The sequence below is a fragment of the Alligator mississippiensis genome, chromosome 3 (genome assembly GCF_030867095.1).
Source record: "Alligator mississippiensis isolate rAllMis1 chromosome 3, rAllMis1, whole genome shotgun sequence".
NCBI lineage: Eukaryota > Metazoa > Chordata > Crocodylia > Alligatoridae > Alligator > Alligator mississippiensis.
Window position 1 is genome coordinate 267,319,859 of NC_081826.1, and position 144,179 is coordinate 267,464,037.

General features: G+C 42.1%; 3 protein-coding genes and 1 long non-coding RNA gene across 15 annotated transcripts; 1 reads left to right on the forward strand and 3 right to left on the reverse strand.

Annotated features, from left to right (window-relative positions):
* Positions 1-532: 532 nt before the first annotated feature.
* Positions 533-23,090, reverse strand: LOC106738487 (uncharacterized). Of its 2 annotated transcripts, none has more exons than XR_009461128.1 (4): positions 22,975-23,090; positions 18,753-18,905; positions 9,977-10,075; positions 533-6,637 (listed from the first exon to the last, which is right to left on the reverse strand). It is a non-coding gene; the product is annotated as an uncharacterized LOC106738487 (long non-coding RNA). The 2 variants fall into 2 exon arrangements; XR_002093052.2 differs by lacking the exon at positions 22,975-23,090 and adding an exon at positions 21,178-21,958.
* Positions 22,482-46,395, forward strand: MIER3 (MIER family member 3). 3 transcript variants are annotated; one of them, XM_059725161.1, is made up of 13 exons: positions 22,482-22,558; positions 23,000-23,024; positions 26,236-26,381; positions 28,253-28,387; positions 29,899-30,019; positions 31,395-31,480; positions 31,707-31,779; positions 36,092-36,243; positions 36,680-36,761; positions 40,436-40,530; positions 41,802-41,929; positions 42,133-42,278; positions 42,383-46,395. In XM_059725161.1, the coding sequence occupies exons 1-13, from the start codon at positions 22,550-22,552 to the stop codon at positions 42,838-42,840; spliced, it is 1,656 nt and encodes a 551-aa protein (XP_059581144.1). In that variant the 5' UTR covers positions 22,482-22,549; the 3' UTR covers positions 42,841-46,395. The 3 variants fall into 3 exon arrangements, with proteins under 3 accessions (XP_059581144.1, XP_019351416.1, XP_059581143.1); XM_019495871.2 differs by lacking the exon at positions 22,482-22,558 and having other exon boundaries at positions 22,856-23,024; XM_059725160.1 differs by lacking the exon at positions 22,482-22,558 and having other exon boundaries at positions 22,856-23,024; positions 40,439-40,530.
* Positions 46,396-57,875: 11,480 nt separating this feature from the next.
* Positions 57,876-68,648, reverse strand: SETD9 (SET domain containing 9). 4 transcript variants are annotated; one of them, XM_019495870.2, is made up of 6 exons: positions 68,500-68,648; positions 65,160-65,524; positions 63,233-63,356; positions 62,095-62,210; positions 61,193-61,298; positions 57,876-58,245 (listed from the first exon to the last, which is right to left on the reverse strand). In XM_019495870.2, the coding sequence occupies exons 1-6, from the start codon at positions 68,637-68,639 to the stop codon at positions 58,158-58,160; spliced, it is 939 nt and encodes a 312-aa protein (XP_019351415.2). In that variant the 5' UTR covers positions 68,640-68,648; the 3' UTR covers positions 57,876-58,157. The 4 variants fall into 4 exon arrangements, with proteins under 4 accessions (XP_019351415.2, XP_059581146.1, XP_059581147.1 ...); XM_059725163.1 differs by lacking the exon at positions 68,500-68,648 and adding an exon at positions 68,054-68,284; XM_059725164.1 differs by lacking the exon at positions 68,500-68,648 and adding an exon at positions 65,788-65,936.
* Positions 68,649-86,766: 18,118 nt separating this feature from the next.
* On the reverse strand, positions 86,767-124,208 carry MAP3K1 (mitogen-activated protein kinase kinase kinase 1). Of its 6 annotated transcripts, XR_002092983.2 has the most exons (21): positions 123,539-123,894; positions 120,608-120,758; positions 118,609-118,815; positions 116,618-116,818; positions 115,269-115,385; positions 114,505-114,653; positions 111,969-112,090; positions 110,519-110,600; positions 110,225-110,405; positions 108,523-108,810; positions 107,892-108,013; positions 105,802-105,893; positions 105,306-105,495; positions 103,723-104,986; positions 101,782-101,934; positions 96,874-97,036; positions 94,045-94,176; positions 91,471-91,613; positions 90,882-91,013; positions 89,643-89,964; positions 89,472-89,560 (listed from the first exon to the last, which is right to left on the reverse strand). XR_002092983.2 is itself a non-coding variant. In XM_014594061.3 (20 exons), the coding sequence occupies exons 2-20, from the start codon at positions 120,749-120,751 to the stop codon at positions 89,411-89,413; spliced, it is 4,032 nt and encodes a 1,343-aa protein (XP_014449547.1). In that variant the 5' UTR covers positions 120,752-120,758; positions 124,117-124,208; the 3' UTR covers positions 86,767-89,410. The 6 variants fall into 6 exon arrangements, 4 of the variants coding, with proteins under 4 accessions (XP_014449547.1, XP_006266637.1, XP_019351483.1 ...); XM_014594061.3 differs by lacking the exons at positions 89,643-89,964; positions 123,539-123,894 and adding an exon at positions 124,117-124,208 and having other exon boundaries at positions 86,767-89,560; XM_006266575.4 differs by lacking the exon at positions 89,643-89,964 and having other exon boundaries at positions 86,767-89,560; positions 123,626-123,894.
* Positions 124,209-144,179: the final 19,971 nt, after the last annotated feature.

Below are 144,179 nucleotides of genomic sequence, written 5' to 3' on the forward strand. Positions count from 1 at the left end.
TGCAATTTAGCGGGAAAATAATTTAGCAGTGCCGAAGCACACACAAACAAAAAATCACAACTTCGGGTTGTGACAGATGACAGCAAAATTCCCATAAGAAAGGTTAGGTAGATTAGTGGAACATCAAAACCACTAAAAAGGAGAGAAGATTTTTAATACCTGTGGCAGTATTAGCAACCGAGAGGTTCAAAGCTCATGCCTCCCTGAAGCTTTTTGCCTTTCTGTTTCAGAAAAGCATGAGCTTTCATGGAAACCTACTTCACCAGATGTTAAGAGTTCATTTTCAGTTATACACTCCTGATTTTATGGATCTCATATCAGTTTGCTCACAGCTAAATATAAATCAGAATTCCAGATCTTCCCTGCTGGAGAAAAGTTAAATTTACCCATGCTTCTGGCAAATATGGTAATCAAATATTATGTTATTGTACAGAATGCAGCCTAACCCCAAATTACCTTGTGCTAGTTACCCATGTTGACTAGTTGACAGCAGGTATATATGTCTAAGAAAACAGTTTATAAACAGAAAAGGCGAGTTACTATCTCATTTTATTTTAGCAAGATAAAACTAGTAAGAAACAGGGTTAAATGTTATCTACACTACTAGAGTACAGAGAGCATTGAACATATTGGGCTATAAAATAAATCTGAGTGCCATCATCACACAGATTTTATAACACACTGTGCTGACAAACAACTTGCTTCAAGCAATATACGTTTAATAGCAAAGACTCAAAATAAAGCACTAAAGTAAACTAAATTTAGCAGAAACAGCTCCTGAAATTAAATAGGTTGAGCTAAGTGTGACAGCTATGGAAAACCACTTTCTGATAACATCTCTTCCGGGGTAACATTCAAGTAAAAATTGATTGAGGAGAGGTTGTATCTTCTTATGGAAAGTTCTCTGCTGTTAAACAAATTTTAATGAGCTGGCCAGAATTTTTGCCACACATGCTCAGAGAGAACATATACTTGTAAATATCCTTTCAGCAAGCCACAGGGGTAAACCACGGAAAATTTAGACAGAAATTGAAATTTAACAATGGAACAAAGCATTGTATTTTTGAAAATGATTATAGGAGCTTTGTATAGCATGACAATATTTTAAAGTAAAATAAAATATGCTCAATGTAATTATCTAAGTTGATGCTCAATTTGGATTTAGACATAAATAGAGACTTTATGAGTGATGACATAAATAAACCTTTAGCCTTTATCTATATGTCAGCAGGATGAAAAAAAATTAAAGTTTAAGGAAATATTTAAATGAAACAGATAAAAACAGGAATTAAGGTACAATCTCTTCATCCAAGTCAATAAATTTAACAAATATTTTGGACAGAATAGGGAAAGAATGTAGTGAGAAAGGTATAGAGTCATTTGGAAATTAAATGATTAGGTGGTGAAAGTTGAACTATGTGAAAAGTGAAGACAAAAAATTAAGAAGGGGTTGCGGCAGGCAGCTAAAGTGTCTTGGTCTTTCATTCATTTTGTGAGTATATGATATAATCTGATATTGAAGTTGGAAAGTTAGAAAGTAAAATAGCAAAGAATGAAATTAAGGAGTGCCATATTTTCTGGCCTAACACACCCCCAAATTTGAGACGCACTTTGTTTTGTGAAGACAGAATGAAGATAAAAAGATTTTCACAGTAGTAGTAGTAGTTGTTCTAGTAAAGGCTGTAAGTAAATGCGGTAAGAATGACATTAAAATTATATGTAATATATTAACATTATATGATTTATGATCGTAACAGGGGGCAATCAGGGCCAGTCTGCCATTGGTCCACCCACCTGTTTCTGGGCCAACCTCCCGCCTCCTCATTTGCCATGCTTTGATGATAATTATGGTGTTAATTAGGCAGGAGACTGCCCATTCTTGCCCCAATGTCAGGGGGTGCTATCTGGGGCTCTGTTCCTCCCCTACACCACAGCCCAAGCCTCGCAGATGGCATCCAGGTGACAATGCTCCTGGCTTACAGCCAGACCAAGCTTAGCCCTCATTGTCAGGCCTCAGACACGTGCGCATTCATACCGCCCTCCTCTCACAGGGTCTCTTTCACACACCAACAATTTGTACCACCTTGCTCCCTCTTGGAGCAGGCCCCTTTCGCCATAGGCTTTACTTAGCACACATGTTGGGTGGCAGACGTACCATCTTTTGGGCCTCTCCCGCAACCCTCACTGGGGTAGTGGCCAGCCAATTACCCAAGCAGGTCCAAGCTTGCCCTGGTGCCTCCCAAGGCAATTCTATACACACACACACACACACACACACACACACACACACACACTGGGCTCCCAGCCCTCTGGTTTCCCTTCACTGGGGCTTCTCATCTCTACCCCCTCCCCTCAGGGAATGCAGGGCTTCCCTCCCCAGGGGGGGCTCAGGTGGCCATAGCTGTGCCTGGCCCCATCTGGGTCTTACACTGTCCTTGGGCTCAGGTGGCCATAGCTGTGCCTGGCCCCGTTGTACCCACAGTGTTGTGGGGGCTGGGGTTAAGATGCCCCAACCCACCTTTCACCAGGGTGGTAACTGGCCTGGCATTTCCTGGGGGCTCCCGCACCACTGGGAGCCCCCGCACCACTGGGAGCCCCACCAGGCCACCCACTCCTGGCAGGGTGTAGTTTTAGGTCATGCCCAGAACCAGGAGCCTCCAAATCATCACCTTAAGCTCCTGCCCTTAGTTCCAAGATGTTTCATACAGACTTACAGCCAGGCAACACTCCTGCCTGGCCTGCAGGCAGCGAGCTGCTCTGTTTATATAGGCGGCCAGAGTTCTAAAATGGCTGCCCGTAATCAAGCACCTGCCAGCTGTTTGGCTCAGCCCTTGAAGTGGCAGGCACCAACAGTGCCCTGCCACAATGATTGTTGGTAAAAACATACAGTAAGATTACACATACTGCCAGTATAAACAAAATTAAAACAAAACAGTGTCTGACACCAAAAAATTCATAAAATGAGGCAATATATAATAGCAAAATATAAAAATAAAAATGGGAATTTTACTTGATTTTGACACTTATTATTTGTGTAAATAATGCAAATACAGCTAGGGAGTATAAAACAAGCTGTAAGTTATTAGAGAGGAGCAAATTTTTTTTCTTCAGTTTTCCACCAATTGAGGTATTTATTTTCCTCTTATTTCTTCAAAGAATGAGTAAGATCACAAATAGGGATATAAATTATCTATCTCAAGGGTTGGCCAGCCTGTGCCTGGCACAGGCAGCCTCTATATGTGGCATGCAACAGAACAGAGAAGGGACAGGCAGCACAGCGACAAATCAAACAGGGAGCAGAAAGCAGGCCAGCACATCCGGCAGGGAAGGCCCTTGTAGAGGGTGAAGGGCTAATTTGTGATACACCTGGCCCTCACTAGTCCGTCTCATTCTTTCCACAAGAACGTATCCTTGTCTGTATATGGGGGTCTAACACCACCTCTCAGAACAACTGCACATCTCATTTGAGTGAACTGCAGTATAGTAATGCAGTCTTGTTCTTTGTAGCTTTGTACCCCAGGTATTTAAGGTATTTTTATTTTCATTCTATCTTCACAAAACAAGGTGTGTGTCTTAAATTTGAGGGGGGGGGGGTGTTATTCAAGAAAATTAGTCTCAGAAAAGGAGAAGTTTGAGAATATTTCACTGCCAGCATATCTGTCTGCATGCTGGCATCTTTAATTTGTAAATCTGTATCATTTTAAATATAGGGGTAATATTGGGTCAGTAACTGTCAGCATGTTTTCTAGGCCATTTGTCTGGAGGAATATATAATTATTATTTAACCTTCCAAATAAGGTTTTATTTGGATGAGTACAGGCTTCTGAAATGTACTTCTTAAGGCATCTGACAAGGGTACAGGATCTAATATTTATCCAATAATTTGGAGTTCTTAATTGAACTAAAGGGCTAACAGATTGTCATTGCCACTGCCAAAAACCACTGTCAGTTCAGCAATGGTTGCAATGGGGTTAAACCTCTAGCCTTTGGTAGAGCAGCAAACTCTGTCTATCCTCCATTATGCAGGGAGGAAGCCAGCTCCTTGTAGCCATTCCAGTGTCCCCATGCCTCCATTCTGCACAAATATACCAGCGCCTTGTTTAGCCTGCCCTCCCCAGTTTTGGATGACTAATTTTGTGGGGCAAATGTGTGCATGGTATGCAAGCTAATATGCTAAATACATGTAATTAATACATAAGATATCTACTATTAAACTTTTAAACCAAATGGGTGCTAAGCATTAAACTCAAATTTTAAATTTGTGGAGTCCAAATATGCAGTCAACAGAAGCAGGCTATCCAGTGAGCAATCAGCATACAAAATGCCAAGGTTTTCTTTCATTTCCCATATCTGTATCTGTAGATGTTCCCTCACAAAATGAACTCAGCCTGAGTATCATTGTAACATCTATTAAATCAGAACTGATGGTAGAAGTGATTTTTTATTAAACCAACTAGATTTTGCAAAAACATGTCTTTAATTGCAACATCTATGTCACTCTCTAAAGCAGGGGTCAGCAATGTTTTCTGGCTGTGGACTGGAAAGATCCCACTCAGGTCTGAGACATGCCAGAACTAGGACCAAGCTGCCTCTGCCACTTTTCTCCATTGCCCAGCTGCAGCATGGTATGGGCAGAGCAGAGCACCTCCACCACTAAAGCCTCCTCCCCGCTTCTCCCTCTCTCTGCTGAATGCCACTGAAGCCACAGCTCCACACGCTAGTAGTTCCAAGGGCTCTATGGGCAAGATCCGGCCTGCAGGCCATGGGTTGTTGATCATGCTCTAAAGAAAGCAATTTAACTCCGCACATCAGAACTGTTTGGTGCCCAAGTACTGCAGCACGTGCAACACACTCTGGGACATGGCTCACAATTCTGAGAGCTAAACTTTGTGCTACCAGCCCAAGAACTAACCATTAAGTTGATGCAATAACCTCAACTCAGCAATTTCTTGTTTCTTGTTTCCCAGACACTATTACATCATTTACAGCCAAAGTATGAGCTATCTGAAAATGTTTTGCAACAGAGTGAAAGAGCAGCTGCTTGTTTCTAGCTATCTACTTAACCCCTCAAACAAGGATCAAAACTACCCTATTTAGGTTTAGCTCAACTATTCAGGGTCTATGCATGTGCAGTGCAAAGGGTTGGAAGGAGTGAAGTCTACCTCTGTAACAACTTCCCCTCTTCCCTTGGCTTTCTTTTCAGTTTACAGATTGAAAGAGCAGCCAGTGACTGTCCATATCCATCTGCCTGGAGTGCTGGAAATGCTCTATCGCTAAGCTTTATTCCCTAATATGCACAAGAAGGAAATGAAATCAAAGCCAAACAAGAAGGAAATCAAAGGCGGAACATTAACCAAGAGTAAAAGAAAAGTTGTATTTTTTCTGTCCTCAAAGAAAATCCTGTATTGGAATCTATTGAGGCCTATTCTACAAGCTTCCTAAGGCCTTCTGTTATACCTCCTGGGCAGAGACATACATATAAAGCTGAGAGCAGATATAGTTTCTGCCTTTGGGAAAACTGTAAAAACCTGTCATTGAAATATTGTAATAATATTACAATAGTGGTATTTGTTGCATTTCTGTGGGCCTTGTTACACTTTATATTGTGAGCCACCCAAATATTGATCAGTGTTAGTGCTAGCTCAAGTTTGGAGCAGTCACACTTTGGGCCAGCAGGGGCCTGGAGGGCTGAAAGGCAAGAATCCTCCCCCAGGCCCAATCCAGGCTTCTCCCCTGCTTTCCCCTGGGGCCTTACTTACTTGTGGCTGCTGGTGCTGTCTGTCCTAAGGGAGCAAGCATGGAAGGGTTAACCTGCCGGCTGGGCTGCTACTGTTTCCCAGCTGCTGCTTTTCTGGCCCAGAGAGCAGCAGGGGCAGTGGCCAGGCAGACAGTGTAAGTCTTCCCTGCTTGCTCCCCTGGGCAGACAGCAGTGGCACCAGCTGGAAGTCAGTGGGGCAGAGATCTGGGGTGCAGGAACTGGGCTCAATCTGGGTCAGCTGGGGAGAGGGGATGGGTGAGGTGTTTACACTATGGTGCAGCCACTCTAGTGCAATACAAGCTGGGTAGCACTGATCAGATAATCTTGATCTGGACTGCCATGATTTTTCTATTTACATCTTCACTGACTGCCAGTCTTGCATGCATACCAGCCCAGCCCCTGGCTTCTTTACTATCCAGGAAGAATACACCCCAACTGCAGAGGCTTCTTCAGCCTGACAAAGGGTTTTTAAACCTCAAAATGCTAAGAATTTTTTTTCCAACTTTTTAAGTTGGTCTAATAAAAGATACCAGATTCACCCAAAGAACCTTGTCTGCCTGAGATTTTGAGCTGTATAAGCAACAAGTGCTTAAAACCAGTTTCAGTTGTTAATGTGTGGACAATCTAGGTCTTAAGAGCTCCAGGAGATGCCCAAAATTTCTGTGTAACAAAGCCCTATTTTAGAACTTCCTGGTACCAACATATTGCATATGCCATATACTCTGGGAAATAACTCATGGTTTTGAGATCTTAAGAACTTTATGCTAGACCCCCAAAAGAATTGTTTGACACAATATCTTCTTCTTGGCTTTTTCTTACTTCTGTTCCTGGTTCTGCCAGAGATTAGTGTTCAGCTTCAAATGGCTTCAGTCTTCTGGGCTTGTTTCCACATGTATATGGAAGAAAACATGGATGAAAAGGTCAATTATTCTGCTTACCTCTTTGAAGTGTAATGATGATGCTTACTATGTTCTTGTTAAATTAGTATAATTTGGCTAAGAAGGGCTTGAAGAAACTTCCTCAAAATCCTTTTATACAAGCTATGTTCGAGTGATGGAAGGCACCAAAGTATGCGTGTCCTAATCTTGATAGATCACATTACATTTAATAAGCTACCACATTTACTAGTACCGTTTTACTATATAAAAATGTTCATGTTTATATTTCTTGTCTGTATTTTAAAAATCACATTAAGAAACATATTATCTTCCATTTTTATATGAATATATACTGTGTGTATACATATATTTATATAGTAACATATATACATATTGGCTGTGTGTAGACAAAATGAGGGGCATGTGTGTATGACACTTTAAAGTGGGTTAAATGTTTTTGCACCACTTCAATGGTGTTGGTGTTTATACATGTTGGTGCCATATTGTGTAGTAATTCCAGCTGATGTAGCAAATTCAGCGGCATAACACACCTTAAATGACTTTGGGCACAGCAACCTAAAGTTTGCTGCCTTATGACTGCAGAGCAAAGCACCAGGCTCTGTACAGCTCAGGGGCTCTGCAGAAAGCCTGTGCAGGCAGCCTAGCAGCAGCCCAGGAAGGCAGGCTCCACCCAAGAAAAAAATAAAGCAGCGATTTTTTTTTTTCCCCTTTTTCTTTCTCCTGGAGCCTGCCTGCGCTGCATGGAGGCCTGGTGCTTCCCTCTGCAGCTGCGCTGCTCCCTGGGACAGCCCGAGCCAGGTGCCTGCAGGCAGGTGCTGCCGGAGGTGTGGGGGTAGGGTCACTGCTGCTGTGGAGGGAAGCACCAGCCCCCGCAGCCCAGGGACTGCTCCACCCACCGGCAGCTCACCCTCCCCTCCCCTCTGCCAGACAGGCAGGTAAATGCACAAGTGTGTGCACAACCCAGGGGTTTAAAGGGCCCTAAACTGAAGCAGCATTTTCAAAAAACCACTGCTTCTTCAATTTAGGGCCCCCGTTTTGTCTACACATGCCAGTCTATGCTGACATATGTCTGCAGACACTATAGGATTATAGCGCAGCATAAAGTTAAAATATGCATATGTGATTTAAATTACATGCTTGTCTTCATTTTTAGCTAAAAACTTCTATACACAAAACCCTACAGTTCTGTGCAAACCTCAAAAATCAGGCAAAAAAAGTCTTTGTTCATGGTTTTTTTCCCCTATGCCTTGTTATCCAACTCTTAGGCACAGTTTTTTTAGCTATGCAGCAAATGCACTTTTGTTTCCACATGCATATGATAACAATTAGAAAACCTCTCTCTCAAAGATATCTTTAACAAGGGAAGCTAACTTTGAAGGGCATGGGTTGAGTTGTTGCAAATTTAGTCCATTTTCCTAGGTGATTGGAGTATATTACTAGAAGCTAGACTTGCTAGGAAATATAAAAGGCAATTTATTCTTGTACAGGTGGATTTTGTTAGTAGCTGGTTCTTTGACATTTCTGGGTAGAAAGCTTGTGAAACAGATGCTTACCTGTAAAGAACAGAAGTCCAGTGGGTGACAAGCTCTAGTATGGAGGGCTCCTGAGGCTTGGGAGCTACAACTGGAAAGCCTTTGGGAGGGAGCTCAGTATACACTAAATAAAACCCACAATAAACTGAGGGGCTCCTCCACTTTATCACCCAGGATTCTTTTCAGAAAACATTGTTGAAGTGTGTGTTTTTTACCACGTGCATTGTGCATGTCTCTCCTGAAATCCAACTATATCAATTGAATAATATCCTGTATTTTTGTTTTGTTTCAATTGAAATGTAGTTGCCACAATCCACCTGCAGGATTTATGTTGTGGTTATCTGGTAAGGACTGATGGCTTATGTAGGTCTTAAACCAGCCTGGAGTATCCCTGTGAAAGGCTTATGGTGGCTTCAACTCTGTAACCAAAGCTGTTTCTGAAAAGATGGGCAGGATTACCAAGGGAAATACTTAGTATGAAGCCTCATCCTTTAGAACAGGGGTGTCAGTGATGGCCTGTGGCTGTATCCAGCCAATAAAGCTGTTTCACTCAGGCCAAGGGACTCCTAGAGGGATCAGGAATTCAGAGGTAAGGTGGGCAGGGCCTACATGTCAGTGTTGGGGGGGGGGGGGGGGGTGAAGAAGAAGAGTTGAGATAGTGTGGAAGTCAGACTATCTACTAGGTAAGTCACAGTTACATCATCTGGATAAAATGAGAGCAGTGTCATCTCTTACCTCCTTACTTCATTTTGTGCATGAACTAAATTAGTTTATGTATGCAAGTGATCTGTACTGTTGTTGGGAGTTCCACTTTGCTTAAGAAAAGGGCTGTCTGTGCACATGGGTCAAATTGCTATAAAACCCCTATCCACAATGGAACTTAGTCAGGAATTAAGTTGATATAGTTGTTCTTAAGAAATTGTTCCTAAATATCAGTTTTGGAGCTTTCCAAAAGGTAAGGTTAATAAAAATAGTTCTTCCATTATTCTTAATTAGGAAATCCATACCAGGTGTTACAGGGTAGAAGGAGGTATAGAAGTCTTTTAGGAAGAAATGTTAAACAGCAGCTGGGCAATAGTCATGCTAAATGAAAGCTATATTGTATTGCAACACCAGCTCTGTTCTGGAAATAAGATCTATATGATAGGAGCACTATGATCCAAATATTGACAATGAAGATAACTTCTGCAAGCTGTTGAAGTATTAGTACTCTGACTTGGTAAGTGAGAGCTGGCATAACCCGAGGCCATTACTTGGACTAGCAGAACTGAAAAAAAAAAAAAAAAAACCATCAAGAAAAGATGGTATCTGGGGCATTTCTCTAATACTTATTTTATTTTGGTTCTTATACGATCCTTATAAACAATAAAAACCGAGTGCTTGGCAGAAAAGCAGTAAGTGATGAAGTAGCATCTGCCACGTGGGGTGAAGTGAATTCTTGCTTCCAGTCTCAAAAAACAAGTTATGAGGAAAGCTGTTTCTCCAACCATGCATGGCTTATAAGAGGAAAAGTGAGGTAAGAGAAGTCTGCAGTGTATATATGACTTGGAATAGGAGATGGTGAGACTTGTGGCAATGCTTTGTTTCTGTTCTTTTAACTTTAAAAGTCTCTTGCAATCTAAGAAATTATGCAATGACTGTGTAAATGATGGTCTGCAACTATACCCAGTTTGGCGTCATCAGCAAACTTGATGAGCATCCACTTGATCCCACTATCCAAATCATTAAAGACACCAAACAACATCAGACCCAGGGTAGACCCTTGGAGAATCTCACTTGATACCTACCTCCTCCCAATTAGATACTGAGCCACAGATGAGCATCCATTGAGTACAATAATCCAGCCAGTTGATATCCGCTTGATAGTACTTCCATCTAATCCCAATCTTATTAATGAGAATGTCATGAGAGGTAGTGTTAAAAGCTTTGCTGAAATCAAGGTATATCACATCCACTGCTTCTCCACCCCCTCTCCATCCATAGAGCCTGGTACCTAATCATAGAAGGGAATCAGGTTGGTCAGGTATGACATACTCTTGATGAATCCAGGCTGGCTGTTCCCAGTTACCTTATTCTCTTCTAGGTGCTTCACAATAGATTGCTTGAGGAATCTAGGACCCATCTTTTCAGGCACTTAGAAGATCTGAGGAATTACAGATCTGACCTTTTTCTTAAAGATAGGCACTATATTTGCCTGTTACCAATTTTCTGGCACCTCAGCAGACCTCTGTGAATTCTCAAAGGGAAAGCTAATGGCTCTGAAGTTAGCTCAGCCAATTCCTTCAGTACTCTAGTTTGTATCCCACCTAGTCCTGCTAACTTGAAAACATTTATCTCCAAGTAATGTTCCCTATCCTGTTCTTTCATTACTTTAGGCTGTTTGTCTCCTTCCCTATCTTTTCGGCCAACTGTGCTCATTATCTGGTAGCTGACTATTTGTGAAGACTGGAGTAAAAAAAAAAAGAGGAGAGGCATTAAATACTTCAGCCTCCTCTACATCATCCATAACTAGATTGCCTTCTGCATTTCATAAGAGACTTTTGCTCATCCTCTTATTTGCAATATATTTGTAGAATTCTTTTGTATTGCCTTTTATATTCTTTGCCAGTTGCATCTCAATTTGTGCCTTGGCCTTCCTAATTTTTCCCTCTACATTCTCATGCCAGGTTATGACCAGGTGTCACAGGATAGGGTCCTCAAGGACAGCCATGATCTCCTAAGGCCCCTCAACCATGCCAATTTGGCCCAGTGGGCACCCTCAGTTCTCGCCCACCACATCTTTGATAGAAAATATAAGATAGGGAGGCTGCCTTTAAGTCCTCTTGGACACAGTTTGATGGACCCTCTGAACCCCGTGGGCTCCCAGACCCCTTGTAGGTCTTGTTTCACAATGGGCATCTTGGGGGCACCCTAGCTTTATGGGCTATATGCATGGCTCCAGATGCCCCTTTACCACACCCCAAGCCTCACAGATAATACTGGCAGTATCTTGCTTTGGCCTTGTTATAATTCAGCCCCTTGTTCCCACCCCACAGATACCGTGCTGTCTCTGGCACTGGGGTCCCCACATTGCTGTGGGCCCCCAGTGAGGCCTCCTCCTTTCCCAAATAACCTTACCCAAACTACCAGTCTTATAAAACAGCAAACAAAACATAAGTCCCTGCGCTATAATATAGCGCAAGCTACATAAAGTGTGCTCAGCCCCTCTACATTACCCAGAGCAGACCTCAGTCAGGCCTCCACTTACTCCAGGAGGATTCCTTGTCCATCAGCAGAAAACTGCCTCATTGTCTCCATCCTGGGGTTTATATGGGCCCAGGCCCCTGCCCCTTCCGGCCTGCTGACCAGGTGCAGGTGGAGACTAGTTTCCTCATTAGCTGGTTCCCATGGCAACCTGCACCTGGGCTCCTGTCTGGCTCTTTGGTCTCTTCCCAGGCAGTTTCTGCTCTTTTAGGAGCAGGCACCTAAGTGCTCTGTGACACCAGGTTTTCAAGTTTTTTAGGATTCCTTTTTGAGTTTCTAGTCATTGATGTCTAGACAGGCTGATCTCCTGTTCCACTTCCCATTCTTCCATTACATCAGGATAGCTTGTTTCTGCACCCTTAATACGACCTCCTTAAAGGATAGCTAGTTCTTCTGGACTCCTTTTGCCCTCAGACTTGGCTCCTAAGGGATTGTGTCCACCAGTCTCCTAAGTTCTCCTTTCTGAAATCCAGTGTCTCTATTTCCTGCTCTCCTTTCATCCTTCCCTTAGGATCCTTAACTCTATCACTGTCACCCAGCTTACTTTTCGCCTACCTTCTTGGGTGCATTCTAAGTGCTCTGGTACCCCTGTTACCAATCCCCAGCTCCCCTACGGCTGATACATAGTAGGCTACTACTGATATGTAGTACATATTTCTGGAATACTCAATATACAGTAATTCAAGGGTAAAGGGTAATAATGCTACATGGCCCTTGGAATCCTCTTGCCTGATTGTACTTGTTCAGTTTCATTATTCTATGTATTGGGTAGGTTTAGGATAAGCTTAGAGTATTAGTGGTATGTATCATTTTTACCCATGAATCTATTACAGGGTCTGTTTCTCTCTTGGGGATTGCTGATAAGTTAATTTCAGGGTAATTTAGACAATGCGGCCTACTTACAGCATGGACACATTTTTCTTTCATATTGTGTCAGTATAACGTATACATAAAAATCCTATTAGAGAAAGAACCCTGTCCTTATGATGAGGCTAACATGCCATTTTGATAAGTGTAATGGCTGTTGTATATGTTAACTTCAGAAGTGAGGTTTTGAGTTTATTTTTTTTCTTTCTTAAATTTAAGGGAAGGGACTAGAGTTGCCAACAGACAAACTATAGAAGATTATTCTTGGAGGACTACTTGAACTGGTTTAACAGAAATCTGCCCAGCCCAGTGGTTATGCATAGAATTTATTAACGTTAGGGGGGAGGGGGATCAAGGGGCACATCTAAGATACCTTATAAACAAAGAATGATCCTACATGGCCTTTTGTTCTGGGAGCCTGTAGTAGGAGACCCTTACACTTCTGACGAAAGGAGAGAGCTGTATTGCAGAAGGTAGTCTGGGGAAAGGCAGCTTGCAGAAAGTATTGAGCTTTAGGACCAAGCATCTAATGAGAGGATTGAGAGCCCTTGCAGCAGATTTGGGGATTAGCGGAACCTGGGCCCTGTGTTCCAGATAGCCAGATCAGGTGACTGGAGGGGGAGGAGTCAAAGGCCATATAAGCCCAAGCACAGAGCTAAGAGGTTAGTTTACCCCAGATCTCTACAACTACAGGAGCTGTAAGTAGATAATAGTGAGAAATAAGGCTTGGGTGCTATGAAAGTTTGTGTGAGGGAGAGTACTGTTTTAGAAGTTGCCAGGGAAACACACCTGTAGTTTGAGGACTGTGTCCCAAAGGTGGATTTGGGGGCCTGATATACTTACCCTGGGCTCTAGTTTCAAACATTGAGCCAAGGGTAGGTGCTGTGAAAGGCAGCTGCTCTAAAACAGGTAAGAAGTAGAGGAGGCTGGCTGAGGTTGATGCCTGGGCACAGGCAGAAGAGGTTGGCTGGGGCTAGGTAGCCCAGATAAGAGTGAGACTAGGGCCAGGGCCTACTTAAGATGTGAGGATCAGGCAGATTAGCAGGGTTGAGTAAGACATGAAAGGCTGAACTCCAGTTCTCTGAAGGTAGCCTCCCTAAAAGATCTATTACCTTGAACATCAGGGTATGGTAGATGAGAAGGCAAGGCCAAATTTGGAGTCAGAGAAGTAGGGCTGGTGTAACAGTTGCTGCTGGAGGTATGCACTCTATTACAGAGCTGAAGTAGCATGCACAAGCAGCATAGGGGCCCTGGACTTCAAAATGGGCTACTACCTGGAGCTCACACTGGGACTATCTTGAAGACAAGTGATTCATAAAATCTGTAGGAGGTAAAAGGGTATGTGGTTGTGATACCATGGTTAGTGTGGTACACACTCTGTTCCTTATCAACAGGCCTGGTTCATGAGGAGAGGAAGCAATCTATCCATGTTCTTGAATCTTGTTGGTCTCTGCAGAAACAGAAAGCAGCAGCACCACTATCCTTTGATTGTGACTGTACTTGTGTGAAGGTACTGTTCTTGCCTAGCTCTTGTGCCAGGGCATAACAGGGGAAGAGATGCTGGTTCTGCCCTTGTGCCTCTGAACTCCACAGAGGCAATCTGGCCATTGGTATAAAGTCCAGTCTGCAAATGGATGCAAAGTTTATAAGGACATTTTTTTGAATCTTAGTCAGCCTTTTCAGCAGAGCCTCTTTTTTTTTTTTTTTTTTAAGACACTACATTGGCTCTGCAAGTTGCTTACATATGTTTTTGGTATACCAATCATAATATAAACAAAATAGCACCTGAGAGAGATGATGGTAGACAATCCAACCCTTAGAGGGGAGGGGGAAAAAAGCACAAGTTTACTTTGCCATTGGTACACACTACTTTACCTTCATCTATTAATCCCCTGTCCAGTAATTGAGTAAATACTGGTTTGTTTGTTTGGTTTTTTCCTTCAGGGATTCTTGATTTGCCTACTCTGGGACTTATGTCATCTGAGACCTGAATTACAACTTAAAACATCTTTAGACAATTTTAAGATGAAGAAAAATGAATTGATATTCATTTTTAATTTGACCCAGAAAAACTACTTACTAAGTTGTTTAAAGAACAAAATACTTGGCATCCTTGGAGATTGGGGGAAAAACTCATTGGAGCACCAGTTCAGGAGAGTATTCTTATTCAGAAAGGGCTCCTATATATGTGTGGGGAGCCTGCTCTGATGTGCTAGAACTCCAGCCCATCAGAGCAGACTTGATTAATCAAGTCTGCTGGAGCATCGAAACTAATGCACTCCAGTGACCTCCAGCATTACATGCATCAGTATCCCCATGCTGAAAAACGGTGGCAAGGTGCTTTAAACTAAAGCTCATAAAGTGACTGGGATGCTGATGCATGTGATGCTCTAGGCACTTTCAACTAGTAGAGGTCTCCGAGCTGCACTACTTAAAGCACTAGGGCTGTGCGAAACAGCACTGTTTCCTTTTGACTTCCATTTTGCTGATTTGATGGGGCAGTGTTTTGCTTTGAGTTTCACTTAATTTTGAAAGCACTGTTACATTTCATTTCGTCAAAACAGTTGTATTGTTTTGATGTTTTGCCCATATGCTATAATGGGGAAGCATGAACCTGCCTATAACTTTGTCATTTTGTGCCTGATTCGGATGGAACTTGCCACAAAGCCTGCCAAGTTTCAAGGAGATAGGTGCAGGGGTTTCTGGGAAACTGCACCTCAAACTGTTAAAAGCAAAACTTGCGTCACTTGTAAGTCTGAAGGCACAGAGAAAGCTCCGTTCAAACAATGCTGCCTTTTATGCTGTTTTTCCACCCCTCCCCCGGAGCACTGGGATGGGAAGGGACCTCAGGGAAAGATGACAGTCACTGGCCAGCTACACATGTCAATATCAGAGCAGTCCTTCATCCCCACTCCCTCACCTAAGTTTCTCCTTAGCTGCAAGCAAGCCCAGCTATGAAATGATTGAAGCCTTTTGTTTCATTTTGATTTCACTGTTTTGAGCTTGAAACGAGTCTAAACAGCATTGAAACCAAATGGCCGATGAAATTCGCACAGCCCTATAAAGCACCCCCAACCCCGATCGCATGTATAAACACCTAAGGTGTGCTTAACAAAAGTGCTTAAATGCATGCTTTGCTTGAATCTTTGTGTTTCATAGACGTTAGGGGCTGGAAGGTACCTTGTAGATCATCAGGTCCAGTCCCCCTGCACTAGGCAGGAAAAGACAACTGGGATCAAGTGACCCCAGCGAGGTGACTGTCCAGTAGGGCTGTGTGAACCTTCAGTAGCTGAATCTCTGAATCCGAATCTAATCGGGAGACCCTTTAATAAACTACTCATGAGGAGACCCTCATAAACTACTACAAGACCGTTTCAGGCTGGACATAAGGAACTTCTTTACTGTCCGAGCCCCCAAGGTCTGGAACAGCCTGCCACCGGAGGTGGTTCAAGCGCCTACATTGAACACCTTCAAGAGCAAACTGGATGCTTATCTTGCTGGGATCCTATGAACCCAGCTGACTTCCTGCCCTTTGGGCAGGGGGCTGGACTCGATGATCTTCCGAGGTCCCTTCCAGCCCTAATGTCTATGAATCTCTCCGAATTGATTAAGATTTCAATGATTCGGACATAGACATGGCTTTAAATGTTTTGTTTTTTTGTTTTGTTTTTTTTCTATATACCTCAAGGTACCAGGTGGCTTGTGAACGCTGAGATGGTGGGGTGGATGGATGGTTCCACTGGGGGGGGGGGGTCCCAGTGTCCTCTGTGGCAAAGCATGCGGGGGACCCTCCCCCTGGCTCAGTGACTGGTGCCTCCTGGGTCTGGGGGGGCACCTGGGGTCCCCCCCCACAGCCAATTGCTGAGTCAGGGGGAGTGTTGGGGGGGGGGTCCCCTGTGTGCTCTGCAGTGGACCCAGAAGTACTTCTGGTCCACCTCTAGGTCTGCCACCAAGCATGCATGTGGCATTGGTTGATGCATGCCAGTGTGATATTTGCACTGCTGGCCACTGCATTGCACTGCCAGCTCATATTCATGTGATGGTCAGTCACTACCCCTAGGTCCCTTTTGGCTGTGGTGCAAGTCAAATTGTCACCACCGAGCCTGTAAGTATGTTGGGGATTTGTCCCTAGATGGAGCACCTTTCACTTGAGTGTTGAACTTCATCTGGTTCTGGTTCACCCAACTCCAGCCTGTCTAGGTCTGCCTGCATCTGCAACCTATCTTCTGGCATGACCACAGTCCCCCATAACTTGGTGTTGTCTGCATCCTGACCAGTGGGCTTTTCACCCTCGCATCCAAATCACTGATAAGGATGTCGAAAAGCACTGGTCCAAGCACAGACCCCTGAGGGACACCACTAGCCACTTCTTGCCAGGATGACACTGATCCATTCATGAAAACTCTCTGGGTCCTACCATGCAGCTGATTTTCCACCCACTGTACTGCTGAGCAGTTAAGCCCACAATCTTCCAGTTTTTCCACAAGGATATTGTGGGATACTAGATCAAAAGCCTTTTGAAGTCTAGGTATATAATGTTGACCTTTTCTCCCATGTCCAGGCGGTGACAGACCTATTCATAGAAGGAGATGAGATTAGTAAGATAAGACCTACCCATGATGAAGCCATGCTGGCTGTCATTCAGAACCTTGCCCTCAACGAGTGTATTGCACATAGATCCTTTTAAGGAGTTTTTCTAGGATTTTACCTGGGATGGAGGTTAGGCTGATTGGCCTATACTTGTCTGGATCCTCCATCTTCAAGGAGTGGAAGAGGGGCACAATGTTGGCCTTCTTCCAATCCTCAGGGATCTCCCCTGTGTGCCACGATTTCTGAAAGTCTTGCCAGGAGTTCTGTGATGACCTCAGCCAGCTCCATCAGCACTCTTGGATGAAGCCCATCCAGTCCTGCTGACTTACATCTAGCTTTTCTAGTTGGCTTTGCACCATCTTAGCATTCACAGTGGGAAAGCTATTATTCCCGCCATGCCCCGTGTGATTCTTATCTTGCTTGTCTTTCCCCTTGGTCTGGTGAAATATCGAAGCAAAATGGACATTCAGGAGTTCAGTTATTTTTGTCCCGAGTGTCTGTTACCAGCGGTCCTGAAGTGTTAAGCAGGGGCCCCATGCTTCCATTTGTCTTCTGTCTGCTGCCTATGTACCTAAAGAAGAACTTCTTATTGTCCTTGGCTAACTTAAACTCAGTTGTCACCTTAGCTTTCCTAATCATTTCTCCACAAGTGTGGACCATGGTTGTATCGTCCTCCTTGAGGACTGTCCCTAGCTTCCACTGTGCATATGCCTCTCCTCTTTTTTTCAATGGGACTGTGATGTCCCTATTGAACAAGGAAGGCTTGCTAGCCCTTCTGCTACCTTTCCTCTTCATGGGAACAGCTTTCTTTTGTGCTTTGAGGATCATGTCCTTAAGGAATGACCACTCTTCATGCACTGCATTTGTCTTCTGTCCCTGGTCCCATATCACCTCCCCTACTAATGCCCTGAGCTTCTTGAGGTCGGCATTTTTGCAGTCCAGGACTTCAATCCTGCTAGTTGGTTTGTCAACCTTGCAGTGGACAGTGAACCTGATGAGCTTATGGTCATTGTTGCCCAGGCTACCCTCAATGTTCAAGCCACACACCGGATCATCTCCTTTGGCCAAGACCAAGTGTAGAAGAGTGGTACCTCTGGCTGGCCCTTGCACTTCCTGGGTCAGGAAGAGCTCCTCGGTTGTGTGTTTTTAGTTAAGAAGCTACGTGACCGATCCAACCTAGCCAAGTGTTCCTCCCAATCTATGTCCATGTAACTGAAGTCACCCGTGACAACCAAGTCCCTTGCACACGTGGCCTCTGTCCGTTCTTGAGAGAACTCCAGATACAGCTCCTCTCCTTGGTTTTGTGGCCTGTAGTAAGTGCCCACAGTTAAGTCTTTCTCACCTTGCTGTCCCCCTCAACCCCCGGACCAAGCTTGACTTGGAGGGTTTCAAGCTGCTTATCTTTGGAGCCAATGTCGGCCTCCAGAGAGGTGTACTATGTCTCACACAGAACTAACTCTCTACCTTTTTCTCTCTGCTTGGTTCCTTCTGTGCAGGGGGTAGCCCCCTATGGCTATGCTCCAATCATGCAAGGAGTCCCACCAAGTCTCCATGATCCCTACCAGGTCATATTGTCCACTAGAGAGCAGAAGGGCTAGCTCCTCCTGCTTGTTCCCTGTACTCCTGGCATTGGTGTATGGGCAGCTGAGGCCCCCAACTGACACCCTCGGTTTCCTGAGATGATGTGGGAGAACCATTCTGTTAGCATTTTCAAAAACAGTCATCTTGGTGTCCTCCACATGAGAGCTTTCCTGTGTGCCAGTCCCCAGACATGCTGTACTTGAAGTTTCCTCATCCCCTAGCAAAGTCAGTTTAAAGCCCTCTCTAGTAGATCAGCCATCCTGGCTGAGAACAGGGACTTACCTCTCCATGTGAGGTGGATGCCATCTCATCCCAGAAGTTCTCTCTCCCTGAATGACGTGCTGTGGTCAAAGAAACCGAAGTCCCCATGGCAGCACCACTTCCAGAGGCATCTGTTTACTTCTTTCACAAAGCCTTCCTTCTTGTGTCCGTGGCCTGCAACAGGGAGCACAGAAGAAAAAACTATTTGAGCCCCTGGTCCCTTAAGCCCAGCCCCCAGAGGCCTGTAGCCTAAATGTTGATATGACCCAGTTGTGTAATAAGCAGAACTGGCACCCAGGGCAGACCCTGTAGGAGGATGGGGAAAGGTAGGACTGGCAGCAGCCTTACTCACACCAGGAGCTTCTACACAGTACAGGCTGGGCTGCTACAGTGGACACTATTCTATCTGCCCCAGCTGTTTCTCTTAAAGTAGTAGTAGCCAAGGTGCCTGGCATGGGTATGCTGCCAGGGTACAGATTGATTCCAGTGCCTGGAGTGGGTGCCCCCTTACTACCCCTAGTTCAGCTACTGATGAACTCATGCTCTTATGTCTGATAACAGATCAGCACATCTGTTCCACATTACATGTTCCTAGGAAATTATTCTGCCTGAAACTGCTGAGGGCACTCACTATTAAGGTTTTGTTTAGATGAAATTGGGATACATGTGTTTATGTGTTTTTTGGGTGTGGTGTTTTTTGTTGTTTTTTTTTTTTTTTTTTTTTTTGTACTGGAGGTGTAACTGAAACAGTTTAAAGGAGCACTGAGAGATTATTTTCTACCTTGACACTGCATTTCCCTCATCACCTGTCTTGACTGCCAAAACCATAACCATCAAGACAGTTTGTATTTTGGTGGATTTTCTTAAGAATGGCAGATGTTCCTCTTCCTCCAATTCCCAGAAGGTTCTGCTAAACTGGTTGATGACTGCCAACCTTCTGAAAGCTAAAAGGCTATGGTATTTTGGTAAACATTTTTGACCAGATAACTCTTAAGTATAGCAAGAACAACTCTCCATATTTGGTGAGAATTATATAACAAGTCAGCTGAAAACAATGTTCATGAAGAACTACATGTTTCTTAACAGATCCCATAGCCTCTCATGAACTCCTGGAAACTGCAAACAGTTTTGGCATCTGCAGATATGAGCAGATCTAGGATTTTGAAAAGGTAAGTGCAGATGGTGTGCACATCTTCACATACCACACCATTTCTTAAGTTAAAAAGAAACTAGAAGCTTTGTGAACATGCTGGGGGGAAGGGGCTAGCATTATATTAATTAGATCAAAGCAAAACTAAATATAACTACTGGAATGTGCACCAATTTGCTACATTATATATAAAGGCTGAAAAAGCACAACAAACTAGGCAAAAAAGAACAAAAATATATTGTTTTGTTAGTGTTCATAATAGTAAAATGTACACCTCATTCAGATTCATAAAATGAAATTGGGTCTTGAGCATCTTGACAGTGCCTCCAGTACTTTTACTATCAGTCATTTCTACACTTGAGTGACTATTACTTTACCCACGTTAAGGTTTTTGGCTCCAACTGAAAACATTCTGCATGGCTGTGAAATAGAAGAGAGAAGTTACCAGGAATGGGTAACAAAACAAAATTGGAGAAGAAAGGATGGCTTTTTTTAATGGGACATCAAGGCCATTTTAAAAAGGAGAGGGCTGTTCACACCTGTGGAGTGGAGAATACATTAGCAGGAATGGGGACTAATGAGCTATAAAGTTAATTGACGGTCTCAGCACTGTCCGAATAGAAATGCTGTTACTCCACTCCCCGCCCCGTTTTAAAGGTAGGGTGGAGCAGGAATCAAAGGCGGGATGCAACTGCACACACCCCCACCTGCTCCTATGTTATATGCAAGTGTCCTGTTAGAATTTCTGAAAGTCAAGTAGTATTATACTGACAGTACAAGTAATAGGTAGGTTTGCTGCTATATGATGGATACTGTCTTGATCAAGGCACAGGATTGAATTCATGGAATTTGAAATTAAGTGCATGAGTTTTAACAACTTGCAATAGTCAAGCTAGTTTGTTGCAGACTTTGCCTCCATTGGGGATGTGGAATGCAACAGCACCAAAACAACATGAGTGAATAAAATGTATACTTCAACTGAAAGTATACTACACTGTAACTAAAAATCTATTTCAAAGTGATCACTTACAATCCTCTTATCTCCCCTACAGATCAGCATCAGGGTTTTAACCCTTTGACCCTCAAATCCCTAGCTGAGACTCTTACCATTTGAGCTCTCAGACTAATTGGTAGTTCTTTACTACATCCTCCACAGGAGAGGGACTTGACCTATACTTGCTACTTGCATATTGAATCTCCTCTGGACAGGAAGTAATGGTTTTAAATTGCAACATGAGAAACTTCAGCTTAATATTGGGAAGACCATTCTAAGGATGTGGGTGGTTAACTGAGTACCTGGTGAGGTTGTGGGATCTCCATCCTTGGAAGTTCTGTAAGAGCAGGCTAGACCAACAGTTAGATGAGATGGCTTGAATTGGGTTGATCCTGCCTTGAGCAGGGAGTTGAAGTATATCTCCTGAGGTCCTTTCTAGCCTTATATTGATGATCCATGGGTTATTCTACTCATTCCATATTTTTCATCGGTCAGATTAAGGCTTCTCACTATTCCAGTGATTCTGTCCTGGGCTCTGAGGTAAAACTATGCTTTAAAATGGTTACAGCAGTGGTCCTCCATCTCTTTAGAGATGGGGTAGCCCTCAACAAAAAATGCCAACTCTTTGTCTTCACTCATTCTTGGACTACAGAGCAGTAGTTGAACAATTTTTCTGTTGCAAAACACTTGGTAGGGCTGCAACAGGTGAAAATGTGCTTTTGGCACTATGGATTCTTATTGGACACTCCTGGGTTCATCTTGTGAATCGTGTGGCACCCTGACTGAGAAGCACTGGGTTCACGAATAAGCTAACCACAACATGGCCTAAAGGCTATGAGTGGGGGGCTGACGTACTGAGTTTTGGGCCTGCGATCATTTTGCACGTGCTCTTTGTAAAGTCTTTCTTAAAAGGGGGGCTGGGGCAGGGAGGGGCAGTCATTATCGGCTGTTTAGCTCTAGTTGCCTTTCAAGTTGGGATTCAGGGAAATAGTGAAAAACGGGTAGGGCACTGCATGGACCCTTGTTATCACATAGGGGTGAGACTTCAACTCCCCTTTCCTTATTTTTCCAGCTCTGAAGGAGCATATTCTCCGTTCAGTCTGATAGCCCCTGGCTGTTGGGGCTGAGCGGCGCCAAACACGCTCCCTCGACACCCCTGCCTGATGCTCCAGCAACCGGCCTCCCCGGGCGGCCCTGCGGGCGAGGAGCCGGCCCAGCCTCTTCCTTCTCCTGCCACAAGAAGATGCTGCCTGCCTCGAAGAAACTTGTCAGGCCGGTGCGGGGCAGGCTGGGGCGCTGGAGAGGTTGAGAAGAGTCCGGGACGAGCTGCTGCGGAGTTTCCTGTGTCTTTTACCAGCTTCCCTCCCGCAGGCAGGACAGACGGGTCCCGCTGCCCTCGCGCCCCTTGTACCCACAGGGCAGCAGCCCGCCGGGGGAGCCGTCCCCGGGGCGCAGCCGTACGGGGTCTGCGCGGGGCAGCGGAGCGGGCCCGGTGGGCGCTGGGGCGGGGCGGGGCGGGCCCCGCCATCCGGCCCCGGGGGGGGCCGCCGCGCCCCGCCCCGCCCGTGCTCCGCCCCGCCCGGCCAGGCCGGCTCCGGCTGCGGCTGCCATTGGCTTAGCGGCCCCATCCGGGCACTTGGCGCAGCGCTGCCGCTCAGCCCGAGCGCTCCCAATATGGCGGAGGTGAGCGGGGAAGCGGCCAGGGGCGCCGGGGTCCGGCCGGCTGCCGCGGGGCCCCGCCGGGCCGAGGCCTCCCGCCGCCCGCGCGACGCTGCGCGGGGGCCCGGAGCCGGCGGCAGGGGCTCGCGGGGCCGGCCCGGGCCGGGTGGGGCGGGGCGGTCGGGCCGGGCCGGGCCGGGGGGCGGCGGCGGCGGAGCCGGCCGGAGCGGGGCAGCGGCAGCCTGCGCGACTAGGCCGCGGCCGCCCCGCCTCCGGAGCGCGGCGCCGGGTCCCCGGCGGGGGGCGGCCCCCAGGCCCGGCGGGGTGGCGGCGGGGATGCGCGGCGGGAGCGGACCTGCCCTGTCGGCGCGGGGCGGCGGGGCAAGGGGGAGCGGAGCGGAGCGGGGGGACCCGCCTCCCTCCCGCAGCTCGCGCCTAACCTGTCGCTCTTGCTTCCCCTCGCAGGCTTCCTTCGGCAGCTCCAGCCCAGGTGCGTCCCGCTTCCTTCCTTCCTTCCTTCCCCTCGGGGGGAGGCGCGGGCGGGTGCCAACTTTCCCTTCTCCCCTGACAAAGTTCCCCCGGGACCATCGGGGTCCTGCAAATGTGCTGCGTGCCACCCCCCCCCCCCCCCCCCCCCCCGTACTGCCGGACTCCAGCCCCCGCGGCCCGTGCCCGGGCGCTGCTGGCCAGGGGCCTGCTGCTCGACTGTGCAAGAACTTTAAAGAAAAAGCCAAACTTTATTTTCCTTCAAAAGTGGCCTTTTGAACCTGAGCTCCCAGACTGGAGGGAGGGACGTTTCCCCCCTTCTTTGCTACAGGCCTGTAAAACATTCCCCTCTCAACTACGTGCTTAAAAGTTTCTGAGGGTAGGTTGAAGACATGCGAATGCGCCGCTTTACCTGCGGCCGGGCTCCTCGATGGCCCCAGCCCTTCCAAGCGGCGGCAGCCTGAGCTTACTTTGCTTCGCATGAGGCTGTTTCTTTGATGGTTTTTCTTGCAAAATTAAGTTTGTCCCTAAGTTAATAAGATCCCAAGCCTAAAAGCTTTGGTAGCCAAATCCAAGATGGCATCAATGTAAGGCGATCCTCCAGTAGATTTTGTACATAGAAAATTTTAAATGTTGGGATTTTCCATGTATAGGATCAGGGTACTGAGCGTCATCTTCAATTTGTCCCACATGCAGCAGTGAGTCGGGGACCAGGCTTCTGCCCTTGGCTCTTCCCCACACCCCTTGCCCGTTTCTGATCTCTGCCCGCACCCCCTGCCAGCCACTTTCTTTCTGGGTGGCTCTAGCTCCAGGGCAGTTAGTGGCATCTGGCCCAGCCAAGCAGAAGCAGTGGCAGCAGCTCCAGGCCCTGCCTGGCGGTGTTGGTATTGGGGCTGGAGCCAGAGCCCTTGTTAAGCAGTTGGAGACTGGGGGGCGGTGGGGAGCAGGCTGTACAGTCTCCCTTGTGCTCCCTCTAAGCCACATGTCTCCGGTCATCCCTGTGTGTGGCCCCATCCCCACCGCGCAGTCTTCCCCACACTGCCTCTGCTGCGAGCCCCCTCCCCTGCTGCACAAGCCACCCCAGCCCAAGGCGGGCAGTGGCTTGGCTCTGGCTTTGGCCTCAGGGCCAACGTTGGAGCTGAGCTGTCACCTGGCCTTGCCCTAAGGCAGGGCTTCCCCCATGTTGACTGGAGGGGAGCCTCATCTTGGATTCAAGTAAATATAGTATTTTGTTTCTGCTTTATAATCTTCTCTAATTAGCTCAAACAATTTATAAAGAATATTTTTGCTATAGTAATATAACTTAATGTTGATTCTACTTGAACTATCTTTAATTAAACTAGGTACTATAATTTAAACTAAATACTGCAATTTGAATAATGTGCATTTCATATCTGGGTAAAATACTTTGTAAATTCTTTATCTGAATAAGGTTAATGTTTTTTGGGGTTTTTTTTTTTTTTTTTTTTTTTAAAGCCTGCATGGGGAATACACTTTCACTTTAGCTATGTGAACTAGTAGAAAATAGCAACTGGCAGGGGTAATTTTTAGAATATATAATGTGTGATTTCAGATACAATAACTTCATGTAAGATGGCTGTTTATCTTAATAATTCTTTAGAAGCTTTAGGATCAGGATCTCATATGTGAATTCTTTTTGGTTACATATATATGCAGTTAAAAGAATGTTGTTAACTGGTTTTAGGTACTATATAGCTTTTTAGCACTCTGTAAGAACTGTTTTAATAAGAAACTTTCATTGGATACTTCTTAACCAAAACTGTTGTTATTTTGAAATGTTTTCCTGCGGTTGTGTGAATTTGGACAACGTTATTCTAGAGAGAACTGGAAAATGAAAATGGCTACTTTTATTTTCACTATTTGTGATGGCAAGAACTATAGTTTGTCCTTTTTCTTGAAAAGAAATTAGATGCTTTAAAAATCTGAAATGTTAATAAGGAAGAGAAGGTGCTTGAAGGGAGCGCTCTCGGGATACTAATTTTAAAGGATAATATTAGCAAGGGGGTGGTTGGCTTTTTGCTTAACAAAAATCAAGGAGCAATATGGATTTTTTCATGAAGCTTAAAGTCCTCATATGGAAATCATTTTCTAACAAACATTACTTTTCTTGATGTCAGACATTGCAACATAGTGCTAATATATAGGAACCTGAAAGTGAAATTGGTAGAAATGAATGAGAATGAAAGGATATGGTCTCTTTGCATTCTCAGACCTAAAAAAATGCCTTAATTAAAATTTTGAAAAGTTAATTATACATTAATATTTTTTGTTTCAGTTTTCTGTGGTTAAGCACATGAGAATGTGTTCCTTAAAAATGCTTTAAATCAAAAGGTGTCCTTTCAAATATTATGGTAGAAGTGGATTAAGATCACATAGCTGCAACACACAGAATGTTCTAAAGAAATTTTAATAAGGACTATATGTAGGTTTTTGCTGTCTTTCTTAGATCTTTCCTTTATCATATTTTACCATTAGAATTCCTTAAGTCTATTCCTCCATTCTGAACAAACAACCCTGAATGCAGTGAAGTATCCCCTTCATGGCACTGAATTCTGAAATAAGCAAAACTCTGCTTTTGCTTTTAGTAAAAATGTGATTAACTTAAGAGTTTATAAACAGTGCATTTGTTGTTCTAAAGGGTTTCAACCTTGTTTTTCATTTGTGGACCCCTAACAAATTTTGAATGGAGGTGTGGACCCCTTTGAATTGTAAGTGTGGGTATTCACATACTTTTGATTGATCATAATCATCTGCGGACTGCCAGGAGGAGTCTGCAGACCACAGGTTGAAAACCACTGTTCTAAGAGATGCTAGTCTGCAGGCTATGCAAAAATATGCTTAGGGCATCAAATCTAAAACCTTATGTCAGGACTACATTTTACAGTATGGTGCTCATCTTAAGTATATATCAGATACTTTTTCTGATATATAAAAAAGTATGCACTTAAAACCAGACTTTCTGTAACAGACCTCTGTTCAGTGTCACTTTTCAACATAATTTTGTATCAAGTAGTCTAAACTGTAAGATGCAAAATTGCATCTACAAGTTACAGGTATAAAATTGGAGTTCCAGTTAAAGAACTCCTTCCTCACCCTTCTCCTAGGAAGTGTTGACCACACGTGCACACACTTTAATTTTTAAGAAAACTGTGTGGCACTACAGCATTCTCTTTTTTTCTTTTTTTTTCTTGTAGTTGGCTCTTTATCTTCTGAGGATCATGATTTTGACCCCACTGCTGAAATGTTGGTACATGATTATGATGATGAGAGAACTCTTGAAGAGGAAGAAATGATGGAGGAGGGCAAAAACTTCAGTTCTGAAATTGAAGATTTAGAAAAGGTGGGGAGTGACTTGCCTCTTTCTTTAAACACAGCTGTCCTAGCCCTGCTTTAGCACATACAGAGAACACCATCTCTTCTTTGTAGTTGCCTTGTTTTAATGGAATCGAAATACCTTTTCATCCAACTTAAAAGTCCAGTAAGAAGAAATGTATGCATCTTTAGTGAAGCTGAAGTTAAAACAGGATTGAATTGAAGGATGTAATTGCTCTGTTAACTGGAAAAAAAGTTAATATAACTAGTAGGTTCCCCACCCCTTCCCTACTCTGGGCAAGAAATTACTGACCGTTAGAACAAATGTTTCGGTTCTCTGGTACCTAAAACCACTGCCTATCAATTCTGTTTGTGGAAGCAGAAAAATATTGGTTGTTATAAAATATTATTTTTTAATAATTGGCTTTGAGTTTTAAATAATGGTAAAACACAATATTAATGATTTGATTTATTCCAGGGCCCCAGCTTCATTATTTTGATCACTTAGTGTTTTTTCCCCGTTGTCTTGGGAAAATTTAGTGGGTCAGAATTAATTGATGTCAATAATGGCTGAGAGTCAGAAAATTAGTGTAAGTGACTTTAACTTGTACCATTTTGAAATCATGTGGATGTCCAAAATAAGTAACTTGCTACTTGGCTTCTCCTACTCTATTTTACACTCTCGGGATAATTGTTTTTTCCTTTTTCACCCCTTTTTCCATCCTTCTCTGTCACTTGTTTACACACCCACTAAATGTCAAATTGATGCCAGTTACATTTCTGTTTGTCCCAGTTACATTTGTATTCAGACAACTGTAGAACTTAGGCCAGCTGCTTATGGATGTGGACCTGCTAATACCAGGTCTAAAGTTGGCAGTGTAACTTTAATGTATATTTTCTATATGTGGGAATGACTGCGTGCAAACTGGTAGGTTTCTATGCCTCTGTCCTTGAGAAACAACTATTTTCTGTGCTGGGTTGTAAACATTCAGTTATAGGTTGGAAATGACTTGTTTTTCACAACTAGCTGTAAGTCATTATTATGTCACAGAATGATATAATTTCTAGTAGTTTGGAAGAAAAATAATTAAAAGCCAAGAAGTTTGAAGTGTTGTTATTGCACAAACTCTCAATACTGTCAACACTTAAGCATGCATATAACTTGCCCTTTGTGAGAAGTCTTTGTAGGACAGAGGCTTTAGATGGCTACAAGAAAATCATCACTTAATTAGCATGGAAGTTCAATAAGAATGTTTTAGAACGGTGTGTATAAATGCTTGAAAATACCTTAAGACTTCTGTTGTCATGAATCAGGCAACTAATAAAATGGGAGTTGCTGTTTTATTAACGTTGGTAGAAAGTACAGCCTGGTGACATAGCTGATTGTAGAATTTCTTCCCCAGCTTTGAATCAGCCTGCCTTACTCAGTTTTATCTTGTTTGTTACTCTCCCTTTCTTCTTTCTCCTGCTCTCTACGGGGGGGAAAAAAAAACTCCAGACAAAAAATAAAAGTTAGCATAAAATGTATTCGTGAGGCAGAAGAAATAAAATTAAAAATTGTGTAAGTTTGCTGCTGTTTGTTATGTCCAATTGCAGCTGTGATTATTGTTTTTTGGCATGATACCTGTCTTCATTTTGACAATAGGATTATCTTCTGACTAAAAACTCTGCCTACAGACATTATTGGGAATTAATTTTGGCTTTATGTCCAAAAGGGTTCTAAATACTTCACTAACCAGACTTTCTAAAGAAAGTGGATTGGGATAGCACAGGTCTTTGTACTTAGCTATTCTAACTTTTATTTGAAAGTCAGCTTCTCTATTTATGACTGAATAATTCTGTGAAGTGTTCAACAGGTATTTGCTAGTGTTGAAACAATGTCTCCTTTCTCTTGATTAGGAAGGAAACATGCCTTTAGAAGACTTACTGGCATTTTATGGCTATGAACCTACAATTCCAGTTATAGCAGGTTCCAGTGCAGATAGTTCTCCAAGTGAACTTGCGGATGAACTACCAGATATGACTTTAGACAAAGTAAGTTGGAAACAATTTTTGTCTAAGAGAATTCAAAATTAGAAACCTGCATAACTAACCTTTGATTTTTTTCCCTTCCTCCTTATAATAGAAAAGTAGAAGACATGAATTATTTTTGCGATCAGAATAATAAATGTTAGTGTTTTGAAATAATAATCTTAAAGGACAATGAGAATCTGATTCTGAGTTTATTTACTATTTCTGTTTTTATTAATGAGTATACAAAAATAATTAAAATGATTGGTGCTACACCAGTATTTGAGAGTAAAACACCCCTATTTGAATTGCTGAAATATTAAAGGCTCAAGTAGGCTTTGTTTTAAACATTTTCTTTATGGAAAATCACAAACAATTTTTTTTTTTAGTGCATAGAAAGCTGGGGAATATATATGTGATTTTAAAATGTATGTACAGTATAGCACATGATGGATATGCAGTGATTCTGAAAATTTGCTTCTCAGTGCTGTGGAGTATTCCTTTCAACTGGATATGCTTTGAGAAGTATTTGACTTGTGGGAGGCAAGCGATAAACTTTCATCTATATAATGATTGTATGTATTATGTAACTAGTATGAAACCTGAAACTTGAACATTTTAGAGTGTTACTATTGCAGTCTCTCTTTCTCAGTTCTTCTGAGCTTTTAAACCAACTGATGTTGGGTTTAAGATGTATGTGGCTAGAAATGGTTCCATTTGTATGATAAAATCTCCAGAGAAAAGGAAGTCCCAATTTTTATTTTCTGTAATCTAGCATAATTATTAACTCATCAGATAGCATATAAGAGTGTTCCTGCGTGTTGGTCTCAGTGGGATGCCTGTCATTCAGTGCTATGGCTACAAAAATTTTGGTCTGGCTTGCTTCCCAATACTCTCTGCAACTTTTTCCTTTCTAACCTCTCCTTAGAGACACTCATATGCATCTAAAAAAACATGTTCTTTTTCCTCATTTGTCAGAGGAAAGCTACATGTCCTGCATTTTGAGGGGAAAATCCTTCTGAAAAAGTAATATGGCTGTGGCCTATTTAATTTTTTCCCCTAGAGTTTCAAAGGACACCAAGACCAGAGGTCAGCCTATGGTAGTGCCAGTGGAGTTGTCACGTAAGGAACAGAGGAGATGGTCCAAAAAGCCAGGCTGGTTCTATAAGGCTCCTGCAGTTTTGGAAGCAGTTCACTGGCCTTTTCCCCGGGACCTCTCCTTCCTTTGCAGTACCTTAGGGTGGGTTTCCGAGAGGCATCCTCACAGAGCCTTACTCCCATGAGCTTATTTTAATGGAGGGAGGAGGATGAGGAATTTTATGTAACCACTCACTCCAGAACTGAATATTTGATTATATATTGCAAAAGCCAGCTCACCATTGTTTTTGTTTAGTATTGCTATAAACATACCAGTGTTGATTTCTGTAATCTAAAATCTAAAGACTGAAGGTTTTTCCCTCTAGTTGTCAGTTCCTGAGGCTTACTTGCCTACATACAGTCCCAATTTTTTTCTCTTTCTTTTTTTAATAATATAGGAGGAAATTGCCAAAGACCTCTTGTCGGGTGATGATGAAGAAACACAGTCTTCTGCTGATGACTTGACACCATCAGTTACTTCGCATGAAGCAACTGACTTCTTTCCTCGACCATTAAGATGTAGGCAAACCAATGTTTATTATAATACTGTCCCAAGCATGCATTCTAAGCACTGTATAGACCTAAAGAAAGACTGCTAAATTGCATAAGTACTGCAGTCTTTGAGGTGCTGAGCACTATTCATTGACTTCAGTAGGAGTTGGGGAGCATTGGTACTTTGCTGGATGTTGTACATGGGTGTCATTTTTGCATGACATTATTGATGCTGTTCTATAGAATCTGATGTATTTATATTGTGTAAGTGTGATTGTACCCAAAAGAAAGTGCATTGAGGAAATGCCTCCTGCCTTATATACTAGTGAGTGGCATGAGTTAATTTCTCTAAATGCTGGAATCCTCTATTTAAAGAGTCATTACTAATATTACTTCAATCTTGTTCATGTTTATTAACCAAGGTACGGATCCCTAATTTTTAAGTGGCTGGGAGCTGTGGACTGCACATCCCAGGGGATGTAGTGCCAAGCCATTGTCCCTCAGGCTGCATCCGCCCCGTCCATTCACAGACCGTTGCGTTGTGTGGGTGGCCGTTGTGCTGCTCTGCAGGTTCCCTCAGTGCCATAGGCTGTATTGACCCACTCTGGGGCAAGAGCACAAAGTGAAAGCTGGGGGTTTAGCCTAAAGACCCCAGCTGCAGCAGCAGTCAAAACAGTGAGGAGAGCAGTGGTTAGGTAAGCACCCAGGGGCTGCATTTTAACTGCCAGTTGGACAGTCCTGAGCTAGGGTACAAGTGACTCCTTCACTTAGCCTGACACATGGAGAGGGAGCTGTTTCCTCCATTACATTATTTCCCTCAACATATGTCTATTTTCCACTGTGATTTATGGAAGGAGCCTGACTTTGAAGCTGAGATTCTGTGGGAACTAAGTCTGGGGATATGATACTGCCACATAACCTGCCTTTCCACAAAACAGTCTGAGTAACTTCTGAACTTCATAAAGATGCTAGAATAAACAGTGGCCTTCAACATTACTTTACTTGTGGTTAACTGGGGGTTAAAATTTAGCCCCAGTATTTTCCTATTCTTTACCAGACTTTTTCTATAAGTGCAATGCCTTTTATTAAAACAAATTGATAAAGAAAAATGATCTCATTCCCTTTTGTCAATTGGCAATATATCTCTAATAGTCTCAGTTTCAAGTGATAATAAATGTGTGTTGCAGAATTAAAACAAGTCAAAGAATATAGGTATTTTTATGCTGCAGTTTCATAGAAACACAAATTAAGAACAGTCTGTTGACCAACGTCTATAAATAAAAGCAGATGCTCTTATTGTAGGATAAAATAAAGCAGATGCAGTAGAATTTATTGTAATTCAACATGCAAACTGTAAACCAACGGTAAATAAAACTTCTTTTTTATATGTTTGTATATAAAGCAAACACTACCTGTGATGGAGATAAGGAATCAGATGGTGAAGATGTAGAGGCAGATGCTGGTAATTCATCTGAAGATTTGAGGAAGGTAATGGAGAACAATATCTGTTTACATATGACAAATCTTAATGGACTTTAATTTGAACAATAAAGTTTTCTTGCAATTAAGATTTTATCCAGGTTCTTTATTTATGCCTTATCTTGTGCATCATATTAATACTGTATATTAGATAAAGATGTCGTATCTTTGAATACATTCATTTTTAACTCTTTTTTGTATCATGAATAAATAAAAATTCTTTCTAACTCTTCAGGAAATAATGGTTGGTTCACAGTATCAGGCTGAAATCCCACCTTACCTGGGGAAGTACAATGATAATGAAAGTGGTAAGTTATTTTACATTTTTTACTTCTGCACTGTTGAGTAGCAATTAAATAAAAAATATTTAAAGTCTCAAAAACTGTAAGATAGAGGGCTACATTCAGAAACAAAAATAAGAACTAAAATAATTTTCAGAAATGTTATGATAAGTGTCTTTTGAGTCCACTAAGAACTTTTTGGTATAAAGTTCTCAAAAAGGAAGAAAAGAAAATGAATCAATTTTATGCTTGGAGGATCTAATAATACTAGCCCAAACAGTAAAATGGATCAAGAATGATGTGTATGATCAGAACTAGTAAAGCCTGAGATCATGTCATTTAGAATTAACTTCAAGACTTTCAGAGAGAGACTCTCAACTGCTCTTGTATGCCAGAAACTTTTCAGTTGTAATCAAATAGTATTTTTATTGCTTTCAGGTAGCCATACCTTTTGTGGGATGCAAACAAATCAATCAAATGAAGCGATACATTCTGTTCTAAATGTGCTATACAAGTTGCATTTTTCTAGTCCTGAGTATTCTTGGAAAGGTTCTGTGACCATGATTATAAAACATGCTTCTCTTTGTCTCGCTTGCATGATGCTTAACCTCAGTTTTAGGTACAGGCAGCATGGTTACAATAGGAAGAACATGAATAAAAAGCAGTCAGTTGTTTATTTTAACTACCTTATCCTGCTGAATAGTAAGGATACAAACAGCTATAGTAGAAGAAAACCCTCAAACTCTATCCCATCCAGGAGCTGATGGTGGGAAATATTAATAAATGGACAGCGTATACATATGCATATACACTTGCATCTCCTGTAGCATTTCAAGATTCTTTGGAACTGCTTGTATTCAATCCATAAAATTTTTATCAGAAAATGAACACATTAAGCTTTATACTAGCATTCATACTTCATTCAAAAGCCTGAGTTTGCAAATAAGGCTAAGAATTGAGGAACCATACATCTTAGGGGAATTGGATGCTTTGGCAAGGTTTTATATAGCACCGGAAACTGTTCAAAGACCTGGACATCAGAAGCTTTTTTTCTCTTACTCCCTTTGGTGCTTTTCTAGGTTCTACTCTTATTATAACCCCATTTTTATTCCTCTCTTGCTTCTCGGGAATCGGCTCTGATAATTCAAACAAAAGCAGTGGTAGTGAAATACAGCTGCTTTGGAACTGCTGAGCATACTGCTAAGAGTTTGTTTACTAAAGAAAAATATCTGCAAAGGCTAAAGATGTGCTAAGGACAAGCTGAGAAGTTTATGCAGCTTTTACCTTGGGTTTTGTCAGTCTTTTTGTCTTCGCTAAAACTGCTGACCCTTCCTAAAATTGTTCTAGAAATTGAGAAAATAGCTTATATGCCACTACTACGAGGAATGTATAAAAGCAGGGTTCAGTCTGGTGCAGTGGGCTCTGTTTCCTGTCACAGTTCTGCATTGAGGTTGCTGGTTCTTTAAGTGAAGTACATCCGTTATCTTGCTATACCCCATCTAGACCTGATCAAGATGATGGGGTGCAACCAAGGCTAATAAACAGAGAAAGCAGAAAAGGAATTAGCTATCTGTAGGGGGGGTTTTTTTGAGGAGGCAGTTAAATGGATGAGAGGTCCCTGGGTTTCTTTGAAAAGGCTGAGAACTGAAAGAGGTCTGCTTGTGGGCTTTCTTGAAATAGAGTTGAGACTGGAAAAATGAAATTTACAGTAGTAGAAAGGTGACCTGGTGGCTTCTCAGCAAGAAAGCTGAGTGCCGGATCAGTAAAAGGGCTTACCTGCTGACTTCTCTGAGCTGAAAAGCTGGAGCTAGATATCCTCGGGTGTTCTCTCAGGCTCTGTGTTAAATGATTCAAAGCAGTGCCATTCAGACTTAGGCAAGCTAGCCCTGTATGTTCTGGTTTCACAACTAGAAACAGCATAGTTGTGCTCCTGGGCTAGTTAGCCCTGCCACTATGGTTATGCTGTTTCTTATTTGGAGATGGTGAAGAGCCAGCTTGGGTATCTCTGCGCAGCACTGTGGTGTGTGCTTGGGGTAGACGTACCCTGAGGTTTTTACCATCTGACCACTCCAGGAGAAAAGAGGCAACTCACCGATGGAGACCCTGAGGAATTTCAGCTGGGAAGAGCAGGCCAGGACTCCAGCAGGAAGTGCTGGTGTGGTGTAGGTTGTCAAGGGGACTGACAAAGAGCTTCAGTAGTAGATATATGTCAGTTGAAATATTATTCCTAGTGTGATGAATTGACTTTCTGAATTCAGTTCATCTCTTTCACTATGAGAACTGTCAGCCCAAGTAAGAGTGATTCTTTATTTGTTTTAACTTTATTTATTAATTAATCCAACCTATTAAATAACAAATTAAACGTTTAAAGATATTGAATCCCCTAAAATATGGGTAAAGATAAGGGTTCCACCACAGGCTTATGAGGGATTAATGACAGCATATGTAGACTGCACATGGCCATATAGTTCTAGCTATAGGAGTTGTGCCAGAAGGTTATGCTCTAAATTAAGTCTCATAATGAAGCTTTATAAAAGCAGCTTCTATTTGGCACCTTTTGAGGTGATAGTAATGGTTTATTCTTTCTCCACACTTGCTGAAGGTCACTTGCTACAAGGCTATGGGTTCCTGCTAGACCAGGGATGTCGAACTCATTTGGACCCCATGGGCCAGATGCGTGGGCCATGGACTGGCATACATGCTGGCTGAACAACATGGTGCCAGCCCTGCAGGCCGGGTCAGACTCAGACTTTGCCCCTCTGCCCCTACCTGCCATATCCAGTGCCCATTTGGTCTGACTGGTTCAGGACTGTGTCAGTGGTGCAGTCCCAGACCAGCCACAGTAGGCATCATAGATACTGGATCCAGCACATGGGGGAGGGAAAGGGGGGTGGGGAGTAGGGCTAGCACTGGGGGCCAGCTGACATGGCTCTGTGGATCAAATCATTAACACCCCTGTGCTAAACTATACCAGCCTTTATCATTTCTTTGACTGTCTTGAATTGGCTACCTGCTCTAATCGTGCATTGCTTTCAGACTGGACACGTCAACATGAGACATTTATTGTGGAGTAAGCTAAATAGCTGTGCAGTAAGTGTCTCGGCATCTACATGTACAGGGCTGTTAGGCTGGAGTAAACTAATAAACTCTGCATCTGGGTAGTAGTCATAAAAACAAGTCCTAGCCTGCTGCAAAGTTTCCTACTTTGCATTGCATGTGTGGACGCTAACCCAGCTGGCTAGGGCATGAGGATGCTTCAGTGTGTTCCATCCCAGCTCAGCATCCTGAAATCCCAGGTGCGCGTTCAAATGGTGCACCCAGGAGCAATACACCAGAGTTTATTGCTTCAAATTAATTGCACATGTAGACCTGCCTTGTGAGAGTTTAAAATGTAATGTCAAACATGCCTGTTTATAAAGTTAAATATTTTAAGAGTAGGCAGTCTGAGATTTAAATGTTAATGAATACTTCTTGCCAACTGAGTCAGTGTTATGTTGTTTCTCATATTTTCTGATATAACTATGTTAAGTCACTTAAATTGTACAGTTACTTTTTCCAGTTTGCTTTGAATTAAGGAGTATCAAATCATAACTTCATTTCTTAAAGAATATGTAAAAATAAATAAATAAATAATCTCTGAGACTAGTAGATGACTAGAGCCGGAAATCACAATATTAGCATTTAGATCAGTCACTCTAATAATACATACCAGTTTTGACTGGTTAGGAACATAAGTTATTCAGTGTATGCAAGGTTTGAAATAGAAATAACACAAGTATGTCTATTGCACATTTTGTAGGGTTATTCTTCTCCATGTTACCAAGGATTGTGTTTTGAATCTAAGCAAGTAAAGATATGAATATCCCTTGAGTATTTGCAGAAACACTCAACTTCATGGAAACCTCGTGTGCATAAATGTTTAGATTTTAAATTCTGTAAATCCTTTTTTTCATAAATCTGACTTTTCCCTTGTTCCAGTGTAATCCTAATTCATTTGCTGTTGAGACATGTTGCAAGGCCCCTCTTAATTGTGGCTGTTGAGGAAAATTTGGATTTGATAATGGTTGGTATCTGTGCCTGGGCCCTCATGTTGTCATAGTGTTTGATTTGACTAGTGCCGTTTTGTTTTCTGCTTTTGGGGAAGGTACTGATTTTTAATGTTAGGCTTCTGAAAGGTTGGTCAGACCAGTTTGCATGAGCTGATGGTGTGGTCCACTACGTCAGATATAGCAAGCTGGATGCTTCCTTCCCCTTCCCATCCTCCCCCACCCCTCCTGGTGTTAAATTTCAGTATACAGTAGGGTTTGATATTTCTCTCAATGGATTTTTCTCTAAACAGCATATGAAAATGAAGACCACTTACTTTGGAAACCAGATGTGATTTTGGAGAGTAAAGTGAAAGAATACCTTTTTGAGACCTCTTTAAGAACTGGAAATGAAAAAATGATTGGAAGAATTCATGAAGGAATACAGACACGGGACAATGAACAAGTAAGTGGTACATCCTAGTCACTTGTAGGACATTTGCTTCCTACCTAGTGTTCTCTTTATACACTACTCAAACATTTATCTTTCTACTGGGAAGTACAAGTAAGGCATGGCCTTGCCAGCAGTTAAACTGCTGCTGACCTATAAGTACTAGTAACCTGGCAGTAGGACTAGGCTGTATGATTGTGACAGTTTGCCTTTCTGATTAACAGGTTCTTAACTAACCATCCAGCTTCAGAAGCTACTTCTAAGGATTGATATGATCGATTTTAACCTAATTTAAACAGTTTTGCTTTGTTTATTTTTAATTGCATTGTATATAAAGCTATGATTAATGTTGCCATGAAACTGGATGACAGAGCTTGACACAATTGTGACTTGTTTACTCACAAGTTTTACATTATCTTTTTTAAAGAGAAATATTTGTTCAATCTCCTAGGCGCTGTATGAACTTCTGAAATGTAACCATAACATTAAAGAAGCAATTGAAAGGTATTGCTCAAATGGAAAAGCCTATCAAGGTAAAGCTACCTGATTTTTCAGAAATACTTGTCATAATTTTTTTTTTTTTTTTTTTTTTTTTTTTTTTTTTGTCTCAAAGCTAACGTGGAAATATGTTGAACTAAATTCTTGTTCCCAGTTTCTTACCCTTTGCACTGCCTGTCTGTAGTAGAGAGAGAGAATCTAGCTGGAACTGGCCAATTGAAATTTTCTGCTGTTATTTGGAATGTGCAGATCCAGCACCTAAAATTAATATCTTCCCCTTCTTATTTTATCCTTTCCTCCCATTTTGGTGTTTAAAAAAAAAAAAAGACCTGGGTTGCTTGTGTTGAACAAAGTACAACTTAGTTTCCCTATGGCAGTTCTTGCTCGGCATATAGTTCTTTTTGGTAGCATAACCAGTTACCTTGAGTTAGAGCAGCCTTTCACATACCCTAACATATATTAGTGTTCCTAAAATCAGTAAAACAGTCTGTGAGGTAGTCCTACCCTTTCTTGCAAGGAGTCAACACTATTAGCAGTATAAGATACTTCCTCTGTGTGTAGCCATGTGAATCTGCATGTAGAGGTTTTTTCTTCTGTTGTAAACTTTAATTTTCATTATTTATTTGCCCCAAGCTTTTTTGCCTTTTTAAAAATAAATAGGCCTGATCCATACACACAAACATAAATAGAAAGGCAAGGGCAAAGTTAAGGGCTTGATCCTGCAAAGTGAACATCTTCCATGTGGTGCTGATATCTAATGCTGTTGCCATTGATGTGAAAGGGAATTGAAGGTACAGGGAGGAACCCAATAAGGTTTTTGCAATAGATGGGAGCATTTAAATATTAGAAGGACCTATCCTGAGCATTTATTTTTTTGAAATGCAGATTAGACAATGTCTTGTTAGACTAAAGTTTTATGAGATGATCTTTGGATGCTGCTAAGAATATTTTTTTGGCTACTTTGGAATACCTTTCTGCTGAAACTAGCAAATGTGATACAGTAAGGATATTACACACTTCACTGCCTCTTTAATACCCAATTCTGTAATCATTGTGAGATTTTGCAATTTCATTTGTTTTTAGCCTTTTGTTCACTAAATATTGGTTTCAAATGAAGATTATGCCATCATTTGTTTCAATGAGACTCTAAATTTGATAGCTTTTGTCTTTATCATATTCAACTATGTGGTAAGAAGGAAATGGGTATTAATGTTGACTGAATAGTGGGCAGTTTTTATTATATTTTGTGTTTACAACATGTTTCTGTGAAGCTCTCATTAAAATTAATAGGAATGCTTGCAGTGTAGATTTCAGTGGGGCTTTAAAAAGGTGCTGGAGCTTGAGTTGCACAGGATACTTCCCTATCATTGAAAGTTGTCACCTGGATCAGGCTTTCTGTCAGCTCATTGGGTTAAAATATCAATGATGGGTGGCAGTCATGGCATTATCAGTGAAATCAGCATCTCTAAAAATCACTGCCAGAATCCCAATTTGGTACCTAGCCAAACACAATGTGAGAGGTAGCTGATTTGATCACCTTTACCAAAAATTCCATGTGAATCTAAAGATAATAAATTTTATTTGCTGTAAAAAGAGACTTTTTTTACTCTGTTACTTTGTAACTGAGTAACAAAATTGTTTTAAGGACACTTAAAACAATTAGAGAATTAATTCACATACTCTGGGTTATATTTCTAAATTCATTTAGAAATACAGGTACTTGTTTGCCTGCTATTAGCTCATCTTTTGGCAAATATTTGTATCCTGATTCAGTGCACTTTAAGGTCAGTAATAAAACAAATTGTTATACCATAAAAAAATAACAGCAAGCATTTTCTGTTTATAGGAGTTGCTTTGTTTTGTACTAGAATCTGACAAACATGGTGTATATATAGATTGCTAAATAAAAATCTGTCATATTTTGTCCTATTTAAAAATACATATAGATACTAAATCCAATACAGGGGTTGGGTGGTATAGCTACCAACTTTGAAATTTTTGGCTCATGGTGTAGAATCCAGAAACCCATTTAAGTGCCTAGGCTCCCTATAGTTTGTATGTGAAGTGTTGGATACTTCACAAGGCTGATCTTAAAAACCTATGTGCAGATGGGGGAGTAGCCCAAAGCTTAGCCAATAAAGAATGGCAAATCGCCAGGGCAAATCTGAAAACTTGCCTCACAGGGGGGACTCTTGCACTCAAGTCAGGGTTGTGAGCGTGCTCCTTTATAAACTCAGAATCCAGAGCCCAGGATCCTTTTTTGAGAAACTGAGCTGGACACTTCTTCTGAAACAGTCGGAGGTGGTGGTGCCGGCGGCGGCAGCAGCAGTGTCCACTTTTTATGTAATATCCTTGTGGCTAGAACACTTACCTACCCATATCCTCAACCTCCCAAAATAGCCTTAACCATACAGCTGGAGTCCTTCCTCTTGAAAGTGAGCCAAAGTGCAGGAAAAGTGCAAAATTCATAGGGCCAACAAGCAGTGCACAAAGAGGTGTCTAACTTCCCAACTGAGTGCTCCAACCACTGGCCTATGAAGGCAGAGTCCTGTGTTCTGGTCCCTGGTCCTAGGACTGTTTTGGTTATTTTAACATTTTACATGTAAAGAAAAACATTGGCTAAAACACTGAACCTCCTGAGGCTGAGAAGAATATTGACCCTGGATCTCCTACTTCATGGGCAAGTTCTCTAACAGCTAGCTGATTTGTAAAATTGGTGAGTGTCACTGCCACCACCTCCTTCAGCCATGTGTGCTTGTTTTTTTTTGTTGTTGTTTTTTTTAAAACAAACAGAACAAAAAACCCAGCAATGAGCACTTAGCAAAGAGCCCAATCTTGTCTCTGGGTTCTGTGCTGCTTTGAAACTTGGAGGAATGCCTAGTTCCTGGATCCCAGGGAAGGCTGGCACTGAGCAGTCCTGGGCTGGTCAAGAAGCAGAATTCTGGGTGCCTAGAGAATTTTAAAGTCAGATAAGGAGAGGTGTCATGAGTTTACACTCCTAGTAATGCTTCCTAAACAGGAAGTTTCTGGGGAGTACTTTTGTCTTGGGTAGATTTCAGGATGCCAAGACCCAGTTTTAAAGTGGAAAGAGAAAGGGTGTTATACCATTCAAGTTGCATGGTCTCAAACCACCTATGATAGTGCTAAGATCCTATTTTTAGGAACACAGTTCAGTTCTCAGTCTGCAACCTTGTAGAAAGTAGGAGTTTCCTCTGATACATTTTGGTGTGTTTGAAGAATGAATCTGAGGTGTAAGTTAATTTGAAGAGCTGCAAACTTTCTACAAAACTAAATGCACAGAGAATTGACTCCTACCTCCTTTTTTGAAGGCCTTTATCTCTTGTTTTTAACCCACTGAAAATGGATCTTATTAAACCATTGCAGAAAAATACTGATTTTTTTTTACAGCCTAGAGATGTTTTCAAATGCATACAAAAAAAATTCAAAGTGAATTAAATCAATGTCTTCCTCTTTCAGTGAACAGCTGTGTATGCAGAGTTCATCATTAATGGATGCAGTCTTCTAAAGAAGAATATTACATTAACTAGGTGTTTCCATTTTAATAATAATAAACATTCTAAAGAACCTAGCTTTTCCCTTTTTAATAATTAGATTTTTGTGTGTTATCAGTAAAACTTTTATTCCATCTCTAATTAAAAAATTGTCACTGAAAATAAGTGTTTTTTTTCTGTTTTGGGGAATTCTCCAGAAGAGATGACAGCATGGACAGAAGAAGAATGCAGAAGCTTTGAACATGCACTCCTGATTTATGGGAAAGATTTTCATCTCATACAGAAAAACAAGGTAAGGTGTTACACAGCTAAATGGGGAGTGGAAGGGGAGTGGTAGATACCATTTCAAAATCTGGAAGGAAATGAAATTTGACAAAAGACTCAAGTAAAATAAACAGCAGTGCATTAGTCTTTTGTCATTTGCATGCCAATTTTAGTACAAACCTCAGTGAAAATCCAGCATTTGCAAGATAAATCAACCTGTTAATCTCTGAAATAAACATGTATTCATATTGTTTTCATGTATAGTCTAATTTTGTTATGTTTTAAACTCTGCTTCTCCTAGCTTTTTTTTGTGGTTGTGTTCTGCACTACCATGAGTCATCTGGATTTGTTCTCAGGGCTAGACCAGGAAAATAATTTCACGAATATGCTTAGCCTGTCCCTGCCATAGCCAGCAGGGGGTTGGAGTTCTGCAGCCACAGTGGATTAGCTACATAAGTCCTAGCAAGACAGTGGAATATTATTCTCTTGTCACATTAAGGAACATTGATCTAAACTGCTTCTGGAAGGAGACCCATCTACTCTACTCTACAAGTGGAAGGATAGGAGCTGCTTTGTGGACAGAGAGAAATAATTTTTAAAAATTGGTACAGTTCAAATATATTTAAATGCACATTTTTGAGAATCTAAATAATTGTATTTTCGACATTTTGTTTTATTTTCTGATTAGCATATTGAGTTATTTCCTTAGGAAACTTGACTTTACTTACTGTAGAACTTGGGGTTACTGTAGAACTTGGGAAGGGAAGTATTGAAGTGTATTGGAAAACTGATTTATTATTTATCCATTTGTGGTTGAATGAACTTAAGGATTTATGCTATTAGCAACTAACCCTCCTTGCATAAGGAAAACAGGAAGGTATCTGGAAACTTCAGTCTTATGTACATATTGCATGTAGGCTCATAAAATGGTCTTCTAAACTCTTAGGGTAACTCTTTTTTTTTCCCCAATGCCTAGCTTTGCACATGCTCTCAATTCCTAAAGAAAAGTATTCTATTTATACTGCTTTCTTTCTCTTAAGGTATGAACCTATACAGTACAGGGCTAGGGACTGAGGCATGCATTTCTATCTTTGTATCTTTTACATATTTCATTAAAAATGACCATACAGCAACTGAAAGTACTACAGACTGCATTTTAGAGTGAATATGTAGTAGAACCTCTTAATGGAACTACTGTAGCGATGTAACTAAAGAAAATGCAGAAGTAGGGAAAACAAAAATGTAATGCCAAAACTTTAATTTTCTACATTCATGTAAATTCTTTCTGCCCCATGTTAGGTAAGAACTAGGACAGTTGCTGAATGTGTGGCATTCTACTACATGTGGAAGAAATCGGAACGTTACGATTACTTTGCTCAGCAGACAAGGTTTGGAAAGAAGAGGTACAACCATCATCCAGGGGTAACGTAAGTAGAGAGTTCTTAGAATATCTCTTTTTCTTTATGAATCTGGATTGGATTTTTTATTTATTTATTTATTTTTTTGGGGGAATGAATCTGGAGTGGGAGAGCGCAGTAGTGGCATTGTTAAGGAAATAAAATCCGTCTCCTTGTCACATGCCACATTTTCATGTCAAACATCTGTTTTTAACCTAACAATGTCTTCCCAGGGACTACATGGATCGCTTGGTTGATGAAGCAGAAGCCCTTGGTGGTGCAGTACATTCTACAGCCTTAACTTCTAACAGCAGAACAGAGTCCATTCCTGATCAACAGCTAAGCATTCTGAATTCCATCACTGCCAATGACTTAACAGGTGAATTAGGTTAAAAAATACCAAAGTTGTTAAAATAGCTTTTTGATGTAACTACATCATGGAAACAGATAATGTATTTAAACTTTGTTCCTTTTATTTTTTAGCATTGACTAATAGCGTAGCTACAGTCTGCCACTCTACAGATGTGAACTGCTTGGATGATGCCTTTTCTCCTCTGGACAGCTTACCCCGAGCACCAGTTAATCATGTGCCTGTTGTAACAGAAGAGTTGCTTAACTTGCCCAGTAATGGCGAAAGTGATTGTTTTAATTTATTTGAGACAGGATTTTATCACTCGGAGCTAAACCCAATAAACATGTGCAGTGAGGAGTCGGAGAGGCCTGCCAAGAGATTAAAAATGGGGATTGCGGTCCCTGAATCTTTTATGAATGATGTTTCTGTAAATAACCTCGGTGTGGACTTTGAGAACCACACACATCATATTACCAGTGCCAAAATGGCTGTCTCAGTCGCTGACTTTAGCAGTCTATCTGCAAACGAGACAAATGGCTTCATCAGCACCCACACTCTACACCAACATACTGCCCTTCACTCAGAATGATTCCAGCGGTGAACTACAAAAACAGTGGGTACTTTATGCAGTAGCAGTAAACTTGATGGAAACTATCAGGTTTGCTTAGTCTTTCACTGGAAGTTTGAACTTTATGACATCAGTGATGTCTTTGTATGTATAGAACTATATCTTGATTTATCAAGAGTAATTTCATTTTTCAATCCATAAATGTGGAAATGTCATATGATGTTTGGCAGAGTTTAGAACTAAGAGAACTCTGTGGTGCAGCTTTAAGCTCTGCTTCAATTTTTTTTTAAAGCCTGTAGACAGAGTCCACCATCTCAAAACCAGCACAGAAGTTCTGAACTGATTGGAGTGGCTTTTTAGTCTAAGTTACTTTTGCCGTAACAGATGCAGTGGAATAACGATGTTTACAGGTACCAGTCCTGATCCCTGCTCAATGTAGCATTTTTTTTTTATTTTTTTTTTTTTAAATAAAGGCAGGGATGGGTTTCTTTAATTTAAACTGCACAAACATACAAGGATGTTTTTTAAATGGAACCTTCTCTCATGTGATACTAAACTAGAGCACTTCAGTTTACAAAACAGCAAGTTCATCTTTGGTGGAAGCTAGCACAAGGGACTATATGAGCAAAGGATGAAGACACACACTTGGATGCTGTTGCAAAATTATAGGCCATGGCTACCTTACACAGAAGTAATTATACTGCCAGAAGGTGTCTGTGTACTTAAAACTTATTGGCTACAACAAACGAATTTTAGGGTATTACATTCTAATGGGGTTTTGTCCACAGCTTTAAAGAATACAGTGTAATAAATAACACCAGTTATTGTGTATCCTAACTTTTTCTAGAGGCAGCTGATGTTGTATAAAACCACAGTCTGCACAGCTTAGGATCTACCACTAAATGGTTTATGTTCTGGGACACATCTTAAATTGTTTGAAGCACTGCAGTTCAAAGTGTTACACTTGAGGGACTATCTAGATTAATATAAAAATACAGTAGAACCTTGAAGTATATATCTGAAAGCTTTCTTTGGCATGGATAACATTAATTTGTTTTGGCTGGTCTTTGTCTCAAAATGGCACTTTGCCTCTTTTCTCAAATAGAGTTGAGAAGTACAGTTGCATTCCATACTCTAAAGAACTGTTTCGTTTCATTCAAAAAATTTTGAGCATTTGATGAAACTTTAGCCAGAAACTTTGTGGATGGCCATCAAGGATTGTTGTAATACTTTTTCTGTTTTTTTTTTTTTGTTTTTTTTTTTTTAAGTTATGATGCTATTCAAACCAACTAGTATTGGCATGTAATATACTTCCAGAGTGTGCAACTTGCAGGTTAATTTTTGGTCAGTCTGAGTTGTAGTAAAGTACAACTGAATTGCAGTAGACTTCCCCCCCACATGCTTTTCTTTGCACTGTCCATGACACAGAGTTAATTGCCACTAACTTTTTTTTTTTTAATGGTTTAAGTTTTGACTGCATTGTTGATATTTGTAGTATTTGCTTCAAGGTTATGCTGAATAACTAGGAAAGTAGCGACTTACGTAGTATTTGAAAGGGAAGAGGGTATTTATTACGCATACTGTGAACTGCATTGACATCCTGAGTCTTGGATGCAGCGTATTGGGTTTTCTTTACAGCATTTTAATGAAGATTGCTTTAAAGTGTTTACGCAATAGCACGTTTCCCATAAAAATTAGTTTAGCACAGTGGACAAAAGTAGTTAGTGATAATTTGTTATCAATTCTTTAACTTATACATCTGAAGTGTATAATTCTAGTAAGTACACAGTAAATAACAGGTAGCCTTGGCCCTGTGTTGTACTCTGACATTTTTAGTCAAGTTGTCAGCTTCTTGTTGCTGTGTTTTGTGCTGAACTTTGTACCTTGTTTCTTTTGTTTATGAATCAACACATTTTATGTAATTTTGTAAAATACTGGCCATAATCTTTCATTGTTATACATTCAAGTTTAACTATGGGTTTACAGTGGCTGGTCTGTATAAAAATCATTACACAAAAGATGACTGAATGCTTATACCAGTTGCACTTAAATGAACATGCCCATTCTCATTAGCTGATGCAGTAATATATTCAGTTTATCTATGCATTGCTGGGATCTTAATATAGACAGAGTTGTCTAAAGTTTGGATTGTCAGCAAGTTGAATGGACACTTTAGTTATTTAATAAAGACTTTTGACCAAAATTCAGAAAATGGTATGAGAGAAAAATGAATTCCGGCTAGTCTGATAGATTTTTTTAAATGCTGATCTAATTTAGCCTCTTGGCTAGCTAGCTGGTATCGTTTACTTTTAATTCCTTGTTAAAATGAGGCAATAATTTGCAAGATTTTGTAAATATGTAAATTCTGCATATCTTTTTAGATATCTATTTCAATATTTTCTGACTACTTCTGTGTATAGTAACATTTTTGTGCATGCTTGATGTGACATTCATAAAATTTGTACCACTATGACTTTATCCATGTAAAATAGCTATTTATTGAATTTTTCTTTTAAAAGCTGGACTTACTTATTTTTCTCTCAGTTTAAACATTTTAAATGGAGAACTTGTTACTGTTTATTAAAAGAATTGCGTTTTGAGGGTCATGAAGATAACAATTACAAACACATGAAGTTATTGCCTTGATTTTCAGATGGTGAAGCACAATTCTTATAACAAACTGTGATGAATTCTTTGTCCTTTGCCACATTTTTTTCTCTTCATACGAACAAACCAAAAATCCATAATGGGCAGTTGCAGTGTTGGTAGATATTTTCTTTTTTTTTCATGTACAGGGAATCTGAAGAGGATAGCTGATTCATTTAGAAGTGTAACTGGTGCTGTGATTTATAGCAATACTTTTACTTTTGTTAGTCATATGTCATCTTCTCATGCTAGATTTTTAAATGTTGAGTTTTCCTCTTGTCATGGTCAAACTGCTGAATTTACTTGAAGGATGTACAATACTGTTTGAAGAATACTAAATTGTGTACAATTAGGTCAATGAATTGTGCAATTGTTTCCTGTTTTTAATTTTTAAAACTGAGGGTCAAAAATGTGTGAGAACTTCAGATCCAGTAGAACATAGTAATACTACTTAATTTAACCAAAGTCTCTAGTGAGTATTTCAACTTTTGAATGTAAACTAATGGATAAACTGACCAATGGGGATGCTATTTGCCCAGACCTACAAGCACATTGTCTGCAGACAGGAAACTAAATACCGTAATTTATAAATTAATGACAAGATTACTATGTTTTGTTTGTTTTTAATTCCTATTTTTCATTGGAAGGAGGAATATATTGCCAGTTGTTAAAAATGCAGTAGGTATCATTATGGTCCTCCTATCCTAATCAGCCAGTGATTTCCAGTCTGAAATAAGTACCCTGTGCATAATGACATGAATTAGTGACAATCGGCACAAGTTTTAGTATCAGATGTTCAAGAGGAAGTTGCTATTGTTGCATTGGTTTTAATATTTGTACATAAACACTGATTTTTTTGAGCATTATTTTGTATTTGTTGTACTTTAATACCTGGTGTACAGTTCCAGAAATAAATGTCTGGAAACCTTTCTTCGTCTGTAAAATCATTCATGCATCTACGATACTATTACTTAATATTTTCAGAACTCTTATTTTAGCCTATATAGTTTGAATTGCTTCTAATCAGACACTACCACTTCATGTTGTATAGGCAAGAGTGTTTCAGAACATGTTATAGCAGAGAAAAAATGCAACAGGTTTTGCCTTGCATAACTCCTTGACTTAATACAAAGATTTAGTTTCATTTTGAACGTTTCTGCAATAGCAATCAAATTGGATGCAGAGCACACTGTTTTTTCATCCTCCTCCTCATTGTATAGATGTAGAAATGGAGACAACTGAAGTGATTTTTACCTAAAAACCCTGAGATCAGATCAGATGGAAATGTTTAATTACTGCCATCTAGACCTATTTGCAAGCAGATCCAAGCTGTTTAATTTCTTCTTCAGTGTTTATCTCCTTGAAGAAATTAATTAATCCCAGTAGCAGTACAGTGCTGCTGACCTTCCAGTAACTTTTTAAAAAAGACTTAAATGTGGGTACCCTCTTTTTTTTAAGTTAACAAAACCTTCACCTTTTTCTTCTGTGCAAGGGCTTCTGGGTATTGAGCCTAATACTGTACTGGTTGTTGTGTGGACAATCGGGCAAATACAACATGTCAGTTTGACCAAATGTCTGCCTCCACACTCTTTCTAGGAGGCAGACATTTGGTCAAATTGGCATTTGTTACAATTTGCCTGCTTGCCCACACAACAGCCAGTATAGTATTTGGCTCAGTACAGAACGTCTTGCTGTAAAGAGGTAAAGGTTTTGTTAACGTGGGGACTACATTTTTTTTTTTAAGTAAATGGAACAGAATGGGGCAAGGCATCATGCAATTATACGATCATTGGTAACAGTTTATCAGATATTTGTTAGGGCTTTTTTACAAGGCCTACAAGAAACAAAAGATAGACCAGTGTAATGAGACTGTCATTGATGACATCATTTCTTCAACAGGTTTAGGAAATACAGATTAAAGTACTGTAACATGGATACACAACTGCTTGGATCATGGTCAACAAGTACTTGCTGATGGTTCAATGTCTAGTTGGGAGGAGGTATCAATTGGGGGTTCCCCATGGGTGTGTCCTGGTTCTAGTATTGTTTAAAATATTCTTTAATGATTTAGACACAGATTTGAGTTCATCTTTAGCCAATTTGTGGATGAGACCAAGCTGTGTGGAGTTGCAGACATTGAAGGGTTGGACCAGGCTTCAGAATGACCTGGACAGATTGGAAAAAGTGGTCACAATCAGATGTGATTCAACAAGGACAAGTGTGAAGTCCTGCACTTGAGATTAAATAATTGCATGCACAAATACAGACTGGGAAATGACTGGGTAGGCTGCAGTACTATGGAGGAGGACCTATGGGTTACAGTGAATACTGGCCAATGGTGCCCTCTTGTTGCAAAAAAGGCTAGCTGTATACTGTGTTGTATCAGCAGGAGTCACTTGCAAATCAAGGGAAATTCTTCCATTCTTCAGTGCTTGTGTGGCCTCTCCTAGAATCCTGTGTTCACTTTTCAGTCCCATGCTTCAAGAAGGATGAAGACTTAATGAGGAAAGGCTAAAAAAAAAAGTAAGGTAAGTCTGGACAAGAAAATTGAGGGGATTTGATAGCAGTCTTCAAATGCCTGAAAGGTGATTTATAGAGAGGATAGAAAGAGACTATTCTCTGTGGCCACAGGGGACAGAACTAGGAACCAGTAGCCTCAAGCTTCAGCAGGGAAGTGTAGGCTGGAGATTAAGAGAAACTTTTTGACCATGAAGGTGATCAAGCATTGGAACTGGCTACTTAAAGAAGTAGAATATCCAACCTGGAAGTTTTCAAGAGTGGGTTGGACAGACACTTGTCAGGGATGGTTTAGCCAGGGATCCTGCTGCCTTGAGGAGGCTGGTCCAGATGACTTTCCAGCCCTGCTTTCCTATGATCCTACATGCTTTCTCAATCATCTCTTAATGGGATCTTGGAAGAAATTTTATCAATTACAGCATCCTCCCATTTTCTTTGATGATAGAATGTAGAAAAACCAAAGTGATGGAATGTAAAAAATAAAAAAAATCACACAAGCCTTTTTTTTTTCTTTCTTGTATTGAAGGAACTAAAGTATTTTTTCCATATCTAGCCTTCGGTACCTAAAAGCAGCTTAAATCCAGACCCTTCAAACCATAACTTTGCTAACTGGCTAAACCTAGTACCCTATCTTCCTGGAGGCTTAGGTGCCTAGTAAAAAGGCCCTGGAGGCCTACATTTCTGCTGCTTGCCACATTCACACCCACCAGAGATGCAGAGAGCAGCTCTGAAGCATAAGCCCCAGAAGCAATTGCAAAGGATGTTATTTCCCTACCGTTCCGGGGGGTGTAGCCAAGGATTCAGAGAGGGGCAGGTTGCAATGCTACTTTCACACCATCCTCAGCCACATGCCCTTTTTCCTTGCATATGGTGCATACAGGTTTCCCTCGATTTATGCGGGTTCTGTATATGCAAATTTGCTCTAATGTGATGACCCTTTTTAACCAAAAATTCATTATATGCAAAGTAAATTCACTCTTATGGGTTCTGTGTGGTGGAAGCCCACAGTTAGCTGCTTTGTGCGGTGCATTGTGGGAGTGACACGCACCAAAATATAGTCTCGTGTGTGATCTGTGCTCCTTGCTCATTGTCTGCAACACGTGTTTCTGTATTTGCCATCCCCATTATGATAGTGTCCTGTGCTTGTGTGTACTGTCTGCTGTTGGTGAGTACCAAAATTGTCTTGTAAAAGTGGTAGAAATGGGTCTGGGGGTCAGTACAGTTGAGGTCTTGGAACGTATCCCCATTTGTTACGTTGTAAAGTGGGTTCCCTTTGGGTGAATTTGAGTTATGCGCCATTTTCCAGGAATGCACCTACACCATAAAGCGAGGGAAAACTGTATTTTCACTTTCCAGTGTGCTACTAGGTATCCCTGCTCTCCACATTTGTGGCAAAGTGTGGGCTGCCCCCATGAACAACGGCTAGCTGGGGGGGAATGGCGACTGCCCACAGGTGTCAGCGGCATGGTGGCAGTGAAAGGGGGACTTCCTGCAGGTGGCTGCAGTGACGTCAGTGGTGAGGGCAGGTCGAGTGGGGACTGCTCGCAGGCAGTCACGGCAGCATCAGCGGCGAGGGTGGGGATGGTGGACGGCAAGCGGGGACTGCCCACAGCTGCCAGCAGTCGCATCAGCAGCAAGGGGGGGTGCAGCAACTGCCTGCAGAAGCCAGCGGCAGTTTCAGCAGTGGCCAATTTCAAGGGGAGCATGTGCCCCTCTGTCTCCCCCCACGTGTCGTCTATGGCTGCCCTGTTAGTACACAAAGCCCCTGTAGGGGCACAAGGAGATTGATGGGGGAAGTGCTGCAGCTCACCTGGCTTCCCAGGTTTGCTTTTCAGCATTACTGTAACCTTCCAGGCTCCAGTCCATTGCACCGCTTTGTCCAAAACTTCCTCCACTCTCCCCACTTTCTCCTATTGTCTTTGGAGCCACAACTCCAAAGTCCTCCTCTAGCTCTCTAGTAAACATTTGGATTGTTATCTTCTTTCCCTCCGTGCGTCTCCTCCAGAAAATTCAAAAGCCTTCATTTTGAGATCTTCCCTAACCAATTTGAACAGCTGCCAGAAATCCAATCTGTTCTCTGGATTCCTGAAACCCAGCTCCCATTCTGCCCTGTCCAGCAGTCAAATTTGATAATACAAATTCTTCATCTCTACCTTGATCAGGTGTCTCATGATCTTGAGTGCAAAATCCTCTTTTTCCACACTGTCTGGCATCTTTCCTGGCTGCATGTATCCCGACTTCATCCAGGATCTCACTGGGTAGCTTCTCTTCTTGCCACCATGTTTTGCTTTGGTATGGGGGTCCCATTTACCCCCTTGCAGGGGACAGAGACCCCCAGGGCTGACAAGTCCCCAGATTTGCTGAGTACTAGGCTGGTGCTTTTGCACCAAAATCAAAAAAAACCTGTGTCCTGCCAGAAGCCTGACTCCACCACATATGGGGTTGTCAGGGACCCATTTACTAGCACCTTGCTGCTCATGTTGCTGTGCACTGTCTTTATCCAGGTGATGAAGGTTAGGGGGACCCCCCTTTTTCAGTTTCACAAATAGGAACCAATGGGATACCTGGTCATAGGTCTTCCCCAGGTCAAGGTTCAGCATGGTGGTGTTCAGCTCCCTTTACCATTGGTACTTGTTACCAGATTTGCCCATCACTTTGAGATGTGCTCATTTATTAGGGATACGTTTCTAGGGTCTTTGTAATTCTATCAATGTCTGCTTGTGTTACTTGTGTTTCTGTATGGAGTTGTAGCTCTTCCTTCTGCAAGTACTCAACCCCAATGGAGCTATCTTGCAGGACTCAGTTTCAGTGGGGCTGGGTTCATCCAGCCACCAAATCAGTCACACACACTAACATGACATGCCTGACCAGGCTGGGTTGATCAGCATGTACAGGCTGACACCCTCATATGCCAGGAATCAGTTCATTAAGGTAACAATAAAATGCAGTCAGACACAAGCACACAGGTGAACAGAATACCTCTGAATTAAGCTGGGTGTCCAGCTGACAACCTTATGGGCCAGCATTCAGTTCATTAGGGCATGTCTGAGCTAAACTGGGTCAATCAGCCTATACAAGCTGATCCCTTATGTGTCTGCCTCAGCACATCCCAATCTTTTCCCCTCACTGTCCTAGTAGTGGTAGTCTCTTGATGAGTGGACCCCACAGTATTTCTGGGCTTCACAGGGATCTTTGGCTTAAGTAAAAGAAGTGTTGCTGCAGAGCAAGTGGGGAAGGGGAAGCAGAAAAGGAGAAATTCACCCAGTTACCACCAGTTTGACTATCAAAGTTATTTATTGGTAAGTATATGAAATTTATAATGGCAATAGTAGTAATAGATATGCAAGAAAATACTAACAAAACAATTAGAATATTACCCTGGTTTAATTGAGTATTTGGGGAAACTTAACTCAAGCTTAACTAATACAATTTAGGTTAAAAAAGCTATGCCTAGAGAGAAAAAGAAAGAGGGAGAAAGAGAGAGAGCGAGGGAGCTGGGATCTCACTGTTCCAAGGCACTCGGGTGATTTGTTGACAAGCAAAGTTTCTAACATGATCATTGAAGGGAGACTATCTGTTTCTCTCAGCTTCTAGAGAACAACAGCAGATGGTGTCAGAGAGATTTCTCCCTCTTGAAGCACACCGTTTGCTGCTTTATAGCTTTCTTATACCCTTAGTCCAGCCTCTTCAAAGCGTTCTTTTAATTGTGTAAATCAAGAGGGTACCAAGCCATAATTGACAGGGAAAATCCTGTTATATAAACAGCTTCAATTTAAATGAATTGCCTTTTTCAGTGACAAGGGGTTATTTGGTTGGGAACATCTCAAGAAACTGATTAACAACCAGGAAAAACATTAAGTTTTAAGGAGTTAACCAGACCCCTAGGAGCCAGCTTGAAATTATTATGAATATAGAAGATACACTAGAAGTGATACCACATCGTTTCTTCTCAGATGGGGGGGGGGGGGAATAGAAAAAGTCCTTTGTAAGTCCAGCAAGCTGGGGGCCAGGGCTCCCTCAGGAACACAGAGCTGACAGATATCATACTGTATGACAACTCTATGACATCATCAATGGTGGAGGCCCTGGAGTGCCAGATTAAGGTATTCCAGACAACAGACCAATGGCTGGGCTCCATTAGAGATGCGGAGCAGGAGCTGGACTCTTACTTTCAGGCTCTCCACCCAATGGCTCATGACAGACTGGCAGAACCAAGGAACCGCCATGAAGTTCAGCCTGGGGTTGCCTGGATGAGTTGTCTCTGGCCCAAAGAGGCGCAGCACCAGGGTTACCACTCCCCTGGAGCTGCACAACCACTTTGCACCTCTCGCATCAACGGAGCCAGCCATACCGCCGGCTCCAGCATACGAGAATGCAGGGCCACCAGCACCTGTGCCTAGAAGACGCAGAGTTATTGTGATGGGTGACTCCCTCCTTAGGGGGACTGAGGGAGTGATCTGTCACCCTAACCCCCTGGCCTGTGAGGTCTGCTGCCTGCCTGGAGCTTGTCTGGGATGTGATGGAGAGGATCCCCAAACTCTTCCAGCCCTCCGACCACCATCCAATACTACTCATCCATGTAAGCACCAATGTTACGGCATGGAGAAGTCCAGGCCGGATCATGTATGACTACAGGGCTCTGGGAGCTGGGTTTAAGAGTCTGGGGAGACAAATAGTTTTCTCTTCAATCCTCCCTCTTCTAGGACATGGGCTCTGGAGGGATGGGTGCATCAGCGAGGTGAATAGAAGACTCCAGCGATGGTGCCATCACAAGGGGTTTGGCTTCCTCAACTATGATCCACACTTCAGAGAGAGCGGACTGTTGGTAAGGGATGGTCTCCACCTCCCCTAGAGAGGGAAGAAGCTTTTCTTGGTCAGAATAGCTGACCTTCTTGACAGGGCTTTAAACTGAGACTGCTGGGGGATGGGCAGTCTACTAACAGTTCTAGCCCAGGTCATGTCAGCAGCACTACCAATAACTTGGGCAGCCCAAGGGAACCAGCTCTGGTGACAGCCCAAGGAAAGATCCCACTTAATGCCTCAGAGGAGCATTGGGCTTCTCCTGGTAGACTTAACTACCTGTAAACAAATGTCAGGAGCTTGGGAAATAAGCATGAGGAACTGGCTTTTCATGTGAAAATGACTATGACCTTGTAGGAATTATGGAGACCTGATGGGACTCCACCTATGATTGGTCAGTGGCAGTAGAGCGTTACAACTTGTATAGGAGAGACTGTGTGGGAAAGAGGGGTGGGGGTGTTGCTCTCTACATCAAGGATTAGCTCACCACTCCGCAGATTGAGTTTTCAAACCAGGAAGGGTTTCTTGAGACCCTCTGGGTCAAGATATGAGGAGAATATAGGGAGGGTGACTTACTTGTAGGAGTCTACTATAGACCTCCCCACAAAGAGGAAGACATAGATTGGGAATTCAATAGGGAACTGGTTGAAGCTGCACGCTCCTGATGCATGATCATCCTGGGGGGACTTCAACTTCCCTGAATCCCTTAGGATGAGCGCATAGCCAAATCTGACAGGTCATGTAGCTTTCTCATGTGCATAGATGACCTCTACCTAACCCAGGAGGTCTATGGGCTGACTAGGGGAGAGGCATTACATGATCTGGTCCTGGCCAAAAGGGAGGACCTGGTGAGTGATCTGTGGATCGAGGGAAAGCTTGGTGACAGCGACCATGAATTGGTCACCTTCTTAGTTCACCAAAGAGCAGGCAAACCCCTCAGTAAAACAGAAGTCCTTAACTTTGGGAAGGTTGACTTTTGCAAATTGAGAGAATTGGTCAGTCAGGCAATTAGAGGCCATACACCCCCCAAGAAAAGGGAGTACACAAGAAATGGTCAGCTCTCAAAAACATAATCCTTGAAGCACAGGGCAAAGCCATACCATCTCACAAGAAACGCAGTCAATGGGTAAGGAAGTGCCCCCATGGCTGAATAAGGAACTGTTGGACCTCATTAAGCTCAAAAGAGGAGTCTACACCAGCTGGAAAACAGGAAGCATTACCAAAGAGCATTACTCAGCACTCACCTGCACCTGTAGAAAGCGGTCAAGAAAAGCCAAGTCACAAACTGAACGTAGGCTAGCTACAGGAATCAAGGACAACAAAAAGTCCTTCTTCATATACGTGAGAAGTCAGAAAAAGAACAAGGATAACATTGGGCCCCTGAAAGATCCAACAGGGCAACTGACATCCAATGCCCAAGAAAGAGCCAATCTCATAAATGACTTTTTTGCATCAGTTTTTCACCCTTAGAGGAGGATCACACTGCCAGGAACTGCACAAACCAATCCAGGAGCGGGCGATGGGCCCAAAGTCAATGTGCATCAGGTGAGGGAACACCTTGAGAAACTGGACATTCAGAAGTCTGTGGGCCCAGACAGAACGCACCCAAGAGTCTAGAAAGAGCTGGCAGACATCATTGCATCCCCCTTGGCAGAGATATTTGAAAAATTGTGGCGTTCAGGCAAGGTCCCGGATGACTGGAAAAGAGTCAACGTGGTCCCTATCTACAAGAAAGGGAGAATGGATCAACTGGGGAACTATAGACCAATGTCTGATGTCCATCCCTGGAAAAATCTTGGAGAAAATCGTCAAGGGATCCATCAACGCCAGACTAACGGAAGGCAAGCTTCTGAAAGCCAGCCAACATGGCTTTGTGACTGGCAAGCCTTGCTTGACCAACCTCATCTCCTTCTACGACCAGGTAACATGTGCCCTGGACAAGGGAGACGATGTGGACGTTATATATCTGGACTTCAAGAAGGCCTTTGACTTAGTTCCCCACGATGTCCTCCTGATTAAGCCGGGGAACTGTGTCCTTGATCATCATATGGTCCGATGGCTAGGCAACTGGCTACAGGGTCGGATCCAAAGAGTATTAGTTGAAGGGAAGAAATCAACATAGCGCAGTGGGACCAGTGGAGTCCCTCAGGGCTTGGTACTTGGGCTGGTACTCTTTAACATCTTCATCAATGATTTGGATTCGGGAGTCAGATGTGAACTGGCCAAGTTCATGGACAATACCAAGTTATGGGGGAAGGCAGTCACACCGCAGGGCAAGCCAACTTGGACACACTCTCAAGGTGGACCGACCAAAAGTTGATGGCCTTCAATGCAGAGAAGTGTGAGGTGCTGCACCTCAGTAGGAAGAACCCCCAGCATACTTACAGGCTCAGCAATGCTTGCTAGCACCATGACCAAAAGGGACTTGGGCATCTTGACTGACCACAAGATGAATAGGAGCCACCAATGTGATGCTGTTGCTGGCAAAGCTAACCAAACTGGTGTGCATCCACTGATGCATCTCAAGCAAAACCAGGGAAGACATCCTCCCACTTAACTTGGCCCTGGTCAGACCATAGCTGGAGTACTGCATCCAGCATTGGGCCCCCCACTTCAGGAAGGACATGGAGAAGTTGAGAGAGTCCAGAGGACAGCCACTCATATGATCCAAGGCCTGGAGGAAAGGCTATAGGAGGAGAAGCTGAGGGACTTGGGACTCTTCAGTCTGGAGAAGAGAAGGCTCAGGGGGGGGACTTGATGGCAGCCTACAATTATATAAGAGGGGTGCATCAGGACCTGGGAGAACCCCTGTTCACCAGAGCTCCCCAAGGGATAACAAGGTTTAATGGCCATAAACTCCAGGAAGGCTGATTTAGACTAGACATAAAAGAGGATTTTTACAGTGCATGTGTCCAGGGTCTGGAACAAACTACCCCCAGAGGTGGTGCAAGCACCTACTCTGGACTCCTTCAAAAAACAGGTGGATATATTTCTTGCTGGGGTCACTTGATCCCAGCTGACTTCCCACCTATAGAGGGGAGGGAGAGGGGGGGAGTGGACCCGATGATCTCATGAGGTCCCTTCCAGCACCTAATGTCTATGAAATCTTGCAGTTGTATCAGGACTATATGGATCTGTTGCCCTAGAACCATGTAAAATTGGTCCTTGTGTGTCATTGCACCTATAACTGACTTAAATCGCTTGGCCAAGTACATACTACAAGGATAGATTAGCGTAACCCAGCAGAAAAAAAACCCATAGTAGGTCCCTTTAAGTGCAATTCTCCTCATCACTGACTTTTTTTCAAGTCATGGTGAGCCACTGCATTGAATACATTTTTACTTCCTCTTCACTTCCACAGCTGAGCTGTGTCTTTCTTTCCTATTTCCAATTATTCCTGTTTCTTCACCACCTTAAGTGTCTGGCAAACATCACAACAGACCCCCATACAATTCATCCAGAATCCCTGTCTCACCCTTCCCTTATGGTACCAGCAGGCAGATGCTGGTTGCATTGGACAGTTTCAATCCAGGCCCTGGGAGACCTTTTGCATCGTGCTATGTAGGAGAAGGCCCTAAGTAAGATGGATAGGTTGACTTACAATCCTCTATGAGGGCACTGAACTCCTAAATTACCTCAAAGGAGTCATTGCCAGGAATAAAAGAACAGAATGAGGAGGCCACTTCTAATAAACTAATGGTAAATGTGAACTTCACAGGTTCCTAACAAGTAGTGTACTACTGTAAAACCCAGTAATTTAATATAGCTATTGGTGACATACAAATGGTAAAAAAAAAAAAAAAAAAAAAAAAAAAATCCATGTCTCTGCCTGAGGACACATTGCTGCTGAGAGATTACATATGGATAGCATCTGGGGTTTTTTCAAAAAATGCCAAGATGAGCCAGGTATCTGGAGATAGCATCTTGTGCCCAACATGCATTTATATCAATTATATCATATCAATTATATCCACACTGACTGCTATTGGTGTCTTATATTCTTGGCACCAGGGAATAATAAAGGCAGAGGTTATCCTCATTACAATCCAGTCTCCCCTCCATAGAAATAGAATCATAGAAATTAAGAGCTGGAAGGGACCTCAAAAGATTCCAACCCACCTGCTCTGGGCAGGAATAGTGCTGAGATCAAACAATCCCAGTAAGGTCTCTGTCCAGTCTCTTCTTGAAGACTTCCAAGGTTGGGGACTGCACCATCTCCTTGGGATGGGCGATTGCTCTGCTACTTACTCTGATCTCTTACTGTAATCAACAATTTTTGCTAGGCACCTCCAAAGTGATTCCTGATGCAATCCGTGGCTCTATCCTTTGGCTGGCACTTGTGTAGACATATCCATACTAGTTCGCATAATCTAGTTCATGTAACAAGGCAGTGAAGACACAATGTCACTCTTCAGTGAGGATTAGCCACTGGACTAAGTTTTAGTAGCATAAGTACTAACAATCATGTTGATGTGATTTTTCATATACACAATTTTCTGACACAGTATTTGCACATTTTAAATTCACTAAAACAAACTACAGAAAAAATTTCAGCCATAGATGTATTTAGTAGTCTTTGCCTCCAGACTCCAAGCAAATCTCAAACTTTAGTTTCATTTATAATTTAATTAATCTGTTTTAAATCACATCTAGTCTGGTAATATCAGTACTTACTCTTAAGTGATTGTTCCCACACAACACTTAGCTAGCATCAGTTCTGTTACTTAAATTAGAACTCTAAATAAAATCTATGCAAAATACCTCACAAAGTTACTGAGTTTTTCTTTTCTTTTTTTAAGTAAGCAGGTGGAATGAATAGAACTAAGCAACAAGAGAGATGTTTTCCCTACAATGCAATGCTCCACTAATGTGATTAAGCTGCACCAGCAATTATGATGAGTGCTGCGATTCAGATAACAACAAACAAACAAAAAAACCTCCACGAATCCCAGCCAGTGATGTTTTATTGAAAGGAGATGAATTTTTTTTCCTAACAAATTGTGTCCATTAGAGTAAGAACTACAGACTGGCCAAAGACTTAAAAATGGATCACAATGATGGGCAAATAGACAAAATAAAAGTTGAAACAGCACTTTTAAAAATCAGATTTTTATTTTGATGTGATACAGTGCAGTTAGCTGAAAATCAATTAAATTTGCAATAGCCTAAATCTGAAACTTAGTGATGGAAACTATTTCAAACCTTTATCAGTACATCAAAATATGAAGCATATTTACATGAAAATACAGCTTTATAATCCATTTTAATTAGAAAACTCAGCTCTCCATTATATACAGATGCAAAGGAAGCTGCCAAGTGTACACAAAACAAATATCTGTATGATGAAGGATCCTTTAGTCTGTGGTTCTACTGATTCAGTTGACAATGGTGTAGTAATTAGAAAACAGCTCTTCTCCTTGCTTGATGTCTCTGAGAGCAACAAGAACCACACATCTCAAGGGTCTGCCAAAAATGGGGGAGAAAACATGGAATGTCCACTCAGTTATTAATTTCATCATATGACAATACACATGAAATAGGTATGACTAAATTCATTCTGAGACTTCTAATCATATAGCAGAGTCTGGAAATATTTTGATACTGTAAAAATAAGGTTGAAATATACATGTTAAATTACAGGTAATGATCATGTCATTTAAATCTATGGGGGGGGACAGGCAGTAGTAGATGGCAAGGAGAGGAAAGCAGAACAAATTCAGCAGGGAGCACAGGGTAGGGAGCAGAAAGCAGAGCAGCAAGTCAGGCAGGGAGTAGACAGCCTGGTGGCTGAAAGGGCAGAGAAGGGGGATGAGTGGCATTTGGGGTAGGATAATTTGTGACACACTGGCCAAAATGTTTGGCCCCCACAGGGCTAAAGCATGAACAGTAGAGCACAGAATATTATTCTACATATGGTTACCAGCTGCAGATAAACAGTCAAGAAGCAACACCTACAGATGAGATCACGCAGCTAAAGTCCTTGTCTTGTTACAACATACAGCTCAAGCAGTAGCTTTCCCATAAACCCCAATTTATGGATCAACAGCTGCCATTCCCAAACTAAAACAGCAACTCAGGGCACCTATACACGTGCAGCGAGGCTGCTTCAACATGCTGTAATTAGTGCGTTGGAACAGACTCAGTTAAATCATTTTTTCAGTGCAGGAACACTGATACACATTGACGCCCCCTCCTCCCACTCCCAGTATAAATACCCTTACAGTTTTGATTACAAACTGATTTAGTAATTTCTTCCCCAAACTAGAGGCACAATAGACTGCCAAATCTGAGGTCAGTTGGACAAGCAAATTCATGAACGATGACACATGACACCCAACATTTGCTATCTGTTGCAGCTTGATAATTCTCAGGCTTTGCTACTTTGTTGCTAAACAAATGGCAAGAAAGGAGATAAACATCTCACTAGACTGGTCTAATAAAAAGATGATAAAATTCAGTAGAAAAAGTTTTTTGTTTTTTTTAAGTTAATAGAAATTTAAATAGCATCACGATAAGTGGTCAGGAACAGGCGCCCATTGGCAATCTTAGCTCATTGGCCCTCCCAGAAACCATGTTAGGAATCAGGGGTTGATTTTTTTTTTTTTTTTTGAGAAATCCTTTCCTCCAAGTTTCCTACAAAGAGCCAAGAAAAGAGAGGACTCCATTCCCCATTGACCATCCATCAGATAGATGCCCACACTCTGCTCTTTCCCATAGCTCTATACAAACCTAATTAGGGCTTGAACTAGATCTTATATTAGGATATAAACTGTTCAACACATCGTGTTAACTGGGGATGGTGAATCCTTGGCTTAATCACATTTGGCTAAGACACTTCCTTAAGCCTAAGGGCATTTTTACACATTTTCCAGGGGTGGGGACAACTCCAAGAGCCACTCTAATTAAAGCACCCGGAGCATCTTGTGTATCAGCATCCCTGCACTTCAAAATGGCAGCAGGGGTGCTTTATCTAAAGCCTGTTGAACAAGCTTTAGTTAAGGCGCTCCTGCTGCCATTCTGAAGAGTGGGGATGCTGATACACAAGACACAGAGGCTGGCTGGAGCATAGTAATTATCATGCTCCAGCAGACTTGATTGAGTTTGCTCCAACGCACCCTAAAAGTCTTGTCTATATACATGCTTTAAGGTGCAGTAGCCTATTTTACTGCGCATTAAAGCGTCACATAAAAAGGTGCAATGATAGTGTGCAGTAAAATAGACTACTGCACATTACGCATCACTTAAAAATGGCACGCTTTCAGTACTGCCCACTAGGGCAACCTAATGCACACTTATTTAGTACCTCACATTGGATGTACTAAATTTAATGCGCATTAGGAAAAGTGCATTAATGCATGTGTAGACATGACCACTGAGTACAGATTTTGTTTCATATTAGATTAGTAACTGCAGCTGCTTTAGATAATGATCTAACATGATGTGGGGTGAAACTTTTCAGTTATTTGAGAAATCTGAATTTGGGAACTGTAGAATTAATGGGAAATGAAGGCTCTGCTATAATTTCCAACTGCAGCAAGCTCTCAATGGGTACATTAAGGTAGTTTGGGTCAGTTTACAGTGAATTTTCATACCTCTCATTTGAGTTTCTTGTAAGTATGATCTTAATTTTTTGGCTATTTTTAAAATTACATTTTGTATTCATCCTTATATTATTAATACATAACTCATCTTCACGTTTGAGGCTGAAATTAATGATGGGGTCTCCCTTCATAATGGGGTCTCCCTTCATATTGTTTTCAGTCACACTCTTCACCCCCAAAAAGAGTTGAGAGATAGACACATGAAAAATGTATGATACACCTATCACTTTGAATTCCCAACAAGGCAATGGAAACTTCACGGTCTAAAACAAAGGCATCTGACATAGGCCAGACCAGTGGCTCATTGAATTTTAATTCAGGATTGATGCTGCAATCTGCTCAACATTTAAAGAAATGATCCTGAGCAGCATCCCAGTTCATAGGCAATGAACATTGTTGCAATTAATTGATTTAAAAGTTAATTCTACCACATATTTTCCTCAGATTTCAAGAAGCGGATGTTTCCAGGATCTTCCCAAAAGAATATCTGGAGAATTACAAGGTCGTATAATCTTACTTCAGAACCAGGATTCTGTAACTCTTTAGCTTCTGTATAGATAACTTGCCCCTTTTACCTTTCTTTGTGGCTTAACAACTTTTAGCCTCAATGTTTGCTGATGTAATCAATGGCATTGATATAAAAACAAATCTACTAATTTGCATAAAATAGGACTACTTGAACAGCAAACTTTTTTCCTCATACAGCTGTGCTTTGCGAGGCTCTTTTTAACCTGAAAAAGTGTTTCTTAACTAACTTGGTCTCTTGTACATGCAGCCTATTATGTATCACATTCAAATTCAATTCTGACCTCTGTATGTCATGGCTGTAGGTGACGTTTGGAAGATACTGTTTCAATTCTATTGGAAAACATTCAGGTACATCAAACTCCTGATAACAGACATTGGCTGCCTTGTCTGGGAGGAAAAGAAGGAAAAAAAAGGTTCCCGTATGCAACTGAGAAGTGATATAAATATGTAACAACCTACTGAAACAAGAACTAGGTGTGTTCCTCTGGGCTGAAATCCACTGCTGATAGCTAGCATAAGGTCAAGGGCTCTTAAGCCTCTCCTAACTGAGGATCTAAGTGGAGGAAAGGCCTTGAAAAGTGCTTCTATTTTTGTGATTAGGTAGAAGAGGGTATGGAGCCACACTCTTTGCATCCCATAGTGTAGTCATAGTAACTAGCACAGGGATTTGTTGGATCCTTCCATTTTTATCTTAATACACAAAACCAATGTTTTATAGTACCTGAACTGTGATTTATAAAATGTTATCCATCATTGCAAATGTTTACTATAGAACAGGATTGTAATAAGATTTTCAGCAGATTTATAGTATAAGATGATCATGCTACCCAACAGATCTTGCAACTACTCTATTCTGTGCACTGTTCAGTGAGATATCTTTCGATGGATTCCTTCCTCCACCAGCTCTCATTCTCACTACCTGGTTTTCCAAGGGTTTTACTAGGAATCAGTAAGCCCCATAAAGATAAGATTTTTCTCAAAGATGCCCTGTAGGATTTGGTCACACATTCATGACTGGAAACTTTGGCCTAAGAACTTCAGTTACACCATAAGGTGTCTTTGGTCCTGTCCAAAACACCAGAGCCAGATGAAAGAGCTGTTCTCTAAACAGCAGTTGTAGTTTTCCATCCCCACACAAAAGTCATTTCAGCGCTGAGACTAAGGAATCTCTCTTCTGACTTACCAGGTGAACAGTTGTTAACATACTGTCCCACTGCCAGTGGATTTTGCACAACAGGTGTGAGCCAACTGACATCACTCATGTGAAAAAGACCAAGTTGGTCCCTTCTGCTGCATGATCTAAAAAGATGTCAAAGTGATAATAAGAATGTTCTTTAATTTTTGGAAGTACACAACACATCTGACTGATTCACTGTACCATACAAATAGCATTTAGACACTAGTGTACACCTAAGATGGGTTGGTATTTTAAAAGGCAGAAATATAAAATGGTGCAGCATGTTTACTATCAAAACCTCAAGGACTAAATAAAACTGATTCCAACATAGAAGAAGTTGAAACAAAAGCCTCCTCACAAAAAAACAAAACAGCCAAACCCTCACCACCTTTAGAGCAATATCTAAGATACCTTTAGAGAAAGACAGTTCATTTCGTGGCTGTGTGGAAAACAGTACTAAAATGACACTGTTCCCAGAATACAAGTTGATGCACATGACTCTTCATTTCAGGTTGCGTTTGCTTGTTGCTGTTAATTTTTTTTTAGATGAATATTCATTATTCTGGCCACAACCTGTTCTATTTCAAATTTGATTAAAACTACAAGTTTGGTATATTCATATTAACCTTTCGGCTTCAGAGTGAAGGACAACTCTCCTGCAGTCCTGTCTTACTCATTACTTTTTAATGGTCCAAGTCTGCAACAGGAGCTAGGGTTGTAAGATACGCTCTCAAGGTTTCACCGAGGCCATTCTCCATGCCAGACAAATGTTTTCTTATTTAAGTCACTGAGAGACTTTGATGAGAAAGCCCAAGATTAAACATTATACTGAATCAGGCCCCTGATTTTAAAACCTCTTCCTTACAAATACCAGAACTTTTGAAGGATTACTCTTCAGCAAAATGTTATATTTCCAAAACAGCAAGTGATGATATTAATGTATTATACCCAGTAGTTTCTAGCCTCATGACAAGACAGAGTAGGATAACAAAATTACAATCTATATATTACAGTATGAGACAGCACATTAGTAACAATTAAAGTCAGACAATTTAACTGCATTAACTGTTTAGATGACAAATGTCAATTACTTTAACACCTTTCAATCCAAATTGATACTTGTTCCCCTATTTTGATTGCTTACCTGTACACAGCTTTTGATATTCCTTTGTCATTCCCATCAATAAGAACACCATCTATGCATCTAAAAATAAATGGATTGCCAATGGACTGAAAAAAGATGGGCTCATACTTTTGATATACTGTACCTGAGGCAAGACAAATGTGGATATTTTAGAAGGGAATAAATAAAACTGACAGAACAGACTTAACAATCATGGCTCAGCTTCCCAGACAGATGCTAACTTAACCAAGATAAATCGAATTCTTTCCTTGTTCCAGGCCATTAATATTTATTAGCATTATTTGTTCCTTTGGGGCTCTTTACATTTACCTGAAGTGCTACACAAACTTAACAACAATAATCCCTCTGGACATTTGGTAACTATGGAAAAGAGGCAGTGAAAAATCCAAACAAGACAGAGACAGACTGCCCCAAAGAAAGGCCTCACTAAATCCTGAATACAGCCAGAGAGGAAGACTGCTGAATATACTCTAGTACTAAATGCATACATGACAAATCTCTGCTTGCTACACCCCAATTTGGGACAGGCAATAAGGACATCTCTGCCCACTGGTACTGCTTTGGAGAGGTTGTTGGTGAAAAGATACGTGGCATATGCATCTTCAGCTGAAAACAGTTATTTTCCCCTCCATCTTTTACAATTGGAAGACAGTTCTATATGGGCAAATAAATGGCGAGACAACTTCTAAAGCAGGGATTGTGTCTGTTATAGGATGGGGAAATGGCTAAACTAAGGCACAAATGAAAACAAAATCAGCTCAGCAGAATATTCTAAAAATTGGGAATAGGATTTAATCTGCATCAGACAAAAGAGTTGGGTTCCAAGCTACTAGTATGGGCAAACTCAATGAAGGGAAGAAACTGGTTCACAATTTTCTAGACTATTTCATCTCTGCATGCTGGTTACACTCGTGCCCATCTCATCTTTTACACCTTTGCATTAAACTGCTTGTTACAATACAAGCATCCTGATGGTGAAGACACTGTCAGCAGGCTACATCTGGTGTGAAACAAGAGGCATAGCTAAACTGATACACCCTCTTCACAGGTTTACTTGCATTAACAGCTGAGCAATCTCCTTCTCATTACTGAAGAGTATGTCTTAACAACTCAGCCTCTGAACCTGGCTGATACTCTGACAGGGAGGTCAAGTGAACTGCATCTAAACTGACACTTAAAATGTGGTTAAAGTCTGAGGAGCTACTCAATGACCTTATGGGGCTGCTCAGTTACATTACGGGGCTGGATGTTCATTCAAAACAGTGACTCCTAGCTGATATTTGGTCACCTTATACATCAAAGGTGATGGCCAAAATTGCTAACTGGACTAAAATCTTTGTTAAATAAAGTAAGCAAACAGAATACCAAGAAAGAGGGATCAGAAAAATGTGTGCACTATTTCTTCCGTATGTGCTTTTTGGACCATAGCTTCACTGGGTAGGGATTTATTCCATTTTTTTCAGTTTCTGGTCTTCTATACTATTTCCCTGAAAATTCTACATTCAATCTTAATTTTAAAAGTACATTTTATGCTTTGAAATACTTCTATAGTCTGCCCATTTGATACATAGAACTATCAAAACTTCAGTCTCTGAAGCCCCTATACACTAGAGCTTCATGTATATGAGTAGTCCCTTGGAATTAAATAGGGTTACTTGCATGGACTGATGTGCATTAACATTTGCAGAATAAGGAGCAAATGGTCTGCCAACTAAAAAAACAGATCTTGGGCACTTAAAAAAAATGGTGTTTTTATTCTCTATCACCAAATGATCTCTAAATGAGCTTACAAATGGAAATATTCTTACAAATGTTATTTTGTGATTTCTGGTAGGATATCAAAGTTAAAACATGAAAACTTGCAGTCTGCAATATACAGGCAGAAATTATGCTTAACATATACAAAAATAACTAAGTATTTAATTACCAGGATACATAGCTACTACTGCCCCTTTAGGGACAAACCCTCTGGTTACAAAGACTCCTGTTCCAGCAGAAACCAGTGAGCTCTGATTTCGAGTAATACTGAATCCTAATGTATGAAACAGAAGTTCCTCTGGACTAAACATATTCTCACTCTCATAGCAGGAAAAAGTTATTTTTGATTTTGAAGGCTGAAGATGCAGTAATTCCAGATACGTGGATTTTACTTCTGGAAGTAAGGCCAAGATGTTCGTTTGTCTGGTAAAATCATTTATGAACAGAGCTTTAAATATTTTCAGGAGTGTTTCAAGAACATCTTCATCAGAGACAATTTTATCTTTGCAATCTTCTGGCACATATCGGAGGGTCCTGTAACAGAAGAGGAAAAAATATTCAAGCATTAAGTTTTCCTCTAGGAGGAAGGGCTATGGGTGGGGGGTGAGGGGCACCACCAAGGCTGTGGGGGGTGGGGGAGTGGGAGGCATAAGCAGGGCCAGGTTGCTGTGGGTGGGGAGTGAGGGGCACCAGCAGGGTCAGGCAGGTTATGGGGGAGCCTTTAATTTTAACCATGAATTTGTGATTTTTCATCAGGGAAAACCAGGATCCCTGGCTATCAGCAAAGCCTTCCTTACTGTGAGCATAGTAAGACAGTGAAAAAGACTGCCTGGGGAAATTGCAGAATCTCCTTCATTGGATGTTGTCAAGAGGAAGCTGGATAAGTATGGGACAGGAATGATTCATGAGCAGCTGTCCTGCATCTGTTCAGGGGTTTGGGTCAGATAGAATCTTAAGAGTTGGGTTATGATTAGGAAGGATCTAATATATATTATATAGAACTATATACAATTAGATTTAAGTAAATAAACAACACATTTTTACCATTAGAAAGAGGCCAGATATTATTCTTTTTGAATTCAACAAAATTATACCAGCGACTTGTGTGTTGGTTTTAATACGGTTCAAAGGATTGGGCAAAACCGATACTCAAAATATGCAAGTGATTAAGGGCCCCAAATCCCATTTTTAAACATGACTTACATGCATAGGATTCAGAAGCCCTGTTTTTACTGCCTTCCTGTCAAGCCTGGGACTGCTGAAGACAAAGCCCTACCCACTTCCCCGTTCCATGCAGACCTGGGCCTACAGGCACTACAAGCAGCAGCAGGGCTCTGAACATATGCCCCAGTACAGTTCTTAGGCTCTTTGTCTTGGGAGAGCATAAGAGCAATACTAAGGCATGACATGAGGGCACCTCTAAACAGTCAACTCTGCCATTTGCCAGGTGTGAGTGCAGCAGGAACAAGCAGGCAGAGCCTTTTCTCTGCAGTAATCCTAGGCTTGACAAGGAGGCGATACAGACCTAGCCTGTTTCACTGAACACTAATAAGATTTAGGTTTGTCAGGCTGCTTGCAGATGTTAAAAACAAACAAACAAACAAACAAACAAACAAACAAACCCCATGCTTTACTGGAAGCTGAAGTATGCTACATCAGCCCAGTTCTGTAGTGTCTGTATAAATCAGGCACTTCAATGTGGCCTTTTTTTGCTTTTAGCTAAAGCCCAGTCAATAAACTATTAGATTAAGCACCAAAAAAGCCCCACGAAAGCACCCGATCTATACCAATGTTGGGCAAGCTGGGTCTAACTATGGTGCTGCCTCTTTTGGGCAAGTGTGAGGCTTGGCACAGGAACATGCTGAGTTTAAAGCAAAATGCAGGGGGGGGGGGGGTTGGTTTTTAATGTCTGCAAACAGCCTCAGTGCCCAAAGTCATTTCTGAGAGCAAAACTTAATTCACTTGGGAACTTCCAAGGATGTTGAATGTGTCTGAATCTCTTTAGTCTTGTCTGATTTGCCCAATAAGAAACAAACGGAAAGCATAACTGAAACCAAATAAAAATCAGTTTCCGACTGTTTCAGCAATTACCATTTACTACGCTAGGTTGAATGCTAATGATGGGCATTCCTGATGGCAGGAAGACTAAAAATACATAGCTGCTCATGTGAGCCCCTTGTAAAAAGAGGTTTAGAAGCTAGATAAAAATTGAGATTGCTGAGTGATAGCAGCAATACCACCCCTTTTTTCAGAATGAGGGAAGATCTGTCTGATGTTTCCACAAAGCTATACTTCCTTTATTTCAGCAGCCAAGACATGCTGCATATATACACGAGAAAAGAATAACATGTGGTCGCTGAGTTACCATAGGGCTGATTCAGTAGAAGAGCTCTGCTGAGATCATTAAACCACAAGAATTCAGCTCAAGATATATTTATTAATTCCACTACAGCCCAGAGAATCAGCTTCCTGTTGTATTTACTCTGGGGCATCTGTTAGTTATTACAGAAATTAGAGGTGAAAGAGACCTGCTTGGCCATCTAATCCAAATCCTTGCCAACAGAGAACTGTTCCCTATAGTACACTATCAAATGCTTTGCTCAGTCTGGTTTTTGTGGCTCAAACAATAGAGCCATCACCACTTCCCTTGGGAAGCCATTCCCCAGCCTGTAGAAAGTACAAGCACCTCTTTTGAAGGTTTAAACATTTCACCAATCAAGGATAGGAGGTAGTATACAGATCTTGGAGCAGAAGCCCAAGGGAAACAGCCTGCAGCAACACTGCTAGTTAGAAACACAATCCTACACACTGGGCACATCTACAAAGCGTCACATAAAAACCACGACACTACACTAACGCACAGTTAAATAGTCTACTGCGCATTAAGTGTCACTAGAAAAAAACATGCAATTTTGCTACTGAATATTAGGGCAGCCCAATGTGCATTAATATACCACCTCACATTGGAGGTACTCTATCTAGGCAGGTTAATGCACGTGTAGACACACCCACAGAAAGCTGCACCCAAGAAAGGAAAAGCCCGAGCGCTGCTAGTGGCATTACTCGGCCGACAGGTAAGGGGTCAGAGGAGCGGGTCTCTCGAGAAGGCCATCCCCAGTTAAACCAAGGCGAGGGCTTCTCCGGGTGAGACTGCACCCGCTGTGCAGCGGCGATGGAAGCAGACGCTTTCCGATGCCAGACATTACTCCGCCGTCTCGGCTCGCACTCGGAAACGTGCCCGACGTCATCCCGCCCACGCACGGGCCCGACAAGAGCCCGCCCGGACAAGTGCTCCTGCTCTGTCAGCCCAACCGCGCAGCTGGGCCGCGGCCGGGCGGGCCCTGGGAGCTGCAGGCCTGGGCCCCTCGCTCCTCCCCGCCCGTGCAGCGACGAGGAACGCGCCCGTTGCCCAAGAGCCCCGAGGAGCCTGCGGCGGTGCCGGGCTGCGCGGGCTCCCCGAGGCGGCCGGGCTGGCTGCGGCGCGAGCGAGCGAGGCGCCCCACCCTCACCTGCGCTTGTGGCGGAGGTTGAGCGCGATCCAGGGCACGAAGCGGTACTTGTAGGCCTCCCAGCGCCGCCGCAGCGCCCGCAGCATGGCCCGGCCCGGCCCGGCCCCGCCAGGCTCTCCCTCCCTCCCCGCGCGGGGCATTGTGACCCTACAAACAGCTCGGCCAATCGCCACCCGCCTCGCTCGTCTCAATTTGCATGCAGCCGCGCTATTGGCTGGGGGGCGGAGCGGCGGGCCGGGAGCGGATGCGTGCGCCCGCTGCTCTCCCCGGGCTCGGGCTGGCGCAGGTCGCAGCGGGGAGCCGCGTTGTCCCCTGCTCGTAGCACGCGGTTTTCTCCGGGTAAAAATAAACTACAAGTTTGAATAAGGCGCCTGGGGCTGCGTTACTCGTCTTCAGATGGGAGCAAAAAACAAACATCATTTCCTTGGAAGGAGTGGAAAGCGGTCTGCGGGGCTGGGAAAGCGGAGCCGGGAACAGGGAGGGGCAGCTTGGGTAGCGGAACTTTAAGCCCTTTGAAAAGCAGACGGATCCGTAAGACCCGCGGAATGAAGAGCCCAGAGGGGCCGGGGTAGACTTCACGGAGCCGGGCGTTCAGCTGACACTGTCTCTGCTGCCTGAGCAGAAACGCTGCTGCCTCTGCCAGCCCCTTGGTTTTACATTTTGGGTGGAGCAGGAATCAAAGGGGGTGCAACTTTTTCCTTAAAAAGTAATGATTAAAAAAAAAAAATGCGTCCCCAGTCAGATCAGCCAAACCAATTCCAAATCCGGGACTTATTCAAGAACCATATGTGGCCCTACTACCCCAAACATCCTCCACCCCCACCTGGTGCTTCAGATACTTCCAAATCATTTAGCAGGCGTCCTGTGTGCAGCCCCAAGCCCGGAGGCGTGGGTTTCAGATGCCCCCAGCTTTTGCTTGCCCTCAGCCTAGTTTTGCTTGCCCTGGCCCCAAGCGCAAGTTAGGGAGAAGTCTTCCATTTCCAGACAGTTGGCATAAAGCCAAGATCTTAAGTGGGAGGCTAACTATACATGACCTCAGTGTCAAGGAAGTGGTTTTCCCCTACAACTAGGAAAAGCACCTTAGTGGTCATGGTATTTCCCTGCCTGCACCAGTGCACTCCCCTGCCCCCCAGGTCTGCCCCTGGCCTGTGCACTTCTGGCTCTTTCACACCTGGGTGCACTGAAGGCTGGACTCTTTCTTTCTCCCTCTGGTCTTCAACTGCCTTTCACTTCCTCCTAACTCACACAGTCTTCTTCCACCTTGCAGTAACTTTTTGTTCCTTCCAGACTAGTTTTTACATTATCTTCCCATCATTGCCTTTGTCTACCTCAAGGTCTGATACCCTCCACCTCCAAATTCTTCCTCATATGCCTTCTCTCATTGGTTTTCATGGTACATCCAGCTCATTTTATTCTCTGCACTCTTATCTTGATCAAGACATCAGGTCTTTTGCAAGGGTCCAGAAGTTCTTGATTGTGTCTTCTCCTCCATATGCTTTTTTTGTACTGTATCAAGTATTTTCCTTAGCACTGTTTTTTTCAAACACTTGCAGCCTTTTATCCATTTACCTTTGTCAGCGCTCAGGATTCAAGCTCATATAAAAGGAGAGGTCAAAGATTGCACTGCAGTTATTAATGTCTAGTCTTCCTAGGGCTGTTTCTAGCCACTTTTCATGGATCCTAATAATGCAAGCAACTAAAAGAGAAAGGGAATGAAGTTTCACAAGAGAATCCTGGAAGAGTTTGTGTTCTTAAGTAGTAAAGTGAAGGGGAAAAGACCGGATGGGGGAAAAAGAACTGAAATTAATGGATGAAGTTGGCACAAAAACCAATGGGTGTAAGTTGAGTATGAATACATTTAAGGTGGAAATTAGAAGTGGGTTTCCAACCACTCGGGAATGAGGTTCTAGAGAAGCCTTCCAGTAGGAGTAATGGGTGGAAAATAGGCTAGCTTTAAGATGGGGTTTGATCCTTTTATGAGAAGGATTACATAATGTAGCTGCTTATTTATCAGTGTGAAGCAGACTTAAACATGGGATTGTGGAGGAGCATTTGGGTGAGGAGAATGAAGACAATGGAATACTGGATAGTCTGAGACTATACTCAATTACCCAGGAGGTCCCTTGCAGTCCTGTGGTCCTATACATTAATTGGGACATGTTGGCTCATTGGCTTGAGTAAAAGGAAACTCAGTGGAATAACAGGAATCCCAGGTTTTAGCCTCCAGGAGTGGCATAGAGGATGATAAGGTGTGGCCTCTCTGGGTGCGTCTATATGTGCATTTGATCTGGGAGCAGTTTACTTGCGAGTAAACGCTCCTGGGTAGGTTTCTACATGTGCAGGGTGTCAGGAGCAGATTGGCTGCTCATGGCAGTAATCTGCTTCTGCCTCCTGCTGGCCCTTCCCTGCCCCCCTGCAGCAGCCAGGAGGAGCTCTAGGCTCCCTTGGGGTGCTAGCCCAGGGGCTGGCAGGGAATACTGGGTCAGGAGACAGCTGTCTCCTAGAGGGGCCTGGGACATTGGGGCTGCCTGCTGCCAGGGCGGGGACAATGTCCCCCTTCATGCTTTTGCAGGTCTTTCCAAGCCCCATGCCTTGATTGCCCGATTGGGGCACAGGGCTTGGATCTGCCCTTGACCGGGACAGTTTGCAGACCCTGCTTTGCAATTGCAGGACAGTGGCTGGAGATCTTGTTACCTGCCCAGCTCTTTAATCACAAAGCTGGGTGGGAAACATACTGGAGAGCCTGTTCCCTGCCCCATAATCATGGAGCTGGGCAGGAAACAGGCTCCCCATCCCACACCAACAGGGAGCCCCCAGCCCCCACTCCACAATCGGGGAGCAGGGGCTGGGAAATCCTTATCTCCCAGTCTCAGCCCCACAATGGCGGGACCTGAGCTGGGAGATCCTTATCTCCCAGCCTGGCCAGCTCCTTGGTAGTGGGGTTGGTGCTGGGAAATCCTTATTTCTGAGCCCAAGCCCCACAGTCACAGGACCTGGGCTGGGCTGGGAGATAAGGCTCTCCCAGCGCTGGGCCTGCGACTGCAGAGCAGAGTCTGGAACCTCCCTGCGAAGCCAGGGGACATTGTCCCTGTGCCCAGGCAGCAGGCTGCTTCCGGGGGACAGGGAGCAGTCTCCCACTCCCTGCTGCCCAGCTGACCAGGAGCACATTTGCTCATGGTCAGGGGTCTACTGCACAGTTACTAATCTCAAGTAAATTTGCTACCTACATTTTCAGGTAGCACATTTACTCATGATTAGAGCCAGTTACTGTGCAGTAAGCATCTGAACATGTAGACATGTAGATGCTTACTCTGCAGTAATTAGTTCTACTGTGCAGTAAAGCGTCTGGTGTAGACACGCCCTCTTAGTCTTTTTGAGACTTCCCCTTCCTTGTGGTACGCCTCCAATTTTTACTACAGCTTTCTTGCGCTAAGATCAGATCCTTGACTGTAGCTCTTCCAGTGTGTCTGAATGAAGTTAGCAACCTTTTTGGAGACTTACCTGCTCTGAGAGCTGGGCAATCAGCAAATCTGCAGCAGCACAGAACAGCTTTTTCAAAACATAATAGCCTTAGTCAGCTGGAAAATGGAGAGTTCCTAACTTAGCGTGGTGAAGCAAAGCTGATAGGTCTGTATATACTTGCAGTACTACCTGTCTCTCTTGCCTAACAGGCCTGGATTCAGATTCTGTACTGCTATTGCAGTCTGCTTATGCCTCAGATCTTTATTTCCAGTCACAGACATGCTAAATTAATGTGAGCTTTCTTCCCTGCCAGACCCTGTTATAGAGGGAAGCTGTAGGAGTCCCCTTCTCTAGTTCAGTGGCTCTCAACTTTTTTAGACTCAAGGCACCCTTCATTAGATGCAAGGAACCCCTTAGAAAATGCTAACTCTTAGTTTTTACTCATGGTTTGACCACAGAAAAATAATGGAACAATTCTTCTGTTGCAAACAGGCCCCTGGCTCACATTCATTTAATGGTGTGATGGGATCTGTTCTGATTTCAACAACTGCACCTTCTGCCATGCCACATGTAGGATTGGGGATCAGATACCAATCATGCCACTACCACTTGCCAGTGTAAGGGAACCCTGGGATCATGATCCTGGGCTTGCCTTGTACTGGCAGGTTGAAAACCAGTTGCCTGGTGATCCAGTGTGGTCCTGGGGATGGGACCCACAATCAATCCCAGCCCTGAAACCTCATCAGTCATTCCTGCCGACTCCAGTGTGGTTCCAAGGCTGACCAACAATCAGCCTTAGGACCACACTGGAGCCAGTTCCAGACTTTGCTGATTGTTGGTCTAACCCTTGGGACCACAAAGGAGCCACTGGAGACTCAAGGGCAGTCCCAGGGCTAGGGGAGCTGTACCAAGCCTTTCCATGCAGCTGGCATCAGGCTTCATGGTGGAAGATGCTGCCATACATTCAATTTAATATGTGATGGAAAACAGCCACAAAATATTACACACATTTAATGGCTGGTTTTGTGGTGCCATTAATTGCCTGAACATGTGGCCGGGTTACTAATTAAGATGCAATTAACAGGTTAATTGCATCTTATACATAATGTCTTTCTAGGTGTTTCTGACCACAATAGGTCAGAGTGTTTTTAATATTATGCATTTCTATTTGCAATCTCTAGGTTTGTTTTGTGAATGATGTTTGGACAACTAATAATGCTAGCATACTGCAGCACCCCACAGCACTCTTGAAAGGATCTCAAGACACCCCAGGACGCCACCCTGGTTGAGATTCATTGGTTTAGTTGTTGCTCTCTGTGCATATTTTTTCATAAGAATAATTCAGAATGTTTCCATGTTCTGCACAGTTGTTTTGGGGCAGAATGTTATTTCCTTTTGTGCATGTAAATATCTGTTTTCCAGTCTCACATCTTGGTGTTTTTAGCACTTACCCTGCACTGTGGACATATATAGAGTGAGTATGGTCAGCAGGCTATGTGCTGGCTGGGCACATATGTGTAGGTGTGTAACTGAGCTAAACCCAGGTGGAGGGATGGAGGAGGAAGACAACCCTCCTATGCTTTAGTCTTAGTACCTGGGTGGCTTGGGCCCTTGCCCAAGGGACAGGAGCCCATCTTATCCAGAGCCAGGCTGAACCTGCATTTCTCTGATTTTTTGGCACCTTATTCAACCAGTCATGCCACAAGTTTGTCATTAACCAATCCCTTCTCTAGTGCTGCTTTTGAACCTGAGCCACTGTACCCTGCATTTATAGTAATTGGAGAGCTGTGTAAGTGGGGAAGTTTCACCCCCCACTGGGAAGCAAGGATGCAGGCTAGAATTTAGGAGCTTGTCTTATGCAGGGTCATAGCCATCTTACTGAGCCATACAACTTTTGGCTTTTTCACTTCCTTTGGTTCCACATAGCTCCCTCTCTTGGCATTCTGGAAACCAGCTTCAAAGAGAACACTAGAGAAGTGTTTAGAAAATGCTTAACTTGTGGCATGGTGATTAGAGCACTCTGCTAGAGAGTCAAAGAGATGTAGGTTCAAACCCCTTCTGAATAGTCATCAGTTTGGGGAGTGGGGGGGGGAGAGTTACCAAGCAGCCTTGAGTTCTGATCTGTGACTGAGAAGGGAAAGAGCCTGTATCCTTAATTTTTCCCCTAAGCCCCCTCTCACCTTTCCATTTTTGTATGTCTGCTTCATACTGATCACATACAATGTCCAGGACTAGTCTATCTGAAAGTAGGACAGTAAACAATAAAGCACAAATGTGCTGGACCTCTGCTGCAGGTAGATGGAAAGCATGAGACAAGCATGACTAGAGTTATACCTTTTCTGCACTGGGACTATTTGGTGCCTGACTCGGCTTCCTCTGTGCTGCCAGAAGGCATGACCCCATCTACTCGCTCCCACTCTGCACAAGCCTTGGAGTGGACGTAAGTGCTGCCCTTTGCTGAGCTGTTGTGAGTATACTTCAGTGTTCTAAGAACACTGTTTCCAGAAGTGGCATGCATACCATGAAAGCTGGTGGCTGGGGTATCTTGTCTTGTATGGTAGCGTTCTGTGTGAAGTTGAAAGGCAATGGAGAGCTAGCATATAGGTGTATAAAGCCATTCAGACTCGTAAAATTATTTTTTTAAATGTCTTTTGTTGCTATTCAAAGGAAGAAAAACAATACTCGATGGGATGGGAGTTGCAATATAGAAACAGGGATGCTAAAATATGGGAACACTAAACAAACCGTAATGCATCACGAGCCTTGTGGTTTCAGCAGAGATCAGTGGTGTCAGCACCAAGAAATACTTTTCTGGGTTTCAGAAACAAGTAGGAACAAACAAATACAATGCACTGTCCAAATTTGGCTGCATCAGATGTAGGGCAAAAATCATCTTATCAGGAATGGGTGAAATGTGGACAATTTGAGTCTTCCCACAGCAAAAGACATTAGAATGCTACAGGAGAATGCTGATTCATTTTTAGAAGCTTTAAAATTAACCTATTAAACCATAGGAAAAATGACAGCCCTCCTCCGTTCACCATCCTCTCCAAGGGTAAGCTTTGCCATAGAAGCAGCAACTGGGTCTTTTTTTAAAGTTCCTCAATCAGGTAACAATATTCCCTCCTCCCTCCTCTCCTCTGTATGTGCAGTGGCATGTCCCCATCCTCTCCCATTTCCCTGCTCCCATGCCCACCATTGCAGCTGTCTCCAGGTGACCTGGGGGGAGCAGAGGCTCCCCAGAGCCACCTCTGTCCCATGCCAGCCAGTCTGCACATGGAGCCAGGCTTGGGAAGAGACAGCATTGGTGACAGCAGGAGAGTTCCCTTAACCTGCGCCTGCTCCTGAGTAGGGAACACGTGGGGGCACCATGCCAAGAGGAGGAACCTGTCTGTTGCTGCTGCTGTTCCCATCTGAGTCCAGCTCCCTAGACAGAGCAGGCAGGAAAGGTTCTGGAGCCTCCCTTCAGCTCAGCCCCACTCCCAGGGCAGTCAGGGACAGCAGCAGTGATGGGTAAGGGACGGTTGGCAGAAGGCAAGTGGAGGTGCCATTGAAAATAGAGGGGATTCTTACCCAATTCAGAGACTTTAAAAAAGTCCCTGGCTGTGGCTTCCACTGCATTGGCTGAAAGAGGTGTGCATCTGCACCACTGCACCCTTCTGGGTCCACCCTTAACCTTTATTATATTAGGTTGCCCCAACATCTAGCACATATTTGTTGCATACACAGAGCATTCCAGTAACTTCCCTGCTCCACTTAAGGTAATCTATTTTTATCTTCTTCCTTGTATCAAATTTTCCAAAGGTTTGAAGAACATGGGTTTGTTTTTGCACTATGAAGATGGGTGCAAGATCAAGCCCAAGATCAAGCCCACTATATACTTTGGTCCACAACTTTAAGGCCTTTGTGTTCTTCTCAATGCCTTCTGCTAGGAAGATGCATAACTGCTGTAGGAATAAACTGAATGGAAATCTTGGCATGAGAAGTTAACTGAGTTGCCAATGATATCAGTAGCCAAGCCAAAGTATAGTAAGATTGGTGTTGTATACCAATGACAAAATCAATGGCAGGGATATTTGAACATGAGCATTTTATTGATGTAGTCTTGCCTTTCAAAATCAGTTGAAAGGAATCTTAATGCAGTGTTAGATTATCCCTAGGGTAAGATAAAAAGTGTCAGAGAAACTGATTTCTTAATTGTGGTAAGTTTCAGGGGGTTTTGTTAAACTAGGTTTTGGTTTAGATTAGGTTTCCAGGCTCAAGCTAGGGCTCTCAGGGCTTCTGGCCACGAGGAGTGAGGAGCTGTGCTTTTGTTAGACTTGTAGCTTCTCAAAACTGTCAGGTTCCCAGATCTTCAGCAGACAGCCTGGAGGCTGTGGCATGCCTGCCTGCCCCAGCTCTGGGACAATCTGCTGAGAATCTAGGCAAAGATCAGCAAGTTTGTTGAACAAGATATTTTAGGAGAAACATACTGGGTTCCACAAATTAGTATTTTCCAATGAAATTTTGTTTCGCTGGCAAATATCTGACCAACTCTTCATCCAAGGGTGCTGAAGGAATTGGTCATTGTCATAGCAGAGCTACTGGCACAGCTGTTTGAGCACTCATGGTGCTCTGGTCAGGTCCCAGAGGACTGGAAAAGGGCCAATATGGTCCCTATTTTCAAGAAGGGAAGGGAGGAGGTTCCAGGAAACTATAGGCCAGTTAGTCTCACCTCTATCCTTGGGAAAACTCTGGAAAAAATCATTAAGGATCACATTTGTGGGAGCCTAGCAGGGGAAATAATGCTGAAAGGAAGTCACCACGGGTTCATTGCAAGTAGATCCTGCCTGACTAACTTTGTTTCTTTTTATGACCAGGTCAGAAAATGCTTAGACGCAGGAGTCAAGATAGATGTCATCTACCTAGACTTTGAGAAGGCCTTTGATACGGTATCGCATTCCATTCTTGTAAATAAACTGACAGGCTATGATGTAGATAATTACACGGTCAGGTGGGTGGCAAATTGGCTTAGGAGTTGCACCCAGAGAGCCGGGGTGGACAGTTCAATATCGACTTGGAAAGATGTGGGCAGTGGGGTCCCCCAAGGCTTGGTCCTTGGACCGGTGCTATTCAATGTCTTCATAGATTTCATAGACATTAGGGCTGGATGGAACCTTGGAAGATCTTCAAGTCCAGCCCTCTGCCTCAGGGGCAGGAAGTTAGCAGGGGTCATAGGATCCCAGCAAGATAAACATCCAAATTTCTCTTGAAGGCGTTCAAAGTAGGTGCTTGAACCACCTCTGCTGGCAGTTTATTCTAGACCTTGGGGGTGCGGACAGTAAAGAAGTTCTTCCTTATGTCCAGCCTGAAATGGTCATGGAGGGGTTTGTGACTGTTCGACCGTGTCATCCCTTGGGGCGCTCTGGTGAACAGGTGTTCCCCCAGATCCTGGTGACCACCCTTTATAAACTTATAGGCAGCCACCAGATCACCTCTGAGCCTGTGCTTTTCTAGGCTGAAGAGTCCCATGGCTCTCAGCCTCTCATCATAAGGTCTTTTTTCCTGACCTCTGATCATGTGCATGGCTCTCCTCTGCACTCCCTCAAGCTTCTTCACATCCTTTTCGAATTGTGGAGCCCAAAACTGGATGCAGTACTCCAGCTGCGGCCTCACCAAGGCCGAGTACAACGGGAGAATGACGTCCTGGGATTAGCTTGAGAAGCATCTATGGATGCAAAACAGTGTTTTGCTCGCTTTACTAGCTGCAGCATCACATTGATGGCTCATGTTCATCTTGTGGTCAATCATGACCCCCAAGTCCCTTTCGTCCATAGTGCTAGCCAGCGTAGCACTGCCAAGCCTATAAGCATGTTGCGGGTTTTTCTTCCTAAGGTGGAGAACCTTGCATTTTTTGGTATTAAACATCATCAGGTTCTTGTCCACCCATTTCCTGAGCCTATCAAGGTCTGCCTGGATCACCCTCCTGTCCTCAGGTGTGGATGCTTTATCCCAGAGTTTGGTGTCATCAGTGAACTTGGCCAGTCTGCTTCTGACACCAATGTCCACAATCATTAATGAAAATGTTGAATAGTATAGGCCCAAGGACAGAGCCTTGAGGGACCCCACTGGTCATAGGGCACCACGACGATTGACTTCCGTCAACCACCACCCTCTGGGTCTGACCACGGAGCCAATTCCCTAGCCAGCGGATCGTGGTGAAGCCAAGGCTGCAGTTGGCCAGTTTTGCTAAGAGGTGATCATGGGATACCAGATCGAAGGCTTTTTTAAAGTCAAGATATATGACATCAATTCTCCACGTTGGCCTTCTTCCAGTCTTCGGGCATTTCACCAGAGTGCCAGGAGTTCTTGAAGATCTGTGTCAGGGGCTGAGCTATGATGTTTGCCAGCTCCTCGAGTACCGTGGGGTGTAAACTGTCTGGGCCAGCTGACTTGAAGGTGTCCAGCCTCTCAAGGTGTTCCTTCACAAGATCAGCATTGATGGAGGGTAAGGAATCTCCCTCACCCGGGCCTTTCCGTCCGATAATGGGCAGGGGCATCCCTTGGGACTGGTAAACAACCGACGCAAAGTACCCACTTAGCAAGTTGGCTTTTTCCTGGGCGTTGGTTATCAGTTGTCCCATCTGGTTTAGCAGGGGTCCGTTACCCTTGCTTTTCCTCCGGCTTCCCACATATCTAAAAAAGGACTTTTTATTGTCCTTGATACTTGCAGCTAGTTGGCTTTCAGTTGCAGCCTTGGCTTTCCTGGTTCGCTCCCTGCAGGTCTGGACCAGTGCAGTGTATTCCTCCTTGGAGGTGGATCCAGTCCTCCATCTTTTGTAGATCTTTTTTTTTAGATGCAGAAGGTATGCTAGTTCCCTGGAGAGCCAAGGGGGCTGCTGTGTCCTTTTGCTGCCTTTCCTCTGAGACGGGATAGACTTTGCTTGTGCATCTAGGGCCTCAATGACAAGCCTCCTGAGGTTGTCAAAGTGAGCTTTCTTGAAGTTGAGGACTTCTGTATTGCTGACTGTCTTGCCAGCTTTACAGCGGATGGTGAACGTGATCAGCTCGTGGTCACTGTCACCCAGCTTCCCTTTATTTGTTAGGTTGCTGATTAGGTCATCCCCCGTTACCAGTACCAAGTTGAGCAGTGCTCTACCTCTCGTCAGCCTGTAGACTTCTTGAGTCAGATAAAGCTCCTCCATGCACAAGAGGAAGCTTTGCGACCATTCGGATTTGGCCGAGTGCTCTTCCCATGAGATGTCTGGGTAGTTGAAGTCTCCCATGACAACCATGCACCGGGAGCATGTGACCTCAGCCAATTCCCTGGAAAACTCCTGGTCAAGCTCTTGATCCTGGGTAGGAGGTTCCTAGTAAAGGAGGTCTTCATCAGTGACTAGGATGAGGGCATAAAGAGCACCCTGTCCAAGTTCGCAGATGATATTAAATTATGGGGCAAAATTAACACACCAGAGGATAGCGAACGGATCCAGATGGATCTGGACAGGTTGGAAAAATGGGCAGAATGAAATAGGATGCAATTCAACAAAGACAAGGGCAAAGTGCTGCACCTGGGCAAAAAGAACCACCAACACACTTACAGGCTGGGGGATGACCTTCTCAGCAGCACAGCAGTGGAAAGGGATCTTGGAGTCATAGTTGATTCCAAGATGAACATGAATCATCAGTGTGCTGGAGTGATCAACAAGGCTAACCACACTTTATCATGCATTGTCAGATGCATGACGAACAAGTCCAGGGAGGTGATGCTTCCCCTCTATGCAGTTGGAGTACTGTGTTCAGTTTTGGGCACCGCACTTCAAGAGGGATGCGGAGAATCTTGAGAGGGTTCAGAGGAGGCCACTTGTATGGTCAGAGGCCTGCAGGTAAGGCCCTACGAGGAGAGACTGAGGGACCTAGATCACCTCTCAGCTGAAGAGATCTTGTGGCTGCCTATAAATTCATCAGGGGAGGGCAGTAGGGAATAGGAGATGCTCTATTTACTAGGGCACCCCCTGGAGTAACTAGGAACAATGACCACAAATTGATGAAGAACAGATTTAGGTTGGACATTAGGAAGAACTTCTTCACAGTAAGGGTTGCCAGAATCTGGAATTCATAGATTCAAAGATGTTAGGGTCGGAAGGGACCTCAATAGATCATCGAGTCCGACCCCCTGGATAGGCAGGAAAGAGTGCTGGGTCTAGATGACCCCAGCTAGATGCTTATCTAACCTCCTCTTGAAGACCCCCAGGGTAGAGGAGAGCACCACCTCCCTTGGGAGCCCATTCCAGACCTTGGCCACTCGAACTGTGAAGAAGTTCTTCCTAATGTCCAATCTAAATCTGCTCTCTGCTAGCTTGTGGCCATTGTTTCTTGTAACCCCCCGGGGGCACCTTGGTGAATAAAACCTCACCAATTCCCTTCTGTGCCCCTGTGATGAACTTATAGGCAGCCACAAGGTCGCCTCTCAACCTTCTCTTGCAGAGGCTGAAAAGGTCCAGGTTCTCTAGTCTCTCCTCGTAGGGCTTGGTCTGCAAGCCCTTAACCATATGAGCGGCCCTTCTCTGGACTCTCTCCAGGTTATCCACATCCCTCTTGAAATGCAGCACCCAGAATTGCACGCAGTACTCCAACTGCGGTCTGACCAGCGCCCGATAGAGGGGAAGTATCATCTCCTTGGATCTATTTGTCATGCATCTGCTGATGCACGATAAAGTGCCATTGGCTTTTCTGATGGCTTCGTCACACTGCCGACTCATGTTCATCTGGGAGTCCACTAGGACTCCAAGATCCCTTTCCACTTCTGTGCCACCCAGCAGGTCATTCCCTAGGCTGTAGGTGTGCTGGACATTTTTCCTCCCTAGGTGCAGCACTTTGCATTTCTCCTTATTGAATTGCATTCTGTTGTTTTCTGCCTACTTGTTCAACCTGTCCAGGTCTGCTTGCAGCTGTTCCCTGCCTTCCGGCGTGTCCACTTCTCCCCATAGCTTTGTGTCATCTGCAAACTTGGACAGAGTACATTTGACTCCCTCGTCCAAGTCGCTGATGAAGACATTAAAGAGTATCGGTCCAAGGACCGAGCCCTGCGGGACGCCACTGCCCACATCCTTCCAGGTCAAAACCGACCCATCCACCACGACTCTCTGGGTGCGACCCTCCAGCCAATTCGCCACCCACCGGACTGTGTAGTCATCCAAGTCACAGCCTCTTAGCTTGTTCACCAGTATGGGGTGGGATACTGTATCAAAGGCCTTCCTGAAGTCTAAGTATACGACATCCACCCCTACTCCTGTATCCAGGCGTGTCGTAACCTGGTCATAAAAAGAGACTAGATTAGTCAGGCACGATCTGCCTGCCATGGACCCGTCCTGGTTTCCCCTCAGCATAATTTGTCCTGTCGGGCTCTCACAAATGTGAGCCTTGATAATTTTTTCAAAGATTTTGCCGAGGATGGAGGCGAGACTGACTGGCCTATAGTTGCCCGGGTCCTCCTTCCTTCCCTTCTTGAAAATGGGGACCACATTGGCCCTTTTCCAGTCGTCTGGGACTTGGCCCACGCGCCACGAGTGTTCAAATATTCCCGCCAGTGGCTCTGCAATGATGTCGGCCGGTGCCTTCAGCACCCTTGGATGGAGCTCATCCGGGCCTGCCGACTTAAAGTCATCCAGTTCTTCCAAGTGACTCTGCACCATCTCAGGGTCTACGCTTGGTAGTCTGGCGCCTTGCTGCTGCCTCTACAACCCCAGTGAGAGACTTGTCGTGCACCTCGCTTAGGAACACTGAGGCTTCCAAGCGAGGCTTCCAAGGGAGGTGGTGCTCTCCCCTACCCTGGGGGTCTTCAAGAGGAGACTGGACAAGCACCTAGCCAGGGTCATCTGACCCCAGCACTCTTTCCTGCCCGGGGCAGGGGGTTGGACTCGATGACCTACTGAGGTCCCTTCCAACCCTAACATGTATGACCCTACAAATTTTTGTTAGATTTCTGCAGATACGCATTCCCCCTCATATTTGTAATCGCTATCGTGTTAGTGTTCCCTCATAAAATTTGTTCCTTGCAATTTTCTATCCAGCCATAAAAACTTGATTAAAAAAACCCAAAAAGAATTTGCTCCAATTCTCATTGGCTAAAAATAGGATTAGTTGGTCATATGCTTCCTGATTACCTTTATCCAACCTGTTTCTTTCTGGTATTGCTCCTTCCATTCACCAATGTAGCATTCACAATCGCAATGACTCCAAGTATCTGTGGTACCTTTCAGAAGATGTTTTGTCTACATGTTCTTGAAGCATCCTGCAGCATCCCCTACCTGGTGGTTAGATTACAAAATCACAAAGTTTAGATCTGGATTTGACTTTCCCAGATGTTGCAATCCAAGGTCCTTAAAGAAATAAAAGAGAAACAGGAAAGAGACAGGAAAGTTTGTATCTGGATTCAAATGCCCTCAGTGTATTTGAGTTTTCTTAGCCTGCATTCACTGCAGTGCTCTCCTCTGACTTGCACGTCTATTCTGAGAAAGGGTGCTGAAAGACTGATAAAATATTGGTAACTGAAATAATTCAAGAAATAATCAAGATGAAATAGTATTATGTGATGAGGTTCCCCTTAACCAGATAGTTAGCAAGTGATTGTACTGCCATCTCCTGGAGTTCTTATGTAATGCCACTCAAGGCTTTCTCAACAAACATCTGAACTGCTGTGCTTTCTTATACAACTGCTGTCCTCCCTCAGGCATCAGAGAGAAACCCAGCAATGACAAGGTAGCTTGTTCATTGGGAAGTGCTTAATCTTGGGAGGAAACTAAGTTAAGGGGAGATAATCTCTGCTGAGCTTGTAAGGGGTAGGGAAAACAGCTGGGGCCTATGACAGGGCTGAAATTGCAACCAAGAATAAATTAGGGAGAAATTTCTAACTGTGAGGATGGTTAGGTACTGAAACAAATCATCTGGAGTAGGGGCTGATAACCTACAGCCCATGACGGCCTGCTCTGGTCTGTGTTTCATTAAGGGTGTGCTGATCCCCAGCCATTTGATTTGGTCTGGGTTTTGCTAATGCCATGCCAATTGCCTCTGGGTGCTCCAGCTATCCTCATCACTGGAAGATTTTAAGAACAGTTTAGATGTAAGTGTCAAACTCAATCTGGGCCTTAGGCCAGATCTGCAGAGCCAACAGCAACTGCAGCTAGGGTTGTGTTTGAGTGGCAGTGGGGATCTGGGGGCAGGAAGCAGTGTGGAGGCCTGGCTGGGCAACAGTGGAGCCAGGGGTGTACAGCAGTGTGCAGGCACATTTGGGTGGCAGTGGAAAGGTCTGGCTGGGTGGTAGCCCAGGTCCAGAGGGATGCAGTGACATGGGGCTGTGTTCGGGTGGCAGCATGGAGCCAAGGTGCTGCCACTGATGGTTATGTCCATAGGGGTCCAGGGACTCCAAATTCTGTGCCCTCCAATTTCCAGTAGCCTACTGGACTACTGGTGGGCCATATGTTTGACATCCCTAGGTTAGACAAACACTTGGCTGGGATAGTTTATACAAGCCTTGAGAGTAGGGGGTTGGACTAGATGCCCTCCCTGAAGCCCATTCCAGCTGTTTTTCAGGTCACAGCTCTTGCTCATAGAAACAGTTTAGGGTAAGTTCTTTTTTGATAACAGACATCAAAATAAACAAAAGGTAAGTTACTGTTTTTTCTTGCAAGAGGAGCAAAATATTTCTTTAGCAAAAATGCATTAATTTGTAGGGGCTTGTATATGCTTTAAAAAGAAAACTGTGATATCATAAACTCTTATGTTTGGTATAGTAGAACTTTATGAGTTTGTAATAAAATCCTCACAAGAAGAATACATCCCTTCAGATAAGCATTACATAAAAAGAAGACACATCTTGTGTAATTTTTTCTATGCAGATTTCAGTTGCAAATATAATACTTTTTCAACCCGTTTTTTAAAAAAAAAATCAAGGTTTTGTAGATTAAAAATCACTAGCAACAAATTGTTTAGAGAGCACTAACACTAGTGATCATGAATACCTCTATGGGGAATGCACATTTGCAGAAATCTGGTCCAGGCAGTGCAGGAGAACTCAAATAAAAGGACTATTTGTAAGTCAAAAATACAGCCATCAAATCCTTTAGAAAGATTTCAGCTTCAATACCATATTTGATTTTCATTTAATCATTATGCTACTTAAAATACAGGTTTCCCTCGCTTTATGTGGGTTCTGTATGTATGAATTCGCTCTTATGCGATAACCCTTTATATACCAAAAATTCTTTATATGCGAGGTAAATTCACCCTCATGCGATTGGTGTGGTGGAAGCCCAGTTAGCTGCTTTGTGCAGTGCATTGTGGGAGTGACGCACACCAAAATGTAGTCTCCTGTGTGGATCTGTGCTCCTCACTCGTTTGCGACGTGTTTCTGTAGTTGCTCTCCCCATTATGGTAACATTCACCCTGTGCTTGTATGTACTGTCTGCTGCTGAGGGGTATGAGAACTGTCTTGTAAAAGTAGTTGAAATGGGTCTGGGGGTCAGTACAGTCGAGCTCTTGGAACTTATCCCTGTTTGTTACTTTGTAAAGTGGGTTCCCTTTATGCAAATTTGAGTTATGCATAGTTTTCCAGGAACACATGTACAGCTTAAACCAAGGGAAACCTGTAACAAACTGTTTCTGGATGAGAATATAACTAGAACAAAACTTTAGAATATCTACAAAGAAAATTCAGAAACAATTTCCTTAGTGAACAAGCTATCAAGCAAGGAAACAGGGACATTAAAACCTGCCTCTTTGAGACATGCTATAATGACCCAGAACTCATTTACCTAAATCTACTCATTTGACTTAGCAATGTAAAGTGTTGCCACTTTACATTTGAAGCATCCATAATATTGATAGGGAAAAATAGTAGACTGTGGGTGTGTCTACACAATCATTTATGTGCTTTTGCTAATGCACATTGAATTTAGTACCTGCATTGTGAGGTACTATAAAAAGGCGCATTAGCCTATTTTAATCCACATTAGCAAAAGCGCATGGTTTTTTTGTGATGCTTTAATGCACATTAAAATAGGCTAATGTGTATTGAAATGCACATGTAGACATGCCCGTGTTTAGTAAATTTATGCTTAAAAAAAGACAAAAGAAACAAAGAAAATATTTGCCACGATGATACAGGCTCATACACAGCCAGACACCAGAGTATTAAATTAGTATGTACTTTATTGACTAGTCATGAACTTACTCAGCATTGCTTAGGCCTCATCTTATGGTGTGCAGTTTTGGGCCCTACACTTCAAAAAGGATGTGGAGAAGTTAGAAGGGGGCCAGATGCAGGTGACGAACATGAGAAAGTGCTTGGAAGGCAGTCATGAGAAGCTGAAAGAAATAGTACATCAGATTGCACAAAAAGCAGTATGATCTTAGTATTCACAGCATCTGAGGGGAGACCTTTTCCCATTGCTGCAGGGAACAGCTGTACTAATGGCTTGAAGTTGTAGCAAAGTACATTTAGACAGAAAGTAGAGGCAGTAGAACAGACTACCTAGGGAAGATGTGGATTTTCCATCATCAGTGGTTTTCAAGGTTGGATAAGCATTGGTCAGGGATGATTGGGTGGTACTATAGTTATGCCTACAGTGCTCTGTAAAGAGCAAAAGTTGGAAGCCCAGGAACCACCCTTACCTCATACAGATTGCTGGGAGATTATAAGAGCTCTGCTGTCTAAAGCAGGTGGATATTGGAGAGGACTATGCTCAGCAACAAGAGAATGAATAAGAGCCCCACAACTAGCATAGTTGTGATAAAAAATATTAAGCAGCTGAGCCAAACTTATGGAAGAGATACAGAAAAGAGAGTTCTGGCTCTCTGGCTGTGGGTGTGATACTTGCTGTCCCCAGGTTGCAGAGCAGCTTGTTTTGGTTTCTCCCATGCTTCTTGACTTTTCTGGTTGCTACAAGGGGCTGGGATAGATCCTCCCCTTCCCCTTTCTACATGTATATTTGTTTAGTTTTGTTTTCCCTTCCTCAGAAGTGTTGGGTTCTGGACTACAATCAGAGCTAGGGATTTTGACTGTTGGGACTAAAACCTGTAGAGCAGTGGTGGTCAAACTTTTTAGTCTCAAGGCTCTCTTCCTTTAACTTAAGGTACCACTCCATAACTTTTGTGAATTGAGTGATACTTCCTTGCTGAGGGGGAAAGAGAATGGCTAGGCAGGGAGAGCCTCAAGCCTGCCCTTATCTGCTTTCTTACTCTTCCTGCAGCACTCTTCAAAAGGATCTTGGAGCATGCCAGGGTGCCTTGGATCCTAGTTGAAAAATACTGCTGCAGTTTTTCCCTGCTACTCAAGGTCAGGCCAATCACCACATTTGGGATCAGGAAGGAATTTTACCCCACAGTCAGACTGTTACAGAATGGGGCTGTTTTTGCCCCTCCTCTGTAGCAAGGGACATGCCCCACTTCCTTGGATCTCAAGTGCATTTTAACAACCCTCGCAACTATGCGACTGACAGCCATGTCCCCCTGCTTTATCCTGCCTTGAGCAGAGGGCTGACCTACACTATTTCCAGTGGGCTCTTCTAGTCCCACTTTTCTATGATTCTGTGATAAACAGGAAGCCGAGATAGATGAAAGAGACCAATTATATTTAGTAGGCTGTCTGTCCAATTTGTCAAACAGCTGAGAAAAAAGTTTAAAAGACCCTTTTCACAAGGGGTCTCAGTCTCTATATATTTGTTTTGTTGCAACCAGCAGGTGCTGCATACAAAATGCTTGTGTGTATGACCAATAAGAGTTGTGGAAGTGTTTACTCACGCTGATAAATTCAAAATGACTGCAGTATCATGAAAAGAACACTTTTGTTCAAAAACTTTTATTTACTATAAAGACAAAAAACACCAAAATAGGTACAAATTATACTATATAAAATTGGTTCAATGGGGTAAAAACTTTTAATTAAAATATCTCGATATATTTAAAATAACAAAGGATACAATGAAGCCAAATTTCTTAACCCAGAGATTTCTGTAAAATTTGCTTGCACAGTAAGGTGCTAATAGAAGTTAGCCCTTAAGCCCTGGAAGTCTTAGGAATCAGTCACATAGCAAATATAATTTCATTGTGAAAGTGAACTTTGGTAGAAGAAAATCTATAGGACACCTGAGGTAGTAGAAACTGGAATAAACAGCAGTAGGCGTTATTTACAACTTAAGTACCAAATAACATTAAGAACACAAAAATAATTACACAATACAATTTTCAGTCCAGCTTTGATCCAAAGAAAATAAGAATATTACATCACATCTGCATTTTAAAAACACCACAATTACCAGCAAGCTGAGGGAAATGCAAACAAACTCAAACAAATGCATTTGGACATCTAGAGGCAGTCTGAGTCTGAAATGTGGTAGGTATGGTGATCTATAAAGTAATACTGATTAGCTGAGGTTCATCAGTTTATATAGTTTTACATTTATGCCAGAAACAGTATCAATCTGACAATTTATTTTTCCAGTACATAAATTGGCAAGAGTGCATCCTTTAAAGCTTGCACATAAAAATGACTTGGAACCAATCTTATTAGAATCATGAAAAATTCTAAAGCGGTCGGAAAAAACCCCAACAAAACAAAACAGAACAAAACAAAGAAAATCAAGTACAAAACAGAGCTACCAAACTTCACATTTCGGCACTTTTTTCCTTTTAACTCTTCAAAGTTTGCCAAACTTCCAAAAATAAAATAAAATAAAAAAGGAATGTAAAATTTCAAAGAGAAATACACATTCACATCTAATGAAACGGCTTTTTATTTATATGAGCATTATCATTCCTGTAAACTTCTCTTAAACTTGTTTTATTTCCAATTTGTGTATCGTTGTACATTTTTAATGTACTATAGCTTATTTAGTTTGTCCTGAGTCTTTGAAAATAACCAATTCTATTTCAGTCCAACAATTCAACTGGCTTCTGAAGAGTTAAAACTTGAACAGTTATTGAAAAAATGAATTAAAACAATCAGTACTCATTTAAAAAGACCCCCTTAAAAAGCAAAAGAACAGCTGCCATTTTCCTTCAGAATTCCATGCATCAGAATCTGAAAGCCTGTCTTTAAAACCATTTAAAACTTTTAAAGGAAACACCTGTTAAAAACAAAAAAGTTCCATACAACAGGTGGAGCTTTACTTCACATTTTACCTTAACTTGCTTTTCAAATTGAGGATTGTTTCCTGTTAAAAACAACACCCTTATTACACTTAAACCATATTGGTAAGAGATTTCCAAATTACATTAACACCAGTTGCTTCTGTACATGGATGATGTATGGCAGAAGGAAAACAGCATTTAAAAACTTGGTATCAGTAATGCATGTGAACACAGTGTTGTCACAAAGTAAGACTTGATTTAGACTTTGCTTCTGCCTCCATTGACATTAAGGGGCAAATCTCCCTTTGACTTTCAAGGGAGCTGTGATGGGGGCTCTTTATATGAAGCCTGTCTACATGGTTTACAAAAGGAAATTACTAGGTTAAAAAACAAAACAAAACAACCCCCCCCCCCCCAAACCCTGAAAAACTAAGATTTAGCATGACCTGGGTCGGGCGTTGATTTATGAAGATCAATCTTGCTTTCTGTATTTAAGTAACCTGTACTATCAGAGCCTGAAACACTGACTTGCTGAATGAAGGTGGCATTTTATTATTTTATTCCAGATTTCAAACAAACCTGTATTAAAAATTCTTGCATCAACAAGATATTCAGTGACATACAGTTTGCACCTAGTTCTAAAGATTTTTTTTATTTATTTTAAATGATCACCTTTCCCTGAATGTTAAATATAATGAAAATATAGAACCGTAACTTCAAAAAGGAAATTACAGTGCCAGCAGTAAATGCACAGTGAACCACAACTGCCTGCTCATCTATAATGACAGCAAAATATGGTTTGAAAACTTATCCACCAACATTTGTTTTTGTTACTCCACTCAGAATGTACTTTGTGAAGTCAAAGGAACAGATACAGAACTTCCTTTTAACCAGTGATGAAAAACTGAATGGAACTGCAGAACCCTCTGCTTATGACCACATGATGTGAAATGGAACAGTGATTGCTATATTAAACGGATCCTGAGCCCCTCAGCTGCTAATATTGCTGAAAAAGTGCTCCAAATAAAATAAAAATCACTTATCTGCTAAATAATCATGCAGATTTAAAGAAAAATGTTTTCTTGTTCACTTAAGAGCCAGATCTTTGAAAAGGCACCATTTACATATTTCTGCACAAATGGTGAAATATTGCATACTGAGCTTCGGTAAAGATTTCGATTTGTCAATCACATACTTAGGTAAAGGTCCTCTGCCAGCCTTAAGTCCATGATGTATAATTAAGGCCAGCAAAATAATTCAAGCCACTGTGCTAAAACTGCACTGGCGAGGCAAGTATTTCTATAGTCAGTAGCATCTTCAGCATATCGTTTTACATAATTAGCTACCACGTAGTACGGAAGACTGGGTGTTTCAGTAGCTCCCTTGATGGAGGTCTGTCCTGAGGCTGAAGTTCTAAACATCGAAGGGTCACATCTCTTAAACCAGGGGACAGATGTGGGGGGATTGATGGAGCAGTAGTTGCACTAGCAATCTACAAAAGAGAAGGAAACATGGATTTTAGGTATTTTTCTCTTAAGAGGTTACCAATTGTTCTGATGTTTTAGCTGACTTACCTCATATGCTGTCTGATAGGATCAGATCTCTTTTCCTTATCCAGTTTCTCTATGGCTTATTGCTATTGCTGATTATTGTATATAACCACTGCTTTGGACCTCACTTTGGATTTTCTTGACCTCATGTAAAGCGTGACACTTGTTTCCCCAACATATGAATCCTCTGCTATTCTTCTCTACTTCTATGTTCCCACCTTGGATCCTCTCATATTTTCTTTCTGGAACAACCCTCCCGGACAACCACCTGCTGAATGGACTCTTGGTAATCCTTTGACCATCCTTAAAAGCATTATCCGGGCAGATCACTGGCCATCTGTGTTTACTGGCAAAATGGAAGTAAGCATACGGAGCTAATGAGATTGTCTGTGGGTGCACTCTCCCTTACATTATCCTGCCAGAATATTTAAACTATGACCTTGAAGGACCACATGCAAGACGAAAAAGTGTAATTCACGCTCTATTCATATAGAAAGGTTAAGCCTGAACAGTTTCAACCTTAACCTCTCTATATGAATGCCCATTAATGGGAAAATAGCTTTAGTTATGGTACCTTCAGCAAGACTGAATTAGAACATGGATATTAATACTGCTGACAGATTATTTTGTAAAAGTATTTCCTTCAATCATTTCATGTCATTTGTTTAACTATGATTTCTATTAAACCTATTTACATTAAATAAGGAAGTGAACTGCATTAGCAATCTGGAAAAAAATTACTGTCCTTTTATCAATACCTGGAGATGCAAGTTTATTAAAATCCTTCGGGGCTGAGGACTTGCGTGAATTTCAAATTTTAGGGCAGGATCCCCCTCCCCACCCAAGTTATGAACATTAATATTTGAGTAACTGTTGTATCATTATTCTATAAAGTTAGAAAAAAAACAGTAAAAAAAGAGGAAAAAATGATGTCACCAAAGAGATATCACAAATCATCCCTGCTGTGCTCTCTCAAGGATGTATTCACATCTTAAGTACATACTCCTCTCCAGAGGTTGTTCTTAGTGATTCAGTTTTCAAAATAACTAAAATGGAATAGTTTAGAGCTAAAATGTAGCAGCTCTTTATCAGCGTAGCATTTCTAATAAAAACCCTTTAAAATGGAAAGGGAGCATTGCAATCAGTTATTCAATGTGCAGCTCATTTCATCCTAAAAATCTCCATTGCTACAAATGAAATTGAGTCAACACTGTCTTTGATGTTTATAATACAATTAATTTATAATACAATTAAGTACCTCACCTTAAATATCAAAGCAAGATGATTGGAGTGTTTCTCTGCATTCCAAGGTGGTTTAGCACAAGCCATTTCTATAACAACGCAGCCCACACTCCATACATCACAGCTTCTACCGTACTGCTGGCCTCTCAGAACCTAAGAGACATATAAATCAGGACTCAATTTAACTAAGCCAGGCCACTGACGCTATACATACATTGTTTTTAGATACAAGGAGCTCAAATCAAGTGAATGCTAATTAGCGGTGTTAAATAAGTTAAATGGCATTGCTATTGAGACGTTATACTAACATCAATTATAACACTAAAAGTCCTAGCTAGTCAAATAAAAAGAGACCATCTGATAATTAAAAATAACAAACCAAAAAACAAGTCAGCTTCTCCATGTACTTGGAGTAATAAATACGTAAGAGAAAAAACACCAACTACACCAACAGCGCGCCTTTCCATAATTCCTATTCTTCATGCCAATGAGTTTACTTGAAGCATCACTTCACTACTGGACACTGATTCAAAGAGTCTTATATTAGCATTTGGCTATGTTAATTTTTTTTAAAGGAATTTTAGAACTTTTTTTAGACTGGTCTCCTTACCTCCGGTGCCATGAATGCAATAGTTCCCAACAACTGTCCCTGAAACTCCCCAGCACCAGTTCCTTTTGATGCCAACCTGGCTGCAGCTCCAAAATCAGCAATTCTTAATCTATGACCCGTGCTGTCAATTAGCAAATTTGCACCTGTCAACGGCATAATAATAAAAAGCTGCTATTGGCTTTCTGTTGCAAGCAAAAACATGAACAGATAGAAAACCTGTATTAAAACAACATTAAGGGTCTGACAAAAATCACACACAAGCACGGAAATCTAAGTAGAGCCAAGAACAGCAACTCTGGGTGACAGGTCTCAAATATGCTTAAATAACATTGCGTTCACTGGCCTGAAGTCATCCTAGATAAGATGTAGAGAAGTAATATGAAAGCATAAGCATTGGAGATAGGACAAATGACAGACTGAACTCCCAACCAGGTGGGGAAAAGGGTGATGACCAGTACTTGCTGCATGCCCCATACAGCCACCTACGTGAGATTTCTCTCCCTCTTGTAAAGCTGTGTGATCACAGGAGAGCTCGGTGCTATGCAGGGATATTAGCTAGCTTGGATAACAGAAGCAACAAAGTCATGTTAGTGGTGCTCCACCCAAGCTAAATTAGTCTTGTTAAGCTAGTGTGGTTCTCCCTACATATCATTCCATTGGTTCACATCCACTTGAAAATGGGTTCAGAAAAAAGGGTAAAGGAAACATTAACTTTGAAATTTGTTTTCTTAAGTGTTAAGTATAAAATTACACAAGTTTATTCATAAGCTGAAGTCAGTGACTAAGCGTAACAGGAAGAATGTCTTGCATTTAGCTTGTCTAACTCTCTCCTAACTACGTAGTTGGTCCGCTAAAAGATATTACCCTAAGAAATCCTTCCCTCTTATAATTTCTGGACCATCGGAGCTACAACACCACTCTTACACTACAGTATTATACTTCACACCAGCTGAAACCCGCAAAACATTTGTGATTAAATTTTTATTGTAAAAATTTCTTTAAATACAGGATTTTTAGTTATCCCTTCACCGAATCCTTTAATGGAATCAAAAAACTTCTCACCCTTGAAAAGGCTACATAAAACTGTCCATGTGTAAACACAGGCATAGGACTATAAATACATATTTTGTCAAAAGTCTGACCCTGTGACTTGCTCAGAATCATAGAATGAGAAGACCCTTGTACATGTGAGGAAACTGCCCCTTTTAGTGGTTTAATTGCCCTGGCAGCATGTTACAATTAAATTTCGTAACAGTGTACATATTCAGCAGCATATTTCAATTTAAATGACTTTATGTAGCAAACTAAAACACATCCCATGTATTTTAGTTTACTATGTAACAAATTACAACAATGCTCCTCATGTGCGCAAGGGCCCTATCTGGAGAAGGCGGCAGGGATAGCGCATGGGAAGCTGGAAGCCCAGGCATGCTCAGGGATGCTCGGGCTTGGCGGGCTTCCAGTGCTCTGTGCACCATCCCCGCTGCCTCTTCTGGCTGCCAGCACACCCAGCTTCCCTCCGGCCGCTTTCCCAGGGCAGCCAGCCCATTCCCGGGCGCTCCTAGGCAGCGGGGATGGTGCATGGGGCACTAGAAGGCCACCAAGCCTGAGCTTCCCCAAGCACACCCAGGCTTCCAGCACCCTAGGCACCACTGGATCCAGTGGGTGCTGCCTGCGAGCTGGGGCTACACCTGTGCAGCTCAGGGGTTGTGCGACCTGGCGGCAGCACACGTAGGCAGGCTAAAAATCCCAACAAAATGGCAAAGGGCTGAATTTTTTTTCCTCTCCCTCCTGGAGCCTGTCTGCATCTCCTGTGGCAGGGGAGTGAGCTGCTAGCAGGTCATACAGCCCCTGAGCTATGGGGGACCCCAGTGCTTTCCTCCACAGTGGCAGCATCCCTTGGGCAGTACCTACCCACTGGCCCCTCACCCAGGTGGTCCTGGGGGCACTGCTGCTGTAGAGAGAAGCACCAGAGCTCCTCTGAACCTCAAGGCCTACTGGCAGCTCGCACCCCAGCCATGGGAGAGGCAGGCAGGCTTCAGGAAAAAATAAAGGGATAGGGTCCCTCACAACTTTTTTTTTTTCTTCTTTTTTTCATTGGCTGCCGAGACAACCAGAGTGCCCCGGACAGACAGAATAAGCCTATTATTATTATAGATTTGCAGAGCTGTTTAAAACAACATTAAGTTACCATATATACCTGAAGCAGGTTAAAGTGAGGAACCTTTGCAGATTCTATTCTACCTTTGGTATTGAAAGTGGAGCAGAAACATTTTCACCAGCTTACTCCAGAAACCAACTCAACAGTTCTTTTAAAACTTTTGCCTCAGGCTGTTTTCACCAAAGAGGTAGGGATATTTGCTTTCATATACCTAAGAGCTACTGAACATCTGGATGAAGTTTAGGGGCTTCAAAGTTCCAAAAGGCAGTTGGACAGTTCAGGCACAGATTGCATCTTCTATAAGAGTGGATTTACATAAGAGTGACTCAAAGAAACTGCCAAGTCTCAAAAAAAATCATATATGTTTCTTTTTTAAACTCTAGTTATTAAACAGCACCTTGAAGCTTTCTTACCTTTGACATCTCTGTGAATAATCTGATTTTCATGGAGGTAAGAAAGGCCACGCAGTAATTGCTCCGTGTAGTTAATAACAACTGATTCTTTGAAGGCTCCGTATTTACTTAACAAATGAGCAACTGATCCCCCTGGAAGATAAATATGATTAATGGAATATATGCATAAATTATAAGTTTGGACTGCCAGAACTAGAGCCTAATTATTTCTGGTTTATTTAGCAGCTAGTGATTAGCACAGGTTTTTGAAGAACTTGAGGTTGCATATGCATGCACAACTAACTTTAGCATTAATTTCTAATACATTTACCTCAGTTTTCACCCACTGAATTGCTAAACATTTTTTTTTAAATTAAAGTTTAAAACAAAAGTTCAGAAGTTCTGCCACTGGTGGAAATATGCACTCCAATTGCTATATTAAGCTTTTTAAATAGAGCAGCAGTTTGTTCTTTTTGGCTCATTGCTGTCATAGATGTTGCTAGTGGAAAATAAACATGGTTCTTACAGTTATTTCTTTTGGGGACCTTAATTTATGCTCCTGCTTATTTAGCCTTAAATTTTAACATGCAGAATTACTTCATACTAAAAAGCAGGAAAAGGGAAAACAATAAATAGTAAAGTTTTTTTCGAAATCATATATGCTAGTATATGGTCCGTCTGTTTGTCTCTGGTATTCTATTGTGTTTTTTTCTTCATCCTTCATGAAAACTTAATACTTCAATGAAATGGAAAGAGCCCTGCAACCTTTTTAAAAAAATCATTATACCATATATTCCTGTTTTATAAAATCATACGTTAGAGCTCCATTCTTCTCCAAAATCCAGCAGGATTATTTCAGGAATATGTTTTCTGCATTATTAAATTCAATAACCTGTACTCAAGCTTTGTATGCTGGAAGTCTGATATTAATGAGCAGTCGACCAAGATATGTAAACGTGTTGAAGAGAATACACTGCTCTCCTTCAGAGAAGCACAGGAGAAGAGATACTTTCTGGCTCCCCAAATTTACTCCCTTGCTATCACAAAAAGACATACTATATAATAAATTCTATTTCAACATTTATCAATCTCTTCTTTTTTTAAGAACAACTAGTTAAGCTTCTGGCCCTGACTAATACTTCTGGAAAGCAAAGATTTCTCCCTTTATATCAGGGCACCACACTCCACTACAGAATGCCAGATGAGTAACTATGGGCCCTCTACTCATTATATTTATGCTTCTTTTAATGTGTTAACGGTTGCATAAATGGGAAATGCACCCAATTTACGGCACCAGAAAATGGTAAACCAGCCATTAAAATGTTCTCCATTTTATGGATGGTTTGTGTGGCACCATAAATGGAATGTGTGGCATGTCCACACACTGGGGCTCTCTGGGCCTGATCTGAAAACCAGCTCCTACCAGGAGCTTCTCTGCCCAGCCTCCCCACTAGAACTGCTAGACCTGAGCTTTAAAGTCCCAGTGGGGGAAGCCTTTCAGCTCTCTCTGCTTGGGTTGATGATCAGCTGATTTTCAGCTTCAGCCCAGAGAGCCCAGGTCTGGAATTAACAATCAGTTGTCTGTCCACCCCTGTCCCAGGATAGTCCCAGGCTGTGAGCATCTGGTTTCTAATTTGCCAGTGTAGGGGGAGCCTGGGATCATAAGCACAACTGGAATCAGATCTCTGATTCTATAATCATGCCTCCTGCCATGCATGTGTGGCATGACAGGAGGCACAATGTTAGAAATGGGGATCAGATCTCATGGGACCTCTAACTGAACATGTACTAGGTGCCTACTAAGCATGCCTCTTCTAAACTGTACTGAGAAATCTGTTGCAGAAAACTCTTTTAAACCAAAATGTCTCCATATATCCTGCCTGATAATTCTCCATATGTCCCCTGCCTGATAATGCATTTCTTCCCAATTGAAGCAATTTTATAAAAACAATGGATATCCTAACTTCCTTCAGCAAGATTTTTGTTTTAAAGCAAAATTACTTTAAATTTGAAATTATGCAATTTTACTGAGGATAAAATATTTTAAACTGCACCAAATTAAGGACTGTATCCTAGTATCCACATAGGAACTTAATTACAGGTCCTCCCTGTTTTTTGAGTGGTAGTTTTAAAGTTTAATTAGTATTTTAACATGCCATTTCCAGTCAATTGTTTTTGGGAGGCAGATGTAGGTGCTGGCAAAACAGTTTATCAGCTTTTCAGCTGAACTTGTGAATTTATTGAAATAACAAGCATGCACAAACTGTGCACACACTGGAACATTTTTTCTATTACACATAGTTTTAAGGTTTTCAGGTTTGTTTGTTATAGTAAGCTGATTACCCCTAAACTCAACAAATAGTCTAGAAGAGGTTTATGTCTAAGAACCTTAAAAACCATTTGCTGCAACCCTGTTCACAAAAAGAAATCTCTCCCGCACCAAACATACACTCACATAATTCAAGAACAAAGATTTTTGCTAAAACTTTACTTTTGAAATAAAATTCACATAAAGGCAGATGAAAAATAGAAGAATTCAGGTAAAGTAGTTTCTCATAAAATATCATTAAAGCCACTCAATTCCAACCCAGCTCACTCAAGATTATAACCATTTTGTAACTTGTAACTAATTTTAGTGTTGGCTACTGGAAACAATACAAACACTAATAAATGACTAAATGGAAGTGATAATTAAATTATATTGCAACATGGAAATTCACAAACTTTAATGCTTGCTAGATAAACTTTTCCAGTAAAAGAAAATTAATTACTTTCTTCCTAGAAATAAAGCAAATGTGCTTTTGCTTCTAAGTAGGACAACCCCAGTAAGATGCAGAAAACGCTTTTTACCTGCCATCCACTCTATAAAGAGATTGTAGTTGCTCTTCTCACATGTAGCACCCAACATTCGAATGATATTAGGATGGTTCAAGTGACTCATCATCCTTATTTCTTCTCTCAGTGCTTCGACTACCTCTTCCTGTTCAGATGACGTGTTCCTGACATACGTCACCTGTGTCAAAAATATTCAGTTCAGATTTACTTCAAAGAGTGGCCTTGGATCCGAAATTCCAGATTGTAATTACCTAATTATGTTTGGTTTTGACAGCTTAGATCACTGATTCTCAACCCGGGTTGATTCACAAGTTAAACCAAGAGATTTCAAATAAGAATCCATACTGTAAAAAAATTCTGATCAGTTGTGATGTGAGTTCTTTGCAACAAGAGAATTGCTTTGCCAAAAAACACAAGTGAAAGCTAAAAGTTGGCATTTTTTGAGGGGTGTCTCATGTCTAACAAGGGTGAGAACCACTAGCAGAGATGGATGGGTTTACACCAGTGGTCTCCAACCTTTTTAAGTAGAAGATTACCTTTGGCATTTAAAAGCACCCCAAGATCTACCCTGAGCTGTTGTCAGCCTCCCCCCACCCCCTGGGCCCAGCAGGTAAGTCTGTGGGGAAAGGCTGAGCAGACAGAGGCAGAAAAAATTATTTGGGGGTGCGCCTCCCCAGGAAGTAAGTCTCACCCAGTCACAGCCCCACTCAACTTACCCCTGACTCCTGCTTCTGCAGCACTATTCCTCAGCACAGGGGCCTTGATCTAGCCCCCACTCCCTCCCTCCCTCTCCCACAGACTGACCTGCTGGGCTGGCGTATGCACAAGCATGCGCTCAGGCCCCCACCCCAGCCTTGGATCAACTCCCAAGAGGCTTCGAGATCGACCAGTGGATTGAGATCCACTGGTTGGTGGACCACTGGTTTACATGCTTCATTCTTTCTGTACATCCTGAAATTCTACTTACTGTCCAAAACTCTACAAGTGCTATGACTTAATTTTTGAGACACTTTTTCTGGAAAGATCACTGGGCATGCACCTCCCCCCAGTGACTGTACTCAAGGCCATTTAAACTATTCTTGGCATAAAAATAAGTGCAAAACATTCCAAAGTCTTGAGAATCAAAAGCAGCATTAAAAGACTCAACTCATTCTTGTGATGTATAAATAAATACTGCTCAAGAGTCTTCTCTCTCTGTATAAACTGGAGGATGGGGATGGAGATGGGAAAAAGTTGATTTTCCTGTAGCTTTTACTCCAAACAGGTAACACAAGGATGCTGTTCTTAGGCAGCAGCCCCTTCACCAACCAACTAACAAATAGGAAAATACCAGTAATGGATTCCTAAAAAGAGGAGCACCTGCAGTGATGGAAGACACAGCATACCTCATTATTTCTCAATACTGTATAGCAGTTAACTGCTAGGGTGACAATTCCAGAATTGTATCACATCAGATTCAGGTTTTTGTTCTATAATTTGTGACAAAAGCTCTTTTAAGCATTCATTTATATAGCTGACCAAATCACACAAAATATTATAAGGTTTCATGGAAAAGGCTAGAAGAATGACAGACTGACCAAAATGGATTTCTGACCCTGCCAGAATTAATTTTTGTCCTTTATTCCCTTTCCAAGAGAAAAATAATTGACCTAAAGAATTATGGAAGGTATGCTTTTACAGGTACAAAGATGGAACTACAAGCAACTGGGACCCATTCATTGAACCACACCTTTGGACTGCAGCATAGTCCTTCTTTTGGTCATTCTTACTTTCTCTGTAAAATGTGGACAACACCACTTAGTTACCATCCTCCCAAACAGGGCTGTTTCAATGATCAAATAAAATTCAAATTGATTTAAAAGTTTGTGATCAGCATTAAGATGCATGTTTTCCATATTAATACTCGCTGCATCAGGAAAAAAAGGAAAGTAAAGACATCACTGGGTTTTGATCTATCCTGGAAATTGTCTGGATTTAGAAAATGGATTATTTAATAATATAAGTCTAATTAAGAAAGGCATCTTTATAATCCTGAGCTACAGTAGAAGTGAAACCAGAAGACAAAACCCAAACAAAAATTCCTTGGTTTTCTTCATATGGATTCTAAGTAATAAAAGGTTACTTACCAGTTACTTCTCCAAATACATTGTGCCTGCAGATCCACAATGCAGGAGTCATGGAATCTTTTCAAAGCAGCAAACTCTTGGGGAGCTATGGGTATGCTCCTTGAGCCCACAATTCTGCAATTGTGCCACCACTTCCTTATCCTCCTTCATTTCTTCTAACTCCAGAAACATCTTTTTCATCTCTGAAGAAGTGGGAGGAGTCAAGGCCTTAAACTAGGCTTAGAATGTAATGCCAGATGTGCAGTCCTAACTAATTTAGGAATGGTAACCTGCCACTTCAGATCCTTGGAGGCCCTAGAAGCCCTTAGGACAAGAATATATGCTAGCATAGGTTTGGAACCAACTCTTAGTTCTGAATTGTTATTAGGACTGAAAGTATGGTATCTTGCAGGAAATCTCCCTGTGCCTTTGCTGATGTTTTATTTTGTAAGAAGAGCTATACATTAGTCCAAAGTAGCATATAGACCCCTTATCACACTCGACAGCTCCAAGCAAAATAGAAGTATCTAAGAATGCTGGATGCAAACACTTGAAAATTCCTTGAATCTCAAATTATTCTCTGGTTTGTAGAAGGTTTAAGACAAGATTCCCTCAGTACTGAACCACTTGATTCAAACAAGAGGTACCCGGATCAGAAGAACACTGCTCATGGCAATGTCTCCTAAATCATTCTCCATAAGGAAGCTGTTGTAGTCTTTCATCCAAGTTTAAATATTGAGGATACTGGTCCAAACACAGAACTTTCTGGAAAAAGAGAACCCCTTAGGTTACATGTTCTACTCTGTAGCAGAGACTTGTGGAATAAATGTGGATTTACTAATGGATGAAAAATAATTCAGTAACTAGCTGAAACCCGCAAAACATCTGCGATTAAATTTTTATTGCAACAATATTTCTTTAAATACAGGATTTTTAGTTATCCTTTGATCAAATACTTTAGTAGAATCAAAGCTTCTCACCCTCAAAAAGGCTACATACAGCTCTCCATGTGTAAACACAGGCGTAGGAATATAAATGTATAGCTTGTCAAAAGTCTGACCTTGGGACTTATTCTATGACTATAAACAAGAGGACCATTGTACACGTGAGGAAGTTGTCCCTTTTAGTGGTTAAATTGCCCTTTTTAACGATTTAATTGCATAACAGCGTACATGTTTGGTGGTGTATTTCGATTTAAATGACTTTATGTAGCAAACTAAAACACGTCCCATTTATTTTAGTTTGCTATGTAACAAATTACAGTAATATTCCTCATGTGTACAAGGGCCCTATCCAGAGAATGTGGCGGGGATGGTGCATGGGGCGTTGGAAGACCAGGTGTGCTTGGGGAAGTTTGGGCTTGGTGAGTTTCCAGTGCCCTGTGCACCATGCCTGCTGCCTTCTCTGGCTGCCAGCACACCCAGCTGCCCTCCTGGGGCAGCCAGCCCATTCCCAGGCAGTCCCAGGCAGCGAGAAGTTGGTAGGAATGGTGCACAAGGCACTGGAGGGCTGCCAAGCCCAAACTTCTCCAAGCATTCCTGGGTTTCCAGTGCCCCAAGCACCACTGGATCCAGCAGGTGCTGCCTTTGAGCTGGGGCTGCACTCACACAGCTAGCACCCTGCCTGGGTGGCCCTGAGACGCACCGATGCCACAGAAGGAAGCTCTGGGTTCCCCCCGCAACTTGGAGGCCGTGTGACCCAGTGGCAGCTTGTGTGGGCAGTCTTTGCCGAGTTTAAAAAAGAGCTGTGAGGGGCCTGATTTTTTTCCCCTTCTTTTCCCAGAGCCTGCCTGCGTCTCCTACAACCAGGGAGCAAACTGTCAGCAGGTTGCACAGCCTGATCTGCAGGGGTCCCTGGTGCTTTCCTCTGTGGCAGCAGCACCCACTCACTGGCACTCCACCCAGGCGGTTCCATGGAGTGCCACCACTGTGGAGGGAAGCACCAGGGACCCCCTGCAGCTCAGGGCTTGCCAGCACCTCATCCCACCCCCCCCGGCCATGGGAGGGGCAGGCAGGCTCTGGGGAGAAGCAGGGGAGGATCACTGTTCCCCTCCCCCGCCTTCAGCAGAGCCTGCCCACTCCACAATGGGGGGCCCTGATGCTTCATTCTAGCTCTGACTTGCCTGCATATCTGTTTGAAATGTCTCAGGATCTTCTGTAATAACAACACGCTTCTGTCCGGAGCATTCTGATTGGCTGTTTCAGTAAGCACTGCGACTGGCTGCTGAGACAACCAATCAGAGTGCTCTGGACAGACAGACTAAGCTTATTATTATTATAGATTATATTGGCAGCTACCCAGTGAAAGAGCAATGGCTTGGGAGTTGAGGTCTGGGTTCCACTCTCAGTTTTGTCCCTTACTCATGAAATTGGTTAAGGGACAAAAGCACTTTAAGTTCAACAAAAGAAAAGGGCTATATAGTGTATAACACTCAATATAATTTTCTTTTTTACAGAAAGAGTGAGGAAGAACCTATCTACCTAAATGTAGCACTAAACCCCACACAGAAGAAGGATTTGTATACTGTATCTATGGACTATGCCCACCCCTGGAAAAAGAGGGATATTTCTGGGCAGCAGGGAGTTAGTTAAATCCAGGGTTCTAAACAAGGCATCAGAGGAGCAAGCAGGACTGTCTTTGAAAAATATTCCATGGCTCACAATGCAGTGCATGCAACTCCTGTAGGTGAATCTGCAGGGACAAGGTCACGAAGGACAAAAATCATTACAGAATTAGTTCCAAGTTATTTATTTAATGTTTTCTCTTCAACTTATTCAGCTACTAAATTTCTAGACAATATTTGAAATGGATCATTTACCTGTTTTACAGCCATTAATGTCCCAGTTCCTACATCTTGAGCTTGATAACAGGAAGAAAATGCTCCAAGACCGATTTGTTGACCTTTAAGCCATTCCACATCTTCTCTGTAATGGTGTTTTGCTTTGGTATGTCCAGGAAGGGTTTCTGGTGTCTGCAAATTGAATTAAGATGAAGGAGTTAAAAACTTCAAGAGTTTATTTGAAAATTAAAACTTTGAAATTTCATTAGAAATGCCAGTCCATCTTTTGGCAGCATGTTTAAGTCCCTGTTTAACATGAGTTGACCAAATTAAACAGCTTTAGATTATTAATGCCAAACTTGGGAATGGCAGTTGTTCAGGAACAGATTTGTGCAACAGCAGAAATAACCCCCCAAACACTTTGTATTTAGAAAATGATTCTGCTTACAGAGATGGCACGCAACCCTAATGATAAATACTGAAAGAACCTGTATCCAATATTTGGGTAAGAGTTTTGAAAAGCAACTGAAGTGACCTATGTTTAGATGCTGATTAGTGTGAAATTAATTCTCTATTTAATAAAATTCATTTAAAATTAAACTGAGCCTAAAATAAATTATTTGAAATACTCCAAAATTCATACAAGTACTTCTTCTCACTGCTGTTTGTTATCACATACGGCTCCAATTCAGGTTGAGATACCAGTATGCTATATGTACAAACACACAGTCCCTGTTCCAAAGAAATTATAATCTTAATAGATGAGAACAGGAAAAAAAATGATGAGAAGGCACAGAACAGATGAGAAGAGACCTTTTTGGCTATAATTTTATCTATATTTGACATCATCTCCTCTCAAAATTTGAATTACAATAGCTGGTGAGATCTAAATCCACATCGTCAGTCAACACTTCTTGGCTGGAATAACATTTTGTATTGGTTTCGCCATGAACTCATGCTATGTTTGGCAAGACCTGAAGTATCCTTTATTTGTAAATACTTGCCTCTTTCTCCATCACCTTCAACTTAACTGTCACTCAAAGTTATACATTTTGCATCAATTCTTTTCCCCTTCACAGAGAGACTCATCAGATCATGTCAATTCTTTCTTTAAAAGATCTATAAAATGTTGTTTTGTCTTTCTATTGCTAAAGCTTATATCCACTACCTAGTGGTAATGCATGCTCCTCTTTCTCTAGGCCTCCTGTATCTTTCTCACTTCTCCTACCCACATATGCTGTTATTAATATTTTCCCCACTACTATTGCCACTTCTGTCATTCTACTTCTCCTGTTTCTAGCCTGGCTACCTTTTACCTTCTGCATCAAGTTCAATCTAATCAAAAACCTGGCACGCTCTGCTCCTGCTTGAAACCATCGAATTATTATTCCATGCTTCATTTCCTTCCCCCTTCTCCCTTAATTGTTTTGCACCCTTCTCCCATTCTTGCTTTCAAACTTTTTTGCTCAGCTACTTTAGTGCCTGGAAGCCTCTGGTGCACTGAATGCTGCTGCTCTTTCAGATACCTTTTCAAAATGTTTTTACAGTGATCTCAACAGGATTCTGTTGCACCATGAACTCAGACTACCAAACAAATGCTAAGAGCAGGATGTTGTCTACTGTGGCAAATATCAATTTTGGAAAAGGCTTCCAATGAGATTAGTGGAAGCAAGAAGCAGAAAAACACTTAAAATGGAGCTTTATTAATTTACAAAAGGAACTGTATTGTATGGTGCCTCCAGTAGCTGTGCCTGGACTTGGTAAACCAGTAACTCCCTATCCTATGCTGCTATATTCCAACACACATTAGATGCCAATACTTTCATCAGTATCTGTATTCCATTCTACTTCATGGAGAAGGAACACTGTTCTCCTTATATATTTAAGTAATGTCAGAAACGCATTAGCATTATTAAAACAGGTATGGAAATCAAACGTGGGCTTATGGAAAAACTAAAAACAAATCCTCAGAATACTTACATCCTGCTGAATAATTATGATATCTTCACCATTTTCAACCTGTAGTTGAGGAACTACTGGTAGGGCATCTTGAGATGCTGACATTGCCATGGCAATAGCTAAAGCTTCTTCTTCTTCAGCTTCCATCTTTTCCTTACATTTTTGATTATGATTGACATCATCTTTATAAGTATTGTCATTTTCTGCTCGCTCAGGAGAAAGAACAGCAACTTCAGACTTGAACGTAACCGTGCCGTCACTTGTAGGCATGGAGGCTTCAAGTAGGTCCTCAATACTAGAATTGAGCTCCGCATTAATATCCAACCGACTGCACTTTTCCTCCACTGGTGTGAACACTGACTCTTCACTTGGTATAACTGCACTGCTGTTCCTATTGCCATCACACTGTGAAATGTCCTTCAGATCAAGTGTCATACTGTTTTTTGAGGTCTCTCCACGCTTGGTCATTTCACATGGGGTGGGTCGAGATGGCTTTGGCCTGTGTATGTGACTAGATGGCATAGGCCTGGCCTGGGTAAAAACTGGGGAAAGTTTCTCTGGATCTTTATTTTCCAAACAGTTTCTTTGAATCTGGAGAGAGAGTTTCCGTTGGGTTTGAGGAGAAATGGAGGGTATTTTGCAGGGAATGAATGCCTGAGGTCTGAGTTTAGAGACATCTGTTACAGTGCCAGCTGGTACAGATGGGGTTGAGGGAGAAGGTAATGTTGGGAATAATGTTTGGGAATGACTGGATGAGGGAGAAGAGTTCAAACATTGACTGTGGGGTCTGCCTTTTGTTTGAATGGCTGGCTTTGGTTGCTCAGTGGTTACTGATGAAACAGAAAGTCCCACAGACATGCCAGCCAGTGTCTCAGAAATGTCCTCTGGACTGGCACTCAGCAATGCTTTCCCACTTTTCCCTGATAACTGGATAGTATTGTTAGGAGTATTATTTTCTGTTGCTTCTGGAGAGTTATCTGGGACAGGTGGCTGCATAAAGTCACCACGTCGGCATTCTACAGAATGCATCTCCTCTATGCCTAGCTGGATGGCTTCTGCAATTTCCATTTCATCTGCTATTGCCATCAAACGTCGACGCATCCTTGTGTAATGAGTTGAGCTCGTCACACTCAGCATTTCTAACAGTTTTACAAACACATGGGGCACTCTTGCAACCATTCTTGCAGCACTCAAAAAAACCCTCCGGGATAGTTTACCAACCATTGAGTGGGAATTATCAATTGACTGCAAGGTGAATTTCAAGAGGGACAACAGCTTCTTATACCTAAAATAAATAAATTTAACTGTTACCTAAAGCTCACACTTATCAGTTAATTAGTACCATAAAAGTAAACTATAGAAAAAGTGCATCAACATTATGTTACATTTACTACTGCTTGATTATTTCAGAACATACATTTGAAAATGAAAAACAAGTTTTACAACTTTAAGTTGCATTTTCAAAATGTGCATAGATATGCAGTCATTACACCCCCCACTACATGGAAGAAATAACTTTTTGCACATGGATAACATAGGGAGCCCACTGTGAAAAACTGGATAATAATGATTAGTTATAAAGACGAAAAATAATATACAAGTACCTGTCTACTACAGTGTCAGCTTGTAAAATGTCCCCACTAAGAATGTGGGGGTAAAATTCACCAGGAAATTCCAATAAGAGTCTGTCTATAAGACAAAGACGCCCAAGGAGCGCTTGCCAGTTGTTCGATTCAGTTTGGGTTCCAAGAATACAATTTAAGACGTAATCGACACCACCAATACCAATAGACCCTATTAAAAAAAATTACAAAGCAAGTGTTAAATCCATTTCCAACCTAGATCCTATGAAATAGATCGATCAAAAAACCAGGTTGCAGCAAGGTAAAGGCAACATGGTTATACTGAACATAAATTATGTTGTTTTTATGTCAGAAATAATTGGCTCAACAGTAACTTTTATTGTTATTGTTGTTTGTATTATCTGAAACAAAATTCCATTAATAGATTTTTAGTAATTTCCTTACTATAGTTGTTCATGTATCCTTAGAGCTGAAATATTTTACTATAATTATTTACATGGAATAAAGATGCTTTTACCAGATTTAAGTATTTCTCTTCCAACTGCCAGCTCTCCTGCTTGGCCTTTACACATCTCCAACAGTGTTGAAACTGAAAGTTGACTTGTGCGGCTAAAACAAATTAAAAGCATAAGTAAACATTACATTAGATATTCCTGATGGATAACATTTTCAATATTAATATTTCTGACATCTTTACCTTTTAAGTTGATACCTTGAATATCTGTATTTGGTAAGTTATAGCACATTTTTACTAGGGCTGTCAAATGATTAAAATTTTTTTATAATAATTAGTTGCGCAATTAAAAAAATTACTCGCAATTAATCATGATTTTAATTGCATACCTTAAAAACTCGAAATTATGTGTAGAAAAACTCAAAGTTATGCAAAATTATGCAGGCACTTTGTATGGTTGTGGGGTGGGTGTGGTGCGTGAATTTGTGAAGGTGTGGGGAGGCTGAGAGTGTGGGGTATGGAGCCAAGGGAGGGGGGTTTCTGCATACCCTGCTAGGATGTGGGATACTGTGGGTCAGGAGTAAGAGGCAGCAGCAGGGCTGGGGGTGCTGTGGCTTGGGAGTGAAGGGCAGACACACACACTACTCAGCAGGTAAGTCTGTGGAGGGGAAGGCGTGGGGGGTGGGCAGATCAAGACCCCCTCCACAGACTTAACTGCTGGAAGCTGTTCCACATGCTGCCAGGCTGTGTTCCTGGCTGCAGCTGTGTTTGTGTGTACCCCTTTCCCACTACTACAACCACCTGGAGCCTGTAACCAGGCTGCCCTGCAGTCCTCTGCGCTGTCACCACTGCCTTGTGGGGTGGCCCGGAGGCAGTGGTGACAGTAGTGAAGCAGAGCCCAGGGGCAGGCTCGTTTTTTTTGTGTGTTAACACGAACACTTGACGCATTAATTGCAATTTAATTGACTTTTTTTTTTTTTTTTTTTTACATACATCATCCTTGTTGATTTTACACAACTTTTACCTTAAAAATAACTTCTGGCATTGTTCACCTACAATCGCCACAAATCAATCTGTATACAAGTCAGGTTACTGTAGTAAGACTTCCAAGAAGAGCAACAGTTGTAAAATACTGTTGCTGTAAATAGCACTGTTACAAAATTAACATTCCAGAAGCCCAATAATACTTCTTATGGAACAACATAAAGCACACATCAGCTGGTATTATCCCTTCACATTTTGGGGAACAATGCATCATCTCTTACTGGGCTACCTAAAGACACCATTTCTAAAATACATCTGATAATTAACATGTAATCATCAGCATGACATATTAATAACATCAGAAAAACAGATATGTCCAATATTTTATGAAAGTAACCTTTGTATTTAAATACCAACCACTTGATATTCTGATACTTTTAATTTCTACTATGTAAGCAGATAAGTAACTGAACCTGTGAAACCTTTCGTTACTTATTATTTTCTATCACAGGGATGGAAGGCCCCAGTCAAGGAGCATGGTCCTACCCTGTTATAGGCTATCTAAACAGGTAAATAGTCCATCATGCTCCAGAGGTCACAATCTAGAATTAGTTTGATGCTGAGTCTAATTATTCTAAGGAATAATGCATGACGCCACAAAGAAGTGAGCAGAGGACAATAACTTAGTGACACTACTGCAAGAATATTAAGAACCAGACTGGTAAAGAATCTCAGTGGAAGTCCCAAGTGTTAGCCACTAGACAACTGGAGGTCTGGGAAAGACAGCGAAGGAGGAGACTGACAAAAATGTATATTTGTGACAAAAAAAATAAGTAAAAGGTAGGCCATATAAAGACGGTAAGAAAGTTGAAGCATTAGCTCCTCAGTAGCCAAGTACTTTACTAAAAAAAAAAAAAAAAAAAGGTATCATGGAACGACTAAAATAATTATATCTACAGTGCTATTTTACTGTTAAATGAGCACTTGAACAAAACTTCAATGGCCTAAAACAAAATATTCTATGGCCTGTTTAGTCATGATCAACCCCTCCTACAACCAAGACTTTGAGAGCTCTTTGCTTGCCCATGATGTAGTACTGATTGAAGTTTTAAAAGACTGAGTTTTCAATAAAGACCTGAAATGAGTCTGGAATGAATCAAAGCCCATACCTGTTGGCATCTGCACATTTAACTAATATGGTCTCTACAACTGGTTTGAGAAGTCGCTGTAGTTTTGTCCTCTCTGCCAAAGTATAACAAGGAGTATATACCAGCATGGCTCTTAATGTTTTCTAAGAGGAGGGAAGGAGAGAGGTATTAAATCAGGTCAACTGCACTCATCTCTTCAGGAAAACATTATAAATAGGTTTAAATACATAAAACAGAGTGCACATGCATGTGTCATTAATATTTTAAAGTATGAGACCTTTCAACCTACTTCGTTAGTATAAAAATGACTCAATCTTGCATTCTACATGACATGCCTGATTCTTGTTCTACCAATATCGTTAATATCAGCAGCACTAATAGGTCCAATCATTTTGCCTGGCAACTGAGATTATTTGGATGGTTTCTCAGTTAGTAAAGTTAGTCAAACTATGCCAATTTATATTTGCTGAGGTGTTTGCTCATTTCCTTTTAAGAGAGTGCTTTAGCACTAAATGGGCCTCTCAGCTGTGCTGGGAATCAACAACTTGCATAGACGTGGGTAGGGGCTATGGGTGCTTAATAACTTGAAAAAACTAGGTGGCCAAGCAACTTCACAAAAATGCCAAAATATGGTAAGTAAACAGTTACTTACTAAAGCAGCAACATACACTTTGTAGACAGGGTCAGCACAGACCATGGACAGCACACTGCAGCAGGATTCCACTACAACATCTCCTGAGATAGTGGTCTGAGATGACCCACTAGCTGCTCCCAGAGCTCCAGCACTTGTGTTGTTCCCACTGCTTCCAGAATTTCCAGTGCTTTCACCATTAGCCAGTAACAGAGCACCACTAACATCATGGGAAAGACGTCTAAGTGCCATTTCTCGTATATTCCAGTTTCGAGAAAACAAGCAGCCAACTAACTCCATTCCAAATACCTAGTAGTAACAGTAAAGACACTCCATTTGATGTGGTTGCAGGTCATAATATTACGAGCTCAATTATTTAAGTATTTCAAGAAATAGCATTTCAAGTTAAAAATCTTGTCTCAATGGTTTCTAAGAATAAATACCAGCTGTATTGCATACTTTTAAATATCCAATAACCTTTTATAAAGATAAGGCAAAATACAATATATACTACTGCACTGGTTTTTTCAAAAGATTTCACTTATTTAAAAACAAACAAACAGTAAAATCCGTTATCCCACATTCTACTAGCCAGAATACTCTATTAACCAGCACCACGCCGCTGTGCACCACCCCACGCCACCACTGCCGCCATGTGCAACTGCCCCATGCCACCACTATCTACCACACTGCACTGCCGCCACATGCAAGCCCGCCTCCCTTCCCTCAAAGTATTTTTAGATATCTTGAATTTTTACACAACAGGCAGCTGGCATTCTCCAACTCATGCCGGATAACAGATTTTACTGTACTGATTTCTGCCCCAACTGTTTTTTGAAACTACAGCATAATCTGAAACCATTTACTAACTGCTACAATAGGTAGTGAAGGAAGAATGCTAGTAATTTCAATAACTGTTTCCTTCTATGCAGCACTCAGCATGATAATCACTTCTGCAGAAAACAGGTGCAGCAATGACAGTGGCAGTGCAAGTTCCCCAGACAGCTTTCCATGATAAACTAATTCCAACTTTAGAGAGAAGAGCAGACTGGCCACCTAACCCTTCAGCACTTAGCTATGCAGCATCTGCTATTAAGAAGGGTATCTATTAATATTCACTGTGCTTTTGATGTAACATTTTCTTATATGACAATGAAGCAGAGCTTTTGAGATTTTCCAAACTTAAACAGTGAAAACAAAACTAAGAAATATTTTGAATGAAAGTTAAACTTATTAACCATATGGCTCAGAAGACTATCTCCATAAGATGCTTTAGGATTGCACCAGGTACAAGAAGTGTGTGTGTGGGAGAAGATTACAATGACTATTTTGGAATTCTCATCATTAATTTTCTCTGTATTACTGAGTGGTTTATTTAGTAACTTCAGTACCATCAATGGATAATCCTTTTCAGACATAGTCAAAAGAAATAATTGCTGTGGATGCTGGTGGGCATTACCAGGTAATGTCTCATATTATTTTCTTTTTTTCAAGTGAGATGAAGCTACATTAACAAAATAGGCTTGTGAAGGAGAAGAAAGTTCTATTGGTGAGTGTGCACTAGAGAATTAGCACAAGCAATAATTTGCAAAGCATCTTCCTCTTGTCAATTCACAAAGAAATACAGTTGGGTCCTCTGAAAATGGAATAATTCCAAGCACAAGTGGCTCCGAGTAGCAAAAAGATAGGAAAATATCATATCAAGATGACAAACTAACATTACCTGAATCCACGGCTCAGCTAAATCTTTATAGATTGAAGGGATCTGCTGAACCCCATAATGAGTAAGGTTAAAACTGCTATCCTGTGCTCTCCTTTGTGATCCAGCTGTAGGCTGCTGCTGAGTTTGCTCCTGAACCACACGGAGAACAGAAGGAGAATCCCCAGGGCTTGGCAATTCATGACTGCAAACAAACAGCAAATATTTACTGTGGAGGAACACATTAAACATAGAAGTTCTGTACATTTAGCTAAATGCCTTGAAATGGAAGATTCACTATGGTCATTAAATACTTACTTATAGAAATCATGAGATCTCCATTTAGATCTGCAAAGGGGGCATATAAGTGGCTCCCTGTTTTGTCGACATTCTTCTGCCCCTGAAATTCAGTGAAAGCAAAACAACATGGTGTCTAAAGTATATGGCAAACATATGAAGGAAAGACCAATGTCTGGCTATTAAAAAAAGTCAGTATTTTTTAAATTTTATTTTAAATTAAAATATATCCTTTTCCCCACAAGTATATGTAGTTCTGAATTCAGCTCTTAGTACTCAGTGTAGCTAGGTCATGCAATGCTTGCTTTTTGTTTTATTCTTTTGGTGTGTAGATTTCTTTTAATCCCAATATTGAAGATATATTTATACTTTTACATGCAAAACAGTGTATTAAATTATAAACAAAAATCCCCCCTGGGCCTTATATATAGAAGTCTGATTATACTGGTTAAAAACCACTGCCGATCTACTAGAGAACATACTCATTTAAAGCCGTACAATGTTCACTTATAAAGTTGTTTGGCTGCTGACTGCTAGTAGGTAACTACTGCAACGTAACTGGATTCGCTTAACATTGCTTCACTTACAGTTGCATTTTTCAAGAACGTAACTATGACGTTAAGCGAGGAATAGCTGTATGTTGTATACCCCATGGTCAAACAGCATATTCTTACCTACTCTAATGAGTCTAGAGCCCAGAAGTATCTACTGCTGACTTTGAGCTAACAGGTCTGGATCTTTTAACTTGGGTAGTAAAGGCCCAGACTTAGATTAAGTATGATCAATACTGATAAACTCTTCAAGGGCATCAGGTTACCAAATACAATTTATGAGTTGGTGACAAACCATATTCTATTACCAATAATTTCAGGAACTAATCAAGTTCTGATTCCATACCAGATCTCATTTGCTTAGCAATATTTTAGTTTAAGCATCACTTTTCCTAAAATGCAACTTACCTAGCTCTTTGAATTAAAAAGATGTTTTTGTAAAATTGTATTGTAAACAATAACATTTAAATGATGGGATTCTACACACATACACTTTCTGTCCAGAGCTCTTGTTAAGATATGGTCATTTAATATTTTCTTCCAAACATGCATATGATTTAGTATAAAAGTACTATTTAACCTCATTACAGAAGATGCTTCCTTAGAAATCTGCTCCCTCCATACTTTCATTGTACTCTGTCTCCTGGGGCAACATGCTTTATTTACAGTAACCAGATTTTCTTATTAACCCCAACTATTGTGATAGGATTTCACTGAAGTGCTCTACACAAGCATCACAATAAAACAGAGCCTGACATTCTTTTTTCAGTTCTCTATACATTTAAAATAAAATTGTTTAGCTTTGATGCCTGCCTTTTTCTTCTCACCCATTTGCTGGGATGCAATTAGCCTGCTATATTTCAAAACCATTTCTGTATTTTGGGTCACCAGTAATGAATATATATAAAACAATGACATACAGATAGACATGCAATGGTGATGTAACTTGTTTCTGCAGCCATCTTCACACACTGTTAGACTTTCTTCATCCAACATGCCTAGCAAACAAATGGGGCACATCTGTTCTTCTTCATCCTTCATACTGAAAAAGACAGACTTAAGTGAGTTTAAAGAAAATGTAGCTTGATTCAAATGACCTTTAGGTTGAATACATAAATACTAACAATTTTAGGTTGCCTTGATTTGTAAATATGGCATGAATTTTATTAAAATATTAAAGGCTGAGATTTGGGAGCCTACTCAGTGGCCTGATTTTCAGAAGTGCTGAGCACTCAGCAACTTGTGTTAAGAACAAGAGCTGTAAAGTGCTTGGGCATTTTGAAAAGTCAGACAAGACATCTAAATATACCGATAGATGTGGATGCTTAATTTAATGCACCCTGCAGCTTACAAATTCTGGCTGAAATCAACTTTATTACATTCAGCTTTCAATCTTGGGAATTTCTTCTTTGCCACACCTCTATCCGAATGTCTGTTTACAAGTTTCCTTTAGACTCCCATGGCAAGTGCTGTATATTATTTAAATGAACGAGAGTAACATTCTAAGAGCAAATGTAAAAATGAATGCATCTACCATATATTTTTACATAGATAGGTGCAAATGCTGTTGCAAAGGAGGATGATACAATACAAATCAAGATTACCAGTCAGATTCAAAACAACCAAATCTGATCAGCTACACTGTACATGGATGTTCATTTTATTTGCTCTCAATAAACTAGTACTTTGATTTTAAACCAATACCTATAGATTCTACAGAGAATGTATTACTGGATGAAATTACATTGACCAATATATTTTGAAAATGGTTGATATATTCCTCTTTAATAATTTTATAAATATGCCAAAAATAACAATACATTTGCATGATAAACTGTATGTACCTACATACTTTTAAACCCTTCTGGGGCAAACCATAGGGTTTTAATAAAATGCTTTCCTTCTTATCATCAAAATGATAGATTTTTCCAGTATTAGGCGCATAATATGGCCCAGCTGGTAGTTCTGGTTAGTTTTTCAATAGTGCATAGTTCCTCCAGGAGCATCAACAGATGTTTTCAGATCTGTAGTTTCACCATAGTGACATGTCTAGGTCATTAAGAGTAGCCCCACTTCCACACTTGTCTCCTGAACTGTCAATTCATGGTCCAAAGACAATTTAAACATTCTCAGATCAACCAATCCTTCTCCACCTGTGAGGAAGCATTTGCCAACATCAGTGCATATTCTGACACTTGAATGTATCAGGTTGTGTGCACCACACTGCCAATCCTGCAAGTCACTACCGATTCTAAGTGTTCAGTGGAGTCATTCTGGCATTCACATACAGGTTTGTTCACATTTGTTGGTCTTAGACATCCTTTAATACACAGGCAGCTGTCATTCAGCAAGAGTCCATCTTTTTTGTATAAACCCATAACAGACATGCATATTTGGTCACTGAATAACAAAATACAAGTGCAATAGCTCTTCATCTTGCTAAATGGCTTCCCAATTTGAAAATGCAAAGTTCCCAAATATAGTTTTCTAGGTGCTAACTTTGCCTTCTGTCTTCTCCATATGCATCTTGAAGGAGAGACTGCAGTCTATCATTTCAAGGTAGACAGGCTTCCAGCAATGGGCAAGTAGTATCCCATTCTAGATGAGGCCGAGTTGTCAAATGGACTCAAGGTTCCAGAAGTGAAAAAAGATGTGCCTGTGTTTTAGCTGGTTTGGTGCTTAGTCAGTCTGTAGTGCAACAAACTAAAAGTCCAGGCAGTGTAAATGTTAGTAAAGCTTCACTCTAAGGAAAATCCTTATAGTCTGGACAGCAATATACAGATTGTCAGCACAGATTAGCCAGTCATTCATGTAGATGCTGAAGAGAATTGTGGTAATTCTTTCCAATTGGTCATTTCATTGTTGCCATCATCAACTCCATTTCCCGCACACAGTTCAACATAAAAAGCACTGGTTCTCCTGTAGTGTTGTACAAAGTGGCTTTCATCACTCAATGCTTTTCAGCATATTCCCAGAGGCACATCAGTGTTGCTCCCTAAAAATTCAGCTCACTTTCAAAAGTACTTGCACAGGAAAAAAACTGAGATCAAATATCTACTTTGTGAATATATGTATGCCTGTTGTATATGAACACATTCATCACATGAGTTTCCACAGTTAATATCTATACCAGGCTAAAAACAGCTGAAACTGAATAATTATAAAACAAAAAAAACCAACTCTGAGGAAACACAACAGGCACAAATTCAATAGGCACAAATAATAATATCTAATTGAGTGCTGTACGCTGATTATGCCCACACTGGTACCAATATGATTGTGATATATGCTAGAATCTTAATTGGCTGCATATATGTAAAAATTTTATATGGCTTGAAATGGAAGCAGCCTTAAACAAAGAAATAAATTATAGGGGTACCTAAACCTCCAGACCAAAGTAAAACCACGTAGAAAAAAAACCCCCAAAACTTGTAATGCCTTGAGAAAAGTACTAACCTGTTTTCTGAACTAGATGTGGAAGTACTAGATGATGACAATGTATGAGAATTTGACATGCGTGAGACAAACTTCTGGATGGTGTTACGAGATGGAGCTTTGATCCTTGAGCTACGCCTACTGTGATATTTCTGGAACAAACTCTCAACCTAACATTGGGAAAAGACAGTAATAGTAGCATTTATGCTATGAGTATCTCACATTACGAAGTGAACTTTCTGAAGTTTAAACATTACTAAAAAAAAAAACAACTATTCACCTACATGTTTATAATACATCATTATTAAATTGTAGTAGGAGCCGGGATTTCAGAAAAAGCCTCAATAAGATGGCTTTAAATGATTATACTAATTTATAACAAAATGGTCTATTGATTTTATTTACTGTTTATTTAGTAGCATAAAAATGGTCTGGAAAATCCCTGTCTGTTTAATAAACAACTTAGTCCTCAGACAACAGATAAATGATGCACAGTAGATGTTGATGCAGTATCAATTTAAGTGGAAATGAAAGATTATGCTGCTTTCATTTAACTTAAGCTCTCGATTGCTACTTTCAGCTGCTCCTTCTAACTGCAGAAAATGTGTCTACTATTTACATAATTTTTGAAGTTAGTACACAGTAACCTGCTAAATTAACATCTTGTATTTGTTTTTTTCAGAATTCAGAAAAAAAGTTATGGCACTATTACAATCTTGCGCTAAAAATACCATTATTTGATATGTATCCCAGTTTGCCATTGGAGGAATACAAGAACACATTACCTCAAAATTCTTTAATGTCTTTCTCCACAGCATTGGATCTGAGGGTTCAAGCTGGAACACTCGAAGCATGACAAACAGCAGATGAATACAAAATGTTCCACGCCCACAACTACAGGTCTACAAAGAAACATATAGTAGGTTTAGAACTCTATTCTGGCTTAATCCTTACATATTTCTCTTCTTAATTTAAATATATAAACTGCCTAATAGTCTACCCAGACACTGCTAATACCTAGTTTGAAATTATATGGATTCTCGTATAGTCACAGGCCCAGGTAAAAGAAATGTTTTTACAGAAAAAGAATAAACTTCTGAAATATGACTTGCATTCCTATTATTCATCAACACACATTTTATTTATAATATAATGCATATGTGTACGTGTGTGAAAAAAAGCAAATTATAATGGTACTTTTCCATCAGATTTTTTCTTCTCTCAGAGGCTACTGTTACTCTTCAGATGAAAAGAAGTTAGACATATAGGCATTATACATAGGAGTAGAATGGCAATGAAAGAATGTTTAGCCAGACTTCAGTAACCAGTTCCAAGGGCACCAAAGTCCAGTTGTTTCCAAAAAAAAAAAAAAAAATCAAGACCAGTATTAGAAAGGTCTGTGAAGAGGACTCGATGAGTATTAATGTTACCATGAGACCATTTAAAGAGCTTTCACATATGACTGTTAAATAAATGCCAAGAAAAAAAACACCAACAACTCGTGCATAGTGTTCCATAGACACAAGAGATTAAAAATGCTCACTGTAGTGGGAAGTGAGTGTAACAAAAAATTTCAGCCAAATTAAACGTCACATACATTGAAGTAGCACAAACAGGGATTTCAATAAACTAAATCTGTTCATTGGTAATGATTCCTCAATGAATTTAAGTAATTTTAAAAGAGAAGTGCTTGCTCCAGCCATGTTTGCAATATATTTGGCAAAATACAAACTTTGATAATCACGTATGCACATGAGATGCTTAATGTCCACTGGACTAATATTACTGTGCATTAGTGCAGCTAGCAAAAACCATGCTAATATGCAGTAGGACTTAGTCCAATGAACGTTAAGCGTCACCAGAAAAGTGTTCATTTGCACTAATGCGCAGTAGCGCCTATTACAGCATTAAGTTAGTATCTGTTATTACAAACACTAAACTTAATGCATCATACTCACAGCACTTTAATAAACATGTAAACATACCCAGTACCTTTTAAATGCTACAGTACTTAAATATCTCATTTAGAACTGTGAATCCTGAAACTTCATCCAACTTGGTTCTGCAAAAATTTCAAATGCTTCTAAATAAAAAAAAATATATATATATTGCAGGCTTTGTGGGCAATTCTTACCTGAGGCCCAATAAACACTCTATATTTATTATCTGGGCTGTCTCCTCCAATTAAGAAAGAGTTGGGTCCTATCTGCTGCAACAGGTACAGTCTGGCTCGCATAACTTTGTTAACACGACGATTTGTTTCCTCAGGGCTATATGGTGAGAAGCCATCAGGAGATGGGGCTCTTCGAGGTGGAGTTATTCGCCCACTCTGAAACTGCAACGAAAGTTCTTTCTTTACTAAGAAATGTTTATATAAAATTGTTATCAAAATACTGCCAGAGGAAGGAAAAATCCAGTGGCTTGCTATTATTTTTCTTAAAGTTTTTGATTGTTGATGTGAAAGTAGACTTCAGTTTCACCTGGTTTTAGAAAAATGGTCTCAGGAAGAAGCTGAGCCAGCTTGGGTAACTGCACAGTACTGGCTTATATCAACACAAGCAATGATATGTAGTTACTTGAGCTAGCTTGGTACGGGCTACTTTCTTAACCATAAGTAGTTGCATTTATGTGGTACTGCATCTAAATGGCTCTCTGTCCTAACAGAGCAAATTATCTTGCTCTACAGCACCACATTACAGAAGCTAGCTGGAATCAGTATTTTAGTGTACACTACTTCCAGACCTGTTGTAAGCCTCAGTTCTTTGGAGTGGGCAGATTTCAGTTCCCCATTTAGTGAAGTTTTCATTTTCAGAATATAAGCAGTTTTCTAATGTAAAACAAATGAAGGGATGTATAGACAATTTACATTTGAGCTTATTTTAGGTTTCTACATAAATTGATAGAAATCATGCAACTGAAAATTAATGTTAATTTACATTCTCCCTTAATGCCTGTAGATCCACAAGATAAGCATGTGGCTCCTAGTTTAGACTCCTAAATAAGTGGCTCGACTTCCAGACTTTTCACCTATTTAAGAGGCTAAACTCTTAACTTTTGAAAAACGTAGCCAAAACATAGGGGACTGCTTCAGGAGGCCACAATAATAAAAAGAGTAGATAATATTGTACAATATGATGGAAAGGCCTAGAGCAGGGGTGTCAAATATGCAGCCTAAAGGGCTCCTAGAGGGGCTGAAGCAAGCAAGGGCAGGGTAGAGCCCTGCTGGGGATGCATGTCAGTGGCAAGGGGTGAGCGACAGTTGCATTAACCTGAACAGCTCACTGATGCCACTTTTCCTGCTGCTGCTGCCACCCTCTGGTCTGTATCAGGCCTAGGGTGCAAGTGAGTTAAGACACCCCTGCTCTAGGCCTTTTCAGCTCATTGTACAACATTATCTACTCTTTTTATTATTGTGGTTTCCTGAAGCAGTCCATTATATGTTTTGGCTAAGATTTTCAAAAGTTAGTAATAGTAAAAAACCAAAAGCTGGGGCCACACAACAGACCTTCTCAGCCAATCAGCAGTGAGAGGCAGGGGCAGCCGCTATATTTGCTGCTCCCCTTCATGCCGGTTTCCCCCCTCCCCAGTGGTCTCTTACAGGAATTGTAGCCCAGTACCAGTAGCTCTCTGTTAGTAACTGACACTAATAAAGATACTGAAGAAAGCAAACTCCTGCTTCTTTGCACATCGCACTACCTAGATGCTTGTATCTCTAAGTCTTCCCAAGACTGAACATTTACTCAAATGCTAAGAAAAAACTTGTACCACTTCTTATAGCAGTACTACCATGTAACATCCACCACAATGATTCAGTTATTTAACAGCCTGATTCAGGGTTGTGTGTTATAAAAACTAGAAAACTAATTCAAGCATGGAATTTCAAATTGCACATTTACTTTCCTAATATGTACAACAATACCTATTCAAGTTAACAAAATATACATGGTATCCCAAGTAAAGTGGAAATCTCTTCAAAACACTCATCTTTCTTTCAAACTATTCAACAAAAGCTATTTCTACATGCCAAATTCTGATATATTGACAACAATATTCCCTCTCCCCCAGATACAATGGCTTTCTAAAATAAAGCCCAAACCATCATTACCAAACAATAAATCAGCTTACAGGCACTGGAGATACCCTTTTCCTTCTGACACCTGGTGATTCAGATTTAACAGTTCTAGATGATGATGAGGAGGAGCTACTAGGAGAAGGGCTTCGTCTCCCTTTCTGGGTGGGTGAAGAAGCAGTACTTTGTCCTTCAGCTTGCGGTTCTAGCAATAGTTTGCTGGTTTCAGAGCAGTCTCCTTTCACTGGGATTGGTTTTACCACCTTACAGGAAATAAACCACATGGTTTATAGCATCTAAAACAATCACCTTCTAAATATGTAAGCAAAAATATACAAAGGGTATGGGCATATCAATAATTTACCAGAGGACAAAAAGGATGGAGGGGGAGGAGAAGCTTACTAGGCATCAGCTACTCTCCAGTAAGTGCAATACAGAAGCCCTTACACTGACTTAATTTGAAGCTAAGCCACTGTAATTTACCCCTTCTTTTACTGAGGTTATATGATAAAGTTTACGTTTACCTACAACAGGGTAAAAGATGTGCATACGGGCAGTCACTGTCAAGCAGCTGATGTACAGTAAAACCCCAACACCTTTTGCTCCACAGAAAATTGTTCGTAACATGTCCTAATAAGTCTGTTTTAAAAACATAATCATATAACATCTATAGATTATCCAAGTACCTACTTGACAGAATCCCTTGACATGGGAACTCTTGGATAGTCCTCAGTGATATTATTAATACTTAATGCTTTACCAGTATCATAAAGAACAGTTAGAGCTCTCATTAGGGAGCAATGGGATTTTCCTTTTAAACATGGATTGTTCAGGATATGTTCTTTCCCTCGAGAGTGGAATGACAGATAAATGCAACTTATTTTTACTAGTTCAGTTTTATGTTCAAATAAGCACACAAGTGCTTGGTTTCAGCTATGACAAGTAACACCTTCAACTCAAGTTCTTGTAAGTTCCAAAGAGACCATCCTTTTAGGTTTTTTAGCACAAAAGATACTAGAAGTAAATGCCAATGGCTGACAAGAATTACACTGTACTCTGTGAACTATACCTCCCTTGTTTGTTGGAAAAACTCAATTAAACAGACTTCCAATGTACTTCTTAAAATTATTCTTACAGTTTATGCCAATATTAGCAAAAAGGACCGAGTACAAAAACCTGCTCACATCCTAAATCCGGTAGAGATACAGGCAAGTGGATGCATTATGTAAAACAACATACATATACATTCCATCCAGGAAGAGCACACACCGACTGCTGAAACTTCCTTAGCCTGACGAAGGGTTTTTGAACCCAAAAGCTTGCTTAATAACTATTCTCCAACTATCTGGGTTGGTCTAATAAAAAATATCAGAGTCAGCCAAGGAACCACACACACACACACACACTTTCTGATTCTTTTAAGTTTGCAGTGGTTTGTTTTTTCTTGAATACTTCCGTATTTCAAGGCTATATGAGGAGACATAACATCTAAGGTGTTTTTTTCTTTTTTAAATGTTTGAATTAGGATGTCACAAGCCCTAGAAGAGAGCAGGGAGCAGACGATAATGTACTTTCTGCTTTTTTTTTTTTTAAGCATGAAGTTTATCGTGTTTCTTTCCAGTACAGGTACAAAACAGATATGGAAAAAAGGTTAATTTACAACAAATCTTGGGATTCTGTTCTGTAATATTCTGGTGGTTTTTTGACTGAGGAAAGGAAGAGAAAAAACAGTTTTAAACTTTAGCCAATAAATGTAGATATTTCAGATGTCGACATTAGAGGGCAGTGTTGTCACAATAATATTTTTATGCAAAACAGTTGTCTGTTGAACTATTTGACCTTCTAAGCACCAAACATATTACAAACCTGCCAGTTTTAAAGTTAGGAATAAGTCTTCAATTAATTCAGAGAGGCAAACAAAGGGATCAGTGATGATAATTACAGTATTAGGGTTTCAAGCACTAAGAGTTATTTGCTCAGGTCCTCACTTTCAATAACTGCAAATTACAAGTAGAAATTATTTAGTAATTATGATTCTTCATGGACATAACTTACCACAGGGCCTCTCCTACTTCTCTTTTCCAGCCATTCATGCTTCCAAGCTGGCATGCATGTTGCCTTGAGTTTCTCCCTGATCATGCGCTCTTCTGGGCGGTCATCCATTTTCTGCAACCCCCTGAGGGTTTCTTTATTCTCCATGTCACGACTACAGTAACGAGGGGCAAGGGGGGGGGAAACAAATGTGATTGTCACTAATTAAAATTAAAGTATAATACTACTACATTCTTTAATCTTGTACCACACTACATTTTTTTTTTCTCTTCACAATATAATTTACTAAAACATTAATTCCAACTAGCTGGAGCAAACCACTTAAGCGTTACCGTGAACAATTTGCTACCCTGGTATTTGAAGCATAACTGTTTTGAAGCATATTTACTTAAAATCTGTAATAGGACTGAAGAATCAATGAGGAGGAAAGGCCACTTTGTAAAATATTACTTCAAATTAAAGCTAACCCCTCCACCCTGTCCATAAAAATTTCAGAATGATAAATGAAGGTTGCAGTTTCTCATGCATTTAAGACAATTTATAACAGAAAAAACAGATAGTGTTTAGCAACTTCCATGTTCTCAAAGAGCTAGTACTACTATATAAAGTGCCATAATGCTTCTAAGCCACTGTGCAAGGAAAAGCTTCAAGCAACTGATTTAAAAACCTCAAATCTGTTTAAACCAGAAACGCAAGTCATGATAGTAAGGCTGGAGTAAGTTCAACTTTGCTTTCTGAAATACTAACAACAAAAAAAGCACTTCTAATCAACTATATTTATGACAATACATGAAGCCAGTTCCTAACTGTAAAATTAAAACAATCTATGGCCTATATGATTTTGACCTTCAGTAAAGTAGCTGCTTATGATCACTGACAACAATGAAAAACATTTCCAGGCACTGAACTACAAATGAGCAGTCTGGAGGGTTTACTGATTCTACTAAGCTATCTGCTAAAATCACCAGAAAAATCATGCCTAGCCAAAACATGTGATCCTGTGAGATCTTCTAGAATTTAGTTCTTTAAAAAGGAGTAAAACTTTGCTTTTAAAAGAATCCACCACTTAAAATTCAATTAAGCAGACAGTCTGAAAATAAACGTACCCCCCCACCAGACATTCGCACAAAATAAAAAGGACTTAATTCATATACATACATAAATTGCTCTATATTTGTTATTCTTCGTTTTTCAAGAGTAACAACTTAACCTACTAAACACAATTTCACCTACTAATAAACACAACTTCACCTACAAAAATATATAGTTATGCCAGTAACAGTCCACTAATTTACATTGACTTGCATGATTGGCAGACACAACAGGCACTTCATAGATTATCTGTCCTGTGATTAAAAATAATAAAAACGTCTCTTTTGGGCAACAACATGTATCCAAGACTGATAAAGTGGAGGATTAGAAGTTTTTGTTGGCCTAAAAACGCACTGATCAAATGTTACAGAACTTTTCCCCTTTTATTGTAGAGACAAAGGAAATAAAAGTATCTAGGGACAGGAAATAACATTTTCCTGTTCAGTGCAGAAATGTCACAAGCAGATGAGTAACATTAAACGTATTTTCTTTCAAGCAACATCCTCAAAATATACTAAATTATGATTTTTGATATGGGCACTATCAGAAATGGCTGGGTCCTACATTTTCAATACAATAAATCAACCCAAATAGTTGTATCGTTTTAATTTCTGGAAAAAAGGCCCATTCTGAACCAGCAGGGAGAATCAGATACTGAAGTAGCTTGACAGTGTGATAACTGTAGATGCCACAAATATATTATCTTTTGCAGTATCTTCTTAATCCAGTAATTGAACAAATCCAGTAATTTTCCAGTAATACTCTAGTAATTTTCTGGCTTACATACTATAGTGATTTATGGAAGAACATTTTTAAGCAGTTAGGAACACTTTTATGCTTTCCTAATGGATGTACACGTTTTCTTAAAGATAATGCAAAGGTCATGGTAAAAATCGTATAGTAAGCTCTAAAGCTGTAACACAGACCTTGAGAAAAGAAGAAAAAAAACACACTCTAAAAACAACTAAAACGAGACGAAATATTGTCCTGCTGTGCACCAAATTTGTACACAAAAAGAAACAAACCCTAATAAAAATTTGTCAATCCTTCATTAAAAGTGAAAGACAGATTATTTGTTACTTGCATTTCCGTAACAGACCCTACCAAGAAGGGAGACCCAAATATATCAAGCTCCCTAGCAGAGGAGGGCAATTTTCACACTCCTTCCTTCTTCAGCCACAGCTCTCCTCTGATGGCAGTGGGAGCTCTTCCCGAATAAGACTTGAGTCCATAAAACGATACAGATGCAGAAATCTAGGTGTTAATATCTCAGATACTTTAAATTAATTAAAATAAACTGCAACTGTAATTTCATGTCCACTGTTTCAAACGCATGAAGTTGTACACAAGACAGAAAACACTGCCCTACTAAGAGAGAGAGAGAGAGAGAGAGAGAGAGAGAGAGAGAAGCACACTATTTCATTTGTTCACATAAATTGTGATTAACTTCCCCAACGGATACAAAAAAGTCTTTTAGTGGACCTCTGACTTGATTCCACGAACAAAGTAATACAACAGCGAAGGCTTCACAATCTGTACTTGTTCTCCAAAAAGCAGAAGCAGCTATCTTTCTCTCTCATGTGACAGTAAATCCAATCTTCACTTGCTTTCAACAAAGAACTGTTGTGTTTTTTTAATGCAGGTGGGGAAGACCAGCTGAGACTTAAAGTGCTTTGCCCAATAAATGAAGATCACTTCTAAAAACAGCAAAGATAAGTATGTGTACTGCCACAGGATTTGAGACATTCCCATTTGAGACATTCAAAGAAGTGTACTTATATTTTGCTCAAACTACAGCGACGAGGAAAACTCATTAAAGTAAACAGCGTTCAAGACAAATACCCTTGTAATTGTGCCTACACATCCAAAGTGGCCTGCAAGGCGCTGTTGAAGCTGGTCACAAATTGGACCTGTACCCAAAGTCCTTACTTCAGGCGAGAGACACCAGAAGGTGCAACAACGATTTTGTCCAAGTGATGCCTGCCAGGCTGGTCCCCAGGTTACTCCTCTCCTCTTCAAAGCGTCGGGATCAAGAAAAACAGCGTCTTACAAAGTCGGTAAAGGATACCCATGGCTCGAGCCTACATTATCCTGCAAAACGTGCAGGCACGAAGCTGACGTGAAGCCTGTCAGCATATCCCGGCCGGGCGAAGGGCGGTCACGCCACAGGCTGGAAGTGACATGGCTGCAGTTCAGTCACTAACCGTGTCCTCGCCAGACCGAGCCCAGGGCACGGATCCGCAGCCCCCGGCACGCGTGCGCCATTTTGCGGGGCACGCGGGCCCAGGGAGAGGCCGGACCCGTGCGGCCCAGGCCCCGCCCCGCCCCTGCCCCGCGCTGCGGCGCGCGTGCTTCGGCGGGGAAGGGGCCCGAGGCCGCGCAACCCCCGCCCCGCCCCTCCCCCTGTGCGCGCCACTGACCTGCTGCCGGCTCAGGCGCGCGCGCGGCGCCAACCGCTTCCCGCTGGGGGGGGCGCGGGGGGGAGGATCCACCCGTCCCCGCCGCCGCCTGCCCCGCGCCAACGAGCCCGCGAAGGCGCACGGCGCCAGCCTCTTCCCGCTGGCGGGGGGGGCCGGGCTCCACCCGTCCCAGCGCCGCCGCAGCCGCCTGCCCCGCGCAGCTGAGCCCGCAACAGCGGGCGGCGCCAGTCTCTTCCCGGGGCCGGGAGGCTCCGCTCCGCTTCTCCCCGCGCCGCCGCTGCTGCTGCTGCCGCCGGCCCCGCGCAGCTGAGCCCGCCGCGGCGCCAGCCTCTTCCCGGCGCTGGGCCGGGCCGGGCCGGGCCGGGAGGGGCTGCGCCAGCCTTCGCCGGGCGGGGGCTGCGCTCCGCTCCGCTGCGGGGGGCGGGGTGGGGCCAGCGGCTGCGCTGCAGGGGCGGGGCCTCCCGGCCTGGCCCCGCCCCCGGGAAGAGGCCGACGCGGCGCGCCCCTGCGGGGTGGGCGGGGCCTCCCCGGGAGGACGCGGGCGCCGCGCGGGGGGGGGGGCGAGGAGAATGTTGTGGGGCTGACCACCCCCAGCACCGTCCCTGTAGTGGGGCCACGCGGCTGTGTGCGGCCCGCCCGGGCCCTGGGTTGCTGCTGCAGGCAGAGAGCGGGCTGCAAACAGAGCCCGCATCGGCTCTGTGTTGGAGGCAACGGGGAGGGGCTAGGACAGCGCAGCCCCGCCTCCTCCACCACAGTCCGCCCAGAGCTGCGCGGGCAGCTGTTGCCATCTACGCAGATCCGGTGGGTCCCCGCCCCCGGTTGCCTGAGGCGGGGCTGGGGGCGGGGCCAGCACAGTGTGGGGGCAGGGGGCGGGATACAGACCCCCGCCCCCCAGCTGTGCGTCTCTTCCCGCTTATATGAGGTAAGCACGTGGCTCTGGGCGGCTTCTAGCCCAGTAGTTTGTCCGTTCTTGCAAAAACGAGTTTAAGATTGTGTATTCAGTTCTTTTTGCCTTGTTAAATTATTTCAGACTTCTCTCAAGCCACTTTGTACCTTTCGGTTTATTTTCCTCTGTTGAGCTGGTTCATATTCAGCTTTTGCGCTCTCTGCACATAAATCGGCTTATTTTGCTCTGGTAAATCGTTTTGTACTCAGTTTTTTTCACTTGCTTAAACCAGTTCACACTTTTCAGGTTTTTACTTCATTAAAGCAGTTCGTATTCAGTTTATTTTGATCTCTCTACTTTGCCATTCCTCTGCATTCCTGGATTTAAACACTTCATATTGCTCATTTTTTTTGTGCGTTTTTCCTGCTCTCTGATTGCCTTCTTGGAAACACTTACCTAGATTTACACACACTTCAAATAATTCAATTCTTTTTAATTGTCTGCTTTCTGTTTGCCTATTTACATTGTTTTGTTAGCGTGAACTTCAGGAAAATTTACAGTTAGAAGCCATATAGATACATAACCCCGGATAGTAAAACTCTAACTTTTGAAATAGTAAAAAAACTTTTTGGATAGTAAAAAACCAAAAGCTAGGTATTCAGAAGTTTCAGCCAGCATGCAGAGAATTGTGTGGGTTTGTGCAGCCAGGAGATCATGTTGACTGTCGTCTGTGCAGTAAGAGTATGGTATTTTGTACTTCCAGCGTCCAGCACCATTTTCCAGCCAAGTACAAAGCCAAATTTTCTGGAGCTGATGAAGCAGACGAACATGAATCCATTTGAAAAGCTTTTGATCCGTTCCAAAAACAGCCAGCCAGCTTTCCTAGTTTCGTAACTAGAAATACTCTTTCCACCCAGGCAAATTACGTTGTAGCTGTAGTATAGCTTCTTGGATATACAAGTGTTTTACAGATGGAGAATACTTAAAGGATGCTTTCTTAAAATGTGCTGAGGATCTGTTTTAGGATTTTGTGAATAAGAAAGACATCATTGCTCATATTGATGAAATGCCACTTGTCATCCAGGACTCTTCAAAGGCAAATAGATGCAATGGCAACTAATGTTAGGGAACAAATGGCTCAAGACCTCCATGTTTGTGATGTGATGAGCCTTGCACCGGATGAAAGCACAGACATAAATGATATCCCTAACCCCATCTTGCTATAATAGTTCAATATTTTATCTCTGGGGAAGTTTGGGAAGAATTGTTTTCTTTGAGCACTATGCATAGCACACCAATGGCCAACAATATACATAATGCTGTCAAAGATATTTTCATGCAGCAATAAATTGACCTGCATAAAGTGTTCTCTGTTTTCTCTGTTACCACTGATGGCACACCTGCTATGATGGGTAAAACAGCTGGATTTTTTTAAACTTTTGAAAACTGAGATTGGACATCCTCTTATGTGTTTCCATTGTATTATTCATCAGGAGAGCCTGTGTGCTATGATCTCGTCTTCTGGTTTAAATTAAATCATAACAATGGTTGTGAAAATTGTGAGCTTTTTGATTGCTCACTCCTCTTTGACACAGGAGATTCTGTGAACTTTTAAATGATATGGATTCTGCATATGGAGATTTAGTGCTGCAAAGTAATGTATGCTGGCTGAGTTGAGGTAATGTGCTCAAGAGATTTGTTGCTTGTCTCAAATCCATCAAGTTTTTTTCTTAAGGAAAGTGGTCAGCAATATGCAGACCTTACTGATAACAGATGGCTAACAAAACTGATGTTTTTGACAGACATCACATCACATTTAAATGATTTGAATACTAGATTACAAGGAATATAGAAAACCATTCTTCAGCTGTCTGAAGACTAGAAAGCTTTCTGTGATAAGTTATCTGTTTTCAGATGAGATATCAAAACACATGCCTTCCGTTACTTCCCCCGTCCGAAAATCCTTTCTGAGTAGCATCAATTGAATAAGGATATATGCAACTACAGAAGACAGCTGGAAGATGAGTTCATAAGACCATTCCAAGACTTGCAACAGGTCCCACGTTTTCATTTCTTGTGAACCCAGGTGGTACTAGGGTAAGTGATATAGAACTGTAGTACTTTCAGTGGATGAACATTGAAGGATGTGAATTGGAACTGATTGACTTTCAAAGCTTATACATTTAGGTACTGAAGTTCAAAATCACTGTGAGGTGAATTTGAGAATGAAAGGGACTGGCAACTCAAGATTACAGCATGTTGGTCTTTCCTTCCTGAAAAGAATGCCTGCATGAAAAAAGTAGCTTTTGCCTTGGTGTCTGTCTTTGGATCCACTTATCGCTGCGAACAAGTGTTTTCACAAATGAAAACCATGCTCAGTCCTATGAGAAACCATCTGATGACTGACACTTCAGATTTATGTTTGCATTTGACAACCAGCTACCAACCTAACATCACCAAACTCAGCTGTCAGAAGCAGGGCCAAGGCCGCCACTAAGAAAAGATCTTTTACTTGAGAGCATTTTTACTTGTTTATGGCAGTGAATACAGAACATCTATTTTAAGGAATTAAATAAGTGTATCCTTAAAGAACCAACATCTTCCATGGCAACATCTCTTTGGAGAGGTATGGGTGTGGTATAGAGGTGGCGGAGCCGTGCGAAGACCCAGGATGTGATCTTCCACGCCTCACTGTAAAGGCCAAGGACAACCAGGTGCCAACTCCTTTCTTTTTCTATTCTACCTACCATTTAAGGCCAAGATGTGGTGGATGAACAAAGAGAAGACAGGAGTAGGGTAGGTAGGAGTGGGCCTACACTGCCCCCTGCCGCAGTATCACCAGGTGATTAGTGCTTTTCTCTTCTCTCCCCTTTTTTCTTTCTCTTTTCTTTCCCTCTCTCTTCTCTCCTCTTTTTTCCCTCTGTCATCACAACATGCTTAAAAAAGAATACACAACAACGAAGGTAGTATTTGAAGTTTTATTTATTGTCACCAGATTTAGAATTTTTAGAAAACCTGGTGTTTACAAGGCAACATCTATGATTATTAACTATATTGATATGCAGTGTGTCCTGCCATGTACCCCTGGCCCTGGTTTGGTTTTTCTGGTATGCTGGCACTCCAGCACCTTACAAGGTAGATATTGTAGTTTTTTCAGCACTCCAGCCAAAAATGTTGCCTACCCCTGGTCTGGTAGAATTTAATAGAAAAGCATACCCTTGCTATGGAATTCTATGAGATTATTTTTAAAAACCCCTAGAAAGGAAAGCATGCACCATTACAAGTTTGAAGCTTTCTATGAACCCATCTGGTTTCACTGTTATTAAATTCTATAGACCTTTTCCATACATACAATTTATATGCTTTTAAATAAGGCTAAAAACTTAGCTCCTCCACTAGGGTATTGTGAAGTTGGAAGCATGATTCTGCTCCCAGTGAAGTAAGATGCACACCTCCCACTGCAGAATCAAATCCTTAATGTAACAATGTTTGTGAACATTTTTAAGAACCTCTGATGCATGAACAACATAGATGTAGATGCTTTCATTTCAGTCGCATACAGCCTCGTCATTAATCTCCTGTACAGATTCCACATTCCCCATGTGAACAAGATCAATATTAATGTACACTTTGAGTACACTAGTTAACAACTGCTTTCTTTATGCCTAATCCTATAAGCACAGCGTGACTTCTATTTATTATTTTTTGCATTAAGTATTAAATAACCATTAGAAAATAAAGCTAAGAATATATTAAAGTCATGCAATGAAGTGCTGGAAAGTCACAAAATGCCAGTGCCAACTTTGCTGTATGCATTACAATAATCTTTAACTAGATCAGTGGTCTCCAACCTTTTTCAGCAGGAGATCACTGTTGGTATTTAAAAGCCAACTTCAAGATCTTCCATGTGCCACCCCCCTTGCCCAGCAGGTAAGTCTGTGGGCAGGGAAGGGGGGTGGGGAAGATGGAGGCAGAGGGAGAAAAAATTATTTGAGGACAAGCCTCCTCAGCACGTAAGTCTGTTGGGGAGGGGGACTGAAGCCCCATCCCTAGTCTCGCTTCCTCCCTTACCACCGGGACCTTAATCTGCCCCCACATCCAACAGTGGGGAGGGAGGGAGGGAGGAAGAGAACAGGGCTGCAGCAGGGGCAGGCCCTACGCAGCCGGGGTGGGCAATGAAGCCGCGAGTGGCTTCATTCCCTGCCTCAGCTCTGCAGGGCCTGCCCTTGTTCCAGCCCCCCTCCCTCACCACTGCTGCAGACATTGGCACTGCCCAGCATTTGTGGGGGGCACATGCCCCCCTATTTGTGCAGTGGAGGTAGCTGCTGTTGCAGGCTGGGCCTTGCACCCCAAGCCCAGCTGTAGCTGGCCCAGGAGCAGCTCAATGCCATGTGTGCCCAGCCTCTGGGCTGAGCCTTGTCCCTTGCCTGCCCAGCAGTGGGACGTGTGGGGTGCATACAGTGGCAGGAGCCCCCCTGCGCCCTTCAATGAGCCACCTGGGCTCGAACCTCCCACCACCCGCCCGGCTGACCAGGGCCCCGCTTAACTTATCTCTCCTCCTGCCTATGCAGCACTGTCCCTGATCGCGGGAGCCTCAATCTCGCTCTCACGCCTTCCCTTGCCCACAGACTGACCTGCTGGGCTGGGGGTGGGGCATGCGCATACATGCACACATGCTCAGCCCCCCACCTCAGCCTGGGATCAACTCCAAGAGGCTCTGAGATCTATCGGTCGATCGAAATCCATCGGTTGGTGACCACTGAACTAGATCATCACATTGTATAATACAGTATACCATGTGTCTCCAGTATTAGATTTCATAGATTTCATAGACATTAGGGCTGGAAGGGATCTCGGAAGATCATCAAGTCTAGCTCCCTGCCCCAGGGCAGGAAGTCAGCTGGGGTCACAGGATCCCAGCAAGATAAACGTCCAATTGACTCTTTAAGTAGTCCAGAGTAGTTGCTTGAACCACCTCTGGTGACAGTTTGTTCCACGCCTTGGGGGCTCAGGCAATAAAGTTCTTCCTTTTGTCCAGCCTGAAATGGTCTTGGAGGAATTTGTGACCGTTTGACCTTGTCATCCTGTGGGGCTCTCTGGTGAACAGACATTCCCCCAGATCCTGATATACACCCCTTATATACTTATAGGCAGCCACCAGGTCTCCTCTGAGCCTGTGCTTTTCCAGGCTGAAGAGTCCTATAGCTCTCAGCCTCTCATCATAAGACCTGTTTTCCTGCCCTCTGATCATGTGTGTGGCTCTTCTCTGGACTTTCTCTACCTTCTCCACATTGTTTTAAAATTGTGGAGCCCAGAATTGGATGCAGTACTCTAGCTGTGGCCTCACCAAGGCTGAGTAAAGCAGGAGGGTGATATCCTAGGATTTGCTAGAGAGGCATCTATGGATGCAAGCCAGAGTTTTGCTCGCTTTGCTGGCTGCAACATCATATTGGTGGCTCATATACATCTTGTGGCCAATTATGACCCGCAAGTCCCATTCAGCCGTGGTGCTAGCAAGCGTAGCACTGCCGAGCCTATAAGTATGCTGCGGGTTTTTCTTCCCAAGGTGGGTACCTTGCATTTTTCAGTGTTGAAGGCCCATCAGGTTTTTGTCTGCTTATTTTCCGAGCCTATCAAGGTCAGCCTGGATCACCATCCTGTCCTTGAGTGTGGCACTTTGCCCCAAAGTTTGGTGTCATCAGCGAACTTGGCCAGTCCACTTCTGATACCAGTGTCCACATCCTCAGTGAAGATGTTGAAAAGAATAGGCCCAAGGATGGAGCCTTGGGGGACCCCACTCGTCATGGCACACCACACTAATTGACTTCTGTCAACTACCACCCTCTGGGTCCGACCACAGAGCCAATTCCCCAGCCAGTGGACTGTGATGTAGCCACGGCCGCAGTTGGCCAGTTTTTCTATGAAATGATCGTGGGATACCAGAATGAAAGCTTTTTTAAAATCAGGATGTATGACGTCAATCTCTTCTCCCTTGTCCAGGTGATATGTCACCTGGTTGTAGAAGGAGATGAGTTTGGTCAGGCAAGACCTACCTGCAACAAACCTGTGCTGGCTGTTCCTCGGGAAGTTGCCTTCAGCCAGTTTATCAAGAATCGTCTCTTTGATTTTTTTCCAAGATCTTCCCCTGGATCTACTTTCCTCCTTTTATTGAAGATAGGCACCACACTGGCCTTCTTCCAATCTTTGGGCACTTCGCCTGAGCACCACAAGTTCTCGAAGATACGTGCCAGTGGCAGAGCTGTGATGTTTGCCAGCTCCTTGAGTACCCTGGGGTGTAAGCTGTCTGGGCCAGCTGACTTGAAGGTGTCCAGCCTCTCAAGGTGTTCCTTCACATGGTTAATATTGACGAAGGGTAATAGTTCTCCCTTACCTTGGCTGTCCTGTACCATATTGAGCAGGGCTGTCCCATGGGACTGGTGAAAAACCGAGGCAAAATACCTGTTAGCAGGTTGGCTTTTTCCTGGTCGTCGGTTGTCAGTTAACCCATATGGTTTAACAGGCGTCCACTGTTACTTTTGCTTTTCCTCCAGCTCCCCACATATCTAAAAAAAGACTTTTTATTGTCCTTGATACGTGTGGCCAGTTGGAGTTCAGACGCAGCCTTGGCTTTCCTGGTTCACTCCCTACAGGTCCAAACCAGTGCAGAGTACTCCTCCTTTGGGGTGGATCCAGCCTTCCATCCTTTATAGGGCTTTCTTTTTAGACACAGGAGGTCCACTAGTTCCCTGCAGAGCCAAGGTGGCTGCTGTGCCCTTTTGCTGCCTTTCCTCCAAGGTGGGATAGACATTGCTTGAACTTCCAGGATCGCTCCCTTGAGGAGCAACCACTCTTCCTGAACTCCCCTCCCCTTTGGGTCATGGTCACTTAGGGCCTCACCAGCAAGCCTCCTGAGCTTGTCAAAGTCAGCTTTCCCGAAGTCGAGGACTTCTGCTTTGCTGACTGACTTGCCAGCTTTATGGCTGATGGTGAAGGTGATCAACTCATGGTCGCTGTCTCCCAGCTGCCCTTCGATCATTAGGTTGCTCATTAAGTCATCCCCCGTTGCCAGTACCAGGTCGAGCAGCGCTTTGCCTCTTGTCAGTCCATAGACTTCTTGAGTCAGATAGAGTTCATCCACACACATGAGCTATTCAGGGGGTTAAATATGAACCTTCAGCATTCAAAATAGCAGCATTTCATCTTGTACTATGGAGAAAAAATGACTTCCAGTTTCACAACTATAACTTTAGGTTCATAACATTAGATAACTTAAAATATAGAAGAGTTGGCTCTGCATTATTTTCTAATATGTCATTGTAATGGGTTTTATTTTTTCATTTTTAATGTACATTTATAACTACATACATGAATTTGTGTGTTCAAAGAATGTCACAATAATTAACTAAGTAATGGGCACACCCAAATGCAATAGACAACAAGTACTGTGGTTCATTTTAAGATGGTGAAAAGATGATCTGTGATGTGTCTTCTGCTAATTAAATGATCTTCTAATCATACTATTATGTATATATTCCCTATAATTGAGAGAAAAGGTTGTAGTGGATGAATATATCTCAGTTTGGAAATGTATATTAGGATCTGATAATCTTTGATAAATAGAAAGTTAGCAAGGAGAAAGCCCAGGGCAAAAGGTAGAAAGATTCTTGGAACTGTGGAAAATAACAAGGATGCTTTTATACAGATGTGGGAGGCAGAGACGGATAATTACTGGTTAAGGATACAAGGAATGGAAATAATAAAACCAAATTAAAGGAATAAGAGAATATAGCCATCATCTGAAATATCAGGTCTTGTCTGGGTAATGAAGGCTAGAAGTGTCTACAGTTAGAAACTAACTTTACAGTATACTTGTAACTTACTGTGACACTAAAATTTGGGCTTTCCTGATAATTCCCTATTATTAAATGTAACAGACCTTATATGAATGCCCTCACTGAACTAACACCAAAAAAGAAAAAAAAAGTCACAGCTCTGTGTCACAGGAAGAAAGATATAAAAGGAGTTAGCTTAAAGGAAGGGGTAGAGAGTTGTTATACATATGAGCTAGGGACAGACATTACACATAAACCTGTTTAAGTGATCAAAAACTGGTTCAGACCTGCAACATAACAGACATTTAATGTACATAAACCAGTTTCAAAATGACCAAAAGCAGTTTGAGACAAACCTATTTGAATGTAGCATCAGACTTAACTGACTGAGCTCAAACCAGTTTATGCACTGTCTGTCCCAGACCACGTGGAATTTGGAGATGTTTGAGTTTCAGGAAATAAAGAGAACGAAAAAAATAAGTAGTTTCTCTTTAGTTTCCTCACCCAATGTTTTGTTCTGAGATGCAGCATTTCTTTAAATTTCAGATGTGCATGCTTGCAGTAGGATGGATATATGATCCCTGGGACACAAGGATGAGTTAATGGAATGTATTTCTAGTAGTTCATATGGCTGGATTGAACAGGTATGCAGTTAATCTTTGCCATGATTAAACAGAGTATATAGAGCTTTTATTTCAAAATCCTTGGGCCAGATGTACATACATACATACTGTGACAGGGGGCCATCCCCAGGCCTGTCTAACGTTGGCCTCACCCTCTGCTTCTGGGCTGACCACCCACCTTTCTCACCTGCCACACCTTGATGGAAAATTAATTATGATGTTACTGCCCATTTACTACCCCAGCACCAGGGGTTGCTATCCACTGCTCCAAACCTGCCCTACACGGTGGCCCATGCCTCACAGATTGTTATAAAGACTAGCACTTTTCATTCTGATTTGGCCTTGAGCCGCCTCAGGCTCACTGCAGCCCTGTCTCTGTGCCCTCTCTGATGCTGGGGCTCTATACTGTAGTGTGCCCCCTTATGAGGTCTCCTCCTCCCCAATAGCCTCAGGCCAGTCCACCAGTTAAAACAATAACATAAATATGAGCCCCTGGGCTATAACATAATATGAGTCATGCAAGCCACACTCTGCCTCTTTAAAACCCTAAACTGCTCCTTGAGTATTTAGTGCCTCCCAGCTCTGGGTACCTTGTAAACTCCTGGAGCCTCATTAGCCCTGTAAATAGTTTGTCTGGCAGCCACAACATTCCTAGATGGTTCTTCCCTGCAGGAGCTCCTTACCCTGGCAGCTTACCAGAGAACTAACTCCTGCTAGCCTTACCCTGGGGTTTGTATGTGCCCAGAGCCCTATCCCCTTCCCCTCAGCTGATCAGCCTGTATGGTTGGGTTTTTAACCCCTGCCCTCTTGGTACTTTGTGTTCCTAAAGACTTTGGTCCTAAAGCGGCCGCCCTGCCTCCTAGTAACATGGATAGGGTTCCCTGTTACACATACTTACATACATACATAAATGTGTGTATGTGTATATACACACGCACAAATAGAAATTATCTTATTGATTAAAAAGTTATAACAGAAACTGAATACTGTGATTCCAGATATAATTTGGAGAGTTCTAGGATGCTAGCATGTGCACAACAGAGCAGCAAGTTACAAGATTAAAATAGTTCTAATATTCATAATTGAGCTTGTCGCTAGCACATATTGTAAGGCTTAGGTTGTTGCTTGACTGGTGCCCTATCCCCTTGCGATGTCAGGGTGAGACTCTATGTAGCGCCACTTGCAGGTTCTGGTCACTGTTCTGGCTTTTCTGCCATGACTTGATGTTCTTCTTGAGAGAGAGCTCCAGCAAGTGGCTCGTGAGATCTTACCTTAAGTGTCTTTGTGGGGCTCCAATCTCCCCTTTACCCCACCCTTACCACATCCAGTGCCTTAATGGACTTTGTTGCCTGGAGGTCCCACTTCCAGGTGATCACTTCTCACCTGAATGCCCCGTTGTTGGGAAATGAGAGACCTTCCGGCCACTGGCTCTTCTTAGGCTGTCCTTTGGCTATGGGCAGATGTCCCTATAACTTTAATGTCCTTAACCTCGCATTAACAATGTTTTTGTAAAGGGAAACTCAGGAAAACCAACAAAAAACATGAACAATCAACTTCTGCCAAGATGTATGTGGGGCTGTGCCTCCCCGCTGCAAGCTATGCGCTGTGGACTTGGCAGCCTCCCACGGCGCCTTTCCAGCTTCAGTAAGGTCCCTCCACTGGGTCCCCATTCTTCAGCCCCGCCCAGTACTCTAAGGGACTGGTTGTTCTGGGGATCAGTTCATCCCTCACGCTTCTTCCCCCCTGCAGGGGCTCCCTGGTGATGGGGTTCTCTGGCATCCCCCAGTCCACCCCTCTCAGCCTTAGGGCCAGAATTGCTTCACCACCCCACCTGGCAGCACTCTGTGACTCTTCTTGTAACTTGCTGTTATGTTGTGTGCCGTTCTGCTTATGCTCTGCACTCCACCTCGCTCCTCTCCTGAGTTCTTCTACCAGGGTGTGCAGCTGGCTCCACTCCCTCTACGGGCCAGGTGTGGCTTCCTGGGTCCAGGCTCCATCTCCTAGTGGCGTTACCCTGCTGCTCCACTCTGCGGCCACTTGCTGTGCCACTTCTCTATTGGCCCATGTCTCCCCTGGGCCCCACCCTTCCCTCTCCCCCATAGCTGCATGTTCAGCCACTTCTTTGTTGGCCCCCTTCACTCTGTTTTCAATCCAGAGGTTCAGGCTGCTCTGAAACTGCTATACCTGACCTTCTTGTCCCAGTGTTTCCTTGCCTGTGGTGGGGAATAGGGAGAATCTCTGTGGGGGTGGGGAAAGCCTCTTTCGGCTTTCTCTTCCCCTCTCACAGAGTTCATACCAAAATCTATCCACTTGGTCATCAAGAGATTAAGAATAATATTAGACTATTACCGAACTTCAAGAGGAAGTGGCAGTGCTATTCAGAGGAAGGATTTCTTCACTCCATTAACACTACACATTATAGTTGATTAAGTATCATTTTAAAATAGTTTTTGAAAAGTTATGTAAATCACAGAAAATGATTTACATGATTTACCCCTGTGAGAGTATTGCACAGGGGGTGGTCAGTGGTACTTGAAGTTTAGTATCAAGACTTAAAAAAGCTTTGGCACAAACCACAGGACATTTTTTATAATGTGGGGGGATATGGGGTCTGTCAAGGCAATCTATGCACATTACACTGGTAAGCATTAAAAACAAACAAAGAAATTCCCACATACAGCATTTTATAGAGTTTGCTCCTGAAGGCCACTTGTTAAGTTATGTTGCCTATACAGTAGGTGAAGCTGGTTGAGCTTAGTGGCTGCCAGCCTTTCAGTTTCTATGATCAGGGAGTGTAGAAAAAGGAAATTAAAATGCTATAAAACCAAATCTTATTTTTACACTGTACAGTAAAATCCCTGTTATGCAGCATGAGTGGGGAATGCCAGGTGCTGCTTATGTAAAAGTTTCAGTTATTTGAGGCAGACAACGTGGAGCAGGGTGAGGTGGCAGCAGCTGCAACATCTCCTTTTTAGACATGATGATCAGTATCCAGAATGATAAAATACAGACCACGTTATACAAGAAACCCACAGACCAACATACATATCTGCACAGAACCAGCAATCACCCTAAACACACCAAAAAAGCTGTGATATACAGCCAAGCCCTCAGATACCACCGAATTTGCACTGAAGAGAACTCCTGGGATTGCCACCTCACCAATCTTAAGAAGGCTTTCACCCAACAAGGGCACTCCTCCAGAGAGAGAGATTGCACGTTTGAAAGAGTCACCCGGATACCACGTGAAGAACTGCTGCAGTACAGAAGAAAACCCCCCCGCAAATTGCACACCGCTGGTTATGACATATCACCCCTCCCTTGAACCTGTACGGAAAATCCTCAAACAATTGCAACCCATACTAGACAGAGACCCTATTCTTAAAAAGATCTTCCCAGAGCCACCCATCCTAGCCTTCAAACAAGCACCAAACCTCGCCAACCTCATCACCAGAAGCAAACTTCCTCAAGCCCAGAACACACCTAAAGGATCCAGACCGTGCCATGACAAGAAATGCAAAACCTGCCAACACATCTCCACCATGCCCACTATTACTACACCCCACAACAGAGCCATCAGCATTCCCGGATCTTACAGCTGCACCTCCAGAAATGTAATATATCTCATCCAATGCACCAAATGCCCTGATGGAAAATACGTAGGAGAGACCAAACAACAACTGCGCACCAGAATGAATGCACACTGGAAATCTATCAAAGACAGAAATACCCAATTACCTGTGGGGGCACATTTCTCACAAGAAAACCACTTTCTCTCCAATCTCTCAGTCCTGATCCTCAAAGGAAACTTACACAACACGTCCCAGAGACGAGCCTATGAACTCCACTTAATCAACCTTCTAGATACTAAAAATCATGGACTAAATATAGACAATGGATTTATGACACATTATAACCTGCATGACAGCTGACTCCCCAGGTCTCTCTCCACTTTCATCCCCCCCTCCCCCTGTCTCTCACCCATTGACTCCTCAGTCTACATTTTCACTGACTACCTGTCTTGTATGCATACCAGCCCAGCCATTGGCTTTTTTACTTTTCATTCCATCCAGGAAGAACACACACTAACTGCTGAAACTTCCTTAGCCTGACAAAGGGTTTTTGAATCCAAAAGCTTGCTTAATAATTATTTGCCAACTATTTGGGTTGGTCAAATAAAAGATATCAGATTCACCCAAGGAACCTTGTCTGCCAGTTGCATTATTTCTCACTTAGCTTTACATTATTAAAGCAGGCTCCAAGATGGGTGACTTTCACTATATGAAGGTGTTGTTTGTTTGTTTGCAGCTAGAAGGTTTTAAAGTTAACTTCCAGAATTCTCTTGTGCAGAACTTTCCTGTTCCAGAAGTACAGTTTTTTTTAGAGAGCTAGTTCTAAGCTCTCTTAACCCTGCAGACTGCTTTTATATGGAAATAAAATAAATGAATGATAAACCATTCATGTACTTTCAACACTATGTTAACAAATATATACTCAACCTTTCTATCTGGATCATCTGCAAATTTGCAGACTTGGAATTCCAGTAATATTTGAATACAATGGGATAAGGAAGTCTGTGAAAACTACTACTCCAATAGGCTGTCAAAGACAGGCAAACATTGTTTATGTACTAGACCAAGTATTATTGGTGTGGGGAGTAACACTCTTAAATGCTTGGAAAATGTCTCTGAAAAAAACAACACAAGCAGCACTGTTCTAGCAAAGATGGGGCTCTAACAGTGTTGGTGCAAAGAATCCATTCATTGCCTAAAGCTAGTTTCTTCAACTATTTTAAAAGGGCTAGGGATTCAGTGCCATCATCTCTGTAAGCAGCTAGTTGATTTGCTTGTGCAGTAGTGCAAGAGGAAATCGACAGTCTTAGCATGAAAGGATCACATGATGGACTAGGCCTTAATGTTGCAGATGCATTTATTACTTATTATTTCTGACAGCTCTGCCTGATTTAAGAAGAGAAATAGTGTTGCTGCAACTGCTAGCTCTTACGAATAGATGTGAAAGGGCAGCACTACCTTAGAAGCACAGAGTAGAATGACAGGGCAAAAATGAGGGAGACGGTATTAGGCAGCCCAGTATTGCTTCTGTTTTTGATCATAATGATGATTCAGGATATCTATTAAAAATGGGCACAGTTAGTGGGGGGTATACGTGAAGGGTGTATTGGTCATTTCTTTTGTTGTGCTGGAAAAAGACCATATGGACAATAATGTGCAGAGCTGTCATAGAGATGTGTACAAAAAGATGTCAGGTTGAGTTAAAAGCAACTTCTCTAGACTACTCATATGACTTGTGTGGCGTAAGCTGAATAAATCTGCTTCCTACACCATACTGTTGTTTTTCAGCCCATAACCATGCTGTGGCACACCACCGAGACTTGGCCTAGTTTTTGTGTTTACTGATGCTGGGATATTTGTTGCCCTGCAGTAGTTGCAGCTGCAGCTTATTATTTGTCATCCATGGTGCTGCTCTCGTCAATAGCAGAAAGACAATGAAGGAATAGCAGCCACAGGAAAAGAGGAATGGTACAGGTTTTTGTGGTGATGAAAATGCAGTCCTCCTTTCTTCTCCTCTTCATACTTTATATTGCTTTTGTAGTAGGCTGGATCTTCTCAAATAAGAGCAATGTTCCTGTGTCTCTGTGTCGTAATTTGGAGTTCTATAGTTAACCTGGGAAAAGGTTATTGCTGTGTGATAATGGACATACTTTTTTTCTCATGCATTTCCATCATGTATCATATATGGCAAAATAGATATTGTATTTGGAATTGACCTTGAAGTTGACCCCAACAGATTTGAGCCCCATGAGCCATATTTCCCTGTTCCTATTTTCTGTACTAGATAATCCATGTTACACTGCTTATTTGAAAAGTGAAGCCCTTCTTGGAATTGGTCTTTGGACAACCTCTCTCTCTTTTTGGACTTCTCTTTGCCACTGGGCAACATAGAGAGAAAGTGGGGTGTAGAAGCTCAGAAATCAGCAGCATGGAATTGTTGCTGGCAGACTCGTGCTTCAGGCCTGCACACCTGAGTAAGTTCTAAAAACAGTGACAGATATAGGCTAGAAAGCAGTGGTGGTGGGATCAACGTCAGACACAGTTTCAGAGGAATTTTGAGGCTGGGTCTGGACTGGCACTAGTGGTCAAGCTATGGGCTTCAGGCTTAATATCCTGTTAGTTCAGATGCCCAGAAGAACATCTAGAATTTTTCCTGGTTTCAAACTTCTTTTAATGGTACAGATCTGGATGTGAGTATCTTATTGCACAGCTTTCCTCAGAAAATTATAGTTGGACAGGCAAAGGGTTGGACTAGATGTCCTTGAGAGGTCTCTTCCAGCCTTACTTTTCTCTGATTCTGTGTACTCATTGCTTTTCTGATTTGTTAGGTAACAGCCACCCTGCCCTCTCAATGGAATTTACTGTCTTGCACATGTAAAGGTATTAAGTATTAACTTTTATTAAGTTATGTATAGGGTCAATTTTTTCTAAAGCTAAGGAGGTCTGAGAAGCTATTGAAGCTCCCAAATAATGCTGTCCTTATGGGTGCAGCATTTTAGACTGCCATCAACATTACAGTCTAATGTTGCTTCAATATATAATTGTAATAATTCTACAGAAAACGTGTTATTTTTTAAAACTTGCAGAAAAAAGGTAATGTACCAAAACATACACACCACTAAAATGCAACAGCATGTAAACGGACGGATCAATGCTATCCCTTTTACACCACTATCCCAACCAAATCCAGTTAGCCAGCTCTAGTAACACTTCTCTTTTCCAAATGCAGGAACTAAAAAGGTTGCTAAAGAGGGGCTTGATATAAAGAAATCTCTGATTTGCACCCTTCAAAGTCACAGTCATTTTGAAAGATTCCTTTACAGTTTTTAGACCCTACAGTCAAACTATGAAATTAGAATAAGATTAATTGTATTTTTTACACCTATAACACCTGTGATCCAAGTTTCTCAACTAACTTTACAGTATTAATTCCTTAAGCCTTATGCCAGCTCACAAGGTAGATAAATACTATCACCGTAGTACAGTCAGAAAAACTGAGTTCCTAGATAGTTATGACTTGCCCAAGTTCACAAAAGTCATCTGTGACACAGGAAGGAAAAGATCAAATCAAATTTTAAAGAGATTTTAAAGCCAATTGTGCTCCCAGATCATTAGAAGTTGACTTGCTAATTAATACAAGATGTTAACAGTTGACCAACAAACACAACCACACATGCAAAGCAGGAGTGGCATGCTGAAATCACAAATATGTTCACCAATTTTATTTAATTGTTTCCTTTACTCATCTCTCTGTATTCTTTGTCTTTCTTATACTTAACCTGTAAGCACTTAGAATTCTCTGTGCAGTTCTTGTCACCACACCTTAAAAAGTATGTAGTAGAATTAGGAAGGGAATAGAGGAGGGCAATCAAAATGATCAGGGATATGGAACAGTTGCCATACCAGGAGAGAACAAAAAGGCTAGGGCTCTTTATTTTGGAAAGGAGAAGGCTGAGGGGGCACAAACTCATAAAGGGCGTGGAAAAAGTGAATAGATAACTGCTATTCACCTAGTCCTATGATACTATAACTAGGTGGCAACCAGTAAAATAACAAAATAGGTTTAAAACTAACAAGAAAGTATTTTTTACACACCATGTAGTTAACCTGTGGAACTCATTACCACAAAAGGTTGTAGAGGCAGAGTACAGCCAGGTTCAAAAAGAGACTAGACAAATTCATGAATGATAGATCTATTAATGTTGCTTAGCAACTGTGGCACATCAAATGTACGTTGCATTGTTTTTCGTGAGTAAACTTACAAACCTCAGCAGTGCGCTTATTGAGAAACAGCTTAAATGAGAAATGGATTGTTTATGACAGAGAGAAAAGTGTACAACCCAAGCAGAAGAGAGTGCAGCATCAGAGGTTCCAGCAAAGCACAAAGGCTTAAAATATTATGAAGTTTATTTAAAGTTTGGTTTTACATGGAGCAGGTCCAGCAATGCACCAAGGCCTCAATGTGTTGTATGTGCCGAAGTACTGGCAAACGACAGGATGCAGCCCTGCTCTGGCATCTTGAAACAAGACACCCTACCTTAGTATCTAGACCTGTCAATTTTTTGCTGAGGAATTTCAATGGGTTAATATGACAAAAAAAAGTTGTTGAAGTGTATAGCACTGTTAACATGAAGGCTACTGAAGCTTCTTACCATGTGGCTTTGTGCATTGCCAAAGAAGGCAAGGCTCACAACATAGGTGAGAAACTACTACTTCTGGCTGCAAATGATACGTGCTGGGTGATGATAGGACAGAATGCAACATCACAGCTAGATGTGATCCAGCTTTCAAATGACACAGTTTCATGCCATGTTGTGGAGATGGCCACTGATGTAAAAGAGCAGCTCTTAGCAAGTATTCATCAGAGCCCGTATTATTCCTTTCAGATAGATGAGTCAACCAATATATGAAATGCTGCATAGCTACTGGTGCGTATTTGTTTTGCTACAGCAACAGAATTAAAGGAGGAATTTCTGTTTTGCCATCCTCTCTGCACATAAGTGAATGGTGAAGAGCTTTTAAAACTGTGAAATACTTTTATCCAAGACACAGGTCTTGATTGGGGATGTTGTTTTGGAATTTGCAGTGATGGAGCACAATCTGTGACAGGACAGCATAGTGGGTTTGTGACAATGGTACAAGAAGAAGCCCCCACCGCTACTTGGAATCATTGTATGAATCATAGACAGGCATTGACTGCCAAGGAGGTGCTAGAAGAGCTCAGCAATATTCTTTCAGTTGCAGTAAAAATTTTAAATTTTATAAAGCCATGCCTAGTTAATTCAAGAGTTTTTGGCATCTTATGTAAAGGGATGGGGGCAAACTTCACACAGTTGTTGCTGCATGCAGAAGTTCATTGGCTGTCCAGAGGCAAGGTACTGACAAGACTATGTGAATTATGCGAGGAAATCCATATTTTTCTTGCCAGCAGTAACTCCCCATTTCTACAGTATTTCAGTGACATTTGTTGGGTATCTTTTGTTGTCATATTTGGCTGACATTCGAGTGACAGAATTCTCTGAATGTGTTACTTCAGGGACAAGATGCAAATATGTTTGTTGCTATTGATTGGAAAGCAGCATTCATTAACAAACTTGAACTGTGGTCTTTATGTGTGCAGCAGGGATCTGTTTGCATACTTTCAATGCTGGAGGACATTGTGCAATAGTGCAGTGATCTGTCAGTTGACTGTATTCGGGGCATAATTGTTCAGCACTTAGGGGGTCTGCAGGAGCAGTTTCATGAATACTTTCCTGAAGTGGGAAAAAATAAATGTAATCAGTGGATCAGGTACTAGGCCTCTGCAAATAAGGAAGTATTTGATTCGGATTTGGCCAATTTGGAGGACAGTGATTCGATTTGGAGATTCAGGTCACTGTCCTGAATAGATTTGGCCGAATCAGGTTTGGAAGATTTGGCACTGAGTCGGAGAGATTCAGTGATTCAGATCAGATGGGGAGAGGCAGGGGGAGCCATGGGAGAAGCCCCCATGGCTTCCCTGCCTGGCCCCATCCCCTGCCTGACCCCAGCCTCCCGGCACTTAAAAAAACCCCAACAACAACTCCCTGCACTCACCGGCTGCAGGAGCAGTGATCAGGGCTTCTGGTCGCTGGTGGCAGAGCCCCCCCTGTGCAGTGCAGGGCAGTGGGGATCACCCTCCCCATCTGGCACCCACACAGCAACTGCCCCATGGTGCAGGTGCAGCGTGGTTTGGCAGGGCACCGCACGCTGCCTGGAAGCTGGGGCCACTGAGTGCTGCCGGGCTCTGGCTGACACGTGGAGCTGCCCCAGCTCCCAGGTGAATCGAACTGGGGCCTGGGGAATCGAACTGGTGGCTGGGGAATCAAAGCCTATTTTTATGAAGCTTACCACAGATTCTCTAACAACTGTAAAGTTAGGTTTTCCGTCTTACCCAGCAAGAGTGAAACTGAAGAGTTTCCAGATGCCCTCCACCCAAGGGTGTTGAGGGAGCTGGCAGGGGTCATTGTGGAGCCTTTGGCCCGGCTGTATGAGCATTCGTGGTCATCTGGCCAGGTGCCGGGGGATTGGAAACTGGCTAATGTGGTCCCTATTTTTAAGAAGGGGAGGAAGGAGGACCCAAGTAATTATAGGCCTTTAAGCCTCATCTCGGTGCTTGGGAAGCTCTTGGAGAGGATCATCAAGGAGCACATATGTGGGGGGCCTGCAGGGGAGATCATGCTCAGGAACAATCAGCATGGCTTCACCAAAGGCAGGTCCTGCCAGACCAACCTGATTGCCTTTTACGACCAAGTAACTAAATCCTTGGATGATGGTGTCGCTGTGGACATAGTCTTTCTAGATTTTAAGAAGGCCTTTGACACTGTCTCTCACCCCATCCTCATCAACAAATTAAGTGACTGCGGCATTGATGCCTGCACATTTGGATGGGTAAAAAATTGGCTGATGGGGCGCACCCAGAGAGTAGTGGTGGACGGGTTGTACTCAACCTGGCGAGATGTGAGTGGTGGGGTACCCTAGGGCTCAGTCCTCGGGCCTGCACTGTTTAACATCTTCATCAGCTACTTGGACGAGGGGGTGGAAAGCATGCTGTCCAAGTTTGCTGATGACACTAAGATGTGGGGCGAGGTGGACACACTTGAAGGGAGAGAGAGGCTGCAACTAGATTTAG

Excerpts from the sequence above, each read along its gene's own strand:
- MAP3K1 (XM_014594061.3), bottom strand. The coding sequence starts at position 120,751 with ATGGAGAATAAAGAAACCCTCAGGGGGTTGCAGAAAATGGATGACCGC. Across the intron at positions 118,816-120,607 it reads GAAGTAGGAGAGGCCCTGTG|GTGGTAAAACCAATCCCAGT; the intron begins GTAAGTTATGTC and ends ATTTCCTGTAAG. Across the intron at positions 105,894-107,891 it reads AAATGTGCAGATGCCAACAG|CCGCACAAGTCAACTTTCAG; the intron begins GTATGGGCTTTG and ends AATTTGTTTTAG.
- MIER3 (XM_019495871.2), top strand. The coding sequence starts at position 22,871 with ATGCGCGGCGGGAGCGGACCTGCCCTGTCGGCGCGGGGCGGCGGGGCA. Across the intron at positions 28,388-29,898 it reads CAGATATGACTTTAGACAAA|GAGGAAATTGCCAAAGACCT; the intron begins GTAAGTTGGAAA and ends TTAATAATATAG. Across the intron at positions 30,020-31,394 it reads CTTTCCTCGACCATTAAGAT|CAAACACTACCTGTGATGGA; the intron begins GTAGGCAAACCA and ends TTGTATATAAAG.
- SETD9 (XM_059725163.1), bottom strand. The coding sequence starts at position 68,238 with ATGACGTCGGGCACGTTTCCGAGTGCGAGCCGAGACGGCGGAGTAATG. Across the intron at positions 65,525-68,053 it reads ACCCCTTACCTGTCGGCCGA|GACCCTCCGATATGTGCCAG; the intron begins GTAATGCCACTA and ends CTTCTGTTACAG. Across the intron at positions 62,211-63,232 it reads ATATCAAAAGCTGTGTACAG|ATCATGCAGCAGAAGGGACC; the intron begins GTAAGCAATCAA and ends ACATCTTTTTAG.